Here is a 144,179-nt window from a genome sequence, read left to right as displayed (position 1 = left end):
ACTTACAGTTTATACCTGAATTTGGTATTAATAAGTTATTTTCTCCTGCTCGGGAAACGCACCTTCCATAACATTTAGAAAAATTGTAATTAAATTATTTAGGAGATTTTTCGTCCTTTAAACATGAGTAGTTCCTTGGGGCTGTCCATAATACGCAACGCTAAAGGCTAATAAGGAGATTTTAATAGTTGAGAGTACCACACTGTGCCAGCAGGAGAGACCTAGCACATTGCAGGCCAGGCTCAATTTCAATTTCGTTTATCAATTTGCAACCAAAACCAAATGTCATCCGGCCAAATGGCATTCGGCCAAATTACTCATTCGACAGATACGGTTAATATCCCTAATGTCCCTAACATTGGGCCCATTAATACATTTTGAAGGAAAGTATTTTTTATATATTTTCCACTAACAAGGGGGCGACCCCAGCGTAGTGGTTTACATCCATATCTCTCACGCCAAAGTCACGAGTTCAAATCTCACCCCCGGACAAGTCACGAATGACCCAAGAGTGTCAAAGTGACTATAATGATAATAATTATTATTTTCCACTAGCAACCAAAAATATCAATTTTATTATCCAGATGCCGCATTGATCTATGAAAAATTGAAAAACAGGAGATTTTGATCGATGGGCTCAATAGAGCCATCTTTCTATTTTGGGGAAAAAATAGGCTTCGTAGACTGTTACTTTTTTTTATTTAATTAAATCTTCAACATAATGTTGTACAGATATTTTCTAGGCTAGGTGTCGAATTCTATGTCTGTAAGTAGACTTACTAATGTTAAAATCATATACATCAAACGTTTCATTAAACATACGACAGCACAAAGTCCACGGTTCGTTGAATCCATAGTTGGTCCGATGGGTAGGTTGCCACAGAAGCGTGTAACTACGTAGAACTCTTTGAGGAGCATTGATGTAGATTTGGCTCACAAGAGAGTTGCAATCCACGTCACCGTTAAGCAATCCAAACACGAAGAATCGCTGAAGTAGTTTCCTCCTTGCTGCCAACGTGTCTTGGTCAATCAGCCTGCACCGTTCTTCGTAAGGCGGCAAATTTACCGAATCGTTCCAGGGCAGAACACGTAAAGCGTATCTTACGAAGTTTCGCTGAATGGCTTCGATTGTGTTAGCTTGAATAGCGTGAAAGGGTGCCCACACAACAACAGCATACTCTAGAAGACTGCGGACGAGAGCACAGTATAGTGATTTCAGTGCGTAGATGTCCTGGCATGCGTTTGTGTTTCGTTTCAAGAAACCTAATGTGGCAAATGCTTTAGCAGTTATCATGGAGATGTGCTCATTGAATCTGACTTTAGAGTCGATGATAACACCCAAATCCTTAACTGAAGAAACGAAGAGCAAACTACTGAGTCCTATCCTATAGTCATGTCGTAAGGGCTCGCGTGAACGGCTAAAAGATATCGGCGAACATAAGTTTCGAAGAACACAGTCGACTACACAAATCGTTCACGAACAGGATGAAAATTAAAGGCCCCAAATGGCTACCTTGCGCTACACCAGAGGGTATCTCGAAACTAGGCGAATTAACACCGTTAATGCTCACATAGGCTGAGCAGTCAGTTAAGTAAGACTGTAGCCACTTCGTGGCCCAATTAGGTAATCCCATACACCCCATTTTGTCTACTGCAAGCACATGTGGAACCCTATCGAACGCCTTACTGAAGTCCACGTAGATCGCAACAACTTGTCGTCGTTTTTCAATGGAGTTGATCAGCGAGTTGACAAACACCATTAAGTTGGTTGCTGTAGAGCGTTTCCTCACGAAGCCGTGCTGATGTTCGGTAATTATTGGCCTAACCGCTTGATAGGGTAACCAACTGATTTTGGACCCCTAGAGGAAGTGAGATCACGTTTATGTCAAAATAATATTATTTGTTTATTATTATTATGCAATTTACATGCGGTTGTGTTCGAAAGCTACTCATTTGGATGTAAAATGTCACTAGATGTTTTATTTATTGATATATACTCGAAAAATAATTCTTTTCACATCATGATATTCACATATTTTGGACCCTTCCACTTGATTTTGGACAGTGTCCATAATATATTTTGGACACACTGAATGGGAACGAATATATTTTGGACATGCTGAAGTTCTTTCAACCTATGAGCCTAAAATTAATTACGACGGTCACTTCTTCCTATCTCGCATTTGTTAGGTCCGTCTAGGTGGGAAAATTTTCATAGAAGGTGCCGTAAAACGGGGTGAAATTGATCAGCGGGGTGAATTTGATCGCTGAGTATACCCAATATTGTACTTATGCATAATATTTTTACAATGTATACAAAGATACATTCGTACGCTTAGTAACGAAAAACATGTTACACATGAAAAAAATATCTCGAGAAATTTCAGCGATCAATTTTGCCCCGCTGATCAATTATACCCCGTTTTACGGTATGCATAAAAGTTAACCCCCCGTTACTCGCGCTGTTCACGGTGTTTCGTGAAAACCCATTAATGGGTAAAAAAATACCCATTTTCAAACCATGTATGCAGCTGTCAAAAAATGGGGGAATTTTGAAATCATAAAATGGGTGAAAAAAATACCCATTTAAATAATCAGTTCACGGTTGAATAATGGGTATATTTTTTACCCATTAATGGGTGTCCGATCACGGACACTGGAGATAGTGTGGCAATCCTCGGCTCGGAGGATTCCAGCTGATTTGGCCAATTCCCTCTGTGGGAATGCCAACAGGAACACAACGAAAAGCTCGACTGAAATCCAACTCAACTCATAGCCCTGAAAAGGACTGTTTTGGCTTCGGCTTGTCCAAAGAGGAAAAACGAGAATGAATTAAAACTTTCAACGGCGCTATATTTCGGTGTTTGCTTTACAAAGCTTGTGGACTGTATGATGGCGACGCGTTTAGTTTAAATGATCTTTATTTTAGTTTAACTTGGACGATTACCATATAAATTTTTTACTAAGTGATTCAATTGCTTTCTTCATCTTTAGGTATGGGCAAAATTCAAAATTTGTTTTACAGAATTAGTCCTAGACTTAGTACACGGTCGACCACCTTGGTGGGATTGGTTTGTTTTGTTTTTAGAATTTGAAGAGAAACTACTTAATACTACTGTTTACAGCTTAAAACCTACTCTACTATATACACTTAACCTACTATGTACAAATTGCTTATTAAAGCATGTTCAGAAAGATTGCATTTTTGAATAAATTTAGTTGTCATATCATCAATTTTGGAATCTACTTTGGGAATTTCTGCCTCTTGATGGAGGTCTGCTATTCTTGTGTCGAATGGACGATCTAGGATCATCCTCAACACTCTATTCTGTGCAACCTGGATTTTGTTCCTGTGGGTCTGAGCGCACGATTCCCACACCGGGGCGGCATAGAAGATCGCGGGGGCTATGATCTGTTTGTAAACAGCCAGTTTGTTTTGCCTTGAGAGGCGGGATCTGCGGCAAATGAGCGGATACAAACACCTAACCAAGGCGGAGCACTTAACTAGGGTTTTCTCTATGTGCGAGCGGAACAGGAGCTTCTCATCGAACAACATCCCGAGATAAGTAACATCAGTGGACCACTCGACCCTTGTACCATCCATTATTACGGTACAGGAGGGAGACGGTTTAAGTTTTAATGATTGTCTGTGAAGGAACATGATCGCTTGGGTTTTCGAGGCGTTGATTTTGATTTTCCACGTGGTGGCATAATCAGTAAAGGTGTCAAGGCATCGTTGGAGCTTGTTCGTAATTTCACGAGGCATCCTACCTTTGACGGCTATCGCGGTGTCATCTGCAAACAGAAAGAACACGCAACCGTCTCCTAGAGGAGGGATGTCCGACGTGTAGATGCTGTAAAGCAGTGGTCCCAGCAGACTCCCTTGCGGAACACCTGCTGGGATCGGAAATTGTCCCGAAAGGGAACTATTCAACGACACCCTGAACGACCTTTGCTGGAGATAGTTACGGGTGATTTTCACAAGGTATGGTGGAAAGTTGGAGTTACAAAGCTTGTATATAAGTCCGTCGTGCCAGACATTGTCAAACGCCTTTTCGACGTCTAACAAGGCCATGGCTGTGGACTTGGATACAGCTTTGTTACTCCGGATGTTATTCATCACCCGCACTAGCTGATGATTGGTGGAATGCCCCTTACGGAACCCGAACTGTTCCGGAAGAAGAATGTCATGTTCCTCCACAAACTTGTTTAGTCGGCTGAGGATCAATTTTTCGAACAGCTTGCTCAGCGCTGAGAGCAGGCTAATCGGTCTGTAGCTTGACGGTAGTGAAGGGTCTTTCCCAGGTTTGCGGATCGGGATGATTTTTGCCACCTTCCAGATGCTTGGAAAGTAGTGCAGCTCCAAGCATCTGTTGAAGGTGGCAGCTAGCAGCGAGTGCACCCTCGGGCTGAGATTTTTCAACGCTAGGTTGAATATTCCGTCAAACCCGGGAGCCTTCATGTTCTTACTGTATTTCAGCGCTGAGCAAATTTGTTCCTCTGTAATCCGTTCTTCTGGAGGGACGGCACAAGGGGAGGCATCTAACGTCAGGACGCACTGCGCAACCTGGTTCTCGAGTGGACTTGGGATTTTAGAGCCAAGCAAATGCGACTGGGCAATGTGCTCCCCAATCGCATTGGCCTTCTCTTCGTTGGTGATAAGCCGTTCGTCATTGACTCTAAGTGGTGGAATGGGCTTGGGGTGAGACTTCAGCACCTTGGCAACCTTCCAGAATGGTCTGGAACGGTCGTCCAGGTTCTGAACGAGCCGCCCGAAACTCTCGTTCCGGATTGAGACCATTCTGGAAGCGATCTGCCGATTCAGATCGACCATTTCGTATTTACGCTGCAGATCCCCAGTCCGCTGAAACTGGCGTCTACGAACATTTCTGAGCCGAATCAAGAGTTTGGTGTGGGAATCAATTGCTTGAAACTTACCCCTCACAGGAACTCGTCGAACGCACTCTTCGTCAGCCACGGATATGGCTTGATGGAGACCCTCCAGGGCCCGGTCGATGTCCTCCACTGTGTCGAGCGGTGGGTTGTCGTTGATGTGGCGGTCGACCACGCGTCGAAACTGGACCCAGTTGACTCGATGGTAGTCCTTCCGCTGGCACGGTGCAGGGGCCACGTTGTAGCCCAGCTCGGTCAGCACCGGTTGGTGGTCCGAACTCAGGTCGTTGACGGCAACCGGCTTGGCTAATCTGGTGTTTGCCAAGAACAGGTCCAGCGTCGATGGGTTGCCCGTCGGTGATGTGAAGGTTGGTTCGTCCGGAAACCAGACGGAATAGAGACCATGCTGGGAATGGTCGAATAGCAGGCGGCCGTTCTGGTTCTGCTGGTAGTTCCGCCAGGCCTCGTGCCGGGCGTTCAGGTCCCCTCCGATTACGAAGCGGGCATTGGTGCGGGTTATGATGGCAAGGTCGTTCTTGAACTGCTGTGCTGTACCATTGCTAACGGTACATTGCCGGGGACAGTAGGCGGCGATGAACCGGATGTTTCCGGTCGATGTTTCCACCTCTACGCCGACGGCCTCGATGATGGAAGTGCGGTAGTGGGGTAGGGTGCAGTACTTGATGCCTTTCTTGATGATGACCGCGACACCGCCCCCCCTGGAGCTGGTGCGATCAAGCCGGACAATGCTGTGGTCGGGCAGCCAGAAGCTGTCACCGGTCTTGAGGTGGGTCTCGGTGAGGAGGCCCACGTCGATGTCGTGCTTGCGGAGGAAGTCTGCAAGCTCAATGTTTTTCGCCCCTACGGAGCGAGCGTTCCAGTTGGCGATCTTTATGGGTTCACGGTCCATAATTAGCGACGAAGGAGATGATAGCTTGGAGCTGTTGTGTTCTTGTTGCGCAGGTGCGCTTGATGATGATGGCCTGGGCCAACAGTGTGACGATCTCATCCGTTGACAGCGGAGAATCGTCTGTAGCTTCACCGGTTGTACCGGCCAATCCCGGAGCAGGGGGATCCGTCGATGGGCCGGAGGCTTGACTGGGTACTGCAGCGGCAGCCGACTGGGCAGCAGCCAACTGTTGATTGAGCGGGAGCGGCGCCAACACTGGAATTGGCCGTGGTTGGACCGGTGATAACGGAGGAAAGTTCTGCGCGTTGTTTTCCGGGACCTTCTTGCGACCGGGCTGGTTGTTGGACGAGGCCTTCTTCCGGATCTCGGCGTATTCGGCCCGCTTCGGACAGGCCTTACTCGTGGCCTTGTGGGCAGCACCGCAGTTGGCGCATGTGGGAGCGGCTTCCTCGATGCTGTCGCAGTCGTCGATCTTGTGGTTTTTGCCGCATTTGATGCAGCGGCTGGCCATGCGGCAGTTCCTGGTGCCGTGCCCGAACAATAGGCAGTTCGAGCACTGAGTGACGCCACGGTGGGTTGGCTTATACCGCTCCCACTTCACTACGATGTGGAACAGTGTGCGTGTCGTATGGAGATCCTTCACGGTTGTGGAGTTCTTCTGCAGATGGACCAAGTAGAGCTGGTCACGATACTTGATGGCCTTGCTGCGGGTCATCTTGTGGATTTCGACCGGCTTGAGGCCGTTCGCCTTAATCTCGTCCATTAAGGTGGTGGTGTCCATGTCGTGGAGCCCACGCAGCACCACTTTCAGCGGCTTGGTGGCCTCGACGTCGTGGGAGAAGTACTCCAGCTTCATCCTGTCCAAGAGGGCCTGGACTGCGTTGTAGTGATTTTCGGCCGAGACCATCAGTTTGTAGCCTTCCGTGCACCGTTGAATGGTGCAGCGAAGGCCCTGCTTAATGTAGAAATCCAGCTGCTCCCATAGCCCGGGAGGGAAGCCCTTCACATAGAAGGGTGGCAACTTAACTTTTTTAGGCACCGTCTCAGGGTCCGACTGCGGCTGGGCTCCGTTCTGCAGGGCGGAGAACGGATTGTTGCTCAGCAGCTTTTTTGCTGCCGATGCGGTGGCGCTGATGTCTTCAGGTCTGGGTCGTTTAGTTCCGGGAGGCCCCGGCTGCGGGTCCGCAACGCCTGTCGGGACGGGCAATGGGGTTTTCTTCTGCTTCTTCTGAGCTGGCTCGGTGGTCGCGCCGTCTCCTGGGAGAGTCTGTTTTCCCGGTAAGCCGGCACTCGCGTTACCGCGCGATTTCTTACCCATGTCTGGGTCAGCGAGAGCGTCACTATACAACGCGGAGCTAATTCGACTTGCGAACGAACGAACGAAACTAGAGAGAATTCAAATCGACTGAACTGCTCAACAGTCTGGCAGCGAATGATTTGGCGTGATGGTGAAGTGTGATGATGGCGACGCGCAAAATGCGTCGCTTTAAATGTGTTTGGCTTTCTTCTTTTTGATGTTGCATTCATTCATTTCTCCTTCATTCATAACCAATCAGCACTCGCTGCACGCTCGTTGGTTTGTGGTCGGTCGGTCGCTCGTCGCTCGGTCGGTGCTGCTGCTTGCATGCTCGTGCCAAGCCAGCGGCAGCGTAAGTAAATGATCAAAGCTTGTTTTTTCAGGGTCTTGATACAAATTACACATGTAGCACATTAGGGTTAGTTTTGGAAACCGATTACCCGCGGTCGCCTCGGGGTTAGTAGAGTTTTAAAGGATTGGGTTAGTGGTTAGGGCGATTACACAAAACAACAACTACTACTACTTCTACAACACATTACGTTCGCTTCAATCGCGAACAATGGGTGAAAAAACACTTCGAAATTTTATTGTCGCATTTCCGTCACCGACTCAACAGTTACTGTCCGCAGCATATTTGGCGAAAATAGATGATCTCCGGAAAATGTTAGAATCCAAAACGTTGGAGAGCCTTACGGATAAGTCAATACATATTATCCAATATGGTATAATAATATTTCGCGTAAAATTTGAGCGGAACACCTGCATTTATTTTCAATGTTTTAGAAAGTTTTTTATATCAACGAGCGCTTGCATCCTCCATTTGTAAAAATGGGTATTTTTTCACCCATTTTACGGTTAACATAATATAAGAAAATGGGTGAAAAAACACCCATTTATTGACAGACCACCCATTTACCCATTTATGAGTAAACCATAGTTTACCCATTAAATGAGGAGGGGCACTTTTAGCGGTAATGGGTATTTTTATACCCATTAATGGGTTTTCGCGAAACACCGTGTTGTACTTTGTACAACACATATGAGTTTTCCATTGCCATTTTGTTGCTGCCAATTGATCTGAAACCAACTTGTATTCCTCAAAAAACTTGTTTTGAACTAAAAAAGCTAAACTTTGATTACAATTAACCCCCAAAAAGCGGATAATAGAGAAAATGTAAATGGAAACCGCGTAAACGGTGTCCATACTACGTGGGATTGACTTAATTGGTTACAACATGGAATATCTCGAGATCCTGACTGAAAGAATAGAAAGTTACTGTCTTCGGTAAAGTTGTTCAGGAGGTCAAAGCCTATTTCTTAGTGTGCAATAGTTCAGAATTATCTCACTTCGTGGTGCTAGTATACATGTGAAATTCTCGTGTATAAAATATCTCTAGATCCTGACCAGATAGAAAGTAAATGCCTTCAGCAAAGTTGTTCAGAAAGTCAAGCTCTTTTCGTTGGTGGAGTAGTTCAGAAATGTCACACTACGAGGCGCTAGTATATACGTGTATTTCTCGCATGTACAATAGCTCGAGTTCTTGACCAGCTAGAAAGTTACTGTATTGGGCAAACTTGTTCAGGGGGTCAAGAATTTTCGACTGGCAGACAGTTGTTCAGAATTTTCTCACCACGTGGCGTTTGTATACATATACACTTCTCGCATATGATATATCTCGAGATCTTGACCAAATAGAAAGTTACTGTCTTTGAAAAAGTTGTTCAGGATGTCAAAGCCTATTGCTTGGTATAGAATAGTTCAGAATTTTCTCACTATGTAGTTCTAGTATACACATTAAATTCTCTCATATAAAATATCTAGAGAGCATGACAAGATAGAATGTTACTGTCTTGGGCAAAGTTGTTCAGTTCAGGGGATCAAGGCCTTTTGGCTAGTGGACGGTAGTTCAGAATATTTCACTTCATGGTACTAGTATATTCGTGCAATTCTCGCATATGATATATCTCAAGACCTACTAAAAATGTACTGTAATCGGCAAAGTTGTCCAGGAGATCAAACCCTATCGTTGGTGGAAAGTACATAATTTTCTCACTAGGTTCAACGTCACCTCACGTCACGTCACCGACACGTGAAATCCTTGCATATAAAATATCTCTGAATGACCCGCATACTAGTGCCACGTAAAGGGAAAATTCTGAATTACTGTACACCAACGAAAAGATCCTAACATCCTGAACAACTTTGCCCAAGACAGTAACTTTCTGTCTGGTCAGGATCTAGAGATATTTTATATGCGAGAATTCCTCATGTATACTAGCGTTGCAAAGTGAGAAAACTCTGAACTTAAGTCCACCAGCAAAAAGGCCTTGACTTCCTGAACAACTTTGCCGAAGACAGTAACTTTTTATATGATCAGGATTTCGAGATATTTTATATGAGAATTTCACGTATATACTAGCACCATATAGTGAAAAAATCTGAACTATAGGCTTTGAACTCCTGAACAACTTTTTCGAAGACAGTAACTTTCTATCTGGTCAGGATTTCGAGATATATAACATGCGAGAACTTCACATGTATACTAGCGCTATGTAGTGAGTAAGTTTTGAACTACTGTCCACCAGCAAAAAGGTTATGATCTCTAGAACTACTTTGGCAAAGTAAGTAACTTTCTATCTGGTCAGGATCTCGAGATATTCCACGTTGTAACCAATTAAGTCAAAACCCTCGTAGTTTGGACACCATTTACGCGGTTTCCATTTACATTTTCTCTATTATCCGCATATTTTGGGGGTTAACTGTAATAAATATTTAGCTTGTTTAGTTAAAAGCAAGTTTTTTGAGGAATACTCGTTGATTTCAGATCGATTGGTAGCTCGGCTGCAAAATGGAAATGGAAAACTCACACTGTTGTACAAAGTACAACGCGTGAGTACTCGTGTTACAAAAGTTGGCGCGAGTAACGGAGGAAATATAATATAACATAAGGAAACAACTGATCATACCAATAAAAAAACTCATTCAGAAGTAAATCTTAATACGGAGACCTAACTCTATGCTTGCAGTCCATATTATTTTTTGTATGGGCTGTTCATAAGCTACGTAGACGGTTTTTGAGAGATTTCAACCCCCCCCCCCCTTCCGTAGAAGACAATCTCAAATACAAAATTTAAAAAATTGTATGGACCGTAGACATCTACCATGCGCTCCCACCCCCCTAAAGCGTCGTACGTAGTTTATGAACAGTCCCTTAGTTAAATGCGTTTGGGAGATAGGAAAACTTTTGTGGAAAACTAGGAACTAGGAAAACTAGGAAAACTCAGAGTGGACCACTCTACGTGTTTTGCCGTTTTTCCCATTTTGAATCGCAATATATTTAAAAACAATGAATTCATATAATTTTGATTGATTTACTTACCAATTTAATCAGAAATCTGAGATAATAGCACGATCGACCAACCGGAATTTTTGTTGTCGCTCTTTTGATGATTCTCATTTGATAAGTGTCCAAAATAAGTTGGTAACATTTTTTTACGATCTTTTTTGGACACTTTTTATTTAATACTTTTTAAGTAAAATCTTAAGGTGAAATCTTTATAAACACGTGAAATACATCTTCCAAAGTCAGATAAACTGATTTGATAAAAAAAAATCATTGAATTGTATATTTTAGACCAAATTTAAAACAAGTACACTAACGCCGATTCCTCTTGACAAACGTCGAAACATGAAACTTTTTCGATAACATTTTCTAAAACTGCATAAATTGAGCAATTGTAAGCAATTTGAGGTGAACTAATGATCTTGAGACATAGCAAATAATTGAAAGAATGTAATTACAACATCAACCCAGATGAATTTGAAGAAACTAGACAGTAAGCGAGGAAAATATATGAAAAGGGTCCAAAATATGTAGGGGTCCAATTCAAGTTGGTTACCCTATACAACCTCATATACGATCGTATCCAGAGCTTTTGGGAGGCAGCTAAGAATCGAAACTCCGCGATAATATTCAACGTTGTGGATGTTTTCAGCTTTGCGAATAGGTGTGATGGACGCAACCTTCCACATTGTGGGGAAAACACCACTAACTAGCGAACGATTGAAGATAATCGACACAGGTGAAGCGAGAGATGCAGAAAATTTATTAATTAACGATGGCGGCAAACAGTCTGGACCAGGGCCTTTAGAAGGATCTACAGATGAAAGAACTTTCATCACCTATTCAACAGATATATCCAACTGCGGCAAATGCAAGTTGTAATGAGCTATGCTACCCATCCAGTCACGACGATCATCCGGAGAATAAGCGGGAGGGGTAGTCGAAAAACATCCTTGAAGAATTTTGCGAAGAGATCAGAAGCTTCTTCCGCGGAGTCAGCACGAGCTTCTTTATAGGACACATCGAGTGGTATACAGCCATTCCGGCTAAGTTTCTTCACGTAGGTCCAAAAAAACGATGGATCCCGCTTTACCTCTGACTCAATGCGCAATACATATTCATGGAAAACTGTGTTCAACCGGCCGGTGTAGTGCTCCTCCATGTCGTGAAGTAATCGCCTGTTTTCCTCAGTCCGTTGTTTGAAAAGACGTTTCCTTGCTTTCCGTAACCTGTTTCGGAGGTTCCTACACACTTAATCTAGCTCGGTAAAATCTCCATCAGCCGATTACCTCGGCATTTACTTTTGCTGATATATCTGCACATTATCTGTTTGTTAGCTGATACCTCAGCAAAATGATATTTGTTAGCTGAGTCTCGGCAATTGTTTTACTGAATCTCAGCAAAATAAATTGCAGAACTACTCGGCTGTTGGAATCTCGGCGAAAAATTTTAAGTGTGTAAGTTCCATGGATGATTGTAGTGAACACGGAGGCAATGTCGTCGAATAGGAGTATATTCGTGGATGATATCGCACCAATAAAACCGGAAAACAGCATCGTCAACGTCACAATCAGTCAAAAGCGTCGTCCAGTCTATCGAGCCTATCCGGGCGTTGATAAGGGGTTCATTGCAGAAGTTGAAATCGTAATAACAGCGGTCCAGCCCAACTTCGTCAGTATTACGAAGGTAGTCAAATTTGATGATAAAAGATTTGTGATGAGCGTCGAAATTTAAAATTCCACAGGGCGATTCGAAAAGTTCGATTCTGTCAGTATCACTAACGAAAGCCAGGTCAAGTAATCTCTCGTTTACGTTACGTACATTATGAACCTGCTGTAATCCACATGCAAGGATCGACAGGGTCAAAGCGATTTCTTGTTCAGATGAAACGTTTGTCAGGATGTAAGAATTCATGTCGGCATCAAATTGCCATGATAGTCTAGGCAGATTATAGTCTCCCAAAACTATGACTGTATCGGTAGTTTCAGCGAGCTCACACAATTCTTGAACACAAGATGCATGATTGGAGTACATGGCGCAGTCCGAGTTAGGCCTTAAGTAGACGCAAAATATGTAGACCGACTGCATTGGCAACGAAACACACACGGCCACTTGCTCTAAACAGTTGGCATTAACTAGTGGAACTACGTTAGTTTTAAGAAATTTTGTAATCTAAACAATGAAGCTACGGCAAATGAGCCTGGAAAAATAAACGCATTAGAAAAAAAAAACTAGTGGAACCAACTTACAACGTAAATGCTTTTTGACACCAATCAGTACGCCGCCACCACGTAGCAGTTGAGATGTTTGTACCATTTGTACCAACCCTCCCGCCTCGTCTATTAGCGTGTACTTTTTTATGCCCCCTACCTCGCCCTAGAAAGTCTGCATAGTTTATGAAGGGCCCCCTCTGAAGTATCAGGTAGAAAACAAAAAAACTTATATGATCAACGGAGCATAAAAGCACATTTTTGTGTTGAGATTTAGCGTCCTTTTATCTAAAAAAGAAAAGCATGAATTGACTGACATCTCACGCACGTTTGCACGTATAAAATGCACTAGTTAAGGATATCAAGCTGTTTTCTCGTTAAAATTAAAAGCAACAGTGAATATCATGTGCTACCTAAATTCGCATAAACATTATCTAGCTGTTTATATTCGCAACATACATGAAAAGTGTGATATATTATGCACCCATGCTTCAGTAAAATGCACTACAACAACGGGGCAAGACGCACCATAATTATGAGGCAAAATGCACCCTAACAATGAGGCAATATGACTCTCCTTGCCATCTTATACTATAAATGATCATGAACAATTGAGACAGAAGAACGCCTTCTGACTGATGCAAAATTTGACATTTTCGCTAAACAGTGCTCAAGCGGTGCCAAATCGGGTCTAGATTAGCCTCCCAAGGTTTGAACTGATTTGGAAGAAACTGACTGGGCACAAACCATTTGAAGTTTATATGAGAATTACTATGGGGAAACCAAACTTTTTCTTCGTTTTTCAGCCAAACTTCGGAATATTATTGTTCAGCCAAACATTAAATTAAATAGTTAATGATTGATAGTTAATGATTGATAATCATATGGCATTTTCAAGCCCCTTTTTTTTGTGGGCAACACTGTATTCTGCAGTGTGACATAGTAGCCATGATGTTTTAGCTCTATTCTACGCGCCAGAAACACCAATGTTGCCTGCTGAGCAGTTGATTAAGCATAATCATAAGACAATAAAGACTTGAATTATTAATAACTTTTGATCCATACATTTGAAAATGATCTTCAACAAAGTTGTAGCTGTGAAAATTTACTACAAGTATAGTTATCAATTTTTAGAGCAGAGTAATAGAGTGAATTATTAGATAGATATTAACACAAAAATAGGTTTTCCCATAGTAATTTCCATATAAACATCAAATGGTTTGTGCCAAGCAGTTTCTTACTAAATGAGTTCAAATGTTGGAAAACTAATCAGGAAGCAAATAGGAACCGTTTGAACACTGTGGAGCGAAAATTTCAAATTTTCCATCAGTCTACCCAAGTAGCAATTTGTGTTTTATGAGGGTCCTGTAGACCGTGTTTTAGACTTGTAGAATGCTTTTAAACCTCGATAAAACTTACAATGTTACTTACGTAATGACCACTCAATACACTTCGGAACGTTGCGGACCATTTCTGAAGAAAGAATTGAACGTTAACAAAGCTTGTTTACTGAAGGGTCATTTTACCCCGATGTTATTTTAAAACAAGATTACAAGATCCAAAATTGCCGAATTTTTGCAAAAATGTTAATAATCACCCATAACACATAATTATGTAATGTTGCATGCAAATCGGAGAAGGTCGAGTCAAGTTTTTAATTTAATTCTATCCTATTCAGCCTGGAACTGGTCACCTCTGATTCAGAGAATACCATTTTTATTTTTCATCCGCTTTCAAATGCATCAGTCTCATTAACATAGTGATTTTCCTCAATATAAAAGCACAAGTTTATCTCATCCATAATATTCCATTAATATAAACCAGTAAGCTGCGGATAGCGAACAAACTATCAGGATAAGCTTGAAGCAGGAAGATGAAATAATTTGTTTTAATTTGACCATTCCACCCCCTCTTTCGTGGGAAGAAGAAAGTGCGTCAAGAAGTTTTTCAATTCGCTCTCTACCAGAAATCACACTGATTAAAACTATTACCATTGAGGAAGGGAAAGTTTTTGCTGCATTTACTTTGTTATTTGCACGACGAACAAAAGGAAGAGAAATGTTGACAAGAGCATCAATGCACGAAATTCAAGCTTCACTTGCAACTTTGTATCTTTCATGGAGATTCTTATTGAGAAACGGTGACTTTAACTCAACTTGAGTTTGCGCATCAACCATATTTGTAAACTCATATCGCCTTTTGACTCATTGGTAAACCAACTTCGTCGCGCTAAATTATTGCACCCCTATTTACAATTCCGTTCAGGTAGACGTTACAACTCTTTCAGCAAAAGGCCAAATGTAAGTCAGTGTTAAGCTTTCCATTAAAGTTGCCACCAACAACACTCATTCGTACCCATACACCAGTCAAGTGGCACCATCAGCAGTAACAAGCTTCAACAAACAAGAACAAAAAAAATAACTAATAGGTCCCTTATGAATGAGATAGTACTCGACATGTCCATTCCCCAAACGTTTCGTTCCATTGACTGGCTGCTACTACAAACGGATGACCACTGTGAAGAGAAGTACGTATTTGTATTAATACGATAACGGAAGGCCACACGAGGCTGCTCGGTCCTACATAGGTCATTGTCGATGGGAGAAAGAGGACACGGAAATGGTAAGCAATATGTGTTACTTGACGACGCCATCACCTCGGACCAAGAAAACGGAGAGTCACTTCACTGGAAAACAAGTTTTCCTCGGTTCCACCATTCTTTCCTCAACAACGACATCGGCGGCGGCACAAATATTGCTTCGCATCAACCAGGAAAAACGTACACCACGGCTAGTCACGTTCTGTTGCAGTCCACTGAACTGGATTGAGTGCCCTTTGTTTGGTTTTCCTCGGTAGATATAAAATAGACGGAAATTAGAAAGATGCTGGAAGCCACTTTTTGCTTAAATGTGTACAACCACCCGAACACAGCAGCGCCAGCTGGAAATAAAGATGAGCAATTTATGTCACTGCCAGAGATGTACCATTTTTCCCATAGATTCTAGGTGGACCGTTCCGAAAAGTAAAAGAGACACGTACCAACAGCTATGGATACCAGCTGTTGACGGTTCAAACCCAAGGCTGCCTTTTATCCCACAACTAGCTATACCGGTGTTATTGACGAAACGTGCCATCAGGTGGCAAGGCCGTGATTTGAGGAAAGACATCTAAAAAATAGGGTTCTATTCAACAAAAAAATGCTGTCTTCTACTAGGCATGGCATGTTCAAATTACGATACATGGGTACAGGATTATGCTTAGACATCCATTATTCAGGCCTGTATACACACCTATAAAGGAAGGTGAGGATAGTTGATCCCCCCTTTTTTATTATCTCAACCAGTAATGGATAAATTCAATCTTTTTGCCAGTAACATCAAAGAGACCCTACTGAGATTCAACCCGTTAAAACAACGAATATGTAAAGAACACTGAATCTGTCAAAAACATTTTTGATATTTTGTTGTTGGGATAGTGAATAGTTATTTAATTCATTATAACAAGCACCTCATGGGACGACTTCAGCCGAAAGGAAGGTCAATTATGAACTTCAGTATAGCTAAATTCCCTAAAGTTTTAAATAAATTTAACAATTTTATTTCAATTTTCTGATTAAGCCTGGATGACCTGATTTAGTCTGGAAGTCAACTTGTTCCAGAAGTTAAATCTAACTACTCCAGGAAGTGTTTCAATATTCCCTAATTTCTTCTGACCTTCTTCAGGAGTTTTTTTTTCTAAGTAACTCCGGAAGTTAATTCTAATTTCCTTTGAAAGAGTCTTCAGAAATCCATCGGAAGTATTTTTTAACCATCTCCGGAAAATTCTTCCAACTTATCCTGATAGTTTAAATTCTATATTCCCCGAAAATAATCTTAAGGTCACTCCCAGAAATGTATTCTAGTTTTCATGGAATGATTACTTCAACTTTACTCCATCTTCCGCGTATGCTTATTCCGGTTTTATTAGGTTGTTTTGTATGACTTCCATCGGAACAGTCCTGCAACTTCTCGTGGAAGTTGATTCCGGTTTTTCTAAACTTGATCTTCTTCTGACTGACATTGTTCAAATCTAACAATTTATATTGAAAGCACATTCCGAGTACTTCCAGAGATCCTGTTAACAACCCCCGAAATGTCGTCGACTTCTTCTGCAAGTTTTTCTAAACCTTTTCATAAAGTTTCTTCCAACTAGCCACGGAAATTTCTTCCATCTTGGATGTCGGGAGTCGAAATTTATTTTAATTTTTTGATGGTTCTTCACAGAGTTAATTTCCCAGGAATGTAATGTTTAATTTTTTTCCGGTAGGAATGTATATTTAGCATGCTGTTTCCTCACTAAATCGAAGTCACTTTCATAGAATTTGGTGAAATAAGTGAAAATTTATTCTCAGGATGTCACTGGTACTTCAATAAAAAATCTTTTTTTTAATTACGTTATTTTTTACAAACCTTCCCCAGACAGAAATCCTGGCTGCGCCACAGTGCAGAATACATAAAATGATCACCGCGTCATCTTGAAAAGAACTTGGGAAGACCAAGCTTCCCCCTGGTTCAAGTATCCCTACCATCCTCTATTTGCAACACATGAGCTTTGAGGATCCAAAACAGGCAACGGACATTCTTTTTTTTTTTTCTTTATTTAACGTCGGTCTCTGTTCCGCTTACCACCGACGGACATCGATTGCCATCATTGACGGCAATTGAATTTGCAGAAAGGCAGCTTCCACACCTGCGTGGGCCGGGACCAACGGCTTTACTTTCCTTCCGAAGGAAGACATGACCAGAGATTTTTATGTCTCAGAAAAATCCCACCGACTTCGGCTGGGATTAAACCCAGACCCATTGGGGTGAGAAAGCAGTCACGCTTACCACTACAGCACCGGCGCCGACTAATGGACATTCTTGTGCTAAGCTGAAAGAGTAGCTGGATCAGACAGAACAAATATGGGGTCGATGAGTTTATGCACGGATCGAGGGAGGCTTCAATATTCACGTAGCCACATGTAGGAGGCCACCCACCTAGAAATGTATGGCCCTTATCCGTATCATTTATGTACTGGCAAAATCAGATAATTTTTGCACATCCGCTGCTAAATAGTACCCGTTTTGCAGATAAAACTGATGTTGCTGATAATTTTATGAATCAACGATTTTTCTCATACTGGATAAACTGTTTGACTACGACATATCGAAGTTGGCCGCGCTGCTGATTACACGTTTTTGTATTTTGCTGCGGGATATTATCGTGTGAAAAATTAAAATCAAATGTCAAATAATTAATAATGTGAAGTAAATTTAAAGGTTGTGACGTGAAATTGTGGATGAGTTCCACTCATTTCCGTTGTTTAAGCAACTGGCACTGATCAATAGTGAAGTTTTCCGAAAAAATAGCAGTTTGTTTCAGCTCAACTAAATAATTTTTTGGCTTTCTTTTCTGTTGCTTTTATAAAAAAAAAAAATCAATAACATAACTGAAAGTGATTAAATACGTGTCATCAAGTATTGCACTACAGCTTAAATGAGGTTCCAGTACAGTTCGGTGGTATATTAGCATCGATATTGTATTTTGGCTGAGTTACCGTGTGGGAGGATAGCTTCGAAATGCCTGCGTTTTTGAAATGGGCTACTGGATCAACGATAGAGCTGTCCCCTTCTAACTCCCTGATATAAGTTTTTTGCAGTTACAGGCTATGATTGAAGAGATATTTTCGCCGCTGGTGTAGTGGTAAGCGTGATTGCCTCTCACCCCAAAGGGCCAGGGTTCAATTCCAGTCGGCGCCGCCAAAATTATCTCGAGGAAATTAACCTAGCTGTTGCTTCATTGCTCCAATAAAAAAAAAGTGTATATCCTCTCCAATAAACGCATAAATGACCTTTGCTTCTTCGATCCTTCCAGTGTTGGGAAAACATCAAAAAATCAATCACCAACGCCCAAGATCACGGTTGATTTTGCAAGCTGTGATATTGCAGCTCGGAATATCAAGCTAACAAAACTCACCAGCTGCAAATCTCAACAAACTGTGGTGAGATTGACTTTCATGATTTTTGCTTTACGCCCGAATGCAACCGAAACTTCCATAACGGCTGGCAGCAGTCACTTCGTGTCTGCCAGCGGTGAATAATAAAAAGAAATAGCAAACTATACTTTCTCTTTCTAAGAAAGCGATGTGCAACAGAATCATTTTTGTGTCGAGTCAACTCTCAGCTTGATTTTTGAACGTTGTGCATAGTCTCGTAATATCAAAGGAGATTGTAAAATCAATAGCAAGCATGATATTTTGTTCCAATATCTCGCGTGATATTGCGAGCGCATGAGAGCGGAAAAATATCAATTGATTGCTGATTTTGCCAACACTGGATCCTTTATTTGAGGATAATAAAATCAAAATATCAAAAATAAAATCCCGAATACCTAAATTTCTTCAAACCCGGGAAATAGGACTATTTATTCAGGATCGCTTTGTTGGTTAGTTATTTAAATAAAACGAAACTAGTGTGGTTCCATAAGCGCTCGTAAAATATCGCTATAAAATATTATATATTCCGATTGGAACTGGTACGTAAGGAAAGTGTGTTGGTCGGAAATCTTGATTGAATTGCTTCAGAAAGGTAATTCAATGACTTCTTTACCACCGTTATCGTGTTGATGTTTCATTTCGGGTGACAGTCGTTGAGACCGCCGCTGGGATTGAACTCGACCAGAAACTTTTGTGATTGAAAAGACACAGTAGCCTAGAAGTAACCGTTTTTGCGTTTTGAGTAGAAGATCGTGAGTTTAATTCCAGGTTCCTTAACACTATGGAGTAGTTAGTGCCGCAACGTTTTATTGTCCACCAAAGTAACCAACAAGCCCACTGTTTACTCTTTTTTTAAATAAGGCAGGATACGACTAGTTGAACGTTTAGCGATTGGTGGGTTTGTAAGTTACCTGAGCACATAAATTCAGCGTGATGTTTACCAAAATGAACCCTAATGCAAACCCATCTTTATTTCCAGAATACTTTTTCAAAGCCCCACCAATGTACAGTACGCCAGGCGAGTTTGAACGGAAATGTTAACCAAGCCGTTTGTTCACACCATAATACAAATTTTTAACAACACAATTTGATGCATTTTTCATGAAGCACTTTGCCAACTTCCAACGGTAGATGTCTTAATTTGCGATTTTCTACCGATCTGAACTAATTTGTACCTCAACTAATCACACACAACAAATCCGAAAGTTCATGACCACTAAGGCACTATTCTAATATTTCACTTGTCTACAAAAATATTCATGAACCCCAGCCGGAGCCTTGCAAAAAGGATACATAATTAAATTTACTAACTGTGTTTAAAGTTTTGGAGCGCCTCAGATGAACCATTTTACCAGAATAGTGAAAAATGTTCCACTTCCTACTTCTTCTTCTTATTATTATACTTTTTTCTTCTTCTTCACATTTCAAGTTTATTGCTCATCGCACAGATGCACTTCCACAGTTATTAATTGTTCCATTTTTACATTGGTATAATTGTGTGCCAAGCACAATCATACTCTATGCCCAAGAAAGTTGAGAAATTTTCTAACCTGAAAATATCCAAGACTGAACCGGGAATCAAACCCAGCCACCTCCAGCATGGCCTCGCTTTGTAACTTCGCCTTTACCGACAAAGCTACGGGAAGGCCGCTTCCTGCGCAAAGTCTGAGATCAAATTGAAAACTAAATTAGATTATGTGATGTCACTGATAATGATTACTCAGGTTGCTGTTGTTTTGGTCGATTTGGTCGTTAAAACGGTTAGAATATCAAAATTGAGAGCGAAGAAATCTTCCTAACATCACATTGAAATCTTATTTTGCTCTCAGTGAGAGCAAACTGAAAACTCAATTTGATGTAGTTTTTTTTTTTCCAGTTGATACCAAAACGAGTATTCAATATGATGATTTGCTAAGGCGACGAAAACAAAATTGCAACAACATATTTTTGAAAAGCAAATGTACAGCAAAATGAAAACAAAACTTGTTATCAAATTTTTCAATCGTATAAACTGAAATCAAATTATGATTTCAATTGAAGTTGATTTAAAAATTTGATTTTGATCTGCTGTCATTTTGATGCTGGACTTTGCTCGGGTTCCTACATGGTCGTTGAATCTGACTCATATGACAATCGCAAAACCGTGGGTCACTCATAGACTAAGTAAAATTTTCCTCAAGATGAATAAATACTTTACTTTTCCCATAGTATATCTTATATAAACTTCAAGAGTCAGTACAGTATGAGATCGCAACAAAATAAGCTCAAGTTTTAGGAGAATGATCAGGACCTAATTTAGAATGGATTGAGCGAGGTGGAGCAAACAAAATCGATATTTTGAGCCACCCTAATGTGCATGCCATCAATTGACGTTTGACTGGTTTTCATGACTTTTTAGCTGAATTGATTTTTTTTTTGGCGTTGTGAGTGTGAGTGCGTGATTCAAGCATGTGGTTTGTTTACAAATTGTCACGTGAGTTTATCAGCTCAAGAGTGTGAATTGAATGTGATTTAAGCATGTTTTTCCAAACACTCGCATCTCATCCAAACACATAAGTTTTGTAAAGGTTTACGGATTTTGATCAGCATAAAATATAAATAATACCACGCCCCTTAAAATGAAGAAAGTAAGCTAATTGAGATCTCAAAAGTCCTCCCTGCTCAAAACAATGCCATCGGTTTCCAGTTCCGAGAACCTTTCCCATCACCCAGTGAACAATATCTTCAGGGAAAAACAGAGCAAAAACAATCCCATCCAACCTCACACACCACTCTATCACTGCACCTCTTCAAGGGGGATTGGTTTACTTCATCTACATCATCATCATCATCATCATCACCATCATCCGTAGTCGTCGTCGTCGTCCTCGTCATTGGGAGTTATTATCTCTTCGCAGTAGTCACTCCGCGGTATTGGCATAATCGCCATCGAAACGAATGATCAGAAAATGAGACCTACATTCCTTCCTGCCATCAAACTCCCAAGGGTCCCGGATATTTTCGATAAATCATTATGGTTGTTTGGACACACTCCGGAGCCAATATTGATACAGTTTTTCTCGCCTGGCGCACTGGCGTCTGGCGTGATCGATCAAAATTCGCTTGTTACCGTTGAAATTAATTTCTTCATCATTCACTGACAGAAACAGACAGAAGGAAGGAAAATGGGTCCACCTTGGGTGGGCGGGAGATCGGTGATAAAAAATTTCCTCCATCATCATTGCTGCCAGAATTGGTAGGATGTTATCGATTTATCATTGATTTAAGATATATTTGATGATTTTCTCCTGTGTCATGGGTACTTAACTGTTAGTAACGATTTCTATGTCCATAAATCATATCAACGACTTGAATCTGGATTAAATTTCGAGTGTACTTTTGGACTACCTGTTTCTATTTCTAGATAGGCCATAAACAAAATTGATTATTTCTCCGATTTTCGATTATATTTTCCGCAAAATTCCAGTGTTACACACCAACAGTTATTGTTGCGAGTAATGGGGCAAGATTGTTTTTCTATTTTTGGCAACCAGTGTTGAGTCAACAGACCGCAAGTTGAGACACGGTATTACCGATCCGGAGGCACCGGGTTCGATTAACTGCACTGAACTTGAGCAGCTAGAGTGCTGCTGTTAAGGATTGTTCCAATGTTTTGTAACTTCAGATGGCATTCGAACCAACTTCTATGGTCCTATGTTTCAACACCTAAGGTCATAGAAGTTAATTCAAGATAGCTCTTAGAACACAATTTTGATACACATCCGAGAATGTTACAGCTCGTCGAATATTTGGCAAGTAAAAAAGTATATTGGAACTATTGGATTCGCGATAAAATTAGAAGCTGAAGGATTTGTCTCGATGGTAAAGATGCGAAAAGGATCAAATTTGACAGGCGGTGTTGCGTGGACTAGTACTGTCGCATTAATGGCCCTTCGCTCAATTTCAACTTCTATTCAATTTTCACACTGTCGTACTATAGCGAAACTATCAACCTATTCTCTTCAGTACTTTATCTAGTTAATAAATTATCACACTAAAGCTTCATGTTGATATTAGTATAGGATTTTCAACGAACTTCATCAAATTTGTGTTAAGGTTGAAATATAGGTTCGATCGTAAACGAGAATATCCCAAGTAACAATTCTGCAATCATTTGGCATCAACTCTGATTTATGATGGTTTTATAATGGCAATGAATAATCCATTTAGTTTAAATACAGCATTTCACAGTGAAAAACGTTCCTGCTTAGTAGTTCACCTTTTTGCTGTTTTAAAAACCTTTTACAATCTGGCGAGAAGCTATAAACTGTCTTGTTTTAAAATTAAATTTAAAGTAGTTCTCAATCCCACCATAAAACTGTTCTAAAAATCAATCATAAACTTCATTAGAAATTTTATATTAATTTCTTGATAAAATACTCTATAAACCTATTCGGTCTTAAATGAGAGTAAAATGCATATATTGTTGCCTTTTAGGCTTTTAAAAGTGTATCATAAAATCTCCTCTGTTTACAAATTGAACTTTAAAGATGGATCCTCATAGTGGATAAAAACCAAATTTATGACAAGGAGGATCTCGAAGGATAAACGAAGTTGGAGGAAAAATTCAAGCAATGCTAAGGGAAGTCGATTTCAGCACGTCCGGCGGAACGGGTACCATCAACGACTGAGCATCTGGTGGATAAAAGTGAAATGAGCGTGGACCTCAAATTCATTAAACATTGTCAAAACAGTCTGAAAACAGAGAAGCCTTCTCCAGACCTTGCGAATAGATGAAGATCGGAATAACTTACGTCAGTACTGACAGAAAACCACTGAAACTGTCAGTTAACGGACACTAGTTGGTTTCCGATCCATAGCTGCAATTTTATTCGGTGAAAGGCTCATCACTTGGAAATAATTCATTAAACCGTACATTCCTGCGTCGTTTGATGGTGCACTTCCAGAACCATCCGGAAGAGGAGATCTTTTCGAGAATGATCGAGGTTACAGCTTTGCGAAATGCGAAATGTTGTGAACACTTTCTGAGTAACTGCTTCCGAGCCATCGAGAGAGAATCGCCTGGAAGAATGCTGAATCGCACAGCGCAACTATCGAAAGACAAACAAACTTTGACGTTTAACATTTTGTAGGCAACATTGCCGCCATAAATGCTGCCATAAATCTGAATGGGTTAGGATCAAGCAGAATAGCTTTAGATAAATACAATTCAGTCTAAAAGTTTTCTTCATAAAAGCCATTTCAAAACCTTATGAATTTGTTAAGGATTTCTTGAAAGCAAATAACTTTTTCACAAATGGCCCATGAAAATCAACTTTTATGCCTCCGCCATATTACAATTATTTTGTTTGTTTTTACAATCTTCGGTTTTCAATCTATATTTCCTTGGATATAACTTTATTTTAGTTAATTTAGCAATGAGAAAATATTTAGAATGCATTGCTGCATTTCTTAATGTTAAATAATTAGTAACATCAATGTTTTCGTGGGTGGACTCTTCATGAGAACTATTTTATAATTTTTGAAATTCGGCAGGATTTTTATACGATAAAGTAAAGTTTTTATTTTAATTATTTTGATAAGATCGGATGGTATTTATGAATCCTTTTTTATCTTGATTGTTGTTTTTCTAGAGAACTTAGCAAGCAGCTAGGGTAAATGGCTCGGATGATAGTTTTAATTGTTGCCAAATAGCTTTTATTGTAGCTAAAAAACGGTTTTCAAATGGATCTCAATGCGTTTATCGTACAACCATTTTGCAGTAAATCAATCTTGAAGAGCTTCGAAAATATAGCCTTCAGAAACTTTTCCAGAGTGGGCCAACTAGACGGATTCTAGCATCAATGAGGTTTTGGTGGATGCATCAATGGTGAAGCAGTCTTGACCAGGGTTTTATAAATGTTGTTTGATAGTAGCTTTGTAGTATTTCATAAAACTTAAAATGATACTTGGGATGGGAGAGATTTGTATATAATAAGAAAAAACGCGCATGGAGAAGAAATTCGTGGAGCAACTCTTAAGCTGCAAGAGAAAGTAGAAGGGCGACGCATTATTGAATTCATTAGTTTAAAAAGATTAAGAGGCGAAACATATTGATTCAAATTAAGAATCTTGTTCAATCAATTGAAAAAGGGGTTGGACAATGGTGTAATTGTAATTGTAATAGTTCAGTGCTTATCCCGTGCCTTTGGCTAAGTTTACGTATCTAGGGATCAACTCCCAGGTCTATGCACCTACCGTCCTTCCTGTTGCCCTTCTCAGCCTGTGTGATACTCTAGACTCACATGGGTGGTACCATCCAGGTCCAGTTTCTGGTACATTGACTTATATGTATGCATAGTTGAAGCTACTAATATTTTAAATTTTCTAAACTGTGAAACATTGGATTGATTTGGGTTGAATAACAGCACTTTATTTGTAATACTAGTTTTAAATCAATAGAATTGAAATAATTGTTCTTTAAAGCAAAATGTTTTAATCTTTATTACTGCAAAACTACTACCCAAAACAATATGCTCTTAATTGGCCATAACATAATAATAAGCATGATATTTTGACAAACTGAATTATGATGTGTTATTTGATTGCCAGACAAGATTTGAAAGTAAGGAAAGTCAACATTCACCGTTCAAAATATCGTGTGCTCATTCTCTGCTCGACTTCCGTTCGCCACTCATATTTAAAAACTTGATGAAAATTTTCACAAAATGAGTTCAAACAGTGAGTGGACACCATATGGAACATTCTCTCACTATGAACCTGTCATTTTTAGCCTATCTGAACCAGGGCTGACAAATGACATTTTCAAGATTTATTTACAGATTTTTTTTGTCATGACTGAACGAGACAGTGTTGGGATTATTGCAATTTATTAATATTATTTTTATATGCACCACGACAATCTTAAGAATATATTCGTTCAACAAATTACGTACAGTTGCTTGCCTAAATTCATCTAAAAGCTAGAAATTTTGATGTCAAAACCGTATGGAAACTATTTTCATGAGTGCATGAACATTGGAAAATTACAAGAATGCTCATGATAGGTAGTTTCGTCTTGTGATAGTGAGATTACCTGTTTTCTCATTGTCATATGACGGCCGTGATATTTACCAGCTCTGATCTAAACTATTCAATAAATGAAAACCATAACATGGAGTACGCTTCCTCTAAGCGGGCCCTCCGCATCCTATATATGTCTTAACTCATATACCAAATGGCAATGATTTGAATGTATCAATATATAACTTGCCAAATAAAATGTACATGCAAATTTCTAAAATATACTTGCACACAGTAATTAAATTCAATTAATAAGAATTTTGCAATTATTTCAGTGTACGCTATATTGGCCATATTTTTTTTCGTGAAATGACGTACCATCTAATAAACCCGTATCCCACTTACTTGACCAAGATCCCTTTCATTCAAATTCACCTCAAATTTCATACTTTACCGATTGAGTGTTGATTAGTCACAATGAAATATTGCGACAATATTTGTGAATATTGTTACTAGAGTATTAAATTATTTAAAATCGCCAAAATGACTCTTAAAACGACAAAAATTACCAAGCATTTATAAATGAGTCCTAAAACTTTAGAAGCTTATTAATACCAAAAAGGAATAGATCCTCCAAAATGACCCTAAAAACGCCAATAATGTCTTGAAAACGCTAAATAACATTGAATCGCCCTAGAAAGCTTTAATAGCCAGCGTGCTGTGGCAATGGGTAGTCGCGGGTTAGTTGACGACTACTATGGACCAGACTAAACAAAAACAATTTTCAATGTTTTCATCAGGTAAAGCGCAAACGATTTGGAGAACGATAATTGATGTTAAATTATACTTGAAGAATAGCAATCAAATTTTACTTGGAAAAACGTAAATGAATGTGAATTACGAGATGCGAAGACATATTTTACTTGGAAAAGAGCAAACGAATTTGGCTTGCGAGAAGCAAAGTCAAATTTCACTTAGAGATGCGTAATAAAATTAGGATTACGAGAAGTGAAGTTAAATTTTACTTGGAAAAATGCAATCAAATTTGAATCAAGAAAAACGAAGTTATATTTCCTTCTACAATCAGGGTTAAAACTTTTATTAAGTTTTTTTTAATATTTTAAGATACTTTATTATTAATTCTAAATTTTAGCCGTTATAAGCAAATTTCAACTCAGTTTTGATTCAAAATTATTAAAAAAAATCTGCTCATCGATGGGTCGTAGATTGAGAAACGCTAATTCAGGCCCTAATTAGGGACCACTAGACAATTTTGTTCGAAAACTGGCCTCATTGTACTTTGTAAACGGTTGACATAATTTACGACATAATCTGTAATAGCATGTTCGATCTGTAATAACAAGTTCGATCTGTAATAACAAGTTCGATTTAATGTGTGTGATATTTAAATCAAGATCCCAAAATTTCAAAAACATGCTTCAAAAAAGAATGCTTAACATGCTTTTTAATTTTAGGAAAAAAAAAAAAATGTGTCATTGTATTAAATGTTTAGCCGTTAGTAATAGCGTAGAACACCGTTAGCTTGAATGGCTAAAATCGCGTAACGCTAGTGAGAGGACCTATTTTAGAATTATCACATGACGGCCGTGATATTTACCAGCTCTGGATCAATACTCCTCCAATTCAAACAAAACCGCAGTTTTTGTTAGCGCATGGACTGAAAATTTACTTCCTTGAAGTTAACCACAAATGTATGACACTTAATCGACCTCAACAGACAATTATCGTCACCACCACAACATAAGGGCCTTCTGTTTCACGCACCACCTAAATAGGAATCTCATTAACCACCTTTGATGACTGCAAGCGGTAACCAAACCCACTACGCCTCTTCAGCACTTACTACCCGTTCACCCGCTGATTTCGGATTTTAAAAAAAGGATAATTGAAACATTTTTGCATCTTCGCCAAGATGCCACTTGTTGTTGTATACTCTAACCGCCTGACTTCAACGGGCCCCCTTCATTCCGATGGGTATATCCTTTCGCGGCCAACTTCGTATCTCACGTGGCTTTCGAGCACACAGCTGCCAGAGTTCACCGTGGCCTACTGCGCAAGTTCGTCGATTATGTGGCTGTGAGTGGCAAAACACACCGAGCCTCTGAACAAGTTCGACCAATAAAACTCCTATCGTATGGCACCGCTCGATTTAGTGAGTAACTGAACTCCTGATCGGGCGGTGTTTTCCTCCAAGAGCTGCCTACACCGGACTACATATACTAACCGTTTGTGTCTGTCTAGATGGACAGTAACCATGAGTTCGAACATTTTCCACTGAAGGGAAAACAAAACATAGAAACTTGGCAAATAGAACTGCGCCTGCTGTGGGACGGACACGTTCAAATCATTCACACGGGTTGTGAATTTCGAGTGAAGGACGAGTTTTCCGCGAATGTGGTGTTTTACCCACAAGTCTAAAGAAGCCTGTAGTGTGTGAATCTCTGCGGTTGGCTGCGCCAGATTAAGCTTCAATTGATGTGAGAAGACGGAGAAAGTGATACCTGGTATTTTATTTTTTTCGTTTTCGGCAAAAAATAAAGTGAGCTGTGTTTGTGACGTTCTGCATGATGGGAAAAGTTTTCCCCGGCTTGGAAGACAGAGGAAAATATTTTATCGTCATTCCATTGCATGGCCGATGAAGGCTAACGAAAGGAAAACGGTGAAGAAGTTGATTGATCGTTTCAGGGAGATTTGAGTGGGGAAAAACTTGCGAGTGATGCATTATAATGTGATTAGTGTGTTGATTTTAACACTGGAGATGTTGGAAGTTGGAGAATTTCCAGGAAATTTACCTTAATCGGTAAATGCATACTACTCTTCTGTTCGCGATCATGGATGCATAAATATTGAAATCGTGAGTAGCGTTGAACTACTATTCTGTCTAATATTTATCAATTGATGCAAAATATCCCATAATATTCCAAAAATCCATTCATTATAAGCTATTCTACGTACAAAAAGTAAAAGGTCTATTCATGCAATAAAGTTCACCCAGCCGAATGGCAGTCCCATACAAACGGCTGAAAATTATGGTTCACACATGCTAACACGGGTCCCCTGTGGGTTGTGAACAATTTAAGAACTTTGAGGTGAGAAAGACCTGAGTGTCAAACGGCTGATTCACCTCAGAACAACTAGTCTCATTCATAGTAGGCGCACTGTTTTAGGAGTTTATCGTGCTCATATTCCTTTCTATGAAGAGTAGGGCAAACTACCTTTGATCCCACTGTGTGCATAGAGTCCTGTGAAATGTGACCTACGGTAAGGCTTCGGCTCATGCCGCATAAAGTCGACAAGCAACTGAGTGAAGAAAGAAAGTGCCTTTGAAAAGTCAGTGTTGTATGTAAAGCACTCGACAAAAAGTTATGATGCATGCAAAATGGTTTGCTGGTAAGTGGGGCACAGGAGAACGAAAGGCTCTTGCATTCGGTACAGTGAATTATTAATTCACCTCTCAAGAAATATACTAGCGTGTACATAATACCGTTAAATCACGAATGCACGTTTTAATGTGATAAGTTTGCAACTTTAATGCTCACTGACATCTATGGCAGCTTCCTAGTATTAGCGGAATGTTCCAAATATCGGACGGTTCTTTAATCCGGACGTTATTACGTTTGTGCAACATAATAAAAATGTGTGGTGATTTTGAAAGTTACTATAATATCATGATAAAATTTACGAGCTGTTTTGAGCATGGTTAGTAGAGATATTCAACTTTTAAAAGTGTTCAAATTTCAACGGCACTTCAACCTCACCGCAAACATCACGCAAACAACGCGGGTGCTGAGTTGAGACATCAAGTCAACCATCGAAAATAGCTACCCACTCTTCTATATAAACACAGTCGCTTTTCACTGGTGGCAAAAGGCCATCAAGATGATAGGCCCGCGGAAGAAAGCAAGAAGCAAAGTTAAATTCTGAAAAGTGAAACAACCCGGTAGGCATGGTGGCAAAGATTTACTTTAACGCCAAATTGTAGAGAAAAAGTGGAAGATACAGCTCGACAGCCGCGACGAAACGGCTTTTCAATTTTCCCTTCTTTGGTCGAAGTCAGCGTCATGATTTTCTCCCGCTGGCTGTTCAAGCTTTTATCTTGCTTAACGCGAATGTGCTAACATGAATTTTATTTTATTAACACTTTTGAAGTTGCGCATACCGTGATCCTTTGCTCGTCAAGAGGTCTTATTTTCGATTTAAAAAGAAACTAAAAATCAATACATCCAAGCCGAGTTAAACACTCGCGTTCCACTGCTGAGGCTGGCCATGCGGATCAGAGCGTGATGGAAAATGTCAAGCTAAACCATTTTGTAAATTTGCTACCCGAAAACAACAACGTCGACCGATGAACGTTAATGCTGGAAACGAGCAAAACAAAACATTCAGAAGGCTTTTATGGCTCCCAAAAAAATAAAATAGAAACACGCAGAAAGGTCCCTTTAAAATATCCAGCAACGAATGCGTGCCTCGGATACTTGTGGGGATAACGAGCAATGAGGGAATATTTGGGCGCAACTATATCCAGTAGACGACCCTCCTGGGTATGCGGAGATTGGTAGACCTATACCCGGACCAGAATACAGAAAAGTGTATATTTATGATAATTAATTGGAATCCATAAGCCGGATATTTAAGGTTGACACGAGACTGCTCCGCAGTAGACAGGTGGTGGTGGCCCTTGAAAGCAATCATTCTAGTAGCCACATGTGCGTATACAAGGATCGGTCTTCTTTAAAACTGAGTCATAACCCGAGCAAAGTCTGAAATCGAATTGAAAATTCGTCGTTTTGGCCGTTTAAACGGTTAAAATATCAAAATTGAGACCAAAAAATCTTCCGGTGACATCAAATTGAAAACTAATTATGCTATCTGTAAGAGCAAACAGAAAACTCAATTTCATGTACATTTATCCTGTTGAGAACAAAACGAGTATTCAATTTTTTATATTATAGTCACTTTAAAGCTCATGGGTCATTTGTGACTAATTCGGGGGTGAGATTTGACCTCGTGACTTTGGCGTGAGAGGTATGGATGCTAACCACTACGCCGGGGTGCTATGACAATGAAAACAAAACTGCAGCAGCATATTTTTGAAAAGCAAATGTACAGCCAAATAAAAACAAAATTTGTTAAAAAAAAATGTGTCAATCGGGTAAACTGAAACCAAATTATGATTTCTGTTTGATGTTGGTATCAAAATGTTATTTCAATTTGCTTTCATTTTGATGCTGGCCTTTGCTCGTGAACATGACGAATTCAATTTGCTTTCCAAAGATCGCAAATCTCTACTAAGAATTGATTTCAACCGGCGATGAGCATTTCCCCGAATCTTCAACAAGTCAGCGACACATGGCAGCGCCGTCGATCCGCACGCGTGTATCCAAGGAGATGGGCAATTTTAACCCGTCACATCTATTTACACTGGCTCACTGCGATGAAAAGCTAAACTGCCTGGCGCTTCACTCGGTCTACTGAGATTCCATCGATAATCTCATACCGTCTATGTCTGTGGGGAGTCCAGGGGCGTTGGTGTTTTCTGTGGCTATGTGAACATCGGCTATGATTACAGTGCTTATATCTTCAGAGTCATTTATTTTCATTTACTTGCCCGCATGTGTAATGGATGGAAAAGTATAGCTTTATGGTATCGCACTGAATTAAAGGGCTACGATAATGAAAAGCTGAAAGCTGGCCCGCATTAGTCTATTCCAATTCAAATTGATAGGGGAGTTCAGCATTTTTGCACTTCTAATGCTTTCTGTCCCAAGTCATTTGGCACCAACTTGGATTAGAATTTTGACGGACCGAATACCTAACCCAAGTAACCAAAAGTTCTGATAAAAGGCTATTTATGGCTTAAGCACCTTGGTTGAAGGTGGTCTATAGAATTCTAAGCAGCCTCATTTTTAAGTCGTTATAAGAATTTGAAAGTTCCGGTACCATAATTGAAGAGCATTTTAAGAAGCCTCTGGCGGAACTTGAACGGAACTTTTAGAAAATAAATTAAAAAAGGTTTTTGTCCTCTACACCACAATTCTATATTTAGTTCGCACTTTTAAGAAAGTTATTTCTATAGGCAGGTATTAATGTGTATTGATTATTTATCAGCATTAGTAGTGGTAATGGAGCTGTGGGAAGAATGAAACCCAGTCCTTCTGCGTGAGAGTCTCAGCACGAACCACTTTATTAACTTTATTTGAACTTTATGGAACTTGGAAGTGTTGAATGCGGAACTTTTGGTTACTTGGGAAATTAACTTAGAATAACAGGTTGTCAGCTTATTTTGCATGTAAGTGGTGAATGTTTACAACAAAGCCTTTGTTATAGCCGGTAATTGTAGCGTTGTTTGGTCACCCTATGTGAAAAAGCATGAAGAACGAAAAGAGTCAATCCAAAAGCAATTTTTATTATATGTACTACGTAAGTTAGGTTGGACGCCTTTTCCTCTCCCGTCATATGAAGCACGTTGCTTGCTGATCAGCATTCAAACATTGAAAGAACCTCGGGATTACGCAAAGATTTCTTTATTAAACAATATCATTTCGCAACGCATTGACTCAGCTGATCAAGGTTAAATTTGTATGCACCTTCCCGACAATAACGCAATCGACTCTTGATCGCAGTAGACCGCCATCGGACCAATTACGCTAAATTTGGACCGGTAAATCAGATGATGACTGTTTATAATCATCATTGTGAAATGATTGACCTAAATATGCCCTCAACAGAATTAAAAATATATTTAAGAACCCTGCGAAGTCATAGAACATAAGTCCTAATGATAATATGTAGTCTACGATTGGATTGATTGACGAATAAATAAATAAATAATCTCAGCACAATCGTCTACTCCGATGATTACAACAAGAATACTTGCTCTGACTCGATTATTCGAGAAATTGGTATAATCAGATGACTCTATAGGTTTCAATGCATAAAATCAGAAATCAACTAAGTGATAGGAAATCTGGAAATGTGTTTGCAGTACCATTATTCATTCGATAACAGTAGTGTTTACCAGCGGGGCTTGTCAAAGTCTCCTCAGCATGGGCTTGACTTACCAAACAATCTGACATTGGTTGCAGGATCTGTAGTAGAACTATCACTTTCTAACTCACAGACTAAAACAGCTTTCAATTCTCATCTGAAGAATTATTGCAAGTAGAGTTACTCCATAAGACCACTGTCAGCCAGAGATGGTTGGATTAACTTCGTGGAAGTACAGGTACATCGCTGGGAACATTCATGTGAATTCAAGCGATACATAGCGCACACGTGGTTAACACTAGATTTAACGTAAATTTACAAATTACATTTCATGTAAATTAAAGCGCAATTTCGTGTAAACTAGCAGTTTTGCATACAAGCTTGTAAACAATGCCGTAGCTTATGCCGTATTTTACAAGATGGTTAAAAATCAGAACCCTCCCGAAGGCTTACTTGACAGCAAACTAGACCGCATACAACACTCTGATTTAAATAACTCTGTATTAGGGGGACCCCCTTGTAGGGCCCTACCCTCCTTACCTTCCCGGATCCCTAAATTTTTAAACTCTGTCTCTTCGGAACCCCCTTGTTGGAATTCCAGAGATGAATCAGTAACCTAACCTAACCTAAAATTCTGCATTTTTTTTTTTTTTGTGTAGATTCCCTCTTCGTAGTGTGTTACGGTGTAAGATTTACTACCAAACCCTAGTGCTGGCTACTTCATACTAGGGGAAAAGATTTTTTCAGTAATTATAGGAACACCCACAAGGAAAATAACCATTTCTAGAACAGTTCAAACATTACCTATACCTTACCGGTAGTGTTAACTTTAAACAACATAGTTATGCTATGGTTCATAGAATGTAATAAGCCTTAAAGAAACATTACTTTCTAATGTTACAGTTTCTGCATTTTGTTCATATTGATTTGTTATAAAACATTACGAGTAAAAGTTGTAAAAAATTTGTACAACTCTTACATGTTGCGCTAATAGCTGCTTTACTCTTGCGTGCGTTTTTCAAGTGTGATGATAAAACAGAACTCCAAAGGGAAACTATTTGTTAACGTCAAATAACGTAAGTGATATCAGCTTAAAGCTAAATTTATTTCTTTAATAATTCATATACCTTTTTTAATATTCAGGGCTTTCAATAATTTGAAAATCACATTAAAATTAAAATTCAGCCCATATCCTTTGTATTCCGTATAAGTTACGAAAGTATTGTAACCTCAATTAGTATGGTCATTTCTACCCGTTTATAGTATATCTTGAAGTTAACAATAATGGTTCGTTCAAAACCATACTACCTTATTGGAAAGTTAATTGAAATAGGTTTCCCATATCCAACTAGAAGTTTTTCTGATGTGGTAAGGCTATAGTTCCTTTGAAAAAACGAGATTTCGAATGGTGAACGTTCTTAACCACCATTATTCGTATGGTTAGGTCTACGAACACCTTAATCGATATGGTCAAAACTTTATCTAGGTATCGTTCAATTAAAGTTAACTGAACCATTCTCATCATGGTTTTCACAGGAAGATAAACCATTTTCAATGTGGTTATCGAATGGTTGACATTTATGCAGGCACAACTTAGTCTTCGTTACTATTTATGTCTTGTTAATAGAGACAAGACTCGGGTTAGCAGCGCCGGTGGTGTAAGCGTAATTGCCTCTCACTCCAAAGGGCCTGGGTTCAATCCCAGTCGACGCCACCGTGATTTCACTATGATCACGCCTACCTTCGTAAGGGAAGTAAAGCCGTTCGTCCTCGGTCCATGAATTGATAGGAACTGCCTCTCTGACGTCGTCGGTAGCATTGGTACTAAGTACGGAAAACAATATCGACGGAAAAATCAAGGAAAAAAAGACGGGGGTTGATCCAAAGGAATACAAGGGAAAGTATAGTTAAACTTCATCTACGTGATTCCTAATCTTTTATTCGCTGTTATTTAGTTTGAAGCTAGGTTTGAAGTGGATATGGCTATATTTGCTGCTAAGAAATCCGATTTCGACTGACAAAGGGACGCATCTTTGCGGGTGCTCTCATTCTTCGAAGGGTATAAATGGCAAGACCTTGCAATTACCATCGGTTCCTTACGATAAAGGCAAGAATGACTTATCAAAACCGAATTCATAATCATTGCTCAATAGTGATAGAGTAATACGACATGCACTAAACTTAGAACACGGGGTATCCCATGATAGATCAAATTACTGATCGCAGTGGATTTATGCCCCGAACAGAGGAACAAAAGAGGGCTTAGATTACGATGCTTCGTTTTGCCAAAAAAAAAAGTATTTGTAATCTAATGAGTCACCCTCTAGTTTGATTTATAGCTCCAAAAGATGAGCCTTTGAAAAACATGAAAAAGATTGATAAAGGTTTAGGAAGGACACTATTCATTTGCATGTCAAAAATTAACAAATTGCTCATTTTTTACCAAACCAGATGCTTAGTTGGGCAAAGGTGGGCTAAAGCTAGGGCCCCTAATTTGGAGGGGGCCCGAGCTCAGAGACATCAATCATATGATTCCCAATCAAAGGATTCAAGAAATTAACCGTTGGCTAATCTTATATTTATATCGAAAGCTTGAAGCAATAAATCATACAAGTTGATTAAATGAAAAGAAAAAGAAAAACTCTCACATACACTGTCAGATTACAAAAGAACATTAGGGAAGTTAGGCCGGTAGTGTGGTCAAAATCTCTAGTTATAACTAGTTATAGTTTTTACAGCTCTACGGTTTTCGACAAAGTTTATCGATTTACAATGCCCCAATTTTGTTAGGCTACTGTTTAGTTATTGTTCCCATCGCCTAGAGTACACTAGATTTTATCTTTTAAATAGATCAAAGACCTATGATTTACAAAAGCATACCTACAGAAAAATACCGCATTAAAGGCATTTTCACAATTTTTTAACTATATAGGATGGAACAACCAAGTAAAAGGCATAGTTGGTAATCCGTTTCTTGCAGTTCTTGAATCACGAACCACTCACGTTGGTAAAGATTGTGATCTGCATTGAACTGTTTACGTTCGGTGATTTTTAGAACTAGGTGCGTGTTTTTTTTTTCCAATACACAATGGCTAGAAAGTCCCCTCGTTTTTTTAAAGTATGCAAAAATTTTAAACCAGAAGAAGATGAGTCGTAAAAACTATTTATTGAAATATGGACTGAACCTAAGTAGTATTGCAAGTTATATCATGATTTTTAAACATTATAAAGTCCAAATTAAGAGCATCAAGGCTGTGATGAAACCAACATTGCTATTTGGGCAATTAGTTCTCCCAAATGTGAAATAATCATAACCGAATACATTTCTATGTTGACTCAAGATAGATTAAAATGAGTGATACATAAACTGAGACTTAATTGGTTACTGATCATGAATATTGAGTACGAAAAAAGGATGATAATGTATATCAATACTTTTTATTTAACTAATTTGAAAGTCGAAAACAGATTAAGATTATTCAGTTTGATTGTATATTTAAATAAAATTTTGTCAGGAGAAAAAATTCAAACGAAAAAGGATTGTCGTAAGTTTTTGTTTTATCTGTGTCAGAATTAGAAAATTAATAACAAATTATAGGGAGCCCAAATGCGTGGTTACGACGGCCTTGCTATGCATAACATCTTTATTATTAAAATAGATTAGATCAATATTTTGATATAATAAACACTGATGTAGATCACTTAATTTTGATCTAGATCAGTTCTATCTTTTGATAAAAGCTTCCTTTTGTCAATTTCTGTTTAAATGACTAACATTTAATCTAATGATTAGATTTGTAGCTGTTAACAGTTTGCAGATGTCGGTGCCGGTGGTGTAGTGGTAATGGATGGCAACCGATGTCCGTCGGTGATTGGCACTAGATTGCGGAACAGAGACCGACGTTAAATAAAGGAAAAAAGAAGAACAGTTTGCAGAAGCGCTTTCATGCCCATATTCATGGATCATCATGAGTACACATATTATATTTATTATTGCTATGAATTTTTTGATTGAGCTTCATAAAATTTAAGGGAAAAATGTTTTTATATTCTTGATTCATCTGTTATAATTTTTAGGATTGTAAATATAAGATAATGATTTTTTTCTATGAACGTTCCATTCTTCATCATCTTTCGGTACAATTTTTAAGTGAAGGAGATCTACAACTTCATTTCACGTTTGTCAGACGAAGTGGTGCTGGTTCTAATGTTGGACAAGAAGGTATCACATGTGAACAACATACAGTTAATCACACCTTGCATCGTTACTCGCCTGTTGAACTTTCTGCTGAGTGGCTCTCTGCGGTTTGACATATTTCAGATTTCAAACAAGTTTATGTTTTGAGAAATAGGGGAATTTACGTATTCTCGTCAATCTAAGCAGCGTCCGAACTTCTATTAGCGATTTCTCAGCGTCACACACATACATGACAGGTTTGTTTGTTGACATTTATCTGCTGCTTGCTGTTCTACCAATTCCAATCAACAGAATTGATCAAAACGGGTTGAACATGTTTTTACAACGCTCCAAACTTCTCAGGTGAGTGTGACTATTGTCGGCAGTCTCTTTTTCTTCGGCACCCTTTCTATTTGAACTGCGTGTTAACCAGCTGTTCTATTATCGGCAACTCGAAATCAGCCGTATTTTGTAGTGTGTATATTTCATTTAAAGAAAAATATGGCAGAACAGGATTGCACAGTCGTAAAAATGTAATCAGATTGAAGCTGAAAAGGTAAGGAATCGGCTTAATACATTCAGCGAAGAGTTTTGATGGGAAAATACAGTGAAATTAACGTTTCAATTTCGGTTGCCGAAAACAGTCAATGGGTGCCGAAGCCATAATTTACCCTATACTGATTTTATAATAATTTGCCAGTATCAAAAACGATTAATTTTTTGTGAGGTTCTAGGAAACTAAAATAAATAGGAGAAATGTCGGTTTCGGTAATACCTTAACCTATTATCGTCAGGGGGTAAACAAAGTCCTAGAGCACTCAAATTTGGCCAATAGATGCTCTGAAACACAATGTATCCACATGCCAAAATTGAGCTCTCAAGGACGTTGTTTACCCCCTGACGATAATAGGTTAAAGTATTGCCGAAGCTAACATTTCCCCTATTACTTTGATGGAATTTGAGTAGTAGCAGCTTGCCAAGTCCGGCAAGAATAGGCAATCCACCTCATGCTGCTCCATAAAAAGCAGTAGTCTCTTCCGTAATCACTCCTCCTTGTAAATTTGCTGATTCATGGTCCTAGAAGTAACGAAAGTTTCACTTTTTAGCCCACAACTACAGATTGCAAAAATTTTAATGTGTCCGGATTTTTTCGTGTTCAACCTTTATGTCATTTTATACGTTTGAGAGCATTTGTTTCGGGCGTTAGGAATACCTTAAATACATACACATGGCTTAAACTATTTTAAGAGTAACATAGCGCGAGTATGCCACCCCTTGCGAGTACCAAAACCGTTTTTTGGATTTCGACACAATTAGAAATTATCGTCGGCTTCGATAGTTTTTTTTTACCAAAGGCTCAACAGTTCAACTATTCAGTACAATTTAGGCAGTTCAATTTAATGTTTTTAACCGTTACTTTTTTTAAGCTATTACGATTTTCTCAGGAATCTAAGCAAAAAACTGATTTTATTCGTGTTTCCCCCAAAATGTTTAAAACTTCCCCTTAGGCCGTTCGCAATGCTGTTGTTTTTATAAGGATTGTTTCAATTTGAAACTAGAACAGACACGCACCTCTCGCAATGCTGAGTTGCAGTTTCATTATTCGAGCACTATTTTGCACCAGATTTGCAACTGCTCGACTATTCTGTTTTATTTCTCAGCGAGTTTGAAACACGAATGGAACTCTGTTTCAAATTACTTAGGATGTGTTAAAGATGTTTCACAAAAAAAACGGAGAGTAGTAAAGTTTATGGAACTTGATGATTACAAACATCTTTTAGAACTGTGCGTTGCGCTGATCGTGTTGCAGTTTTATTTTTGACAGTTTCAAATTATAGAATTGTCGAGAAGTTTAAAACAATTTTGAAACTCAGCATTGCGAACGGCCTTAACATTAAAAGTTTTACTTCAGCTGTTGAGATTTCGGTAAACAATAACCAAACACGACAATAATGTATAAGTGTGTAGGCTCTAACATATCACTGTATCACTTCGGTGTGAATGACTTATTATTATTTTTTCATATAAATCGTCTTCTGTGTCCTTTATTATACGTTATAAAAACAAATAACGCTTTGTGGCACCATATGCTCACTTCACTGCTAAGTTTCAAAACATATTATTAGGCTCCGCAACCCAATCCGAGCTCTCCCGCTCTTATTCCCACTCCCAATACAACAAACTCTGCTATCCATCCTCCATTTTCACACAGAAGTCATAAGAAACTCAAATCAAAAATTCAATCCAACAAACGACGACGAGTAGAGATGGAAGCGGGCTTTCAAAATATCATTTTTCAGACGATGAAAACGTTCACTCACAATCTGTCTGAGGACGCGGTGCGGTCGGTGTGTGATCCATACGACAAAAAAGAAATCCTAACGGAAAAATGAGTACGGTAAGGTGGGGCAACACGCGCCTCAGAGTTATATGACCAACAGTGTGGGAGGGGTCTCGAACCATCATAAGAACCTTTGTCGACCCCAAAAAACACCTGCATACAAATTTTCACACCGATCGGTTCAGTAGTTTCCGAGTCTATAAGCGTCAGACCGACAGACAGAAATAAATTTTTATATATAGAGAGGATTCAAACGAATTCAATGGTTATTTACCTACACACTAAATTTACCACGGGAAAATCTCCAGCGGCCGAATATATCGGCATTTACTTTAACTGATATCTCTGCAAAATATCTTATTATTAGGTGAGGAACTGCTGAATTATTATTTGAAAAGCAGTTCATCCTGATGAATGTGGGTGTCTTAGTGGAATACCTGTATAGAGAGAGAGAGAGAGAAAGATTGGTAATTTCCATTTAATTCCACTGCCTTATTTGCTTATCCTTGACAATATCAAGGATGTCAAGGATAAGCAAATAAGGTAGTGGAATCAAATGGAAATTACTAATCTTTCTCTCTCTTTTTAAAGCAGTTCATATCAATTGGATTCTTTAAGGGTATTGAGGTAAAGGCATATTCGTAATCTGCAATAAAAAAGGAACTGAAATCCAAAATTCTCGGTGGTACTTTGTATGGAAACGAGCTGTCATTTTGTTAGTGTAGTGTCAAACAGTGAAGTTATTATTTTGATATTGATTAGTGATGTAATAATCCAGATGGAAGTAAATGGTATCGAAAAATTATCGGTGTACTCAGAGAACGAAGCTCTTTCAATTAATGTATAGTAGCCGATATATTTTTCAAAATCAAAGAACCCAATTTGTCAAAGTACGAGAAACCCCCCGTGGCGCGTATTACACTCTGTTCTCCTATCTACGACCGACAACACCCACTGAAGAACGCTATAGGTTTATTACGATTCGTATAAAGATCCGTTCTGGAGCCAAAGGAGCAGAAGTAAAGCGGAAAATAAACAGAAAACTTTTTGTTCCTGCTACTACAGACAACCACCACCCATCGCCTACTAAGCACTACGCTACACAGCGGAACACCACTGCCGACGCGGACGGAATCGTTTCGCCAAGATCACATAGCGTATTGTGTAAACATGATGGGCACAAAAAAAAAGGCAGCACAGCAAGCGGGTGCAATTTCCTCGATTTGCTTGCTCTTTTTCTGTTTTTCTCTGGTAGTCAGTCTGCAGGTTTTCATGGCCTACCTAGCGCAGCTAGACAGATGACATAATTCATAATAATATATCTCGCGTAACATTTGAAAAGAGCCTATCAACTTATATAAACAAAACTTGTTAGGTCCTTTTCACGCGAACCGAAGCATGCCCACGCAAACCAACAACACCATCGGGTGGAGGAAATTCTCCCCTGTGATAGTGCTCTTGATTTACGTGGGTGAAATTCGGTTCGCGCGAAAAGCTCTAACAATGTTTGCTTACAAATGTTGATAGACCCTTTTCAAATGTTACGCAAGACCATTTGTATGATGATTAGCGGAATGTGAAAGTCCCATTTTCGACGTTTTTTTTTCCCAGAAGTTTAAAGTGATGAATTCAAGATTCCATCCTGATTCAAAATATTTCACAGGAGCGAGAAAACGCTCTAGCTGATTGTAAATGACAGCCGTCAGTCCTATATCAGTGGCACTCCACTAGCCACTTGAAAGTACATGGAAGTAGTACCTACATATACGTGAAATTTCATAGTTGAGTGATGGACAGTGAAGTGCATTCGACAGGATTGATCTCGGTTCGGTGGAGAGCTTTCAACATATTTTTCATTCTCAACCCGATGTCAGTGCAGAACATTTCACAAGGACCCTTGTCACTGGTTGACCGTGGCTTAATAAATGAGAACGTATTTCCAAGCTAACGTTACAAAGTGCTGTTCTGTTTTGATGATTTCGCGATTAAAGTTCCTTTGCTACATAACTGATAAAAGGCTAGGTACACTGAAGCAAACTTCACGAAATCGCCATTCTTGAAATCCTTTAAATTGAATTGGATGCACAATGAAGATAGCAATTTTATATGAAAATCAATGGTTTTTACGTGTCATTTTCGACCCGTGTAGGAAGGATCACTAGGGTCAGTTCACGGCCTTTTAGTTTAAGTATACGTTTTAATAATTTGCAGCTGTCGACGATGACACAATCAGAGCGAAAGGTGTCTTTATCATGTCGCTTCACTTTCCAGTTTATCGACTTTTTCAAGGGCTATATCACCGACATTATAGTAAAACTTTTCCGTGAGAAACTACTCCGGTTAGTACACAACGTCATAGCACTTTCAACCAAGCTCAAAGATAGCTGCTAAACCAGAATTGGAAAAGTTTTCCACCATCTGACAGCCTGTCCTACAGATGCGGTAAAAGAGTAATACAAGCTATTTCACTTTTTGTGTACAAGTATATTATGACGCCTGAGTTTTTCCCGACACAACTTCCGTAATTGAAGCAATTACCATCTGATGTTGCTGATTCCGCTTTCGATGAGCTTGGCAAAAGCACAACAATTTGTTCCGTTTCTCAATTAAAATTTATAAAATGGTACCACACAATGCTCGGTAATTATCCCACTCCGAGCATGAGTAATTATCAAGAAGAAAAATCTTAGCTAGAAAACATCCTACGTAATCATTAACAACTCTCAAGGTTCATCAAATTTTCTCTAATTTGCTTTCACCTTCAACCCAAAATTATACGTTCCTGCGGCAAACAAACTGCTAGTTCATTAGCTTGCCATCAAATCACTCCCAATCATTTCCATGGCCCCTGTTTTGGGTCAAGCTTATCAATGCCACGAGATCTCCACACGCACCCTTTTCGGTAGAAATGTTTATCGTTAGTAATGCAAACATGTATTCAAACCCAGCGGTACAGTTAAATGCTTAGTTTAAATGCTCTAGAATTGACATAGACTTCAATAAGCCCTGGCTTATTCTTGAGTATAGAACAGCAGACTATCGACGAATCAATATCGGATACCAGCAGAAGAAATTTCAATTACTGCTGCCAATAAAAAACAATTGCCCATTGGAGAGAGGTTCATTAATATCCAAGCAACCGTGTGACGGGGCGGCAAAAACATGGATCCGTTCCAAATTGAATTGTCTTGTTTCACTCGCTCACTTTACAGACTTTTAGCAGTGGGCAGACCGGGGTGTGTAATATGTGCAAAAGGTTCTTACGGTTTACTAAGAAACTATCACCGACATGAGGCACATAAAATAAAACTTTATGCCGCACTCTCTGCATCTACCAACAAACCCCGTTCTGCTTCGCGTCGCCTACTATGTCGTCGTCGTTGTAGCCGGTACAGCAAAGTCGGAATTACTTTGAAAGTGAAGATAAACTATGGCTCTTTAGATTTAGAGCGAACAAGGAGGCTGCGAAGACGATGAAACGATGGGATTGAAACGTTGACGGGTGTCTGCTGTTGTTGTTATTGTTGTTGTTGTTGTTGTTTGTTTGTTTGTTTTGCGTGTGCAGAGTAAAATAAAATTAGATGACGTGCTGACCCGGTTCCTTCGATGTAGGTGGTACATAGTGAGAAGCTTTCTTCTTCAAGGACGGAGATAGAATCTTGAAAACTAAGATTGAAAATTAATGAAATTACTTTTTATTGATTGGTTCAAGAACGGCATGGGATGGATGGAAAGATCTTCACGAGATTAAGATTGAGAATAATGATTTTCTGTTGTGAGCTTATGCCTTAGGATGATTGTAGTATTGGTTCTGGAAATGGTCGATGATAAATTTACAATGCATTGAAAGGGTTGACAGAGAAAGTAACATTGAAAAATATTAATTAAATAAGCTCTAACAGTTCATACAATTTCTAATAAATTATAAATAATAGAAAAATTCATATGAAAAAATTTCAAATCAAATTTCCAATCGGAACATCCCAAAGTGAGTGGAATACTTGTAAGGTACATCGGGACAAGTTGAAATGCGGTGTTAGTTCAAACGGAAGCCGCATCTTTATGCAGGAATGAGTTATCAATGTAATTATTTTTAACAGTATAGGCTTGAGCTTGAGCTTGAGCTTGAGCTTGAGCTTGAGCTTGATTGACCGCCCACGGTTGCTACTCTGTTATTGCCAGATCAGCTGTAATTACACAGAGAACCAATAGACGATGCTTGGGACTAGCAATCATCCTCAATGTGTAAAAACTGGTGATCTTAAATTAGGCAATACCAGCGCCGGCCGCGCCCGAACACAGGTCAAGAAAGGAATGGGAAGGATTGTGTTGACATGACACTCGCTTTGATGGAAGCCGAGAACACCTCTGCACTTCCACGAGGAATCACTGGGATGTTGGATAAGAGGGTTGGGTTTGCAGCAGGGTTCGTTTTGGTAAACGATAAGCTGAATTGATGTCCTAACGATCATATAACGCGAAGGAGCTTGGGACTAAACCCACGGTCTTCTGCTCAGTAAGCAAAAACGTTTGCCACTAGGCAGACGAGCACCTTTTTAATCACCGAGTTGCTGTTATTACCATGTAGTCATATTAACAAATAAAACGATTGACGAATCTTGATTGTGGATGGGCCTGAGAATAGACTCATGATGTTCTGCTCAGTAAGCAAAAACGGTTGCTCTAAGGCCACCGAGCCCCTCATATCACATAATACCGTTGCTCAAATTTGTGTATCCATTCAAACCCGGAATCAACGACAACAACGAGTTTCGCAAAATACACGATACACAAGCGATTTTACCATAAATCTCTTTGATATGTAAGGACCTGGGACCGCGTTTTTCTGCTCAGTAAGCAGGCCACTGTAACCGACGATCTTTCAAATCCGAAAACTAAAAACTACGAAAAAGTACTTAGGCCTTCATTAAGTTCCACTTTCACGCGACGTACAATGTTTCAATTTGCTCTTTACGTATTGTTCAGGCTAGGCCCTTTTCAAAATTTACGCGAGAAATACGCACAATCGTCACCTACCTCGCAAAACTGGTTCCAAACGACAACAAAGGCATAAGCAACGATGGATTGTTGAACTTTGCTGGCTCCGGTGGTGTAGTGCACAGCCAAAAAAATGTAATATCGATCAACGCAATTCAAGCTGATGTATGAAATAATGATGTAATTGTAATTTTGTAATTTATCAGCACACACCCTGGTCGACCACTGTAAACCAATCTGCCGTTCAGCGTTTTCGGTTTTTGTTTCTGGATCTTTAGTTGCCTCTGTGATATACTTACTTGCGGCATACTATTTTGGGAGTGTACATGAGCGTGTACCATGTACGGTAGCTCATCTCTCATCGTGATGGTGGGACATAGTAGACAAATTAGAGAGAAAACAAGGAGGTATTAGTATTAGTTATGTGTAAACAATTAATTAATTAATTTAGCTTTATTTAGGAGGCTTTCAGCCTTAGGCTGGTTCGCCTCCGATTATGTGTAAACAAACAAAACAAAAGTTAGATAATGCGGCACTGTAACTACTACTATTTTAGAGGTATGATTCGTCATGTTTAACTCAATGTTTCAATTGAGGCAAACTATCTATCTTACAATTACAAAAGCAAACCTAAACTTACAATTATATGCAAATGCAAAATGAAACTTGACAAATCATCGTCAATTCCCTTATTCCAGGGCAGGGCCTGACGATTTGAATCTAATTTTGACCATGAACCTATCATTTCCAGCCTATCTTAACTATTTAATAAATGGAAGCCATAACATGGGTTACGCTCCCCCTAAGCGGGCCCTCCGCATCCTGTCTCTGTCTTATCTCAAATACAAAATGCCAATGGTATGAATGTATCTATATATAACTTGGAAATGACGTACAATCAAATAAACCCGTAACCCACTCACTTGGTCAGGCTTCAGAATCGTCCAGTGGGCAGTGCACTCTACACTCCAAGTTCCCTTTTCTCAAATTTACCGCAAATTTGATATTTTACCCATTGAGTGTTGATTAGTCACAATGAAACATTGTGACAGAAGTTGAGGTTACTAGTGTATTAAATAATCTAGGTCCTATTTAGGATTATATCTGAAAAATCCAAATCTGGCCAACGCCCACCCTAAACCTAAACCTGTTCTAATCCACCTGAAATGACTAACGAATGGAAGACTTTGACTACCCAGCCATGCAATAGTCTCATTCCGTGCCTTATGGCAACTTGATGATTCTATTGCGCTCATCTTCTGGCACCACCCAGGGGAGACTTGGTCCTGTACCCAATGCTTAACTTATCTCCATTCCACTCAGCTACTCGCAATTTCTTGTGATATAGTGGGCGGAATATTATTATATGAGACAATTCAATGCAGACGTCTTTCCAAATTTGGCAGATCGACAGGTAATCGGTGAGTTACCACGATAGTTGCTATTCAACAACTCGACAACGTCCCATCGTCAACGCCTGCTATGAGAATTTCCCATAGCAGACGCCAACGAAATGACGTCATCGAGCTATCGATCAACTACCCTGGTTATCGCCTGGTACCTTATAGCACGATGCTAGGAGGCGAACCGGAAGAATCGATGAGCTACCTCCCCCAAATTATTTTTAACAGTATAGGTAATATAAAGTTAAACGCATGTTATGACTGTCAAATCAAATAATTACCAACAGCTTAGCGTACCTCTCAGCTTTGTTTATTTATTTTTAATTTTATATGAAATATGCAACAAATATTTTGTACGCAATCCTTCAATCTTCTCAAAAAAACAACTTGAATGCTCTATATTTTGGGTGTGCTGTGCTAGTAGGAATGATGGTATACAAAAACCCGGTTACAAATTAAGTTGCAAAAAATATCCTCAACATTTCAAGCATTTCAACTTGCTTCACATTTTTACGCTTCATGGGGCGAATCTCGACTGTTATTAATATAAGACACTGAAGAAGTCTGCACATTGCAGACGAAATACGCGTAGCTTTCAAGGATAAGCAACTAAGGTAGGAGAATGATATGGTAATTACTAATCCTTCTCTCTTTCTTTACAAGGTACACCGGAGCAATTTGAAGCGATATTTCCAAAGTTAAACATTGAGGCTCCTAGGAAAAATAATAATAGTCTACCACATACCTTTTTTAAGATAAATGAATGTTTACATCACTGGCACATTGCATTGCAACGAACTGGAACAGCTGGGTGTTTTCCTTTTTTTCTATCATACTCCAGTAAATGTATTTGCCCATCATATTGAAGCGTTCCACTCTATAAAGATGCCATAATCATCATGTAGACGGCGACGCCCGTGGAGCAATGTAGTGAATATTTAGTAAAAATAACGAAAAGAGCATAATCATTCTCGCAGCTGCTAAGCTAGCGAATTATATGGCATTCAGAGCTTCTCCTTTTTCCTAGTATACAGTACGAGGTATTTCTATAAGCGCATGGTCAGTCTTGATTGTAATATATTCATTAATCAATCTACGCTTGTTTTAGGCATCTTAAAGGTTTCGCTTTATGAAACGCAAAAGACTGGGTTTTATCTGGGTACTGCGGACTTACCCAATTTGCTTGTTTACTGGAAGCACATATCATATGTGGAACTCGATAATCAAAAATCGATCAGTGATTTCAAGTGGTATAGAAAGACATCGATCTGTCAAATTGATTATACCAGCTGCAAAATGAGAAAGGGGATCAAGAGGGTAGTCAATTCTATTAAAATAATTATAGTATGGTATATAATTCTCTGTTTTCTTAGAACTTTTGAACTTATGTCTGGGTTTTTCCTTAACTATTTCACACCTTGCGTCACACAGCAAAACAATATATTAACGTTTGCAATCAAAAAAGTATAAATTTTTCGCCGATTTTGTATGCAATGACCTGCCACCCAACGATTAATCCTGAAATGTCATTGTAAACCATACGTATTGTGTTTCTGTAGTTATGGCAAAAAAGTGGAGAAACTCCACGCCAATACTTCTTCTAACCTTAAATCTTTTTGTATACTTAGAAGAAAAATGTATGTACCATTTTTTCGTTAATCTTTTTTAAAATGTTTGGAATCAATTGCATCAACCTTTGATTTCATGTTGGATTCGTAGGAGGAAAAATACGACCGCGCAAATTAGGAGTTAACTGCATACATTTTGAAGTCCAAAGAGAAGCAGCATCATTTTGTAACAAGTGTCCCGGTTTATGCGGAAATTATGCAGTGTTTTGAGCTGACCATCGTTCCATTCGCAAGCATTTCGCAAGCAGGACGATAAATCAAATCGAGTGATTATCGATACCTGTAATACCCAACGATTCAATCCTCCATATGCTTCTCAGCTGCGGCCAATTAAAAATGTTTTGAGTAAAAGATCTACTACAATTATTTTGCACTAAAAACTTGGAAAGATTGATCGAAAATGCAAAAGAAGGGCGTCCCTATATCAAACTTTTTTCTATCACTATGGCTAAGGTCCCAACCTGGGGCTCCCAGGTAGCTGTCTCAAAGTTAAAAGGAACGGCTTTTAGAGATGAACTAGCCTTGGGCTAAAAATCTCTCAAATAAAGATTAAAAAAAAGGAACGGCTATTTTTTCTAAAGGGTGATACGGTCAAAATTTGGTCAATATCAACTTGACGTATTTCTTTCAATTTTGCATTTAAAAAACCTGAACACCCCTCATTTTGAAGGTGTGTGTGTGTAGAATGTTGCTTCTATTTTGTTTTTGGAATTCACTCTTCAGTTGTCAAAATGCCGTCCAAGCAAGAAGAGCAGCGTATCAAAATTTTGCTCGCGCATCGCGAAAATCCGAACTACTCGCACGCAAAGTTGACAAAATCGCTAAAAGTTGCCAAATCAACCGTTACAAATGTAATTAAAGTGTTTGGGGAACGTTTGTCGACAGCCAGGAAGTCTGGATCGGGGGGAAATCGAAAACCGGAAGCCGCTGAGACGACAAAGAGAGTTGCCGGTAGTTTCAAGCGAAACCCTAACCTCTCTCTCCGAGATGCCGCAAATAAGCTGGGTGTATCGTCTACAACCGTGCATCGAGCCAAAAAACGAGCCGGACTATCGACTTACAAGAAGGTAGTGACTCCAAATCGCGATGATAAACAAAATACGACGGCCAAAGCGCGATCCCGGAGGCTGTACACGACGATGCTGACGAAGTTTGACTGCGTGGTAATGGACGACGAAACCTACGTCAAAGCCGACTACAAGCAGCTTCCGGGACAGGTTTTATACGGCAAAAGGAAGGGGAAAGGTAGCAGATGTTTTCAAGCACATGAAACTGTCAAAGTTCGCAAAGAAATATCTGGTTTGGCAAGCCATCTGTACCTGTGGCTTGAAAAGCAGCATTTTCATAGCTTCGTCTGCTGCCTTTCCTGAAGAAACACGGTTGTTCCGTACTGTTTTGGCCGGATTTGGCATCTTGCCATTACGGTAAAAAGGCCATGGAGTGGTACGCCGCCAACAACGTGCAGGTGGTTCCCAAGGACAAGAACCCTCCCAACACGCCAGAGCTCCGCCCAATTGAGAAATACTGGGCTATTGTCAAGCGGAACCTAAAGAAGACCAAAAAACTGCTAAGGGCGAGCAGCAGTTCAAGGCAAACTGGCTTTCTGCGGCGAAGAAGGTGGACAAGGTGGCTGTACAAAATCTGATGGCAGGGGTCAAGCGTAAGGCCAGGCAATTCGGATTTGGAAAAGCGGAAGCCTAACTGAATATTTTTCCTGAATTTTATACTAATTGATCTTGAAAAAGAAATTTAATTTGATTTTTTAAATAAACGATTTCACCTATTTACACGCGTTTTCCCTTGACCAAATTTTGACCGTATCACCCTTTAGCAACAATAGGCACTATTTACAAACAAAAGTAATCGTTTGAATCTAGTTTACATATGATAAATGTACCAGTATTGACACTAGTAGTTCAGTTTTTGGCCCGAGGGGCAAGTTTGAAATAAATTTTAATGGCTTTATTTGCGTAGATTTCTGTAAAAACATATGTTCTAACCTTGTATCAAAACAAATTTTAAAAGAATGTTAAAATGTGAAATTTAAGATAAGGTCAATTCGACGACCACTAGTGCCTAAAACTGGTTCACATACCCTAGTTATGTTTATAGATTTCTTAGAAAAATTTCAACTTTTTATAAATGTCAACAGAATATTTCATTGCACTCAAAAGTTGACTTACTAATAGCGCAGTAAACAATATTATTCATATAAAATGTTAGTTTTATTACACCTATTCAACTGAAACATAAAATCACAGACAAACAGACATAACACTAGCAAGTTGTTCATCGAACAAGCATTTAACGGTCAATTTAAAAGTATCGTAGTTGGTAGTACCGCCACCTGTGGCGCGCATAGTCAATTCCCTTGCGTTTGACGTTTACACACTACCGCCATCTGTTCAGTGTACTACCCACCGCAGTGTACTCAACAGATGGCGGTAATGTTTTAGCGACGATGTTTTACAATGAGAAAAATTCAATGTGTTATGTCTGTTTGTCTGTGATAAAATCATCGAATTGTTTGTATTCACACACTTAGAAATTTAACCAAAATCTCAACAGCTGAGCGTTCGGTAAATAGTTTCGTAGATTTCCTGAAATTTTTCACAAATATCTGTGAACTTTTCACAGATATCTGTAAATAATTACAGGAAAACTGTAAAATTGTTTACCGAACGTTCAGTTATTGAGATTTCGGTAAAATTTTACAGAAATCTGTAAAATAATCTTAGTGTGCAATTACATTCAACTATCGCAATTTACGCAATGAATCGAATGGATTCAATCAGGTCAAAGAGACAACGAAATATTGCATCTGTATATATACAATATTACTGATTAATAACGCTCTTGATTGGCTTCTGACCGGCTTGAAATGCTAGTTAAAAAAACCTTTGATGTACGGGGGGTAGATAGAGCTGGTCGAAAAAAGAAAGGCCGCCGCCGCATTATCCGATGTCTGCAACAGCAGACAGCTTGATGGTGTTAGAAGCAGAAATGTTGTAAACATTGCTGCGCAAGCGAATGACGACGTTACGTCAGCACAACATTCCATACTATGAACAGCAGACGTGACATCACAGGCAACAGCTGTTTCGTGTAAAAAGATAAACTCTTAGGTGAAATACAAACACCACATTCCACATTCAACTGTGCAATACCAATAAGTCAGTTGGGCCAGACCTGTATGATTCTATGTGCATTACCTATAGGTGAGGCAGTGCATCTTACGAATGTATTAGTAGGCGGGGAAAACTTTATGGGTGTAGTGTGGTCCCGTGTACCCGAAGCTTCAGGCACCGGAGACAATAAAGTTGCGACGTCACAATCACGAATTTTGTTCGGAGAGTTGGTTCTTGTGTCGTCACCACTTTTCAACTCCGAAAATGTTTCGTAGTATTGCTCTCAAACACAAACAAACACTATCATGTGCCACTCCTGTATGTATATCTCATTGTGTATGATTGACATCGCGCATTACCCTGACAGTTTACAATTCACCTTCACTCTATATCTCTTTACTCTTATGGAAAAATCCGATCAGCAATCGTCAGTCTGTGCGTAAAACCTGGTGAACATTTCCTTACTTTTTCACTCCTATGAAAATCGTATAAAATACTGTCAAGCTTTGTGTGATGATGGCTCACTGGTTCTAAATATGGTAGAGTGAAGACATAAGACAAAGTTCGCTAGATTTCATGCACATATTTTCAGATGCTTATAAGATTTTACCATATAGGAGTAACAAGTTCAGGGTCGTCGTCAACGTCAACGCTTACTGAGCATGCAACAATATATCTGCTTTTCTTTCATAAGAGCTAATGTCGCAAACGTAAACTTTTTCTGCAAATTTCTCTAGAATGAAAAACCACTCAAGTCAACTACACGTAAACTGTGTAGAGGAAGACTCTCCCTATCCAATGGAATTGGTGGCTTACATGGAATGACTTTAAACTACACGAAATATACGAAGGAAGCCATTGTTTACGTTTTCGACATTGGTCCTTATGAACGCACAGTGTCGATATCACTAAAATTTTGTTTTGACAGATCGATAACCAACTATACCAGTTATGCCACTGAGGCAACACAAAAAAGGGGTCAACTTTTAGAAAGTTATTTTGCATGCAGTTCCACATATGTTATGTGCTGGAAGCCAAGGTAAACTGTCAAACGGGAGTTAAACATTCAGAAGCCACAAATGTGGCTACTATTCTTATCTATAGACAAGTATTGGCATCTCATAGAAATGAACCATAATTTTTCTTAGCATATGATTAATTGCAAGCTCAAAAGCAGAATCCAACTGGCTTAGTTATCTAAAAAATATCAAAAACAGCACAGGATTTTCAATTACAATTAAACATACTCTGTTGACATACAAATAGAGTAATTTGATCTCCTGGCTCAGTGCTTTTGGTGGGAATAAACTGAAGAAGAGAAACAAAAAAAATAAACTTGGCAATATTTCAAAGGTGTTTTCAATTGGCTTGCAAAATAAAACCGGATGTTTCCGCAGCACCCAGTAGTTTATTATAGAAATTATGGTTCCCAAGCACACACATAAAGCTGCATGGTAATACAATGACAATTAACGAAGGTTTATGTAACACAGGTACAGTAAATAATGAAAAATATTACTGCGCTTCTAAGATTTACGCATAAACATTAAAGAAATGTCATGACAATTATAAAACCAAAGTTCAACTACAAATTTACATAGGCAAAATATCGGCGCCGGTGGTGTAGTGGTAAGCGTGATTACCTCTCACCCCAGCAGGCCTGGGTTCAATCCCAGTCGACGCCACCGGGATGTTCTGAGGGATAACATCTCTGATCAAGCCTTCCTTCCGAAGAGAAGTAAAGCCATTGATCCCCGGTTCCTGAGTTGTGATCAGTCGATAGGTCCAGGTGTTGGGAGCTGCCTCCCTGGCGTCCGTAGCATTGGGGATCAGCACGGAAAACAAATCAAGGAAAAAAAAGACATAGACAAAAGTCATGTAAACTAGCATTATTGATATGTTGAATTCTTATAAAGCATTGAAGAAATTATTTTGAAAAACATCCATGCACTTATAAGAATTTCTCATCACTGTATGCTTGTCAACACCCTCATTCAGCAGATCTGTCTTTTGTTGCCATTTTCCTGTGCGTTATTTTTCGCTATGCGAGTACAACTAATCAAAATTGACAACTACGCACAAGAGTATGAGTGATTCGCGGGTATTGTTACAATTCTAGACGGAAAATACCTTTGTGATATTTAAACTCTCATTCATTCATCGATTCGAAGTTGACGCTTTTGTTGGCTTCAATTTTGTCAATATGCCAAGCGTCTCCATTAAACTTTGATTATGATTGTTCGTTTCAACAATGCCTACCATTTGTAAATAACACACCGGTATATAGGGGAAGTGTGCCTGTTATGGCTCTATTGCTTGCCGTATTTCCACCTAAATCATGTTCATAAGGTTTTTCCTAATTTTTCATCCTGCATTGAGACTATCATCCTGGGAAAGAAAGTTTGAAGTTTTAGGCCATATGGTCTATAAGATGACTACTAGTCCCGAAGCGGGTTCACTTCCCCTAGATGTTGAAAATTCAATTATTCATCACTTGTGCTAGAGAATCGCTCGGTTCGAATTCAGTCAGCAGCTTCGAGTGCTTTTACACGGCTTTCTCGAAAAATGTACATACTCTCTACACCCGGTGCTGCATAATACCATAGCAGATGGTTCTCCTACAGTATGTTGATAAATCGCTCAAATTCACGATTCAGAAAAATATCAAAAAAGCAACGAATGATAGGCGTTTATCGATTAAATTTACATACCTGTCAAGGACGATGACGCAGACGACGCACAAAAGGGTGTTTCTTCTAATCTAGCTGGCCAAAACTCGACTTTTAAAATTAACGAAAAGTAATTTTCAATTGTTGCATTCCATACCGAAAAGATAGCAGAACAATTCTCTTTTCTTTTTATTTTTTATTCAAAGCTCACAACGTAGTGGCATCTATTCAAATTTGGCCTTTTTTGGATAGTGCAAAATCCCTCGAAATTATCGTTGTAGTTTTCTTGCCACTGCTTGCTGTTGGGATGATTGAATCTGTTTGTATCAAATGTGCGTGCATTGATCAAACAAGTATTGAAGTATTTATTCCACATGATATCAGTTGATTTTGCTAAGTTTAGGATTCGTTCAAATGGTTTGTCAGCTTCAATGTTTGTTTTTTTTTTCAATTATCATTTCAATATATCATGGTAATAAAGTTAACACATTCTGAGATATTCTGTATGATGGCATCTAGTGAGCATTAATCCCATTATGCATGAAAGCTTTTAGCTCAAAATAATGTCTGTGATTATTTGCGATTTTTCGAGATTTTGTATCATAAAAACATCAAGTTAAATTAGATAAATCTTTCACAAAACGAACCAAACATGCTTTTACTGACCTCAACGTTTTCATGAAATTTTAAAAACGTTTTTGCGTTGCTAGTCATGAAGATTTGTGTATACAATTTGATCAAACAAGAGCAGGCCTTGTATTTGAAGGAGGGAGGTTGCCTTAATTTTGAAAATGGATTTCTCTATTTAAGCTATACTGGTGTGTGAACTCAAAAAAAGCTTGTGTAAGATTTTGAACGCTTGTAATTTTATTATTTACAGATGAAATTAAAATCCAAATACACCAACCGATAGGAAATAACTCTACAAATCTGCTGACATAAATACTTTTCCAATTTTCTATAAATAAACTTTTGAAAAATGTACAAACGATTATTATTTTTTCCCAAACCAGTTGCCATAATCGAGTACATGGTTGCACATCGTTCTGCTTGAACCTGAAAAGATATAGAAGAGCGCTGATGTTGTGCCTCTGCTCATTTCCGCTTCGGACGGCGTGGCCAGCAGCCAGCAGCCAGCAGAAGTAAGTCAGCGGTTAAAAGTGAATCACCTTGACAACCAGCCATGGGGTGGAAGGAGGCTTGGGTTCCGGTCAAATATTATGAAACGTGAAAAAAAAATTTTTTACAAAAGATAAAGCCAAAAATGCATGACAAACATCAATTTTGCGTAGTTCTACGTCATACTGCGATCGTGTCTTGTACAGAACCCTTTAATTTTTTACTATTAATCACTTTAACAAGTTTCTATATTGAACCACCAAATGTCAAAATATTACTTAATAATTAAACTTTTTACCATAAAAATAGGCTCAGGCATGGAAAATCATTTGCATTAATTTCATACATTCATTTACATTCATTTGCCTCTAACTTTTTTCATCAACAGCATTCCGCAAAATGATGTATGAAGCTTTTGTAGGTTTTGTTATTAGCTACAACTTTTGCTCATAGCTCAAATCTTTATCTCTTATGTATCACGAACTATAGCGGGCAGAACTTGTTACTGTTTTTCAGTGAATGTATAATACATTCACTGAAAAACAGTAGTGGCTTCTGTTCGCTCTGGTTCGTCATGCATAAGAGTTACGGATTTTACTTGTTAGCAAAAGTTGTAGTTAATAACAAAACCTACAAAAGCTCTAGATATCATTTTGCAAAATGCTGTTTAGGAAAAAACTTAGAGGCAAATGAATGTACATGAATGCACGAAATGAATGCAAATGATTTTCCATGCCTGAATAGGCTAAATAAATTGTAGAAATAAACTGAAAAGTACTCGTTGGACCCCGTAGAGTCGAAGTAAAGCCGTTGGTCCCCGGTTCATGAGTCGATGGGTCGATAGGTAAGGTCCAGGTGTGGGAGCTGCCTTCCTGGCGTCGGTAGCATTGGTGCCCAGTACGGAAAACAAGATCGACGTGCTTTTACGGCAACTCAACCAGAAAATTGCTTTCCAATGTACACATTTTCAAATAATATCTTCTTCAGAAAAGACCCTCATTCCTGTTGGATCTCAAATCATTATAAATCTACATCTTAGAAGATGTATAGATAGATATAGGGGAAATGGATGTAATTTCAGCCTAAATACCCCTAATTTGGACCCATACTAAATTTTCAATAGCGACCAAAAATATCCATTAGTACCGTCCCAATGACGCGTTCATCTAGATAAAATTGATAAATAGCAGATTTTTAGCGATGGGTTCAATCTTAGATCCATAGGCCAACATTAGATCCATTTCCCCTGTATAAAAAAATAATTTCTGTCTGTCTGACCCTTATAGACTCGGAAACTAGTGAACCGATCGGCGTGAAAATTTGTATGCAGGGGTTTTTGGGGCTGGGAAAGGTTCTTATGATGGTTTGAGACCCCTCCCCATTCTGTAAGGGGGGCGCCCATACAAATGCAACAGAAATTTCTGCATAACTCTAGAAGTAATCAAGCAAATGGAACCAAATTTGGCATATGGAGGTCATAGGAGGTAGCTTCTTAGATAAGAGGGGGGAGGGCTGCGTACAATATAGCATGATTTTTTATCAATTGGCGCATAAACTCAAGCTAATATTAAATCCCGAGCAAGGCCGGGCACACTCAGCTAGTATATAATAAAAGAGCATTTTTGACAAGCTGGGTGGATTAATACTTTTGGCCAACAAGAATGAAACAATATCCCACTGTGCGACACACCCCGGCGCACCATCTCGTACGCACTCCAGAAGTTGTGGAAGTCCTCCTCTTTCATCCACCCGTATCAATTTTAATTCAATACAGTGAAGCATGGCTTTTCAGCAACACTGCCAATGGTCTACCCACACGCATTTTTTTTTTCATCGTAAACATCCACATGTGTTCAAGGTTCCGTCCAAGCCCAAGTGAAAAAGAAAACCCTTTCATCGCATCTTTCCTTCTAACAACTTATTGCGGAAGCCTGTCGGCCTGTCAGCCTGCCTCTGGCGGGAAATACATTTATAACATTTATCGTTGACAGATTAAGCTGAAATTCATTTACTGCCACATGTGCTTTCACAGCAGCCTGTCAGTTTTTGTGTAGGTACACACGCAAGCTCACGTTTCGGTATTTTTCGCTAAATATTCAGTGGGAATAGGTACCTAAATATAAAGTTAAATGTAGTTGGCGGAGGGTTGAGAACCCAGTCCTAGCCTCCAACAGTAAAATCATACCTCCAGTAATAAAGTCATGTGTATATTTATTTGAGCCAACATGTTTGCTTTCACTGAACCACACCTGGTTTCACTATATGTACGTACATTGTAGTTGTTGGAAGCTTTTATCAGTGCTAGGTACAATACACAGGTCTGACGTTCAGAGGGTGGGAGTAGTAAAATTTGAGTTCATCATAACGTTTGATGAATTGAGTTTACTCAGGCTGGTAAAAGGGTAGAAATGTAGGAAAATGGAAGATAATATTATGTTCCATTCCGGCAACTGCGAACCCAACTTCAAATGAAGCGCAATCGATTACGCATTTGCATACCGATGAATAATAATAACTGTGTAGCAACATCAGATAAACTAACTGCGATAGAACAGCTGATATTGAGTTCAATAATTCAATTTAATTATTTTCAAACATATTTAGGTTCGGCTTGGCAGTCTGACTTTCACTCATAAAAAAAAAAATAATTCATTATAACTTGTCCCTACGTATCGGCTCTGATTAGAGCCTTCTTCAGGGGAAACTGGGATAATTTACAAAAAAAAAATCAACAAAACTTTGAACAATCCAATTCAAAAACTTACTAACAAACAAACATACGTTAGACTTCAAAAAGTATCTAGACAAAGAACAAATCCAACAATTGTGAAACAGAAATTTGTAAAATGTAAAACAATTATTTTTTTAAATAAAATTCCCCCCAGTTTCCCCTGAAGAAGGCTAATCAGAGCTGAAAATTAGGGACAAATTTTAATGAATTAATTTGTTCTGATGAGTGATTGCCAAACTGCCAAGCCGAAACTAAAAATCGCTTGTCAAATAAATGTGAAGAACAAAGATCTTTGCATAGCTTCCGTTTATGTCCCTCCAAGGACTTCCATAAACCGCCGTCAGTATTGATTCTACCGATCCTCTACCACCAGTGGACGAGTATCGTTTCTTTACCGAACTAATCTACAAAAGCGCATTAGAAGCTCAGAAACGACGTGTTCCAAGTGCATCCTTCAAAAGAAGACCCGCCACTCCTGGATGGGATGACGAATGCACAAAGTTGTATCTTGAGAAATCCGATGCCTTTGAAGATTATCGTAGACGTGAAAGATCTGAGCTTTTTGAAAAGTATCTAAAGCTTGAAAAAAAAGCTTAAAAAACTTACTAAAAGCATAGAAACGAAAATACTGGCGTACTTTTATCGAGGGACTTTCTAGAGAAACCTCGATGACAACGCTTTGGAAAAGGCTCGCTTTATGCGTAACCGCTCATCTTCCAATGAGAGTGAAGAATACTCCTCCCAATGGATATTCGACCTCGCCAAAAAGGTTTGTCCAGACTCTGTCCCAGCACAACCAACTTTACGGGATACAGCCCGGAGTAACCGTTCTCTGGACGAACCATTCACAATGCTGGCATTTTCAATGGCACTTCTTTCATCGAATAACTCTGCTCCGGGAAGCGATATGATCAAATTCGATCTTCTAAAAAACCTCCCCGATATCGCTAAAAGACGATTACTTAACCTATATAATTCATTTATGGAATTCAATATAGTTCCACCAGCATGGAGACAGGTTAAAGTAATAGCTAATCAAAAGCCTGGAAAACCAGCGTCTGATCACAATTCTTACCGTCCGATCTTTATGTTATCATGCCTGAGGAAATTATTAGAAAAAAATGATCCTATCAAGACTTGATCATTGGGTTGAATCAAACAATCTACTTTCAAATACGCAATTTGGTTTCCGAACGAGTAAAGGAACAAACGATTGTCTAGCGATGCTTTCATCTGATATTCGACAGGCCTTTGCCCACAAGGAGCAATTGGCTTCAGTCTTTTTGTATATTAAGGGCGCATTTGATTCTGTTTCCATAGACATACTGTCAGTCAATTTGCACAGTAGTGGATTACTCGGTATTTTGAATGATTTCTTGTATAATTTGCTGTCAGAAAAACAAATGACCTTCAATCTAGGTCAACTGACAACTTCTAGAATTAGCTACATGGGCTTACCCCAAGGTTCATGTCTAAGTCCCTTACTTTATAATTTCTATGTCAAAGATATTGATAACTGCTTAGATAATCTATGCACGCTTAGACAGCTTGCAGACGATGCCGTGGTTTCCCTGAGAGGTCCACGTGCAGAAATCTTGCATCTGGGCATCAGGGCAATAAATTTAAGGATCGATTTTTCACCGCAAAAAACTAAATTGGTAGTGTTTACAAGGAAGCGGTTTCCAGCCCAACTGCGTCTAAATCTTTTGGGCAGAGACATTACCCAATCTTTAACCTTCAAATACCTTGGAGTCTGGTTTGATTCAAAATGCACTTGAGGTACCCACATTACGTATTTGAAACAAAAGTGTCAACAAAGGATCATCTTTCTACGATCAATTTCCAGGACATGGTGGGGTGCTCACCCGGAAGACTTAATTAAACTGTATAAAACAACTATTCTTTCAGTTCTTGCGTTTGGTTCTTTTTGCTTCCTCTCAGCAAGAAAAAGCCACCTAATTAAATTGGAACGCATTCAATATCGTTACATATTGAATCTCTCGCAAAGGTGGGCGCACAACAAGGCGAGATTTATGATAGAAGAATTTCACATGATGATTTTTTCCCATTAGTACGTCAGAGTTCTCTTTTAAGTTGGCAAAACGATTAGACAAGTAATTCTCCTGAGCGATGGTTACATTCCATTATCCCAAATATTTTTTCGAGAGTGTGGTTCAAAGGTTTGGATATAAGTCGGGGATTCATTCGCGTGATGTCGAGACTTATGTCCAACCACTATTCGCTAGACGCACATCTCTACAGAATAAACCTCGTTGACAGCAATATATGTAGGTGCAGAACCGGTTATGATAACATCGATCACGCAGTTTGGTATTTCCTGGGTAATGACGTCTCCAGAACACGACTGTCGGTTACCTTAGTGGCCCGAGGTAGACAACCCTTTCGTGAAGTAAGAGATGTATTGGGAACCCGTGATATTCCCTACATGCAGACGATCTACGAATTCCTTTGTTTGCCTGATGTTAGAGTTTGATGTGACCATCCCCTTCTTTCCAAAGAATTTCCAGCCATTGTGTCCCAGTTTTATTATCCTCCTGTTGCTGTGCTACTTGCCCCTGCCCAGCCAGGATTTGGTCAACCGTCCGAGAGTAGTATCTGAAGGAGGCTTCAGAAACCAGTTTCCTACCTAGATCCTTCCAATCGAAATTGTTACCCATTATCGTTGAGCCCGCCACGAGTAATTGGTACCCAATACTAACCTAGAACTACTGCTGTATAAAATGTAAATTCAAACATTACTGATTTATGGATCCGCAAAGTGTCACACACGACTGAGCCTAAACAATAAACCAACTAGTTGAAAAAAATATAAACTCATCAGCCTTTGGTGGAAGGATGTTCTAATGAAGATATCGAAAATAAATAAATAAAAACCAATCACAACTTAAGAAGAGTTTTTTTCCTAAATGACATCAAATCCAACTTTCAGCAATCTCATTCAAATTTACTTTCCCCGGTCATGAACCGTACAAAGCTCTACACTCTACAATTTAGCCAAGTTCGAAATTGATTTCCCTCTCCCAGGGCTCTCTATGTCTCCGGCAGCCAACAAATTCAATCAATTATTGTAATTTGCTTCCGATGACAAACTCTCCATCTTGTTCCATTCCTGCATACCATCACTGAGGTGCCACTTGCTTCGGGTACAAAGTACGGTTTCCATTTTCTTTTTTAAATCGAATTTCTTCTTTTCTTTCTCTCTTTGCAGTTAACTTGCCACACAAGTTCAAAGTTTACGACTTCAAACACAAACGGCGGCCTCCCTGCTGCCAGCACCATCCTCTACCCTATAGCAGTGCGTGTGCGGTGTAAGGAGGAAACAACAAGCAATGACAAAAACAGGCACCATTTATCAAATCGCCCAGAGAACGCTTTCCGGTACCAGATCGGAAAATAGTACTGGAATCTTTGAAGCAATACCATTGGCCACCGTCGACTTCGCTGTTGTTGTTGTTGTTTTTTAGTGGTACGAGGAATCCAAGCGAACGATACAGGACATGCGGAGGACGACGGCGACATGAATCAAATTAGTCATACTTTAGGAATAGCTGTCTGTACTACAGAAGATGCTGCAAGTGGGAAGCTATTTCTGTGCCATCGGTTCATGGGACGCGGGAATAAATTGCACCGGTGATAGAGTTTCAAATAGTTCCTCCGAAATGTGGTAGAAAGTGCAATTCCGGAAGTCAAAGTGGCAAACTATTTTCACAAGTCTACAGTGGATCATTGTCGAACAAACCCTCAGACGTAAATAATATGTACTTTCTGGAAAGAAGATTTGAAAAAGAGTGAAGCTATATAATATATTGCGAATCTGCTTCAAGTTCGACTTGAAAGCTTCATCTTGAGTGAACACAGCATCAACAATTACAGTGATTCTTCCGTAGCTCGTGAAACACGTAAATTACTGCAGCACTTCTAGGTTTTATCCTGTTTTCTCATCGTCCATCATCATTCTCGTTGCTGCTCAAGTATCTAGTGGAAAATAGGAAGCGAGCAGCAAGAAAGAGTGAGTGGACCATTAAAACCGCACCCCAAACAGTAGTAACCATGAAGTCGGCAATCCTGTACCCTTACGGGCCACTCCGGGCTAATGGGTGCTGTCGAATGCTGCATGCGAAACATTTAGCACTGACGAGTGCCATTTACACACTGGTGAGTAGTGCTTTTGTACGTTTCTAGCCCCATCCATTTGAGAACCCTGGGATTTAAAAGAGTAATACAGCGGGAATGGGTTTTTATGTCGTAGCAGGTCTTGATGAAGGCGTATTTTTTTTTCCTGTACGGTAAGTGTACCAGTTTTGGCACCAATGCACCAGTTTGTTTGTTAAACAAATTTAAGATAGGGCAACTAGAGGAGGTCACTAAGGCCAACAACTGGAATAAAACTGGACGTCCATCAAGATTTAACCTGCACTACACTAGCCATAAGCGCATATCAGTCTCACTAGAAACCACCAAACATTTTCCGTTTTATTGAGTCGAATGAATGTGAAAGTTGGCAATCTACATCCCGTTTGATGAAAGATGAATTGAAAAATATTTTCCGACTAAATCAGATCTTTATTTGTAAACAAGATGAAGGAAGTAGGCCGCGCGATTGAAATGACGTGTTTTGATTTTGCTAAAAAAAAAGTCTCTGTGTTTTTATGGATTTTATCAAATTTGAACGATTAAAAAAACTCTAAAATTGATTGTGTAAAAAAAGATCTTATTCCGGATTTGTATCTGAAGGACAAAAATTGGAAGAGGCTGATAGGCAATCAGAAGGTCATCAAGATGGAGTGAATCAAGCGAGTTGGTCGCCGGTAAGGGCCAGTAAGTGCTGCCAGCAGATGAATCAAGAGGTATTCGAAACAAAATTGGTAAGAAATGTCCATTCAAATCGATTTAATACAGTTGAACAAATTTCAAAACTATATACGTGCCAGATTTGGAAATAATATTTTTTGAATCTGGAAGTGTGTTTATGATACCATTATACATTTGATAAAGGTAGAGTGAACATGCTGGGCTTATTGTAAGTAAAAGTGACCTCGGAGTGGTCGTGAATTACCAGGCATTCTGAAATGGGTCACTGGAGCTGCAATAGAGCTAACACCTTCTAACTCCCGGACTAAACCTGCTTTAATTTAAGGGTAATAAAAAGCAGTTTTCTTCCATAATAACACTGCCGGACAGTGGGGGTTAGATTGTACACACACACACACAAATCAGATCTTTATCTGTAAACAAAATTACCAATCTTGAGAAAATTTTAACGAGACTGACATGCGTTTAATTGCGCTTGGAACGGTGAAAATAAACGCATATCAGTCATGCGGCTTGATGTGATGCATTGTGTGTCACGCGACCATCGTTATTGTTTTGACGGTTGACGTGGTCGGTTCAAACGTTTCGAAAATGTTTGCTCTCGATTATTTAAAATTTGACGGAAGTGGCGATAGTTCTTTCGATGAGGAACCGGTTCGAAGTGAAGCTCCTATTACCGGTGGTGTCTCGGGTGGTGCACTGCACTGCGATAACATTGACTTTACAGTGACAAAAGCCAAATTAAAGCAATATTTTAATTCCTTGCGTAACGTCAGCTACTAGTAGTATTCTGATTTGTTCTCAAGATTAAATTCTAAAAAAATAGCACTTGAGGTTACAATTGTAAAACGGTCTACACTGATTGACGACAAATAAAATAAATAAATGTTTGATGACGAAAGTTCCGATGACGACTTTACTGGATTTGAAACCAATGGGTAGTGTTCACGATCAGGTCCCCGTTAAGAAATTTCCAGTGGGCAAATTACATTAAATCCACTTAATTAATGTAGGTATCCATGACAGATTTTAGAGAGTTGTATGGATTTTTCTCCTTTAGTTTACTTAAATCTTTGGTTTTTATTAGTTAGGTAGGTTCCGATTCAACACATTGTAGTTTCATTTTTTATACCTATGATCTTGACTTTTTTACCTAGGGGATGAGTACTTAAGGGGGTTAGATTTTGATAAGTTCTTTAGTGGGAATGACACTCATGAAGACTGCACATTGTAGTCGAAATACGTATCTGTCATGGATACCAAAATTAATTAGGTGGAATTAAATGGAAGATAACCTTTTTTGCTATTTTATTTAAGCATTCCGCTAACAACCCAATTTCATTACTTCATTATGATGGGATTTTCCTTATTAGAGAGTTAGCATTCCGCTAACAATCCAATTTCTTTACTTCAATACATTAAATCTTTAGAAGATTCAAAGGCCGAAAGCGACATAAACTCCGAAGGAAGCTTCACTGCTTTTGCTTAGGCTACCAAAAAACGAAAATGGACCAAAAAGGAGCTCATTGCTAGAAAAAATGCGACGAAGCGTCATCTTTCAGACCAAGTGAAATTTGCTGATTGCAGCTGCAAGATGGAATGTGGGACAAAAATTTCCAAAGACGATCGGATCCAGCTGAACGCGATGTTTTGGACGCTGAATAAAAAAAAAAAAACAGAACAGCTACATTTGACTGAATGTGCAGCGCATGGAGGTAACGAAACGGCACCAGTACAGGTACAGCGAAGATGAGCCTAGAAAATTCAACAGCTTTGTGTTTCAATTTGTTTCCTCCAACGGCACTTCTGATAAAGTTTGCGGGAAGTTTTTTTTAAACACCTTCGGTTACGGTGACAACTCTGGGTGAGTACATTTGATCTTATCATAGTAATGCCGCTATTCTACGAGTATAATTACTTCCACAGTAACATCATTTATCGGCGGCGTTGAAGGGGATCAGCTGAAGAGATCATAGCGGGGAAAGTACAAACGTAACACGGTAAAGCGTGACGCTATTGAAAAGCACATTCTATCATACTAAAGTAGAGAGCACGCCCCAAATAGATTATATATTCCATCAGATCTAACTGAGCAGTCTATGTACGAGAATTTTCAGGAAACGCACGAATTCAATGCTTCTTATCTTCTTTACTGCAAGAAAACTTGGGAAATGAAAATCTCGTTAAATTGGAGAAGGAAGAATGTGAGGTATGTTTCACTGCAGCGCAACATCATAAATCGTGAGACCACTCAAGATACTAATCCATCCTGCATACGGTTTGACGATCCCTAAAGGATTGCCAAAATGTTGCGGACTGCTTACCGAACCGACGAGGAAAAAGTGCTGCCGAATACTGTGGTTTGAGATGTTGATCTCCAAAAGGTATTGCATTATATCGTGAAAATTTAATTTATTAAATATACTTCAATCATTTAGGCGATTCAGCTTCCCAGACTTGAAGGCCTCAAAACAATCATCTTTTAGCGACGACTGTTGGTATTTAATCAGACCTTTGCACCCGTTGGCAAATATGCAAGATCTTTCCCTATTATAGCGTGTACATACGATGAATTAACATCTGGCCGATCTGCTAGCGATATCACGAGCACATTCCATCGCGTAATTCGGCGATTTAAATGCACCAAAAAGATTATCCTGTGCCTTGATAATTGTGCCTCTCAGAACAAAAACTGGGGTTGATTTTTTCACTTGATACTTTTGATTAATTGATATTCAGGTATATATCCTATTTTTCGAGTCTGGTCACACCTTTATGGCGGCAGACAATTATCATGTGGCAGTTGAGAGAGCAATGAAATCCAGACCACCATGACCACTAGAGTGATGCAAAATTTGAAATTTTCGCTCCACAATACTTAAACGATTCCAAATAGGATCCTGACTTACCTCTCAAAATTTGAACCCATTTGGTGAGAAACTGAGATGGCACAAACCATTTGAAGTTTGTATGGGAATTACTATGGTAAAACCAAGATTTGTGTACATGTCTATCTAATAATTCACCATCTCGATCTGCTTCAAAAGCTTTCAACTGTGCTTGTAGGAAATTTTCGCAGCTACAACTTGAAGACCACTTTTTGATTAAATGCAAGGATCGAAAGTTATCAATGGTTCAATACGCTGATGTCTTATGATCATGCTCAATCAACTGCTCAGCAGGCAACATTGGTGTTTCTGGGGCGTTGAATAGGACACAAAAATCATGGCTACTATGTCACACTGCAAAATACAGTGTTGCCTACAGAGCAGCTGCTTGATCATGTCATAAGTTTACCAATCTCTTAAATAATTAATAACTTTTTTCTGTGTCGTTTTACATAGAAACGATTTTCAGCAAAGTTGAAGCTGAGAAAATTTTCTATAAGAATAGCTATCGAACTGTTTTGCAGCTCAATATGGAAAAAGACTAGAAGGCAATGAACAAAAAGTTGAGATTTTTCATAGTAATTTACAAATGGCTTCAAATGGCGAAGTCTGTTTCTAACCAAATGAAATTAAACTTTGGGAGGCTAATCAGGACCCGATATGAAACCATTTAAGCACTGTGGAGCGAAAAAGTCAAATTTTGCATCAGTCTAATGACCACGGTGACATTCCCCGACTTCGAGGATGTATTGCAAGTTGCAGTGAAGAACGTGGCAGTGACATGCATCCAGAGGATTTTTTTTTTGGAACACGCCTGCAAGTCTCTCAGTACACCCTGAACAACATGCACCCTCGTATGCACATGGATAAAATCACCTTTCGAAAAGGAAGCTATTTGATGTTATACGCCGACTCAGTAGAGTCCGACGCTGATTTGAGAAGTGGTATGTTTTTTTTTTTCAAAAAGGAACACAAAATGGTGACCTCGTATAACTTTGACTTGCAATCTACTTTGGGATTCAAACAACAAGCGTGTTTAATCTAGCGGAACAGGAAACAATCACTACTAGGTGTTGTCCTATCAGTAATCGAAGATGAGAAGAAGGGTTCTGGAAAACAAAATCCAGAGAAAGAAAGCTTCTATGACGATGAAGATTGCTAGGATATTGTAGAATCTCTTCGAATCGCTTGTATCTAATAAAAAAGTTGATTTCTTTTGTTTGCAACTAGGAGCATCCCACTCTAAACTATAGCTCTAGTATCAATTAAGTATTTCCAATTATCTGATAAATATTCTTAAGTATTTTTAAGTATTTTAATGTCGTTTTCGTTTTTACTACACTACACCGGTGTAGTATAAGCAGCAATAAGCACGAGTCATTGACAGTTCATCATCATTTGTTTGTAAACAAAGGTGCAACCGATAGCTACACCCTAAAATTTTTCGGTGTTCGGCGGTGTAGCACCGGTGTAGCTACACCGCAAAAACGAAAACGACATAAGTTTCGGATTTTTTTAATCGTAGTGACCGGTTACTAATGTAGATGTTTGTTGCTGTATATTCCGCTACGTTTAATCACGTAAAATCATAATAATGCTAGTTTCAATTTGTTTTAAAATTAATGAAGTAGTGTAATCATGTGTATGAGTAAGTATTTTAATTCTACTTATGAAATAGTTCATCAACAAACAGTCTGGAAGCCAATCTGGAAGCTGCATGAGTATGAAATTCTTGGCTTTAAGCAGGTCAAGGATGCTAAGACTACGCTGGTTATTTGCCAGAGAACAATAGCAATACAATGAAGTGTAAGTGGCAGCCAGTTGTTGGGTCCAGGTCACGACAGTATCGTGCCACGTTTTGATAAACTTACATCGGTAAAAATGAGTTACGGCGAACTGGTGAGGAAGTTCAGTGGGTATCCTGATAGTAACCGAAGGCTTTATGTAAAATTAACATGAATTTCTCACTTTGAGGCTTTGAAACGAAGAAGGATAACAAGGAAAAAATAATCTATTCTGAAATATTAATTTATTTCAAAGCACTACCAAATTTGACGGTTTAGTTCAAAACAATACTTATTTGTTCCCATTTCGTGTGAAACAATTCTAAATTAAAACATATGAATTTATTTCCAACCATTTCCCAAAAAAATGCCAAAATATTCTCCGAAATATCCTTATATTTATGTTTTAATACGTAGCAACCGTTTCTGATGAATGATAGAATCAATTAGAGAGCAGTTCCGAGATTAACACCAAGCGAATATGTTGTCAATCATGTCCAGCCTTAATAAAAAAACCTGAGGCATCGAAGGTTTGAACACCAAGGAAATGTGATTAACTTCTACAATAAACTCAGTCGACGGCAATGTAGGAGATGTGGCTTTCCAGATGTTAAAAGTGCGGATGGGCAGAAAGCTTTCACAACTTCTTATTCAGCTTCAATCACTGTAAATGCCTCCCTTAGCTCAGTTGGTAAGGCGGAGCTACAAAGCAAGACCATGCTGGAGGTGGCTGGGTTCGATTCACGGGCCAGTCTAGGAATTTTGTGTCTCCTCCTCGATTCCTACAAAAAAGGAATACATTAAAAATAACAATTGATTTTTCTAAATACGCATACAGAAAATCCCAGATGACAGCGGGTAAATAAACGAATGAAATCTGTCTAGCAACGGTGGCAACAGACTAGCGCTAAATATTTCTTAAGTATTTTTAGGTATTTACAGGTATTTTAGGTATCAGTAAGAGCTTTCTGAGTATAATGCGAGACATACAAAGTTTAGATTGGGATGCCCCTAGGTTTGCAATGTAATTGAAAACAATATCAAAACAAAATTGCAGAAAGAAAAGCCTAATAGTATATATTGCCTTACGTTCCCGTTATGCGTTTATTTGTAACTTGGTACAGACCAAGTTTGATTTTTTTTTTCACAATTTCTAGAAAAAATATAGTATGTTCTTTTGAAATATGAAAGTACATTTCATTAACGGTTGTTTTACGGGTGTATCTTAAAAGTGATGAAAAACCGACGAGACTGTTATGCGTTTATGGGCAGTACAATGCTGGGTCAACAAATTTGGTTCATGGCTGCTTTTCTCCAGTTTCTCCAGATTTCGCCAAGATGAAGATTACGAGAGGCCCAGTGTGCGGCGCGGAATCGACTGCCGCGGGTTCTCCTGAACACTTTCGCGTACAGCGGCGATATTCTCGGCAGACCTTGCGTTCCGTTCACGTACGAGTGGTCGAGCGCATCCTAGATCCAAAGTGCCTTCCATTCATTTGGGCTAAAAAAATGTTTTATGAAATTAAGGAATAATAAGATGTTTTGATAATAGTTTGTTTGTGTAAGCCCTGCCTAGACCATGCTCCACTTGGTCCAATCCCCTAGCTCATTGCGTTCCTCTGCGTCTTGTGCCGGCCACTATTTTGGTGGAATTGATTTGTACCCGTCCAGCTATAGTGACTTTCAAGGTACTGATACTAAACCATATCTAAAATTTGTTATAAAAATCATCCCGAAAGAATAAAATGTAAAGATAGCATTTTTTTCTATTTTAGTAATGAGAGTATAAATGATAGGATTTAAAATCTCTCAATTATCAACTGTGTGCAGTGTTGGCATGATCATTAGAAAAATGATATTTTTCCTCTCTCATACGCTCTCAATGTCACGCGTGATATTGGAGCAAAATAGAATGCTTGATATTGATTTTACAAGCTCCTCTGATATTGCGAGACTATTCACAACGTGTAAAGTCGAAGCCTCGATTGAAGCTGAGAGTTATATCGACGCAAAAATGATTCCATTGCACCTCGTTTTCTTGGAAAGAGAAGAATTAATAGTGCTATCTCTTTTTTATCTTTGCCGATGGCAGACACGGAGCGACTGCTACCAGTCATCATGAAAGTTTCGGTTGCGTTCGGGTGTAAAGCAAAAATCATGAAACTCAATCTCACCACAGTTTGGAAGGATTTGCATCTGGTGAGTTTTGTTAGCTTGATATTCCGAGCTGCAACATTACAGCTTGCAATATCAACCGCAGTTGTGTGTTTGATGATTTTTGTCTACAAAAATCAAGCGTGATCTTGGGCTTTGGTGAGATTTGATTTTTTTTTATATTTTTCCAACACTGACTTTGTGTAACTAAAAGATCAATAAGTAGAGAGCATATATTATTCACGGGACGAATAAAATGCAGCAATCAACAAGAAAATAAACATAAATTTATAAAGGAGACTGAATACGACTTCATCAATTCCAAGATAATGCCCTTCCTTTTTCATAACTGGTATTTGGGCATCAACTTTCAATCGCATTGATCTCGATAAATTGGAATACAAAAACCAACACTGTGAATCCAAAATATAACGAATAAATGTCACCTGCATGAACAACTACTGCACACCATGAATAGCTTCAGGTTCCATTATTCAACCCAATCCAAGTTCCATTACGAAACGAACCGCGTTTGGGAAAAAAAATTGATTACCATAACTGGCAGGCTACCTTTTGAATCTGACCACCCACCACAAAACTCCAAACGTATCCTTTCCACCTTCTCCCGTAATCGAATTGAAATGCCATTTTCCATATTTTATTTCTGGCTCACCGTGCACACTCACTCTCGTTCCAGAACATCTCCATCCTAGTTGTGCTGCTCTACTCATGGCGAATCAGCGTCAACGTGAAAAGGTACAGCGATCTCGAGGACGTCTACTACGGTATGTATGCTCACATATGGCAGGGCATCATCGAGCTCGAATATGCTACCCACTTTTTTTTCGACTTACCTTCTGCGAAACGACAGTCACACAAGCCAATCTGATTACGCTGATACCATCTCTGTCGTTATTTTTCTTTCTTCTTCCCTCTATTCACGTGCGAACTGCCGCACTATCAGGTGTTCAGATTGCTTACTTTGCCATCATCGGAACGCAGTGCTCAATGGTTCTACTCAGCATCGTGCTGATATTCGGAATCTATAAGGTTAGTATCCGGGGGCTTCTCAGCTATACCACTATAAGCGGTTATAACGCATCTTAAAAAGCAAGGCAGCTGGGATCGATTCTCGATCCGATCTACATTCCGCTGCTCCGAAATTGTTTAACTACGGAGCTGTTCAGTAAAAGTTTAAAAATTAGTGAAGCATTAAAAAATAAGAAAATTTATTCCGAACTTGTGCAGACTTTGCTCAAGTAACCTTATTTAACGATATAAAATAAAATTTGATGATTTTATTGATTTCTTATGTGTAACGGTCATTTAAAATTTTACCGATTTTATCAGCTGTTTAAAAGACCGGTAAAATTTTACCGACATCGGTAATCTGAATTCAGTGATTACACTCAAAAAATCCCACAAGTTTGATCGAAGTGTTTAAGCACTTGATTTTTTAAATGCACAAATATTCAATGTGTTCTACACGTTAATTTATAGCGTTTCAAACTTTGAAATGATGAAAATCTTTCACTATCTATTCAAGTGTATTGCACATTGTACGCCTCATATATGAGAACAACGGTGGAACAGTGAGATCGAACAAAGACTCCCGGCAGCAGCACACCCCAACAGTCCATGATCAAATCCCAAATCAGACCAATTAAAAAGTTATGTGAAAGCTCTGACCTCTGGCAGTTTTGTTTATGTATTTGTCGATTCAGTTTAGAGTCGGTAAAGTAGAAGTCGATAAAGTAGAATATTGAACTATGATGTGCAAAGCTATTGATATCACCATATGAGGCACATAGAATCCAAGTGTGTCACAATTCAAATCCATAGTGTTTAGGCATGGTTCATAGCTTAAGATTCACACATGAAATGGATGTGTTTCACAAAAAGTGCAAAATTGAGTGTGAGACACATGATGATGACGTGTGGAATTTTTTGAGTGTAGGCATGTTCCGGGTTGAAAGATTTCTCGCCATTCCTGGGCATAGTGCAAATGGTACAAGCTTAGAAAGCTCTCAATTAACAACTCTGTAGAAGTGCTCAAAGAACACTAAGTTGAGAGTCGGCGTTAAGACCCAGTGGGTACGTAATAAAGCCAAAGAAGAAGGTTAGTATCGCCCCTTTTTGGACAGAGTGAGGTTGAGATGCACTAAAAATCATAAACATCGAAATATATAGCGGCGGTGCTCGGTCGGTCGGTCGGTCGGATGTGATGGTCTCTCCTACACATCAACCTCCGTCCATTTCAATTATGGCTCCCAAAACATAAATTTTCAACTTTTCAACCCCAGCATCCGACTTTATGAAACGCGCTGTCAGAATCGGGCTGCTTAATAAGCATGGAATAAAAGTTTTTGACAGCTTTATCATGGATTTTGGATTGTCGGTCTAGCTTTGCAAAACGAGAAGAAAAATGTGTCGTGTCACCGGAGGGTATTTAATTTTTGCAACTTTAATTAAACTACCAAGGGTGAAACCACCGTGCCGCCATCCATCGGTCGCATTTTCTAATTAAAATCAACACTTGCTGATTATTTATTCACTAAACTCATTTTTATCTCTGTTCATCATAATAACCTGCCATCGTGACGACGAATCATGGAACGCTGCAACAGGAGAACATTGGTCTCGTGGTACCGTGGATAATCGGATTCATCACCTTCATGGCGCTGGAAGCCGTAGCGATGGTGTATTCCAACGTGCTGCGAGATCACGTGAATAGGGTGAGTAATGTGTGCGTATGTGTGTTCTGTGATATGGAGAAGGGTTATAGGTTAAGAACATTGTTATTTGACATAACGTTGATTAAATCTTGGCTATTATCATGATTGAATTTCCCTGTCATGCCTTTTCGAATTGTGTCACTGTATGTGATGAAACAAAATTGAATAGATTAAATTATTAAAATTAATAAAGCATGGTGTGTTTCCACTTTCTATTGGACTGCGTTAAGTCTATAACATTTATGTTCATCACAATAGATTGTATGAGCTTAGATAGCCGTCAATATGAAACTGCTTAATCCATGGCGAAAAATTTGATTGGATAAGTTCCCTAATTTGTATTCAAGCCAGATTCTGACCACTTCCAGGTGTAATAAATATGAATTCAAATGTGTTTTGATATGTAGCAGGATGCTTTTAGCATATCAGTGACTTTCAACTTACCCGGGGCACTCGTATGGCATCATGTATGGCTAATGTGATCTCTACTTCTCCCCTGTACACAAAAAGGACATGAAAATAATAAGCCGATAGATTCCAGCATATTAACGAACAACTTCAAGCAACTACATTCAGCGCAGCATTCAATTTCATTAGTCCATACAAACCAAACCAAATTGAAAATAAAGAATTTTCGTTTCAGTTCGCATCGTGCTCACTTGCCATGCGGATCTATTTGCTTTTTACTGAAGGAAGTGTGGCTGCTACCTAAAGCTACAACAAATTTAAACAGCACTTTTCAGTGCTCAATATATCTGCAAAATGTCTACCTTAATCGACTCTTATTCTTCTTCAATTTGGACCCTACCCGAGGTAATGCTGCTTGGACATTGACTTAGAAAATTCCCCTTCCACTCAGATTCTTATAGTAGTTCTGCTTGGAAGTCGATGTAGAGAAACGTTTTACTGCCGCCATGGCACTTAAACGAAAAAGAAAAGGGCAATCTCTTGATCCCCCTTCTGATGAAATTTATTTGAGCCATCAATAAGATATTCTCACGGATGATGAGAATGATGCATCATCCAGGCAAAATTCCATTAAAAATTCCCGACTTAATGCCAAGCAAGAAAAGGTCTCCCTATTGTCATAACCACTTCCAATTTGCATGCTCTTCACACGGAACTTTTGAACTTTGTTAAATTCAAGTTTTTACTTCAAATTTGCCATCGATGTGAATGCCGTGTATTGGAAGAACGGATTCAAACGTATTCTTAAGTATCTTACTGAGAACCAACACACATTTTTCACTTATGACACCAAACCTGAACGTCTGTTCAAGGTTGTCTTGAAAGTTCTGCCTAGTGGTGAATCTGGGGGTTGAGGCACTCCAAGTAATCAAAATTAAAATTAAATCACGTCCTGGCGATTCATGCAACGGGATTTCTAATGATTTTTACAATAAACAGTTTCGGCTTGGCAGTCTGGCAATCACTCAATCAGAACAAATTAATTTTGTAATTTATCCCTACGTTTCGGCTCTGATCAGAGCCGAAACGTAGGGACAAATTACAAAATTAATTTGTTCTGATTGAGTGATTGCCAGACTGCCAAGCCGAAACTGTTTATTGTAAAACCTCACAGTCGAACACTCCAACACAATATAATGATTTTTATTTAGTGCACTTCAAATCTAGTGAACTAAACCAACCTTAAGGCCTTAGAAAAAGCTAGCCTAATGCATCATGTACGAGTGAAGACCCAATGCCATAAGTACCAGGGATGGGGTCACGGAGCAAAAAATTACAATATGCCAGCTAAAGGCATGAATTGTCGTGATTCCTGTTCAAATTGTGGTGAAAAAAATAAATCAATTTTTTGAGAATGTAGAATTTTAAATGTTGAGGCTTTAGAACAAATGTCCAACAAAATAATTAATAATTTCAGGCAAAATTGCAATGATTAATTCCCTTTATACTTAGATAAGATTTAGTTTTACTTTTTAGTTTTAAGATGTAAATTGTTATACTGACAAGCAGGTTAGAAAACCTGTTTAAAATACTAAATTGCCAGGCAGGAACAATGTAAAAACACTTATATACATAACAATTAAGGCTGGTAAGTTACTGTAGTAGCTGGAGCACCTTTGTTAAAATGAATTTATTTAAAATTTGGGACAATTAAAGAGTTACAATATCATATAAGGTTATGAGATGCAGCTTTTTAATACTGCGCGAGAAAAGCACTTGGCCCATTTTCCCCTATATTTCATTTTATAGAATTTACGAAAATTCCGCTGTTTATTCAATACCTCAACTTCAAAACACCAAGTGACCATTCCATCTCTATTCGTTTTTCCATTCACAGCAATTCGATTCCTTATGCAAAGCAGAAGTGGCCTTTTTTGTATCACGAGCATTCATCAACGTAAGTGTACCCATCGCCACGACAATACAGCGGATGCTATTAATTCTAGGAACAATGAATACACAATTAAACCTATATTCTCTCTTGCGCTCTCTGTCTCTCCCACTTGGTTTTCACCGCACGTACAGGCACTGGCAATGTGGGCCGTCACACGCTTCTACAACCTGCTGCGGGCGGGAGTCACTTGGAAGGGACCGGAAGTGATCGAACTATGACACAACTCGAACGACACGGAGAAAACGCTGGCGTCTCTCCGTGACGAAACCCACCTGATTGTGCGCATCCGTGGCACCGAGGATGACTGCGGCGGACGGTTCACCTCCACCGACGAAGACGACGACGACGACGATGAAGGAGGCGTCGGCATCGGCGACGATGGGGATGATACTGATGACAATATGATTGATGCCTCGGGCTTCAACAGCGGTCGGGGGAGAAGAACCCGGGGGCGATCCAGACAGCTATCTCGGGAAGGTGGTTCGGATGAAGGAGACAAGAGTGCCGGAAGTGGCAGTGATGAGGACGACTCGCTTCTCGTGGCGTACGATAGCAATTCCGTGGCATCCGTTTGACAATATCGAAAGCTGGTGCAGATGATGGCGGAGTTCCAGCGGCAGGCGGACAGTGCCGTGTTGTTGTTTTTAATTATATTTTGTATTGAAGTTTATGCGCAGATTTTTATATTTTTCTAGACGACTAATAATAGGCACAATATATTGTTATATTTCTGGAAGGATAAAAAAACAGCATCCTTGTATATAGCTTTCCGCATGAAGAATGAAAGCGAATGTGAGCGAGAAAGCGAAATAGTGTTTAATGACAAAAAAAATTAACACAAAAGAACCATATTTACTTATAGGCTAGGTTGCACAAAATGACACGGTGGCTCTGTATTTAGAGCCACTACCAGTTACCAGCAAATTCAAAAGAACGGAAACAAAGAACGCTGTTAAAGAACATATATTATATATATACTAAGAGTAGAACAAACAAAAAACTATAGGAGAAAAAGAGAAATAAATCATGAATGTGCTACCGTGAAAAATATCACACCAAACAGAGTCGGGGTCACGTTACTTATGCCGAAAATATGCCATGAATAACTCCTTCCTGTCGTTTTGCTGTTTGCTAGCTGATGGTATAAAGAATCACAGTAAATTAATTTCCCGCTCTATAGCTATAGCTCAAACAGCAATCACTGGTATAGTACCTGTAATCGCATATCACTCCCATTTCGTAACTTTTAAGATCAGAACACTGCAACGACAATTAAATGATTTTGAAAACCATCTCCTCAATGCTCTTCAACAAGGAAAGATAATTTATAAATTTACTATTTATACGATTTTTGAAACATTTATAAGGAAAATGCACTACATAACTTTTTTTTTAATTCTTTATTTAAAAATCTCTTAAATAAAGAATTAAAAAAAAAAAAAAACTTCAATTTATCATTTATTACTGTATCAATTGTTTTACACATAGGACCCATATGCGCTTACAGGCAACATAGTAGCAATGAACGCACATACGTACCCATGGAATTTAGTTTAGTTTTCTTTATTATCGATACCTCCGGCCGTGGGCTGGTCCGTTTTCTGGTATGTCCATGCAAGTCGCAATAGTAGAAAGGGATTTTTTGTTTAGATTTTCAGGCAAAAAAACACAGAGTAATAGATGTAGGTAGGTGCAAAATGCACCATTTAAGCAAAATCATCAATGCTTACGAATCGAAGCTAAAATCAAGACGAAAGTAATTGAGTATGGTTCATTATTTCGATCTCCAAAACGATGATTTTTCATGATTTTCAAAGATTTTTTTTAAAACGATTTCAAAATGATAGCAGGGTGAATCGATATACACCATCACATTGGGGCAAGACGCACGACAACAATAGACAAAACGCACCACAACATTGTGGTAAAATGCACCGCTTGATAGAGACAAACCATAACCATCAAGTACAAATACAAAGGCAGGAGGTATTTCAAATTATTATTCCTTTAATTTACATAAGAAATAAGGTCTCAACATAGTGTTTAACTGCAAAGTAAACCATCTTAAAAATATTCAAAACATTTCCAAACCGCACAATCTATTACCTGGTAACGCACCTGAGGAAAAGTTATTGTTGTTTTTTTTTACAAGTGAGCATTTTACCCTACGAAAAGCGCACAGGTCAAGCTTCGGAACGAACGTGCTCTCGATGCAGAATCAGTTCTTCGCCAAACCAACGTTGCTCAGTGGCAACAAAATGTCACCTTCACCCACATCAGTGTTCGTTGAAAAGAAACTGCCAGAATGGAAGGTAAATACGACCTGTTCAAACGTGACATGTTTGCTTGCATTAGAAGATAATGCGGTGCTCAGATAGGTCGAACTAGCTCTAGTAAAGGTAATTTTAATAGGAGTATGACATCAATCTCAACGGCGCCGGTGGTGTAGTGGTAAGTGTGATCACCTCTCACCCCAGCAGGCCTGGGTTTCAATCCCAGTCGGCGCCGCCGGGATGTTCTGAGGCATAACATCTCTGATCACGCCTTCCTTCGGATGGGAAGTAAAGCCGTTGGTCCCCGGTTCATGAGTTGATGGGTCGATAGGTAGGGTCCAGGTGTGGGAGCTGCCTTCCTGGCACGGTCGGTAGCATTGGTGCTCAGCACGGAAAACAAGATCGACGGAAAAAACAAACCAAAGGAAAAAAAAAGACATCAATCTGGAATTTGTTTTATGGCGTCCATGAAGATTTCGGTGTTACTCCAGTTACTACAAGAAGAATATATTCTTTGGTCTTCCATTAAGGGTATACAGCGCCGTTCTGGTTTTGACAACACTTCAGAACATTGCCAATACTATTTAAGTCAGACCGGACTAAGTGCCATTTTTTTGATTTCGAGAAAAACGAATTCATAGTTTGCATACTAGCATTGTTTCTTATGTTATAGGACAACCAGTTTGGCTGTTTCCTTTGCTTTTTATAACATTTACCAAATCTTTTCTTTTTTTGTTTTTATTTATTTATACAGGCTCAATCGAATAAACTTTACATTACTTTAATGTCTTAAATCTAAAGTTAAAGGAATTGAACCGATTACTCGCGGTCATCTCGAAGTGAGTAGATTTTTAAATTTTTATGGATGGGGAGAGGGAGAAGGAGGTTTGAGTTATGATTTACGATATAAATATTTAATTATTCCTAAAACATGAACTTATTCCCATTCAATTTGGTATCAGCAGTGTAATTATACAATTATTGCAGATAACAAACATTAAAAAAAATTAAATAATAAAACAGCAAAAAAGGTTATCTTCCATTTAATTCCACTTAATTAATTTTGGTATCCATGACAGATACGTATTTCGACTACAATGTGCAGTCTTCATCAGTGTCATTCCCACTAAAGAACTTATCAAAATCTAACCCCCTTAAGTACTCATCCCCTAGGTATAAAAGTCAAGATCACAGGTATATAAATGAAACTACAATGTGTTGAATCGGAACCTACCTAACTAATTAAAACCAAAGATTTAAGTAAGCTAAAGGAGAAAAATCTATTCAACTCTCTAATAAGGAGACTTCATTAAAAAAAAGCCACACGAACAAAACAAAAACTAAACACAAGGTTAGTCAAACTTACAATCTAAGGTAAATATTCTTAAAGAAAACATATATAAGTTTCATAAACTCCAGATCGCGTCTACCCAAAATAACCCGAACTGCAACATTAAGTTGACTACCTCGAGCCCGAAGGGAATCGTACAGCTCAGATCTGACTCCACGATTTAGTCAAGCTGCACAACGAGTAGTGATTGAATATGAGGTGAGACATCATACGAATGAAGTCTTGACCCACATCAAACCCTATGAACCAAGGACTCCAGCGCTTTCTTCGGCAATTATGAAGCTCTATTTGTAAGCAACATAGCAAAATGTATGAACAAAACATTTAAAGTAGCATGAAATTTTTACAATATTTTATACAGCTATCCCCCGAAGAACGCGTTACCCACTGAGTTGCAACCACCGCTTTTTCTCGGCGGGGTTTCAACCAGTCGGTCTGATTTTTTGCATATGAGTAGGATCACTCGCAGAAAATCAGAGCGCTTGGTTAAAAACCCACCGGACAAAGCGGTGGGTGCAACTCAGTGGGTAACGCGTTCTAAAATGCCATTAATAACATTTTTCGTACTCATATTGGTACAGCTGGAACACGTTGGCAATTTTTCATTTCCGTCAAGCCAACTAATTTTTATATATTTATTTTTTATTCTCAACGATGGTACACGTCAACTAAAAAATATATTAATCTTATAAAAAAAAGTATACTAGGATTTCTCAAAATTCGTAAACACTTCAGAAAACTAAAAATTAAGTCTCAAAAATTATGATTCTAACGTTAAGCTATTCTCAAGCAGTTTTCATTCAATTTGAATTGAATATGCCAATTGGTAACACGAAAGACAAAGTTCGATATGACAGTTGTATTCGGTTCAATTTATTTTGAGTCAACAAAGCTAATTTTTCAAATCTCATGCCTAATCCCAGATTGGAGATCGTATGATCCATATCAGATTTAGAGATCATAGAACGATCATGAATTCATTCCAGGTCCACTGGAATAACATTTTCTGGAGAAAAACTTTGATGTGTCAAGCAAATAATGTCATATTACCGTTTGCGGATCTCGGATCAGCTCCTTCAGAATCAGTTCTAAACCATATTTACAAAAGTAATGAATTCATATGATGTGACGCAGCAACACATAATTTTTTTCCAAGTTCTCTCAATTCAACCAAGAACTCAGGACAGCCACGACCTTCTCTATACTTCAGAAAAGAATTTTGAATTTGTTCTACGATTTTTTCAAAACATCTAGGCAAAACAAAGTTCCCAAGACTTTCAAAATCAAACCATGAAAGTTTAAGATGAAGTCCTAGCAGCACCAGTGGTATAGTAGTAAGCGTGACTGTCTCTCACTCAAAGGGCCTGGATTCAATCTCAGTCGGCGCCGCCGGGATATTCTGAGTCATAAAATCTCTGATCACGCCTTCCTTCGGAAGGAAAGTAAGCCGTTGGTCCCCGGTCCATGAGTTGATGGATCGATAGGGTCCAGGTGTTGGAGCTGCCTCCCTGGCGTCAGATAATTGGTACTAAGTGCGGAAAACAAAATCGACAGAAAACAAATCAATGCAAATAAAAAAGTAAGACGAAGTCCTCCATATGAAAAATGAAAAGAAAAAATTGACTTACTCCCACTGCGATCAATAATATTTTACCTCAAATATAATTGATATAATTAATATTTCCCCTCGAATATAAATGAAGGTGGTTCATTGGCATTAGGCATCGCAGGAATGGCTAAAGAATCTATGCTGCATGGTTCAGTTTTGGTGAAGGTCACTTCTACTTATAAATAATTACAACTACTATTAAAATAAAATGTCGAATTTAGATCATTGATATTTCATTTCAAATATCATAGAAATATGTCTATAGGCATTTCTGAAACTTACACAAAAAATTTGGATCTAAGGAATAGGAACCATTCTACATGGTTCTGTGCTGAGGAAAGTTACTTCTTCACATAAGGGATAAAACAACAATTTTAAAATTTATTGGCAAGAAATAACAATTATCTCACCTCAAATATATAAATCTAGGTTCACTGACATGTTCGGAAACACGGAACAATATTTTCGGATCTCAGAAATGGTCATAGGAACTACATGCATGGTTATGTGCTGGGATGTAGGGAAAGGTCAGTTCTCCATATAAATGATGAAAAACCTTTCCAAACGATTTTCTCTTCATACACCATTCGATGAATAATTAATTTTTCTATCGTCAATCTGCACATGACACGTGGATAGCTCGCTAAGCTTAGGCTGTAGGAACCACCAAAGGTTAAACAAAGTTTCTCTAAAATTACTAACCACCATGCAAAATAATGCTGCACCATTCGACGTAGGAAAAGTTACCCAAAATTATAGTTGAATATGCCGAGATCGTAAGACTTTATCTAATAGTGCATTTGTTTTTGAATCAGTCGGGTTCGCACTGGATAATAAACAAATTCGCTATAAATGTCGTAAAATGTGATAAACATAAAGAGGAGGGTACCCGGAATTCTCTCACCTATGAGTCAATTGAACGATAATTCTCTTGGCACAAAAAACATTTATAGTGAGGATATGGGAGTTCTGATGACTTGCCACCGAGTTATATATGAGCCATGCATAACGAGCAGCGAGCTTAGTTCGTAGTAGTCGAGTGCCTATCATGCGCATGCTGCTATCGAGTGGTCGGAAGAGAGGTACAGTCACCCCAATATGGGTCACTTCTATTTGATTAACACGTAGAACTGACTGACCCATAATACCCAAGCAACATTGCAAGTTTTATCGAGGCTTTATAGTTTTCTACAAGTCTAAATCATGGTCTACAGAACCCTCATAAAACCAGAAATGTTACTAGGGTAGTGACTAGTTGGCCTATAATACTGGAGTAACTGTCACCCCTATTCTGTATTTCGTTTCGAACGAAATTCTCATACAAAAAAATATTTTTTTGTATGAGAATTTCGTTCGAAACGAAATACAGAATAGGGGTGTGTATATGCAAGAGTTTTGCTTCGAGAATTCTGAAAATGCTTAAGCAGAGGGCCATGCAGTTCAAAGTGGTGAAGGTTATTATTGAGGAAATCTCCCCGTTAATCATGGGAAACTTCGGGTCTTTATGGACTCCCTTGAGAAACCCTTCAGATATCCCAGTAAAGTCAAAGAAACTATCCGAGAAGTTCTATGAACGCCTCCAAGCTCGTTTCCATCCGGGAGGGACCTTCACAAGTAACACAAATTCATGAAACTATGTTGAGTAAACTGCTATACAACCAAAACCAGTTATACACAGGTTATATAAACTGTTATAGAACATGTGTGTTGCTTGGGAAAATGATACAGTTCGATTCCTTATATAAAATTCGTGTGAAATTGTATACCGTATCGCACTTGTCCGGGAGATAAAAACGTCCTTATGTATTTGATGTGTCACATCACATAAATCGTCTATTCTAGTTGTTAAGTACGATCACAGCAAGGGACGATTATTTGATGTTGTTTGCTACTCACAACCCTAGTAACGTTGCTGGCTATACCAACTCTTCATACACGCTTGTGTGAAAAAAAAGTATAATTAAGAAGAGCTGGCAATATTCTAAGAAAACTATCCTGATTTAACGAAGATTTTCTAGAACAAGATCTGTAAATCGAGATACCTTGATTCCCAAGACTTTCGCTGCGTGGCTCTCGACGCTCGCTTGGTTGACCACTCCGACGGTCTAGATAGCGTTCGGTTGATCGCCTGTGATCGCGAGGAACTTCACGCTTGATTGTTGGGGCGGGGGGGGGGGGGGGCTTGTTGACCGCTGGCTCGACGCTGAACAACGGAGATTTAAACTAAGGACAATGGGTCCTTGGGTGTAAAACAATGGGAGGTCTTACTATAAGGAAACTACTGGGCACTTGGGTTACGTATGTTAGCTAATTCTTTTGATTAGCGCGTTCCAGAGTTTTTTTTTTCCACTTAAAGTCACTTCGACTTCAACTATCACTTGTTTAAACACTTTGACTTTTATCTGCGAACTATGCTCCAAACCTCCTTCGAAAAGAGTTGAAGTGGTAAAGAACTTGCCCATTCGATCAGACCCAGTAGAAACCTCGGTTTTCTCCTATGTGACCATACTCCCTGTTTCCACCCGTCATACTTTCCATTTATTTCCCTCTTCTATGATCCGATCCTGTTTGTGGTTTCTGTAGGGGAAGTGTACCTAATGTTTAATAAATTGTGTTTTGATAATTTAAATTTGACCGTTTCTTTGGAGTGTTTTTTTTAATATGTTCTGCTATCTTTTACACATTTTCATTTGTTTTTAATAAACTAGGTTTTATAACATAGAACATTAGATAAATAAACTATAACTTTCGGTATAACAGTTAAATAAATAGCTTAATATAATAAATAACTCAATAGCATATTGATAGCAACAGTCGGCCTTGCTCGTTCATACTTAATAGCAGTATGGATTGCCGATACCTACACTCACTCTCATCGCTCAATGCTGGTGATATAGGGTAAACTACGCAAAGGGTAACAAGCTATATTTAGTATTTATCAAGAAACCCTACTACGCTCATTACTTGACACATGTGACTCAGTTAATTTAAAATGAAATTTATTACTCCTCTACAGAGAAACCCAAGTGCAGTCGGAACAAAATTATTTTCGCATATGTTTTTTACTGTTGCACAGCAACAACACAGTTGGAACTGTTGAATATGAATAAGTACCGAAAAACGTGATTTATATGTCATCACCGATGCGAATGCGAACAAATGCATTTCACGCGTGCATACGGTGCGGAAACATTCGCAGTATGGTTTTTTGGTTTTTTTTTGGTCTCTTTATGAGCGCAAAGCTTTTGCCAATCAGCAGCAGAATGTGACGTACGGAAGCTCCCTCGATGGGATATGAAAGTAATCAGGATAAGAGCAACAGAATAAAAAATGCAAAAACCTTAACGCTATTTTGTGTCACTTAACGTGCGCTGAAACGAAATTATTATTGCACAACCGTTCTGCACTTGAAATTTGTGCTTTTCATACAATGTTGTTGTAAATATGTGCTGAATTGTTGGGGGTCAGTGGGAATTGGATTTTTTTTTTCATTTAAAAAAAACGGATTTAACGTGACTTGTGGCAACAATTAGACCTATTCTGCGCGGCGTGTGAGGTTAAGTGACTTACTCGACCTCAGGTGACCATTTGATTTCCAGGAAAAAACTCATCTGACAATTGTCACTTCACCATCACTTCACTGTCAACTCACCTCACACGCCGTGCCAAAGAATAGGCCAAAATGCATTTTTGGGATTCTCCCAGGTTTGTCAATGGAATATATTGATTGTGATGCAATGCGTATGAAACGAGTGAAGTTTCACTGCATGATTTGCAAACAAGATTCTTAAGAATGATTTTTACAACATCACTTCAAAGGATATAACTGCGCTCCCGTGTTGAGAATGATTCTTCATTACCCGTTAATGAAAGAAAATGGAACATATTTTCATTGCATAAATACCTATTAGAGTACTGTTCTGTGCTCTGGTTCCGCAGAAGGGAAAAGAAAAAGTCAGCTTCTGGTTACAAATGCATACACTACGTGAGAACTTCTAGATTGGCCGCATGTGATGATGAAAATAATGCACAATGCTACTCCCTCTGCAGATAATTTCAATTACTTATTATTTGATGGCATCCAGCACTTCAACGCCACCGCAAAACCTGTTACACCATTACTTTTAATACAACCTTTATTATAATTTAACAAATAATTTAACCTTCACCGCAGAAACCACAAGCACCACGACTGCTGGAATATCACCAACGCCACTCACTCACTCATACAGGCATTCTGCATAAAACCAAATGTATGGTGCTTGGTTCGTGCTTCCGGTCATCGTCGGTGGAAACAACTCGACAGCACTGCATAGTAAAGTAGGCGCACAAAAATAGCGTCCAAGCTTCCCGGTCACGTACAGGACATATTCTAGCTGCCATCGCCGGCTGATGCAGCATCCAGTGTGGTGGCAAATTTTGCTCCGATCATTATCAGCAAATTAAACGCAACAAAAACCAGCATCGACAGCGACGTTGTGCCATGCTCCGGCGTCCAGGCTGATGTTGACGGCCGTGGAGATGGTCCACTTGAAGCCACCGTGGATTGCTTCTGCCTGTTCCAAGTCCAACCGAGTGCGGTCCGAGTTATGAAATAGTTCAACTCCAACAGCAGTGTGACGATGTGCAGCACAATGTAGGGCAGCAGAAGACTACTGTTTGGCTGAAAATGGTGAAACATTATTGGTGTTGGTTCGTTTTATCGCTAAACGGTGGTGGCGATGTTGGAAGTTTAGCGGCTTGCGGAGAGAAATATTGCGCTTTAATGGCATTATAAATTATTCGTGATCATTTTTTTTATATAAGGGTCATAACTTTGACACTTTGAAAATGGAAAAGAAAATCAATCGATTGAGGATACATAATTTACGGCGGGAGGTAAAATTTGTTTGGAAACAATTATTCAGATAAGATTCATTGGAAGTTTATGCTGTATCTAGGTAACTTTTGATGTGTCAAAATATTTGCGATTTTAAATATACAGCCATTCCATAGCAAAACGGTACAGTGGTTCTCAGAATTTCGTAAAAATTGGTAGTTTTGTTCCTTATCGCAAAATATTTAAACTTATTTTTTGTTGTCATTAGTGTGACCATTTCCGTGTTAGGGTGGTCCAAAAAATCGATTTTTTTCATACATGAGTTTTTTTTCAAAAATTCATAACTTTTCTACCACTGGGCCGATTTCAAAGATCAGAATTTCAAAAGAAAGGTAATTTAAAATAATTTTTAAAAATTATATAATGATATTGAGAATATGGTATTTTTATTGAAAAACATTGATTGTATTTGATTTTATGGATTTTATGGTTTGTCGATAGAGGGCGCAATATATTTGTTTATATTCGTTTCTGAGTTATATTTTTTGAAGTTATCAAGTTTTGGGGGTCGTGAAGCAATGCCATCTACATATGTACCAGGTCCGGGCGAGTGGATTTGCTTTTTCAGGGCCAACAACCAACAAACAAACGGCCCTTTTCAGGGCCACAAATCAATACAGAAGGAGTTAATATAATAGATTTTCGAATAATTAAAAGAACTAAGAGCAAACACGTTTGTTGCGACCACTCACGAACTTTGCACTACATATTCCAGATCTTAGATGTAAAGTATTCATCACCTATTTCTCCTGCCATCGGTCTATACTTACTAATATAGATAAGTAGTAATATCAACCGGTGGAAACTAGCGATTTTAAATTGGCTCACTACTTGACTAGCCTATTGGTCCCAAGCAAATCGATTAACGTACCCGATTCTTGTCAAAATTCTAGTTCTACACTATGTTTGTTTTGATTCGCTATGAAAGTTTGACAGATAAAATGAGGGGTTCGTGGATTTTCCTATGTTTCGAGGGGTGCATCGATTAGCTTGAGACCGAAGATAGCACCAGAGCTGAGCCAAAAAGTTGAGCACGTTTCTTCGGGATTTACTAGTCTTAGAGTTACCTCTATGGTAATATCATCATTCAGAATTTAATGTCACAAACAAACTTTTAAAATTACAGGTATCAATAATCACTATGTTTTCATCAGCTACACGGCAGCCGTGCCAAGCCGTCCCCAGAATTCAAACCAAGCCGACGATACTTTTGGCGAGATTGACCGTGAGCGGTCTAAGCCATCCATCAGGAAACAACAAAGAAAAGAAAAGGTGGAGAAACACTCCAGCTGGACAAGCTGACACCTGACAAATTGGCCCGACCGAAGGATCCCCTCGCGAAGGCGGTCGAGTTCTGAAACGGATCTGTATTTATAGACGCTGAGGCAAACTGCCCAAGTAACCAAAAGTTCCGCATTCAACGATAAAACTCACTTCCAAGTTCCATAAAGTTCAAATAAAGTTCCGACGGAACCTTCAAGTTCCATAAAGTTCGAATAAAGTTTTGACAGAGCTTTCAAGTTCCATAAAGTTCAAATAAAATTTCAACATAACTTTCAAGTTCCATAAAGTTCAAATAAAGTTCCGACAGAACTTCCCAGTTCGATAAGGTTCAAATAAAGTTCCGAAAGTGCTTTCTTCCCAAGCAACCAAAAGTTCCGCGTTCAACTATAAAACCCACTATCATGTTCTATAAAGTGCATATAAAGTTCGAACACAACTTTGTGGCTACTTAAGAAGCTATAGAAAGCACACGAGGAACTTGAGGCTCTTGAAGTTCAAAACAAGTTCCAACAAGCATCCCTAAGCACTTCTTAGGAACTTCAGGTAAAGCTGAAAACATGGCCACAACAAAGTTCCTAACAAGTTCCCAGCGGAACTTCTTAGCAATTTTAAAGTATCTTTAAAGTTCCATGCGGAACTTCTTAGCAACTTGGAAGTTTCTAAAAAGGTCCGTCATAGCCCACATGAAGCAATCCGCACAAGAATTTTTTAGGAATAAAAATTGATGTACGTAAATATGAAATGATCAGTTGCTCAAATAAATCATAATTCAAATATTTATGCAGTGCATCAATATTCCATCCAAAGATAAAACTAGATAAAGAGCAATTTCCTGGAATCGAACCCATGTATTTGGTATGCGATCTACGAACGCTAACCACTGCGCCACAAGTGTGTTCGAATACAATGCGGGAAAACGCCAATTTAAAATTCATCAAGGTGTTGGGTTTCGTATTGAAGTCAGTCAGCTGGCACTGAAAACTCCAATAGCTCACTTTAATATACACACTTAGAAAAAACTAATTTTACACGTGACGGAATCCATCTTTGACATAAAAGATGAGACGTAAACAAACATGTTATGTAAAATTAAGTGCTCCGAGAATGAAAAGTACGTTACTCGACGAAAAGAACATTTGATTGAGCTGAATTTGGCGTCCATTATGACTCAATTTTATGTCAAAATTGACGCTCGTATATGTCAGTCTCAGAGCACCTAAATTTACATGATTGTTTCGTAGTGTGTATCTCAGATGGCGTAGCGGTTCGTGCTGGGGCTCTCACGCAGAAAGACTGGGTTTAATTCTTCAAAAACCTCCAATACTATTACTAATAATGAAACAATACACTTCATACTTGCCTCTAGAAATAACTTTCATAAATACCTGACTTAAGAATTAATTTTCATAAAAGTACGAACTTTAATATTAATTTGGTGTAGAGGACAAAAACCTTTTTTAATTTATTTTCTAAAAGTTCCGTTCATGTTCCACCAGAAGCTGCTCAGAATGCTCTTCAATTATGGTACCGGAACTTTCAAGTTCTTATAACGACTTAAAAATGAAGCTGCTTAGAATTCTATAGACAACCTTCAACCAAGCTGCTTAAGCCACAAATAGCCTTTAATCAGGACTTTTGGTTACTTAGGTGCTCCTGATGTTACCAAAGGGAGAAGCTCTTCCAGTGATAAAAAAAATTGACTTCGGAGTTCAACGATGGCTTTCTGTCAGCGAATTGGGACAAGGCGGAGCAGAAACGGACCAACAGGTAGACACATTCAAAAAGTAATGGTGTTATGTTCACCGGGACGACCATGTACTCAGTGGAACAACAATCATCGGAAGCCACCATCCTACAGCTACATCAAAATCGAGATCAACATAAGTGCCATCAAAAACTGACTTAGCCCTCCTAGCCGCTTTCTATCTGTTCAAACCAAAACACTATACAGATTAGTAGTGGAAAGCACGGCTCTGTCCATTTATCTTTCATTATTTCGACATCTTCCACACGAACCTTTTGACAGACGAACATACAACATAGACATTTTTTTTAATATTTATTTGAAGTACACTCCACCCCAGCCCCGAGGATGAACGATTGAATACGATGCAGCAGCAATAGCAGCCGCCGCAGAAGTGATCAGATGGGCGAACAATAATTACTTGGTTCCATGATGACCAGCCCCGGTCCTCCCGATAGCACAAAGATTTTGGTTTCACAATTGATTGTGTGAACCTCGGTGTGAACGCAGCGTGGAATGCTGTACTGCTTCAGACAGGTGTTAGCATGTGTCTTGTAGTTGTCCATCTCGATTTTTGAAGAATCCATGGTGGGACTTGGCCGAATATTCACGATTGCAGTTGCGAATCCAAAAATTGAATTACATCAATAGCAATGATTTGACATTTGCGCAGCGCAGGCGCAGAGATGTCAGTAAATTTAAAGATCATGACAATTTGCAACCATGGGCGCCAAACAGTGCCAATTAGCGTGCGTACTGTGTTTTTGGCACACTGTGCGGATTGACCAACGCCTTGTTCATGAGAGATGTCGTGCTTAAGATTATATTAAAAGTTGTCAGGTCATTTTAATAATCTTAATAAAGTTTTGGCGTTTTCAATCCTATTCTAGGCCATATTAGTGTTTTAAATCGATTTTCGTAATCATAGGAAGTGGAACTAAATTTCCTTTTCAAGCCATTTAGATGCCATTCTCATTTTGGGTTTCGGTGCAGTTTCTTTGACGTCTTAAAGCCAGCTTGGAATTTTGAGGTCATTTGGTTCAGTGTTGACAAAATCATCAATCAAATTATATTTTTCCGCTCTCATACGCTCTCAATATCACGCGTGATATTGGAATAGAATATCATGCTTGATATTGATTTAACAAGCTCCTTTGATATTACAAGACTATTCACAACGTACAAAAATCAAGCGGAGAGTTGACTAGACACAAAAATCATTCCGTTGCACATCGTTTTCTTAGAAAGCGAAAATATAGAATGCTATCTCTTTTTACTTTTGACCGATGACAGACAAGAAGTGACTGCTGCCAGCCGTTATGGAACCTTTGGTTGCGTTTGGGTGTAAAGCAAAAATCATTAAACTCAATCTCACCACAATTTGGTGAGATTTGCAGCTGGTGAGTTTAGTTAGCTTGATATTCCGAGCTGCGATATCACAGCTTGCAAAATCAACCGCAGCTGTATGCTTGTTGATTTTTGTCTATCAAAATCACACCTCACACCTGAACCCTACTTATCGACCCATCAACTCATGAACCGGGGACCAACGGCTTTACTTCCTTTCCGAACATCCCGGCGGCGCCGACTAGGATTGAACCCAGGCCTGCTGGGGTGAGAGGTAAACCTAAAACCTTTCTAGCTCAATTTTGAATCACAATCGTAAATTTCACTGCTATGACATGATCTAAAACTATCAAAAATCAAATAACATAAAATCGACTTGGTGAGGTGCAAATACATAAAAAAAAATTACAAAACACATCAAGTAAAGGAGGTATCGAGTTACGGAGCGACCATTGTTTGCTAAAATGAAGGGACTGTTAATATCATGGAGTTGGGAACATATCTTTGACTTAATTAAGTAAACATTTTTGGAAGTCAACAGGTTAGGCACCAATAAAGATCATGATATTGCCATCTCAGACCACTGCGATTTTTGGCGTACGTCACAAGAAATTAAAGATCTCCCCACCCTTTCCATTACGTTTTCGTATACCTTATACATTGCTAGTAATAAATGTTTGAACACCGCTATAAAGCGTGACGAACCTAATAGATGACTCATTGGAGCCCATGCAATTTATCGATCCAGAGCATTCGATAACAGAAGCAGTCTTTTTATTATTTATATAAATTCCAACTTATCGAAGGCAACACAGCAGAAAATAAATTTTAATATTATATCCAAGAGGATGCACTTAAATCATGTCTAAAATCTCATGTAATTTTATGGCCACAAAAATAAACACATGCAGAAAAAGCAGCGAAATGTCAGTTCATGCACTGTATCAATGATAATTTTGTCATTTTTTGGTAAGTGATATTACTCCATATTTTTGACACGATTGAAGTGCATCCACTTTGATGTGATACCAAAATTATTTTTTGGTGTGAACCGTTGAATACTGAGAACAATAAGATGCCGATTTACCCATTTTCGCCAGTGATCAAAATTGGCATACGATTTGTTGGATTTTTTTTAAAACAGCCTATCAGCTAGCGAACGTAACAAAATATCGATTAAAGGAACGATGGCTGTAGATGAAGGATGCAACAGAAATTTACCTTCCATAATCCATAAATAGCGAGCCCGTTAGACTGTAACATGACCATCTCCATCATCAGGTGCATGTTTCTGCCGACAAATCCGAAAAGCCCACCTCCTCCCGCTCCATTTCCGATATCCTTATTTCGCTTCCGTTCCATCATCTCATGTATGGCAAAACACTAGCAAGGAAAAGAGAACGAGAATCGTCAGCACAAACAAGATGAAAATTGTACAAAAGCTCTAATTATTGAGGGATTTTGGTCCGGTTGGTGCCATCACACCACAAACAGTCCCAACGCAACATCGGCCAACAAAGTGGATGATGACATCATTCTGCTTACCGCTTCGACAACGTTGATCAGTACAGCGTACCACTTGATGAACTGAGCTGTCCGCCATGAACTATTCAATCGTGTCTCGAACTGATGCAGGAAGCCACCGTTCTCAAACCCGGCCCAGGCGGTCAGAGTTAATTGATGCTCATTTGATGACGGCCTCTGTAGTTGCTGCAATGGTGGCACGTTCTGCCGACCGGAACATACCGATCGATAGCAGCTGGACATTGTTGCTTTTTGTTTTTTTTTCGAATGGGATTTCAAACCACGTATATGGAGTTATAGGAACGGATTGGGTGGGATCAACACAACACCTGCCAGGGAATTAAAATTTAAAGAACAGGAAAAATTTCATTGATGGTATGAAAAATATTAAAAAAAAGCATGCTTTGATCAATTTTTTTCTTGAGTTGGTACAAAGTTACACGCTCTTTTAAAACCAACCAAATTTGAGAAGAATCCACCGAGATAGGTCAAAACATGAATCCGATCAGTGTTGTTCATTTTCCATTTTTGGGTAGGTTTAGTTTTTACCGTTCTGGGTGGATTCTACCCAAAATTTGGGTAATTTGAAATAGCGTGTAATGGAGTAAGTGAGCCAGCTATGACATATGCACCAGTTATTGGAAAAAAATCCATATACGCAATGGAAGTTTTTGGTCCTACGAAGAACTACAGTACAGTTAAACTGGTACATGCCAAACCTGGAGCCAATTTTTTGTACAAAATTACCGTTAGGACCTTTTGTATTAATTTCTTACGGATTATGTTAACAGGAACTGCAATAGCAATTGAAAAACCTGATATGAACAACAACAAAAAGGCAATTGTCCTGTCTTGTCTGAGGTTCAAACCAAGGAGGAAGTCACATTGAAATTATTTAAATAAAGCTGTCAAGCCCTAGCTTTGAGCATTCTCCAAAACAAAACAAACGAAGATCGGTAGAGAGGCTTCAAGAGCATAACCCAGGCTGGTGGTGATGCCGATGGAGACTCCAGACGTTTCCGGTGATGAGAGCCGTTTCTAAATGAAATTACAGATGCAGATTTTTGAAAATTCAAGATGTTTTCGGTGTGAATTCTAACTAGCGGTTTTCGAAGCAGACATCAGACGTTTGGTGATTTCAGACGTTGCAGAGATTCAAAAACTTCTAGACAAGGCCAACTTTGATTCCAGACGTTCCGCCGTCTGCTTCAAGATGATTCCAACTAGAGAAGGTCTAGTATAAGAGAGGAGCGGATTCAAAACAAACTGCCTTGGCAACCTATGCCTAGGTGGTTTCAAGCAAAACTGCCAATGCAGTCAAGATAGGCGCTGGTCGTTTGGCTCTGACTTTGACGGTTCGTTTGGCTCAAAACCGATCCTCTCTTATACAAGACCATCTTTAATTCCAACCGTTAATGACAAAGATTTCAGATCACAGAGAATTTAAAAGCCCTCGACGATTATTCAAGACGTTCCTGGCTTAGATTCCAGGAGTTCCCAACGGAGATTCAAGACGTTTTTCAGGAACTGGCACGTTTTTGTAGGAACTAGGCTAGGCATCATTAGAATGACGGACAACAACCCGGTGAAAATAGTGAATCTGATTGAAACTAAAGTCAACATTACTCGATCTCTCCCTAAATTGATATTCTCTGTAACCCGATGAAGATCCAGGTCAACGTACCATATTTCCAATACAAAGTTCTAAAATTTACTTTCATAACTACTCAATGGTCCCTTCAATATCAAGTTAGAGAGAGAGAGAGTTGACTGTAGTGGAATATCGGTAGAGATGGACACAACAAGCAAGATGGACACTTGCTGCTTTAAATTGAAAAAAAAACTTTGTTGAATAAATTTAGAACTACAGTCTGCTAAATGAAGAGCAAAAAAAGGATGACTATTTTCCAATAATCACCATTTTTTGCTCTCGTAACCAAGGTTACAAATACTAATTACAGCTTAAAAACCTGTTTTTCAGGATTAATAAATAAATAGATGCTATGAACATATTGCTAACATGTAAGATACAAGAAGCTGAAGAATTTTGCTTTCTACGAGAGGATTTTTAATATCACTTTTCGTAATTTTTAGAAAAATCTAAATGTAAATTTTCGTAGGTGGCGGCAAGCTTTTTTTTCTTGATTTATTTTCCGACGATCTTGTTTTTTCGTACTGAGTACCAATGCTACCGTTGTTAGGAAGGCTGCTCCCACACCTGGACCTTACCACCTGTCGACCCATCAAACTGATGGACCGGGAACCAACGGCTTTACTTCCAAGATCATATATTTTATGTCTCAGAAAATACCGACGGCGCCGATTGAACTCAGGCCCTTTGGAGTGAGAGGTAGTCAGGCATACCACTACACTACCGGCACCGCTATAGTTGTTAGAGGCCAACGGGTCTAATTCCCTTCCGAAGGAAGGCGTGATCAAAGATTTTATGCCTCAAATTGAACCCAAACCCTTCGGGGTTAGAGGCAATCACGCTTACGACTACACCACCAGACGGCGGCAAGTTTCGCATAAAGTCAAGCGCTCAATGTGCTGTTGTTTCATTTTCAATCAAAACCGATATGAAGGAGGCAGTTAAAGAAGGTTAATTGAGTCATTCTGTATATTTGGAGTGCAAAAAATGGGTTTGATGTTTGACATCTTCCCATCTACTCTCCACAAATACCCTTTTAGAATCATTCAATATCATTTGTAATAGATTCTTTCATTTTCATTTTCATTTTGCAGCGTTTGGTGGGGCAATGGGAGCGCAAGTCAATCCAAAGCCGAGGATAAAGGACGGGTAATGGCTGAATAGTCTATGCGGACCACTTGAACGCCATGGGAAAAGGAAGGGATTGAAGAGGCCGGTTATTGGGGGGTTTTGAGGAAATGACACATAGTGATGCTAAATGTAAAGAAACCGAAAATCCATCTCCCACTGATTCATCCTTTCACATATATACCAAATTGATATCTTAAAGCAATAATCCAAATAAACAGACAATAAAAAGGCTAGTTAACAGTTGCTTTAAAGGCTAGTTGCCTCCCTAAGCGGACCCTCCGCATCCTAACTCTTCTGTTAATCCACTGAATGCTACTAGGCTGTCTAAATTTTCTTATTTAAGTTCGTTTGATGATTATGATATCTCTAGTCTAATTTAATAAATAATTGAAATCTCTAATCCACCTACCATGCTTTATTAAGTACCTGCACTTGTGAATGTAATCTAAAGTTTAACGTGTTTCAAGTTGTTTTTGACTTTGACCTATATTTTATATATATTAATTCGTCCCAGGTGACACCTACAAGTGACTAAAATGCTTCACTTTGAAGTAAGTTTCCTAGCTGATTTTAAATTACATAGGGTATATGCTTCAACTACGCTCACACGTTTCCACTATGTCGCACCACAAAAATACGTATGGTTATGTCACAATAGAAACACGCCACAGTGGAAATCCCGAGCCATAGTTCAAACACTTATCCCAAATCAATTATTATTATTATTTAGCTTTATTAAGGAGGCTTTCAGCCTTGGGCTGGTTCGCCTCCAACATCCCAAATCAAAATGAAGCTCATATAAGATTAGTTGCAATACCATGTACAAAAATGGTGTTTAACATTGTTTCCTGAGTAATACCTCAATGAAAACAACAACGAAAGCTTGTCACGCAAGTAGAAGGAGCACTGTTGGGCACTTTCTGAAATATTTCAATAGTATAATTCCCTTGCAAACCCCAATAAATCTATCTGCGTAAAAATTAATAAAATAAGAGTGATTTGCGGCAAAACCCGCCAGTATCGCACCCAACTTCAGTGCCTATACGTAAGCGTACTACAACGCGGCTTTTAAATAAAGGAGTAACAAGTGTGATACTATCACTTCAGGCTAGAACTTTGGTTCTCTTATGCAATGGTTCATCAGAGAGGGGAAGCTCAGTAATCCTCATCGCATGTTCATGACGCTATTCTGTCACGGCCTGAGCCAACGATGCCGGACCTAAACCAACCGTCTCCAACGCTCCACTCTGAAGCATAAGATTAGGCCCGCCCACCAACGTCCAGGTTAAAAAACTAGCCAAGGGGAGGGAATATCATTTGTAATAGATTCTTGAGTCATTTGTGATGTAAATAATGGTTATAAACTCCGCTGTGAATCGTTGTAAATTATTTTATTTTACTGTTTCAAACCCTGAAAAATATATCAAATATGTATAAACTTATTAAACTAATAAAAAAAAAATCTTTAAATCACTTCTAAGCCATCCTTGCCATCATACATTTGATTCAGAACCGCATCCTGATGCGGTATACCAATACCATCTGCAACATTTTTAGGCAATTCATCCTTGATGGAATCCATGTCTATCTGATGTACTGATTCTAAACTAGGTTCTACATTTTCTAAAGCATTCGAATTATCACTACCTTCTTCATAACTGGTATCTCCATTATCTAATTCTGCGTCTGCGTCTTTGGGATTATCAGTTTTTTTCCCGGTAAATGAAATCACCATATCAATTACTTTATCCATTGTACGAAACAGGAAACTAACAATATTTTGCAATAAACCGGTCACCTTATCGATATTTTCAATTGCTCTCTCCAGTCGTGTTAGATCATTTGAAAGACGATCCTCGTCAACACTTGTTTTATCGTCATCGACCTGTTCTACTGCCGCACACTCTGCACCACCATAGTTTTCGAAGACCTCTACGATTGCATTCAGCAAAGGAAATTTATTTTCTTCACATATTCCCGCATCATCATCCTGATTCAATAGAACAGACACGCCTTTTAAATTACGCTTAGTACACTGGAGTGCTCGCTCTTTTGCCGATTCTGAGGTATCGTAAACCACCTTGGATTGACCGTCAAAAATTAAGCAGCGACGATCGTATCGCCAACTACAGAATCGCTTACTTTGGTCCCGCAACTCACAAACCTTAATCCAGAGAAGAGAAAAATGGGTATTAATAGATCATCTTGTCACCGAAGAAAAAATGGCTATTTGCATTACCTGTCCATAGGGAATCAAACCAATCTTTGAGCATTTCTTGAAATATTGCTCCTTCTCATACGAGGGATTCGTTACTACTCCAGCTGTCTGCAGTCCCAAAACAATCTTCTCCGGTGGAAATCCAACGTCCAGCATATTGTCGATCACCGAACGTGGATACTTACGAAGGACAAACTCTTCGTCATGATCTTTATTCGATGGAGTGTCATCTCTCGTTATTACAATAAAATTCAGAGATTCAATAAAGGCATCCACCATCGGGCCTGGAACCATTCGTTGCGCACCGATCGTAGTCGAAATGATGAAGGAAGGATTGAGTCGTCTTCTCAGTTTATTCAAAAACCGAGCGTAGTTCGTCTAGCAAACGCAAATACACAAATGATATTTAAATGTTAGGAAAAAATCAAACCACAAAACCAACTTGATCGGCCACATCCAGCATCGTTGGATCGAAATCCAAATCGATTCCATCGTACAGCTCTCCATCCAAGCAGTGCTCAATTTCGTGACAGAACTGATCGCCACCCTTATCGGCTTGAAGCTCGAATGGATTCACAACAATTGATAGCATGAACGTGGCATGCTGCGCTGAATCTTTCAACTGAGACAGTTTGTCTCCAGAATTTGTGCTCCGATTAGGCAACAATGGATTGCTTCGATCACACGTGTCGTCACACACTATGATGTAGTCACATTTAGCCATCTGAGATCTGAATGGCTCGTTCATTTCCGAATACAGTTGTACGTAACATACGATGATCGCTGAGAGCATAAAGAATATAAAGTACAATTAGTGTTACATACTTTAAAAACATTATTCACTGAACACACGTTTATTTCCGGGTACATGACGACCGAGAGCTAGACAGATGAACTGGAAGCATGCTAATAACTTCACCCGTGTACTCATTGCACTGACTTTAGAACAAACACCATTGATTGATTCTGGGATCTCGCCTTTGGTATTTATAGAAAATGGAAACCTACTTTATCGTGGAACATGCTAGATTCGAAAAAGCGGTAGTTTGACGATAGGTCATGTTCCTTAGCTTCCGATTGTTCTCGCGTGTCGTTGGTGGGATTCGATTAGTATGTCCAGTAACAGTTATCTTCCGCTAGTTGGCGGATTTCTGAATTTGGATGCATTCATAGAGAAAATATATATATATATATGATATAATAGAACCTAACCGATTGATTCAGCCTCTTTCGGTGAAAACAAGAACTTATAAAAAAAAGTGTTGAGAGCATAATTTGTTTGTCGTGAGACATAGGAAGCGGAACACATAGTCACTTTTTCAATTTCATGGATATTTTGAGTTCCCAGAACCGATTTAAAGCAATTATGTATTAAGTTCTGTGAAAATGATGACGACAATTTTAAAGAAAACAAAGACGTTCAGAGGAAGATACAATCCATCTTCCACTGCCCGGCATTTTCTTAGTGGGACTCGTTGGGCTTCCATCCAACCAACTAAGGACTGTATCGAAAATAATCTGTAAGAAAATTATCTTTCCAATTCCATAAACAATATTTTAATATGAAAGGGGTTCTTCAAATCATATATGCCATGTCCTTCTTAAGAAGTTAACAAAAACAAATTAAAAAAAAAACATTTCTTTTTGGTACAATTATTTTGTCTTCTTATAAATTTTGGACAGTGTGACAAAACAGGTTTTCGTACTTTGTGTACACATCATATAATATTTTCTGAAGTTGTTTCATGATCTTAGAAGATTTAGCATCCAGGAAGTGTATCTTATTACGCTGTTTTTCCTTATAATTCTACTACTAATGTATCACTTTCACTTGCACTAGTTCAATTTCACTAATTCACTTTCACTAATTCTCTTTCACTATTTACTTAACACAAAAAACTATAACAGATACGTATTTAGTTTACTACTTGCAAACTTCTTCAGTGTCTAGTCATAGACATCCAGGAAGGCTGTGAAGAAAACACAACATTTTTCACTTGTTTCGGGCTAATTTGACGTACTAATCATACTTGCTGAAAAAAGGCAACAAATAGATTTTCACCGAGAGCAATCTAATTGGGTTCTTTAATTTTGAAACAAAATATCGTATTTTATACATCATTTAAAGAGCTTCGTTTTCTGAGCACAACGATATTTTTTTTTCGAAACCGTAGACTTTCATCTCAATTTTTAAATCAAGGTTTAAAGCAAAATAATAACTTCTCTGTTTGACACTAAACTAACAAATTGACAACTCTCTCCCATACAAAGTTCCACTGAGGGGCGCTAGGATGGTGATATTTGCTAATGTAATCGCACTTATGTGAAATAGTTCCAGTGCTCCAATTTTGATGTAATTTTCAGTTATATTTTAACGTATATTACAAATATACGGTTACCTAAATCCCCTCAAAGAACCCAGTTGAACTTGTTTGCAACTACAACCTATATAATGCCGATTGCTGATACTGAATGACAATTGGAAAGATCATCTTCAAAAAGATGTTAAGAGTTCTAAACCTTTGAAATAGTCAAAAATATACTTAACGATGCGTTCAACAAATACGAAAATGCACTGTCCGAAACCTCGTAAGAGGAAGTAAATCTAACATGATACGAGACTCTTGAAGAATATTGTTTTGGTTTCTTTGTTAAGTTTTACACATTGTTGAAGTCCCGTTAGATGTGAACTTCCGATTGAATTCGTTGGGATGTTCCGTTGATATGATATGATATGATAAATTCCCAATACATTGTGCGACTGGTACTTTTTTTTTCATATGACAGAAAAATCTAACCACGTTTGACTATATTGTGGTCCCTTGAGTTAAAGCATAGAATTTACTTATGCCTTAACTTGACACATTTTATCGAAGCGCCCACTTTTTGCATTGGGCTACTATTAACAAATTAGGTTAAATGTTATACACGTATTCTAATTTACATGTTACAGTTACATTGGTAAAAAAATGTACATGAAACATATGGATTTTTTTTTTCAGTGTGCTCAAATAAAAAACTCTTGATCACTTTGTATAGTAAATGTATAGTACTTTCCAAATCTGCAATAATATGTATGGGTTACATTTCATTTTTTTTTTCAATTACAGTCAGGAATGGCAAATCATTCGATTCGTGCCATTTGCATTCATTTGCCTCTAACTTTTTCCATCTACACAATTCCGTAAAATAATGTTTGTAGCTTTTGTAGACTTTGATATTAGTTAAAACTTTTTTGAGTATTTCCAATCTGTACCGTTGATGCATGACGAACTAATTTACATTCACTGAACACAAGTGGTAGGAAGATATTCAAAAAAGTTGTAGCTTTTGTTAAATTCTACAAAAGCTACACACATAATTAAACGGAATTCTGTTGATCAAAAAAGTTAGAGGCAAATGAATGTACATGATTTGCCATACCTGCCCACGTAACCAAAAGTTCTGATAAACGGCTATTTGTGGCTTAAGCATGGTCTATAGAATTCTAAGCAGCCTTGTTTTTAAGTCGTTATAGGAACTTGAAAGTTCCGGTACCATAGTTAACGAGCATTCTAAGCAGCTTCTGGTGGAACTTGAACGGAACTTTTAGAAAATAAGTTAAAAAAAAGGTTTTTGTTCGCTACACCAATTTTATATTTAGTTAAAAAAAGCCCCAGCACGAACTGCTACGTCATCTAAGCTATATTAATGTGAGCTGTTGTCCCGCCTACTGCTGGAGCTTTCAGTGCCACCTGACTGACGTGAATACAAAACACAACACCTTGATGAATTTTAAATTTGTATTTGTCCGCATTGTATTCCACCACACTTGTGGCGCAGTAGTTAGCGTTCGTAGATCGCATGGTGAATACACGAGTTCAAAACCAGGAAATTGCTCAATAATTTTTTATGCTTGGATGGAATATTGATGTACTGCATAAATATTTGAATTATGATTTATTTGAGCCTTACTTACATTAATGTTTGCTCCTAAAAAAGATTTGTGCGGATTGCTTCATGGGCTATGACGGACCTGTTTAGAAACCGTCAAGTTGCTAAGAAGTTCTGCAGGGAACTTTTAAGATACTTAAAAGTTGCTAAGAAGTTCCGATGGGAACTTGATCGGATCTTGGCTGTGGCCATGCTTTCAGCTTTGCCTGAAGTTCCTAAGAAGTGCTTAGGGATGCTTTTTGGAACTTTTTTTGAACTTGAAAGTTCTGTCGGAACTTTATTTGAACTTTATGGAACTTGAAAGTTCTGTCGGAGCTTTATTTGAACTTTATGAAACTTTGAAGTGAGCTTTATCGTTGAATGTGGAACTTTTGGTTACTTGGGTGGTTACAGTACAAATCGGTGCTCTATAGATTGTACTGGCTCCATAAAAAAAACCGATATATCACTTCTTGGTGAATAGAATCATCTTTAGTCATAATCATATATTATTTTATCAATAGTAATGTCCATATAAACTTCAAATCAAGCATAACTTTTCGAAAGGACGTGAGTCGCAAAAATAAACAAATCGATATTTTGCTTCTAACCGAATATAAATGAATTATGGAAAATATATTTAATGAACGTCCTATTTAATCTTCTTTCATTGTTTTTAAAATGGGGTTGATATACCCTTTTATTGTCAAAATGACTTAATTGTTAAAATTTGATGGCAACACAAAAACTGCAGATACGCTCACAGTAAAGCGTCGTATGTGAAAAACCAAAGCAACCATTAACAAACTGCAGATGCGCCAAGTTGTTTCTAAATAGATACAAAATGGATTTTAACGGGACTGTTGAAATGTACTACTGTTAGGTATGTTTTGTTAAATATTCTTGACTTAAACATAAATATTATAAATATGTTTTAGATGTAGCCACCCAGAGATGATGCTGAGAAGGAAGAATTAAAACGACATCACGAACTACATCAGATGTCAGCCAAGGTAGTGTACGACGAGAAGAAGAAAGACAAAGCGCTTGCTAAAGAAGATCCCACTGTTCGGACCGCAAGTTTCTAGAGACGTATCTTCACTGCAAAACAAAAACCGGTGTATCTGATTTGACGTATGTGAAAATCGTTCTGTCAAATAGACGAATCATGCAGGGTGTATGTAACAATCAAGGTGTGATACCGACGAATCAATCAAGGTGTGATACCGACGAATCAATCAAGGTGTATGTGAGTAGTACACAAGCAAAAGGTGTATCATTTTGTTTAAAAAAAAGTCTTGTCCGTGTTTGTGAAAACTCAATATTTTTCATAATTTCCTTAAACGGAGAGTATTTACTTATAAACTTGTTTCTCTTCCACTGCGCCAAAACGGGCAAGTCTTACAGCCACCATATCTGAGAATGAATTGTTTGTAATTTGTAATGTAAAACTGAACCAGTGAAATCCCATAATGTTGGGGCCTTTTCCATCCAACCCAAAACATCGAAAGGGGGTAAAAGCCTCTGGTTGAACATATATTTTGCCCGGTGAAAATGGGGTCCATCCAATATCCTGTCCTTCATGGTGCCTTACGGGAATGTTTCGGCCATCGTTGGTTACACAAAACACGGGTTTTACATAACACTGACACTTCACACTAAACAAATTTTATTTAACGCACAACTTATTTATATTTATACATAAAACATTCGATATTGGCGCCCAAGTAGGGCTCTAGGATCCGTTTACCATACTAGGCAGATTGTAACTCCTTTTCTAATTTCCTACATCTACCCGATCACCCGTAATCATGAATCCATGACGCCAAAGATCTCTCCAAACCGATCGATGATGTGTATCTTCTCTTGATGTCCGTCGCAGAGAATAGAGAGTTTGTCTACCCAGGGTTGTATCCTTGGGTGGGTGGTATTCACGCTGCTCCCGAACAATATACAATCATGGAAAACACATTTTGTTGCTGAACATGGCGACTATCATTTGAAAATGGTCTTGAATGTTGAAAATTCATTATTATTATATTTAAAATTCGCATTAACTTGAGGGCTGTATTCAGGAAAAAAGTATTTATGAGCAAATTTATCCACAATTTTGCATACAAATAAGTTATTATTTTACTAAAAAATATGTCACTTCTCGAGGCGATTGTAAATAAAAAACTGTTTCTACAATTTAAAGCTGAATAACTACTATGTAACATGGGTTTTTTTAACCGTTCAACAACTACGAATTGGCTCGAATTTATTAATTACTTTTTGAATAGATAACGAAAACCATGTAGAAGTTTTGTATACAGATTTCAGCAAAGCGTATGATCGAATTGACATACCGAGGCGTCTCATTAAACTTCAAAAAATGGGAAGCCATTCCGCACTCCTCAAAAGACTTGAATCAAATTTAACTAATCGCCATCAGATAGTAAAATACAAAGGAAAGACATCAAATCCCATTGATGTCACTTCGGGAGTTCCTCAAGGCTTCCATTTAGGACCCCTTTTATTTATTCTATTCGTCAATGACATCTCTTTCATTATTAAGAATTGAAAGTTTTAATCTATGCTGACGACACTAAACTTTTTTTTGAAATAAAAGATACCGAATACATTAACACATTCAAACAGGAAATACAGATATTCCGTACTTGGTGCCACAAAAGCTTGCTACAATTAAATGTAAGCAAATGTAACTCAATTACCTTTAGTTTAAAACGAAACATACCCAGAACGTATAAAAGTGTGATAAAGTGTTATCTTAGACTTAAAACTTACTTTCACCGATCATTATAACACAATTATTAACAGAGCTAGCAGCATGCTTGGTTTCATAAAACGATTCTGCTACAATTTTCATAATCCGTATACGATAAAAACATTGTACATTGCTTATATAAGGTCGATATTAGAATATTGCAGCATAGTTTGGTCTCCGTTCAAAAGCAGTTTCTATTGTATGCACTCCGCAAGATAGGTTGGACTGTATTCCCTCTGCCATCTTACACAGCTCGATGTATGCTCATAAATATTCTACAACAGTAAAAGAGCGTCGTGAATGTGTTATGATTTAATTCGTTAACGATGTCGTATCACATCGCATTGATTCAATAGAACTATTGTCATCCTTATATTTATATACTCCATCTAGGCATCTACGAAATATAAATACACGCCGACATCGTACGAATTATGCAAAATTTGGACCCTTGAACCAAATGACGTATACATACAATAAGATTATACGTTATACAATTCCTTGCGTAACTTCAGCTAGTAGAAGTATATCTATTTGAAGACAAATATTTTTTTTTTTTTTCAAAGAACGTTTAATTATCTACAACTTTATGTTATGAGTTTTTTGAAAGTATGTAATCACTTTTTTGAATAGGCCTTTTTTAAAAGAAACTCTTGAGAAAAAAATATATTTAAATGAAAAATGGAAACTCAAAAAAAATATCACATATCTAATGGATGAAATCCATTCCTGTGATCACTTAGCAGCAAATCCCATCACAAAAACATATGAATATTATGAGGCCGTAAAAAATAATATAAAATTAATGTGATCGCATAAATGTTATGTGAAATTCAGATGAATTTCATGAATTTTGATTATGGCTGAAAATCATGTGCGTTTCCAATGGAATGTTTCATTCATGTTTCATTCAACTCGGAAACTCTCATGCCCAACCGGTTTGCATTTTGGGCTGGAAATGCTCTGATGCTTTGCTTTCGCGCAGTTTACTTGGTGATGGGTGATTTTACTTCTGTCGATTGTGATGGCAATTTGACAACTTTATTCGATCGGGTGCAACGGCTAATTGTGTGCCTACACAGCTAAAAAAAGTAGTGTAAATTTCCGTTACTATGATGCACATAAATGGAGTGTCATATATCATACAATTTTAGATTATAGATCGTGTAAATTTATGAGACATGTCATGCAATATCCCATATATTGTATACAACTGTCCACTTTTGTTTGCAACATTTCTTGCAAGTTGCTAGTTTACGTGAAAAGGAAGTTTACATGTATAAATATTTGCATGCATGCACATCGCCAGTAAAATTCAGTATTTTTTGGTGTGTACTATTAACACGTGAATATGTGTGTGAGCACATGATAGAGCTACTTGGAGTGTTGAAATGGATCCCAACGAAAAAATAACTGTTGAATTCCAAGGCCCAACGGAGTACAGGAAAGTACAGGTCAATCGATCAGAAGGGAACAAACATGCTACAAACAATAAGATGTAATGAGTTAGTTGAAACATTATGCCCAAATTATGCTTATACTGAATATGTGCCAGGGTGAAAAATCAAAGATTGATTTTAGAAGTAATGTTTTAACTTATTATTAGTTCGACATACAAAACATTCTACATTAATTTTAACCTAGGTGTTTCTGCTAAAACAGTAACCTACCAGCCTTATTTAGTATGAGGTATCTAAGTGTGTTCGCATTAATTGTTGCCTAACAGATCAGTATTTTATACCTGCGTAACGGTATCAGTATTTTCAAATGTTTCACGAGAATTAATTCTTTGATCGAAGCCACGGATTTGCAGTACTACGATAAATTATTCTTTGGTATTGATCGTCACAGCACTAGCCATTCAAATGCTGATAATGTTATCGCTTGTACTAGAGGTTTGATAGGAGTGAGAAACTTTCTATCGTTTGTGATTTTCAGCATATCTCGAAGCAAAAAATACTATCCCACTCAAGATCTTCGCCATCATCCGGGGAACCCGTCAGAGCTCTTAAATGAGAGAAATGGTGTTTGAAAGAGTTTACTTTGCCGATAAAGAAAATGATTAACCCGTAAATAGCCAGGACCGAAAAGGTGCTAAACTTTTGAATCAAGGTGGTAGGGTTACGGTATGTAATGTGGGTCTAGTCCTTTCATTCGGCCTATCACGCAAATAAATAATTAATTAAGGAATATTACACAAAAAATAAGGAAAATATTGATCACTGATGGTTGATAAATGTGTACCACACACAAATCAATTTATATCACAACATTTCAATACATTTTCAGCTCTCGTAAGTAATAAAACTGGTTGAGAATATCACAATGTTCGGAGTTTTTAGCCGCCATGACTTATAAGGTTAAGATGGGAAGGTTGACTGACGATCATCAAATGGCCTGATTATGGCATTTATTGATTGGAATTACCTGATAATACACACTAGACGTAAAACTTACAGTTGCTGTTTGAATATTTTATGTTTATTTTAATTGTTTAACAACGTTTTCACAAGTAAAACATGGACCCAACTTTAGGGACACATTTCTTTTCTATGTTCCTAACTATGGCCCATGAAATTCATTTGACAGCATATAGCAATAAGAGTAACGTCAACAATGTTGTTTTGCATTTGGATGATAAGGAACGAACAGGAAGGGAGATTTTTTCTGCCAAACCTGTATAATGAACATCACAATGTTCTGATTTAGATATTCTGCGGTCAAAAGACGATAAGCGAAATTTTTAATTTTTAATTTTTAAATTGAGTGATTTAATGTAGTTTTCGTAAAATTTTCTCTAAGAAATGTTTTGAGGAATGAAGAGCATTAAGTTAACAGTGATAGTGATAAAAAAAAATACATCAGAAAACGTTACCAAGAGCGTTTTTTTGAGGATCAAACAAGATAGGACGAAGCTGCATCCATAAATAGACCCAATTTGGGGACAATAGACCCATATTACATACATTTCCCTCGTGAGTTATTGTCTTAAAAAAAGTAAGTTTTTCAACTTTTCGTGGTTTCTGATAGCAAACGACATGATAAGCATATCTAAGCATACCATTTAGCAGTAGAATATCGTTTGCAGGTAAATTCATTGATGAGTTATGATTAAAAACGTAATCGATGGCTGCATATTAGACCGAGGTTAGGGACGTATACCCTATATCAAAAATTTGAGGAAAATAGTTGAACATTTTGAGTGATTATAAAAATGAACGATTATGTCAGCCCGAATCGTTAACTTGCCACTGAGAACAAACCAACTAAAATTGTCCATCAGCCTGGTTCTTTACGGGTTAATGTCCTAGCGTTCCCGTTGGTGGTTCTCGTGAGACAGAATACCCTTCATTACGTTCGTTGGCAGACCCACAGCGGAAAAGTTGATGTGAAAGCATCACACCGCTGTTATAGGCTGCTCGTCGTCGTCGTCGTTCTCGAGGGAAAGTTTTTACATAAACTTTCCGGCAAAAGTTGCTTCCGTTATCATTGGAAACGGTGGGTGTTGTTTGGTACTGGATCACGTTGGAGGGTTTGTAGTTTACTTTATTTCACATAGTTATACTCGTTTTTTTTTTTTTTTTGCTGCTAACGGTATAGACAGGTAGAAAATGCTTAGTCTAGCACTCATATATTGCTAAAGCCACGACGTGAAACTTTTTGCGGAATTGTTTTGATTACCGTTGTCAATGGCACTCTGCCGTTTTCCAAGTGTGATCAATGATCTGATTCAACCAAAGTTTATTCAACGTATGGTGATATGGTATGTGGTATTTATCTTCAAATTCATCACATTAAAACTTATAAATTAATTGCAAAGTGAATCAATCGGTTAAATATGTGATAGTCCCAGGAACTAAATTGTCATATTGAATGAAAATTACAGCATTTGTTAAAACATTTATTTATTTTCATGAAATTTGTGGCCATCACGTTGAAAATGTTTTACCAATTCATATATGTATTATTAATGCGTCAATGCATTATATACCTTTTTTTATTATCTGTTAAAGTATACATAACAGATTTAAAACAACCCTGAGACCCGAGGGGACAGTCGATGTTTTCCAGAAATTGCACAGTTTTGTTCTTTTTTACTTTAAACAACATTCCATAACTACTCAATGTTTATTTTATAAACAGTGTTTTTCACGTTTAAAGTTACACCAGTTTTGCAACGCAAACATTTGAAAATCCGATTTTTTCAAGATAGCTAGCATCTTTTTTTTCCCCAGGATCAAATTGTTATATTTGTATTATTTTTACTATTTTTTTTAAATTAATCCTTGCAATCAGTCACATTACCTCACACCCCAGCAGGCCTGGGTTCAATCCCAGTCGGCGCCGCCGGGATGTTCTGAGGCATAACATCTCTGATCACGCTTTCTTTCGGAAGGGAAGTAAAGCCATTGGTCCCCGGTTCATGAGCTTGATGGGTCAATAGGTGGTAGGGTCCAGGTGTGGAAGCTGCCACCCTGGCGTCGATAGCCATTGGTGCTCAGCACGGAAAACAAGATGGACGGATAACAAATCCAGGAAAAAAAAATCACATCCTCAAATTACCAGTAACGCTGGTAGATCACCTTTTCGTGGTGCGTTACTGGTATAAGATCTACCTCCGAAACCCTAGTCCACACAACTTCAAACTTGGTGAACAGAATTTTGCAGCAATCAAAGGAACACATTTTAGTCCTTGTTACTTTTTATGCCTTGTAAATGGTGACAAGACTCGGAGTCACAATATGTGCTATTTTTAATGAACTTGGCGGCAAGTTGCGTATCAAATTGATCAATCGTTTCTTAATCATCGTAATCGTATTTTATAAAATGCTGTTTATAATGTATTGTGATTCAAAGAGTTTGATGGTGGTGGGTTTTGCATTAGGAAGAGTGCCATGTGCCATGCATATGTGCTTTTATGTGGTTCTGTATATTTTGTCCTTTTCTTTCTTTTCGAAATTTTCCAAAATTTGTTTAAGGTTGTGTTGGTGCTGTCATGGTGATTGTATTTGGCGAGCTTGTTTCAGTTTAAAACAATCCGTTTGTTTCCTGGAGGTTGTAACGGGAGTAGGAGAAGAAAATGGTGGGTGCCGGATACAACCTTCACTTAAGCGCCAGGCAAGTGTCTTTTCCTTGCCGTGAAGGAGCGTGTTTAGAATCTCTCTTTGAATCCCGTGCCCAGCTGGGAGACCTCAAGGCGAGTCATCAACCGTCGACCCACGACCGAAAGTTTCCACACCAATCTCACGGTAAGAGTTACCGAAACAAAGCGGAACTTACAACAACTTAAGGGTAGACTCAGTTTCCTTTGAAGGTTTTCCATGTCTAGAGCCTATACTAAGGTAGCGAAACAAAAACCGTATCTGCATAAACCGATCTCATACATTTAAGCTAGGGAGTTGCCTTGCGATCAAGAAAAACTATCATAATCTGATTTTCTACTTCATAGCGCTATTTGGTTTATTCTGCCCATGGACGACATTTCCGGAAATTTAGAACAGTGTATACGTGCAATTAATGCATTTTCTTACATGTTTTTGTGCTTAACATTAGTTTTTGTACACATGGTTCGATTGTTTTTTTATTCAATTGTTTCTACTTGCCCTACTGCAACTCGTCGGTGGAGGCGTCCCTCGTAATCCCTCGTAGTCCAACGATGCGTCGACGCAAGTGCACTTACTTGTGGGGGTGGCATGCGCGGTGATTCACCTAACACGTGTTTGCTTCGCTAGTGGTGGCCCTCTAGAGCCGAGCGAGGGTTCTACTATGGATAAAGCGAACAGTCAGCTAGTTGGCTGGGTGGTTCGTCACTTGGCTACCGGAATTGATCGTTTCCACCAGTTGGCGCACACGTGTCACACAACTCATGCAGACGTCGCACACGTGTCGCCCCGTTTCGTCGAATGTTGCACACGGCCAAAACGGTATGTTTCGGGAATGCATCCTGCTGTCGCTCGTGGATGCCACTTCGACGTGTCCCGTGGAAGGTTTAACCTAGGGGTGGCACCTTCGTTCGAAGGAGTTCTTCGAATGAATTTCAAACGAAATTAGGTTCTGCTATATGCATATATGTTGTCGCAGACCAGTTATAATTACCTCTGGTTACAACTGTGTAGCTTTACAATGTTTATTGTTCTTCACAATGCCAACCGACACTCAGTCTTGGCGTAATTCTGACTAGTCGAGAAAACAATAGTTGGTTGGGTAATTGTTCGCACAACTTCACAATGGCGCTTACTTTTCAGAGGTATCACCTTCTGTCTACACCACTGACCTACTCCACCTACTAGTACTTTTTTTATACCACTAACTTTAACTGCTGACAATTTATTACAAACTTTAAAATAGCGTATGACCTGTTTGCTGATCAAACTAATAAAGAACGGCTCATGCAGATGAGGGTATGCTTTAACCCCAAGAACGAACCCGACGACCACTCATTCGGTAGTTTTCGTGTTTTAAATTGCGAGAAGAGTAATTTATGGAAGACCCCTCCTTTTATCGAAAATCGAAAATCGCTAACAGAACCCCTTTGGCGTTTCGCAGCTTGGGTGGATTAGAGACTAAGAATGCGGACTCTTGCATGCAAGTGAAGGTTCTTTTCCAATTAGATAGTTTTTAGGGTAATATCGGACATCTGTAACCACGTTACAAGGTTATCCCTCGATCGCACGGGATCTTGTCCGAAGCTGAGTCTTGTGGAAGAAAAGACATTAAGATCTATCCCAGGCTACTATTGTAGAAAAGAAAATCGTAACTGATAGATGTTGGGCGGAACGCTTCGGAATGTTTAGTAAAATAGGACACATGCTTGATCCAGTTTGGGATACATAATTGACTGCTTTCGAGAATGTAATTTCATTTGAATTGCTTGTTTAACCAAATCTGAACAATGCGTAAAGAGCAAATCGAAACATTGAACGCCGCGTGAAAGTGGAACTTAACGAAGGCGTATGTGATTTTTCGAAGCTTTTAGTTTTCGGACTTGAAAGATCGTCGGTTGCAGTGGCTTGCTTACAGAAGCAGAAAACGTGGTTCCAGATCCTTTCATAATAAAGAGATTTTTTTTCAGATCGCTTGGTTATCATGTATTTTGCGAAACTTGTCATGGTCGTCGCTGCCTAGTTTGAATGGTTTCAACAACTCGAATAACGGTTTGGTGTGATATGAGGGGCTCGGTGACATTAAAGCGCCCATTTTTGCTTACATCATTCCACATTCAAGATTCGTTTTATTTGTTAATATGACTACATGGTAACAACAACAACTCAAGGATTAAAAAGGGGCTTAAGCCTTTTAACTAACATCCCAGTGATTCCTCGTGGATGAGGAGGACTCTTTGGCCATCAAAGCAAGTGTCACGTCTACACAGTCTAACCCATTCCTTTTTATCTGCGTTCGGGCGCAGCGCTGGAATTGTCTAGTTTGAGATCACCAGTTTTTAAACATTGAGGGTGAATTCTGGTTCCAAGCATCGTCTATTGGTTCTCTGTGTAATTACAGCTGAGCTGGCAATAACAGAGTACCAACAGTGGGTAGTAAATAATGTTCATGCAATCAGTCACATCCTCCAATGTCGGTTAGCACGTTGAGAGTCATACCATCAAAAAGATGGCAAGGCAAAACAAGCGAACAATAACTGACATTTGTGGATTGTCGTTAGACATTATGAAGTAGAGAAAATTTTGATATACGATGTGCGAAACTGTCATAACCCAAGTAACACAATTTCATATAATTATGATGAGTAAACTTCTTTAAAACATAATCCAGTCATACAAATTTTATATTAACTATTATAGACCATGTGTGTTGCTTAGGCTTAAGAAACAAAACTGCGAACACTTACTTGAATCGTAAAATTGGATCATTTCGGATGTCAGCAGTTCTCACACGAATAATGCATTTGCTAAACCGTTTGCTTTTGTTGCGATTGATTTTAATGTTAATAGCTTCTTGTAACCGATAATGAACGATCGTCGGTCGTAGCTTATTGTAATGTAAGGGGTGCGGTGGCCTTAGAGCGACCGTTTTGACTTACTGAGCAGCAGATCGTGGGTTAGAACCCAAACCCCCTTACATTACTGAGTTTATCGCAAGATCGCATCACTTTTCAATGTGAATGCAGATCTAATTAATCCTTCTTACTAAGAAAAACGTCCTTCCCGTGACAACAGTGGAGATGCAGAGGGTATACCCGGTCTCTAGTAACAATGGGTGTCGAAATAACAATCCTTCCCAGGGAAGGCATCCATTTTTTTTTTTCAAACAGGATTAAATGGCACAAGACACTATTGGTGCACGGAGATAACTAATATGATTTACGAGTCATATATTTCGATTAGAAACGAAGCAATACTCGTCTCGCACTCATCCACAATCAAATAATTTCATGTTTGTCCGTGAGAGCTAGACTATTGGAAAACTATTCAGAATTCGCTAACCTAACTACTATCACTTGAGCTTTACTTACAAAGACAAAGCATGAAGAACTTGTTTGAAATTATATGGGAACATCAAAGAATAAAATTCGCCGCCGCACGAATTTGACTATCTACAAGACGCTGGACTATGCTCGTGGAGGACCAACGGAAGTCAAAAGTGACAGTTACGTTTGACGTAAACCTGTATTACCCTTATATTGCAAAAAAGGGTCCTTATCGGGCTTTTAACGGGCTGCGTGGTTACATGAGTAATTCCAGTTTAAACAAAATTAAATAAATTTATTACAACTGTGATTGTTTTCCTTTAGCTACATTATGGGATAACCTCGAAAGTTTGTGATCTATTGTTCAGTTCGTGCGGCTCGGTGTGTATGTGTTTTTTGCTTTTTTTTTAATACATGATTCGTTTTGAGGGAGAAAATAGAAGCCGGAATAGCGATCGTGCATCATGCATGATTTCATTTTCTTTGGAAAAGATTACTAAACATATAAAATGCTTTTTGGTAGCTGCATGTCTCCGTGATTAATCGTCGGTCACAGTGGCTTGTTGTGATGTAAGAGGATTTGTTGTATAGTGTCAACCGATTTTGCTCACTGAATAGAAGATCACAGTTTTTTTCCCAAGCTCCTTTACATTACTGAGTTGATAGGGTCGCATCCTCGCATCATTTGCTTACCATGCTTTTAAAGATCGCATTACTTTCCAAAGTGAATTCAGATCTATATCATACTTCCCACTAACAAAAATGTCCTTCGTGTGACAAGAGGTATCTGGAGGTATGCTAGGTAGCTTGTAAGAACGGGAATCAAATTAACAATGCCACACCTCCTCCCAGATGACCTTAAGGAATTTGCCAGCACCGATACAAAATACTGGATCTCCGGACTCGGTCATCAGTGGCTCTCTACTCATGCTCACATTGCTTGTTCGTCGTGTTTTATTCAGCAGTTGCTGTTATCGGGTTTGTATGGTTATAGCAGCAACTCGATCATAAGTTATGTGTTGGGATATGACTGGTCCGATGACCTTAGAGCGCCCGTTTTTGGTTACTGAGTAGAAATCATGAGATTAATCTCAAGCCCTTTCACATTCAAGATTCGATAGTCACTTTTAGTTAGTTTGAACCCATCACTTTAATTTAGCGTACCGATTGAGCAATTTTACGCCAAATGACTAATCGGAAAAAAAGCGACTTTTTCCGATTTGCATGAAATTGTTCGTTATGGGCAATGATATCCATTTTTGCTAAAATTCGGCAATTTTCGTACAAGCAAAAAGTTAAGATTTTTTTTAATTTTCAAGTGTCGAAAGTTTGCATAGGCTCTTTTTGAAAAAAAATCAAAAGTCAAATAAGCGTATTTTGAGATTTTTGGAATTTATTTTTCATTTTGTTTTCCTTGAAATTACTTAAAACATTTTTTGAATATTTTTCCCAGAAATTTCTTTATTGTCAACTTTCTCTTAGACGTTATTTCGATTAGAAATGTCGTTTCCTTGCTACATTTTTTTGAAAAATTGAATGACGCCCTTTAAAAAAATTAAAAAGATCCAAAATGGCCGAATTTTAGCAAAAATGTGAACAATGTCGCATAGTTCCATAAATGTCGGAGAAGGTCGATTCAAATGTACTTTTTTTTTGCTATTTTGACTGGAACTGCTTGGTTGTCAAAACGAATTCTGCTGCAAATTCGACCCCAGTGATTTTGCATGGAAGTGCAGAGAATTTTTCCCTAGTTTTTGAGCTATTAATAACCACGATAATTTGTACACTTGACAAATCTATACAATCATTCAAAATAGTTGAACGGTGACTAAAATTAACGTTTTAATACCTGTCGCCGGTAGCATACGTTTATTGTATTTTACTTTTAAAAACAAATAACATCACAAATCATCAATCTCAACGACGACTCGATTCTATCTATCCTAGCGGTCCCTAACCCGTACCTAGCACTTTGTCAACAAGTCCATCAAGTGTTTTGAGGATTTGCTCTAAAAGCCCTAGTTTATTGCCAAACTTGTCCAACTCGTCGTGGTGTCTAATTGCTGCATCGCTACCTTCACCGAGTGGCCCGTGTGAACTATTCAACTGTATAACGATATTTTCCATGGATGAATTGAGTTTTTTGATCCCCTCGATGAATTCCTCGAATGTCTTATTGGAAAAGTTCAACAGTTTCTTCAACTCCTCTAGCTCTGCAGGTGTATATTGGCATCTGCTTCTCGGTGGAACGTGGTCGGACGGATAAGGGATCGGTACCGGAACAAACTGTGTCTCGTTGGTGATCGTAATCGGCCCCATGAAGGAGCAGTATGACTCATTGCAGAGCATCCTAACGAACGGCATGCACGTACTATTCATTTGATCGAACAATTGACCCTTCGGGCATTGGTGAAGACAGTAACTGTGGTGAAATAATAAAAAAAAGCATTAAATGCTTAATTCAGTTTGCGCTGGGAGGAAAAGAACATACTCTCCATTGCAACAGCTGTAAAATTGCGACTGATTTTGCGGATGTGGGATGAATCCGACAAAATTACATGGTTTTTTTTCCTCCAACAGAATGGACAGTTTGTTCAGTATAGGAAAGGATCCCTCACCACATACGTTGCTGTAGTCATCACGATCTAACTGCATAATAACTCCGAAGAGGTTTATGCATCTAACGGTTCTGGAAATATTTATCAGCTGTTCCTCGTTGATTGGGCATCCCTATCAGAGCAGGTTATTACGATAAATCACCGGATTCAAATAACAAAAAAAAAAACTTACTGGCACAGGTGGCAGCTGTAGGTCTACGACAATTTTCCGTGACATCAAACCTTGTGCGATGAGACTCTGAATGACAGAAGTCTGTGGACAATTTACTACATCTACTGCTTTGTTCAAGGTATCGATCAAGGTGGACCCCAAATTTGGATTCTCAATTCTAACACTGACTATGTAACCTCCACCGATCGTCTCACGCAGTTGTTTAAGACAGCAGTTGTAAGTTGTCTGGAAGAGGATGTTTTAAAGTGTAAATCAGAGGTGAGATATTTAAACGTTCAACATTACCTCATTGACCCCGTTCATCGTAGGATCACACTGCAAATCCACCCCGTGAAAGCCGCTCTTCTCCAGTTGTCGTTTAACGATACTTCCCACAGCGGTACATCCCTGATTTGTTCCAATTAGATTTGAGAAATATGCACATGCTGCCGTACCACCGTACATCGAGAATATATTGGTGAATCCTACACAATTGCCGGACCACCAATGATCCTCTACAGCTTTGATGGTATCCACGTGATACACACGATAGGTGCACTCCTTGAGCACTTTGCAGCGCGTTACTTTCGTGGGATCTTCTATTCGACACGCCAAGTTGTAGTCTCGGGCAACCGCCGGAGAGATCCCAATCCATGTTATTAGCATAACAAAAGCCACACAGGAAAACCACCGATACATGATCAAATTCACCAGGAGCAACTTACCCCAATCACTGACTGGTTACAATAACCCTAAATTTGCGACTGCCGACGCTTTTTATATTATAGTTATAAATTCATAAAGCTGTGATCGTCCTATGGCGAAAGAGAGATACGGCACGTGCATAGTACGCATTACCTAGGACCCACTAACCAGAATGTGATAAGTGGAATAAAAGCATCGTGGTGTAGGCCAATGTAGTATAATTTAATTAGATAATAAAAAACAAAAATAACATGGAAAAAAAAACTTTCAAATTCAGCAATAATTTTACTAATAAATTCGTTACTTTAGCAGCAGCACACCTCCTCCTCAACCAATGAGTGAGGTAGCTCCTGCACCAACGCCTGAGGTAGCTCCTGCACCAGCTACTGCACCAGCTACTGCACCAGACCCTGCACCAGGCCCTGCACCAACGGCTGAGGTAGCTCCTGCACCAGCTCCTGCACCAACGGCACCAGATACGGCACCAGCTACGGCACCAGCTACGGCAGTTGAGTCACCTACACCACCTGTTCCCCCTCCCGTTAGTCCGGAAATTGCTCCTGTATCTCCACCTCCCAGAAGTCCCGTCAGTACTCCCGGATTTATACCTAGTACATCTTTAAATATTTGCAACAATCTTATTAAGAGCTCCTCTAGAAGATTCATTTTACGATTCATTTCGTCCATTTGTCCCATGGTGCCACCAATTGCAGTTTCAGCAAATAACAGCTTTTTCAAAAGAATTTCGAGTCCACCTAAAATTTTTCCCAACACATCTTGCAATGGTCCTGTCAATTCGTTCACGACACCAATTATGCCATCAATATTCGTTCTTTCCAACAATTTTATGAATTCTGATGTCTGATTATTTATGTACTGTATAGTGGTAATATTAAGGCACGGTTCACTATGATTGCTTCCATTATTGTATTGCCCCCACGGAAAAGGGAATGGATATGGAATGGGGAAAGGGACGTGATTGCAACCGCCATTCACAGCCCCAGTTAATGTACACGAGTTATCGTCGCATTTTACTTGCAGGACCGGTTTACAAGTACTGCTGCACGTATCGAAAGCCAACCCTTGAGGACATTGAAACTGATGTTGCCTGAAATGCAAGATTCGTTAAATTTCTGAACGCACTGATTCACACATTCACTTACACTCCATTATTGCAGGAGTAGAAGCTGGAACAATCCCTTGTGTCGCGAACGTAGCCTTTGAAGTTGCACGAACCACTTCCACCGGTCGTGCTGACAGCTGGGTGCACTACGCTAGCTCCACACGACTTCAACAGAATATTCAAATGCTTGAATAACGGGAATCGACCTTTGGCACAGACCCCCGCCGTGTCGTCCCGGTCAACCTGCAGTGTGGCACCCAGTAAATCCTGGCTGCGGATCCCATTGACCACTTGTTCAACCAATGAAAACAAATTTTTCGGTCCACTGTCCAACGGACATTTCTAAAATTGATCCTATTTAGTTTCATTGGAAATTTAGAACCATATGACTAACCTACCACTACAGCAGGAAGTGGAACATCCAGTAGGATCTTCTGTCGATTCAAACCATGCGCAATCAGATTTTGAACTACGGAAACTTGCATTTCACAACCGTCGAACGGCACACTGACCAAATCGACCACGTTGTTCAGCACATTTACCACGCATGTTTCGATGTTGACACTCTGTATGAAAACTGAAATAATATATCCTCCTCCAATTTCCTTCCGCAGCAAGGTAATGAAGTCTGAGTAGTCTTGCTAAAAATGCACAGAAAAAAATAATCTAATCATTCCATTTCCCAATGATGATTCGGATTACTCCAACTCTACCTGATTCAGCTGGGACTGCACCGGATCGCACTGCAATTCCACTCCACGAAAACTACTTTTCTGCAGTTGTATCTTCACCGTTTCCACCAGCGTTTGTCTTCCCTTGCAGGTATTGATTAGATTCCCGAAATACCCACACGAGTTCGGTCCACCGTAGAGTGCGAACAGCTTATTATGAGTGCCAGACGTATGAAACACGCCAAACAAACTCTGAGCCGTCTCCACTGGATACACTTCAAGCCAACAGTTCTGACGTATATCGCACCCGTTCAGCACGGACGGATCGCTCACTCGGCACACCAAAGCGTGTTTTCCTTCGCACAGTTTCGGCACCACTCCTAGCACCAACAACAACAGCACTAACACGTAATTTCGCTTCATCTCATAATATTCTGCACTTTCGCGTCGGTTCCGGACTATCCCGCTCGAGAACTAGCAAGCATCGACTTCCGCTGACTGTTTTTATATCCACCAAACAATCGCGCGTGTTTGTCCCGACATTATGCGTTTCCACAAAGAGAACGGTTTTCGGGCCTTAGCTCGTTGGATGGTCAGGTGTCAGATTGATAGTGACGAACGGGGCGATTGTGGTTATTTACGGTTCGTTCAAACAACATAAAACGCAAATTCTCACGTGTCTCATTCCATGGGACGTACATGTACAGAACTTTTAAACATTTCTATCTAGATTTTTTTACTAATGGGCAGGAGCTGAATATATTAAGGTTCAATTTACTTTGATGTATTTTCTAGAAAGAAAAAAAACAACGGACCCACCAAAGTAACTAAAATTCAACGGAAAGAAATCGAATCTCATTCAAGTCAATTCAGGAGTTCCCCAAGTCTCTCATTTGGTACCCCTTCGTTTTATTCTGTACGGGAACGACATTTACTTTCTTCTAGGAGAAAACCAAAAATAAAAGTACCAATCCATGAAGACGACATGTAGCTTTTTTTGGAGATAAAAATTTTAAAAAGTCATCAATATATTCCTGAATCAAATAGAGGAGGATCTAAAGATTGGGCTCATCGATGTCCAGTAGGGTGCTTCATTCTGAAAAAAGTGATGAATTTCTGATGGGCCACCCTCCAGTTCGATTCATAGCCCCAAAATATGAACCTGTGCAAAAATTGGTAAAGATTGATGAAGGTTTAGAGGTCGCGCCAATGATTTGAAATTTGTATGGGAATTACTATGGAAGAATTTAAAAAATCGCTTATATCGCTATAACTTTGCTTCTACTTGTCCAAATGTCGAAAAAATTTAGTATGTTATTGCTATGGCAATAAACAAAAAGCCTACAGTTGCTACGCTCAGTTTTGCAGCGTATCAAGAATTATAAAAATGTGAAAAAATGGCAAAATAGGGTAAATTGACAGATGAATATGTACAAGGCAACAACGCCAATTTCATCGCAACAACAACAGGCTTGTTGATCATTGTCATGACAACCACATATTTTTTTTTTTTCAACGTTTGGACAACTACAACCAAAGTTAGAGCAATGTAAACGAAAATCAATAATTTCCCATACTAATTCACCAAAATCTCCATACAAAATCCAAATCATTGGCGCGACCTCTAAACCTTCATCAATCTTTACCATTTTTTGCACAGGTTCATATTTTGGGGCTATGAATCGAACTGGAGGGTGGCCTATCAAAAATTCATCACTTTTTTCAAAATGAAACACCCTAATGTCCAGTTCTTATTTTTTTTTCTTAAACAATGCGTCATCTTGACAATTCAAATAGATATGTTTGATTGCTAGTGAAAAACTTCCTTAAAAATGATTTCCTTTGAAATTTATTCATGGGCCTAATGTTAGGGACACTTAAGCCGACATTAGGGACACTAACCCTATGGAAATTTCGGAGTAGGCTCTGCCGACGGTCGGTTTCTGTTTTTCCGCGAGTGTGGTTATTCCGATAAAAAATCATGGTGGTTTCGTAGTGGATTATCTTGCAATTAAATGTTTTTTGGGTATAGATTTAGCCGGTGATTTGTTTGGAAGAGCAAGTGAAGTGTTTCGTGTTGGAGGGGAGGAGTGTTTGATCAGCGTCGTTCAGAGAAGGGAGGGTGAAGGGAGAGTGTGTGTCTATGTGCACCAATTATAAATCGCCAAGACGATTTCTAGTGGAAGCGCAGAGGACTTCTCGGTTTCCTTCACTATTTGACCTGTATTCGGACACGGCCGGCGCTGGTAGTGCTAATATTAGATCTCCAGTTTTTTTTTTTTTTTTTTTTTTTTTTTTTTTTTTTTTTTTTAATAAGTAAGTTTTATTGGTCAGTTCATTTGATAATAGTATTTACAATTTGTTATTCTAGATCTAGGTGAAATTTCAGTGCATCTACATCAATTCTATCGTTACAGTCACAAACAAAGCAAATGTATTTAATAAAAACTCTAAGCACTTCCACACGCCTTCTTCTGTCTATTCCTGCTAGGACAGGTATCACCAAGTCTTCAAAAGAGAGTCGTCTCCATCCATTCATTATGCCTGCTATCCTCTGCTGTAGAACCGTCCAAGCCGGGCCGACACGAGTACAAGCACAAAATTTATGGAGAAGAGTTTCAGCCGTTTGATTGCTACAATGTGTGCAGTTTTCGTCCGGTACTCGCTGCATTACGAACAGTAGTTTTCGGTGCTCGATTTTACCATTCACGAGCATGTAGAGTTTCGATCGCTGCGTTGAAGAGAGCTGCTTCGCAGCAATGTTTCGCCACGTGCGTGGCCAGTCGTTTTGTGGACTGTTGCGTTCCACCTTTGGCAGTTCGATTTGCTGGACAAAATACTGATGGATTTGATCGGCGGAGGGGTTATATTGGATTTGGAGAGGAATGTGGGATAAATTTGATAGGATTAATTTGATGTCGGGAAGATCTATAGAAATTGCTGGGCGGGGATTATCGTGGAAAAGAAGGGATCTATAGTAAGGTAGGGAATCGATCTCTCGCAAATGTCGGTGGATGGTGAGCGACTTACACTTAAACACCGGTAATTGCAGCTTCAGTCCACCATGCTCCCGGCTGCGCGCCAGTTGTATCAATGGTACCCGGGCGACTATCCCACTCCACAGGAAGGTGCCCATCCTTGACGTAATTTTCGCTATGTGTACGCCTAGTGGAGGTAGAATGGATGAAAGGTACCAAATCCTAGATGTTCCCAACGTATTCAGCACAGTCACCTTCTGAAGTAGGGTCAGGGTTCGAGACGACTGGAGCCACATCAGTTGCGCAAACTTGCCAACCGCCGCATTCCAATTCAGCGTCGTCATCAACCGAATCGAGTTTGCAAAAATCACTCCCAGGATCTTCACCGTGCTGGCTGTTTCCAGCCACTGGACGTCGATTTGATTTCCCTCGCAAAATCCAACGTCAATGGCAACAGTTTTGCGTACATTCAACTTGGCGCCGGCGGCTATTTCGAAACGCGTGAATAGCCCATGAATCGAATCGATTTGTGCAGTTGATGTGACGATCACACTGATGTCGTCCGCATATGCCACCAGCAGATCAAGCCCACATGTTTGCTCAAGTCTGCACACAAGCGGATGAAGGTACAACACTAAGAGGTGCATCGATAACGGGTCCCCCTGCCGCACCGAGCGCTGGATGTCGATCGGCCGTGAGAGATGCCCGTTCACGAGCAGTCGAGAGGTGGAGCGGGAAGTGATCTCGGAGAGCAAAGTGACGAGATGCTGGTTGAAGCCGAGCGAGCGCATGGTTTCGAAAAGGAATGAGTGCCGGACCCGATCGAAAGCGTGATCTAAGTCGAAGCTGATGAGTTTCCCGGCGCGGCGATGATGACGGAGACTAGCTATCCGATCTTTAAGAGCGAGAGTTGCCTGGAAGATATTTCGCTCTGAGTTTGAACATTTCTGCCCGTCGCTTAGTATGTGGTGCGCTCGCATCACACCCTCCAGCCGGGTTTTGAGAATGCGAGAGAATATTTTGTAGTCCGTGTTTAGAAGCGATATGGGACGATACGAGCGGGCTGTGTCGTCGCCACCCTTCTTCTTGACCAATACAATGATACCGTCTACAAACGTTGCAGGAATGTTGCCAGTGAGCGCTTCGTTCATCACCAGATTGAGTTCTCGGTGGATGACGTCGAACATGCGGTAGTATAATTCTTTCGGGAGACCATCACAGCCGGGGGATTTACGGGATGCGCTGGCCCGTATTGCAGCGAGAATCTCTGACGTGGTGATCTCACTCGAGCACGCTTCATTTAACTCGTCGATGGGTGGTATGGCATTCTCGCAGACGAACGTGTTCTCATCATCTGCTCTCTCTTCTTCCGAGTATAGGCGGGAAAAGTAATTCACCATGTGCGCCTCGATCGCGTGAGGATCATCAATGGTATCGTGCTGCATGGTTTGTAACCGGGTAATGACGGTTCGCAAGTGAAGTGTTTCGTGTTGGAGGGGAGGAGTGTTTGATCAGCGTCGTTCAGAGAAGGGAGGGTGAAGGGAGAGTGTGTGTCTATGTGCACCAATTATAAATCGCCAAGACGATTTCTAGTGGAAGCGCAGAGGACTTCTCGGTTTCCTTCACTATTTGACCTGTATTCGGACACGGCCGGCGCTGGTAGTGCTAATATTAGATCTCCAGTTTTCACACATTGAGCATGAATGTTAGTTCCAAACATCATCTGTTGGTTCTCTGTGTAATTGCAGCTGATCTCGCAATAACAGAGCAGCAACCGTGGGCGGTCTATATTTTTCTTAATTTTTTAAACAAGTTACACTGAATTTGGTTGGAAAAAAATTGTGTTAAAATAGAGTTGAATGAATTATGAAGCACGCTGCATGCTTCTTAACATAAAAAACATAGAAGAGCGTCGCGGATAGGCAATGGTTTCATTTGTAAACAATATCGTTCCGTGGTGCATTGACTCAGCAGAACTATTATCATAATTTTTTTTTTTATGCTTCTACTCGGTAACTCTGAAATCGAAAATCATGTGCCAAAACCAAATTTTGAAATAAACATCTAAATAAAATCATAATTTGTTCACTTAAACAAGCTTTCCCTCAGTATATCAAAATGTGTAGTCATGACATTTCATCGCACAAGGACGCCAATCGTATTCGATACTGAATTGAAGGATTTGCACTCGAAAGAGTAGAACAAGTAGGGCTCCGCGCTTGTCCGTCGTATCTCAGCTTTTCTTCATCATACACCCCTAAAATCGCGCATTTTACGGTTTATCGCAAATTTTTCAGTGTCAATCGTAATTAATCTTGTAAGCAAAGATATTTTTGCAAAAACATGAGTGAAAACGCTTTGCTTTTATAGTTTTAGCACATAGAACGGAAATAGGCGCCATGATACGACGAAGTAGCGTGGCTCCCTAAGTGTACTGTTGAACTCGTAGCTTACGTTTGACTTACTCGTTCAATAGTAGTCACAAAGGCGAATCGTCAGCTTGGGGGTGTTTTTTTTTGCTGCTCCTCTTTTCCCTGGCTTAGACCAGCTTGGGTTCATATCAAGAACCTCAAGAGATTTTTCGGATCCGTACTATTTAAAGGCACTGTACTGTTCACTTGTGCGCCTGTTGTTTGGATTCCTGTCAACTTTCCTGGAGCATTAGAATAGAACGTACTCATAAAACAATCATTCGTCGAGCATTGAGGCAACTTCCTTGGAGAGATCCAATAAACCTACCTCCCAGAGATGGAAAATCATTTACATTCATTTCGTGCATTCATTTGCATTCATTTGCCTCTAACTTTTTTCATCAACAAAATTCCGTAAAATAGTGTTTGAAGCTTTTGTAGGCTTTTATGTAAGCTACATCTTTTGGAAGCAACTCAAATCTTTATCTCTTATGCATGACGAATCAGATCGATTAGAATCCACCATTGTTTTTCAGTGAATGTAAATTGCATTCACTGAAAAGCAATAACATGTTCTGCCAGCTCTATTTCATCATGCATAAGAGATTCATTGTTTAGTTATTAACAAAAGTTGTAGCTTATATCAAAAGCTACAAAAGCTTCATACATGATTTAACGGTATTCTGTTGATGAAATAAGTTAGAGGCAAATGAATGTAAATGAATGCACGAAATGAATGTAAATGATTTTCCTTCCCTGCTATCTCCGTATGCTGAGAGATGTCGCTTACTAAGCATGGATTCAAATGCATGGCGACAAATTCAACAGGCAACATTCGGCCCGAAGCTAGTAAGTGGTGAAATTGATTCCCCCATTTACTCTCTTGCCTTAACTTTCGTGCGCCAAGCAGATTTCTACGCTCATTTTTTCCTATTGCTTCAAGACTCACACCGCTCTTCTTTTGGACAACATGAACCTATTACGAATATGATTCCCACGTTATCTGCAATTGAAGAGTTGTTCGAGTTTGAGGAACCTACGGATCGTTCCCGGAGACACTATGAAGAAAATTGCTGAAAAATGCATCAACCACCAAAGTTTGCACGATTGATTTAATATTGTCTCTTCATATTGGCATCCCAAAATTATCAGGTGAGCCTTGAAATATAAATGATGAAACCTTTCAATCGTTATGATGAAACTAAACCTTAATCAGTTCTTTCTAATAGATTTCTAAAAAAATCCCCAAGAAGGGCTTTATTTGATAAGATTACCTCATTAAACACATTTTTAAATTAAATACTTATTTTTTGAAGAACATTCTCAGTGGAATTCCACATTAGTTCTGAGGACTTCAAACGTGATTGTGATGAGAAATTCAACCGAAGTCTAAGAATTGCTTCCAAGGTAATTCTGAAGACCACCTGAGGAATTCCCGGTGATTTTTAAGAATAATGCCAAGGAATGATTTCGAAGTTAGTTTCAATGAAAATTCTAAAGAAATTGGGATTGAATATTAACATGAAATCGAATGAACCATGGTTTTAATAACATCCTAATAGACATCTAAGATTATTATGATGGTAATTCAAAGCATTATTTGTGATCCTCTTTGTTTTGTAATGACCGGACAGCGTTTTGTGGGATTGTTATCTGGTATTCTCACAACCTGTCCCACCCACTACACTCTGGCAGTCTTGTTGAATTTCAGGGCAATTCTGAGGAGTATTCGATGGTAGTAATTCTGAGGTGTATTCGTAGGAGAGTTTTAAAACTAATTTCGTGAAGTATTCCTATGTTATTCCTAGCAGAATGTCAAGGCAAGTCGAACGAGAATTCTACGATATTGGTTTGAATTTTAAAGTGAATTTCAAGAGTTACATGTACAGAATTTCTACAGTATTTTGAAGTAAATGAAGGGAATACCTCCAGTCTCCAGATGGACTTCAGAAATTCTTAGATGGTTGAATGGGAATTCAGGAAAAAAAGATCAAAAGAAAATCTGTGAAGGAAGCCAAGGCAATCAACAAGTTTATAGGATCATTGATACAGATTTGAAAAATAAATAGCATTCTGAGTTTTCTGATCCTTCAATTGGGTTCTTTAATTTTGAAAAACATGTTGGTTATTATACATCATCTGAAAGAATTCCGTTTTCTGAGCACAATAATATTTTTTTCGATCCCATAGACTTCCATCTCGATGTTTTAATCAAGATGTAAAGCAAAATAACCACTTCACTATTGGACACACAACTGACAAATTGACAACTCACTTCCATACAAAAACCTATCGATGAGACGCTGTTACATGGATTTAGGTAAATATAAGTAAAGTACAACTGGACACGTCTCAGCAAAGCATTAAAACAAGTTACTTGAATTAATCCGTAATGTAATAAGTCACATTATTTTTGCCTATATTTTATTTATCTTGAACCAATTGCAAAAATATCAAACAACTTTAGGATTTATGAAAAATAGTTTATTACACTCAACAACCCAATTCTCCACATTACAACTAAAACACATACGGTCGCTGTGGCATGCACAAATTGTAGTAAGCTTTCTTATCCCAAAACTCCACGCCCTTCCATCCGCACCAACCCTTCGCCAGCACGGTTCCGATTTCATCCGCACCCGTATAGTGGGGATCCAAAATCAAAAATTTTAAATCCCCCGAATTGCGATCAAAATCCACTCCCAAAATCGTATGAGCCAGTACACCTCCCCCGATCATGATGGGCGTCCCCTGCGATTCAAAGTGATATGCCAGTTCGGAACCTTTCATCGCTAGATCCGACCCCGAGCTGACGTGCATAATCTTGGAATCCACTTTGACAAACTCGTTCAAGCACATGGAAACCTCCGTCGATCCGATCCACTGGCGAGATTCGACAAAACCAGCCGGTTTATCTCCCACCCGGACCAGGTATTTCTGGATGTCATTGTGCGTTGGAATCCGAACGTCAGCGTAACCTTGATAGATGAACCACGATATGAGAGTCTGCAGAGACCGGTAAGCACAGCCCCATCCGTCGTCGTTGAAACTGTCCTGCATGTAGTGATGGTAGCTGTACCGTCCCTGAACTAGCGACATCCTTCCGTCCGTTACTGGAAATATAAGGATCCGGTTATTTACGTACAATTGATCGTCTAACGAACGGTGTCCGTACATTGCCGTTTGACTCCGACGTGCGGGTTGAATAAAAGCTTACTGTTGCCTTCTCTGAATCGGAATCCGTTGGCCTTCCGAAAATATGGTCGAATTGCGGGTACTCCAAATTGCTGATGAAGGGATCTACGTTTTTCTAATAGGAATTCATCTGAAAATGGAACACTTGGTTAATTGAGTGGACGGAATGTTCCAATTGGATTGGGGTTATAAATAGAACCAAACTATTTCCACCATCCAATCAGTAACTTGAATTTGCAGTTAGAAATGTAGTTCAGTGATTTTTTTTTTATCTTTAAGAGATTTTTAGCCGAAACATCCATTGAAAATTATGTACTGTTTCCTTCGAGTGTTTACCTTCTTCCTTGATGCTGTCTTCAACTGGATAGACGCAGGTCCAGAAGTGTCCCAACCCATCTGGATACATATGATAACACTTGGACACGTAGATCTTATTGAACTGGCTTAACTGTTCCAGAAAGTTGTGCTCAATTAAGCGCAACGATCGGCACATGCTTTCCACCAGAACGTTATAACACAGTAAAGATTTCGTCTCTTTATGCAACATGCTCAACACATCTACCTGCAGCGGAATTCTCATTTTGCCACAGGCTGAAAAAGGTAAAGTGTTAATTGTTTCCCCAACTTTGCAAATCTACACACCTACCATTTTTGCTGTCGATTGTAACATTGCACGCTTCTCTTGTCAACCGCTCGTCCTGAGAGTCCTTCGATTTCTTCACCATCATGCTGATGTTCAAGACTTGGAACTCCGATGGTACCACATTCAAAGCGGTCTTCTTCTTTCCTCCCTTCGAACCAAATCCATCGTCCTCAGTCTTGGTTGTCAACGCCAATAACGATTCCACCGAATCCTCCGCATTCGAACCAACCACCTGACATCCCGTTGATCCTCCGTTCAGTATGACCCCCGTACCAGCCACACCGAATGCCACATTTCCCGCAGCTAATCGCTTCCTCAATCTGAACGAATTATCTGCAACCGATTTCTCGTTCAGCTCACAGAACAGTTCTAAACTGCACTGCAATCTCAGGAACATATAATCCCGGAAAAGATCCGTCTCACTGATCACTTCGTAGCTGATCTCCTCCAACTGACCGTGCTTGAACAAGGATGCCTTGACATCCCCATTTTCATCGCAGTTCAAAAGGACCGGATTGTCCGTAATATCTACGTCTTGTAGAATCTCGCTCAGATGTGCCTCGGCATCACTGCACGGTCCAAACTTGATCAGCCCGCACAGATCCACCTCGGTAGGGAAGTTGTTCTGCGCTTTTCGGTAGTTCATGGTGCTGGATTCTTTCTTACCTTCGAGGATGAAGCCCAGCACGGTGAGGGTGCCTTGGGTCATGATTCCGAACAGCTCGCCACAGCACTGGGCCGTTACTTTGGCGATACGCTGGAATTGTCGGAATGGAAATGGTCAGTTCAGTTTTCGAAATTTAACACCCTGATTAAGTTCTACATATAGTTCACTCGGAACCATAATATTTTCATTCTCACGAAGAAATTCTTCGAATCATATTTCGATTACGTTTAGATTGATTAAGAATTAATTGAAAGTAAATTTTGAATAAATTTTGCGTACATTTAGAATGTAGTGGTGAGCGTGATTACCTCTCACCCCAGCAGGCCTGGGTTCAATCCCAGTCGGCGCCGCCGGGATGTTGTGAGGCATAACTTCTCTGATCAAGCCTTCGGAAGGGCAGTAAAACCGTTGGTCCTCGGTTCATGAGTTGATGGGTCGATAGGTAGGGTCTAGGTGTGGGAGCTGCCTCCCTGGCGTCGGTAGCATTAGTGCTCAGCAAGGAAAACAAGATCGACGAAAAACAAATCAAGGATACATTTAGAATTGATTTATATTTGATTCCAATTAAATTAAGATTAGATATAGCCTAGATTTACATAAGATTTAGATTAGATTAAGATTAGATTGAGATTAGATTTAGATTACATTTAGATTAGATTTACATTAGATTTAGATTAGATTTAGATTAGATTTAGATTAGATTTAGATTAGATTTAGATTAGATTTAGATTAGATTTAGATTAGATTTAGATTAGATTTAGATTGGATTTAGATTGGATTTAGATTAGATTTAGATTAGATTTAGATTAGATTTAGATTAGATTTAGATTAGATTTAGATTAGATTTAGATTAGATTTAGATTAGATTTAGATTAGATTTAGATTTGATTTAGATTAGATTATAATTAATTTTAATCGGTTTAGATTAGATTTATTTTTCTTCCTTGATTTGTTTTCGGATGATTTCGTTTTCCGTACTGGGCACCAACACAACCGACGGCCAGGGAGGCAGCTCCTCATGGACCGGGTACCAACGGCTTCACTTCCCTTCCAAAGGAAGAAATGATAAGAGATTTTATGCCTTCGAAAATCCCGGTGGCGCCGACAATGATTGAACCCAGGTGAGATGCAATCACATTTACCACTACACCACTGCGCCATTTAGATAAGATTTAGATTAGATTTTGATCAGATTTAATTAGATTTAGGATTTATTCAGATTAGATTTCATAATATTTCGAGTGGAATTATTTACAAATTAGCAAGGATCACTTCAATACCCCTTCAGAGTTTCACCCAATTTTTTCACAGAATTTTCTTGATTAGGCTTTTTTTCCTGAAGAAGGCAAGCTGTTGTTTCTTCTTCTTCTTTTGAATCCTATTAACGAAACGCACCAGTCTAAGAAGCACGGAAATGATCCGAAAAACATAAAATGCAACAAAACGCGAGATTGGCTTTAATATTGATCATATATACCAGAAAAAAAACCTTACCTTTTATCAATTTTGTGTCTGTGGTTGTCTTGATTCAGAAAAAAATAAGTGACAGACAAATTTTCTCAAGAAATTAATCAAGTTTGTTAATAGAAATCCATGAATTTTGAGAATTAATTAATAGCAGCTTTTTAAGTTATAGTTGCTCAATTGAATTCTTAGGAACACATAAGGACGAGAATAATGAGCACATGTAGAAGCTTAAATAAGTACTGACTATTTAATGATAGATTTACAAACATGAAACTGACCGAAAAGTTGTGGATGCCCTGTCCTACCATGGGAAGGAGAGGGTTAAACTTCAGTTGGTAATGGTGCAATGAAAGCAAGACCACGCTGGAGATGGCTGGAATCGTTTCCAGGTCCGGTCTAGGAATTTAAGTTGAGAAATTTCTCGAATTCCCTGGGGATTACTTTTACAATTATACTACAATTATAATAATGCAAAAATGGTACAGGCTTAGAAAGCTCTCAATTGACAACAGTGGAAGTGCATCTAGAACACTAGATAAAGGCTGACGTTATGTCTTAGTAGGGACGTAACAAAACCAATGAAGAAGAAGAAGCAGCGTAGTCATTTAAAAAATCCAATGCTAACTAATTTAAAACAATGTTGAATATTAAAACATTACATGATTGATATTAGACATCATTGTGATCGAAACTAATAATTATTGAAGACTCCTTGATATAGCTTTTGTTAGATTTTGAAAACTGCAACCATTTCTAATCTCCTGTAAATCCACTCTAAGCTATCAAAAAATAAACAAATTTCAACTTACCTGTATTACAAATTCCGAAATCTTCAATTTCGGAGTCATCTTGAGGTTAATAGAACTGGAAAATTGATTAAATTTTTGCAAAACTTTCGATAACACAGCCGTGTGATTTCCAGCCGTACGAAAACAATCTCCTACTACGTGTCAACAAAATAAGACGCCCACAAACGCCAGTGTGACTACTGACAGCTGCACTATTTTCATTATCATCACAAAAGCAACATACAGAAACGGAGAGAGCGCCGCTGCAATATGGACCAACAGGTCTGTGCCATAAAAAGGGAGGAGAGAGCACTGACTGTGATTGACGTTTTCAACCAAAAGGGGAGAAAATGAATTCCTAAAAAGAGAGAGACTGCTCGAGTCGGTGAAATATTTCATCCAGCTGTCTCGGAGGTGTATCGATCTAATTTGAATTAGCCGGGCCATTTTTCGATGACATATATTAACCAGTTATATATTTATTTGATCACAATATTCATGTTTATAAAAGAAATAACTATGTATTTATTACGATTACTGTGATAAGAGATATTATGCAATAAAATCAACGAGTGATGGATCGCTCTATTGAGCTTAATATCAATACCTTAATATCCATGTCAATTATCTTCAAAATACTATCTTCAATTATATGGTTATAATGTTATTCCAGTCGCATACTATCCACACTTTGACACTCTATGGAAAAACTGCTGATATCGTCGTTGACGGACAAATATTTCACTTCATCCGAAAAATTCACGCAACCGTCAGAATCAACTGCATCTCTATTCTTGAGCCAACTAATGAAATTTACACCGCAATCCGCACGATAGTATACCATGGCCAAGACAATGCTGATAATTAACACACACGCACCTAAAACTCCCATTGCGACAGTTGTGCCCGATACTTTACTTTCCAAATTCGATATTTTTCCTAATGGAAACATTGAAGCTTCTCTTTCTGTGTTGTGATAGTTCACATCAGTGAACCACACTGTTGGCCGATTCGCACTCAAGGTAATCATGTCTTCTTCAGTCCCATTCGACTCATCAAACAGGCACACTTCAGCATAATCAGGACAGCAAAGATTATTATCAGCATCACAGTCGCTTGTGCATCCGCATTGAATCAAGTTTGAAGCATCTTCGTCGATAGAATGCATATGCAAGCCACAACGGTTAATGCATGAATCGATTTTGAAAATATCTGCATCACTTTCAGTAATCGGTACTAGGACGGTTCCATTACTTAGACAATCACTGCCGTTCAACAAAGCAACATCATCAATTGCGGTATCACTTTTGAAGCGCATTCCAAGAGACGCTTGAATTATAATCTGAAAACTCTCAGTTTGCTTCTGCAGGTCAAAGTAACCTTCGTTCCATGCGTTTCCTTGGTTACCACTGATGGTGAATTGAGCACCTTGCTTGAGCATATTGCCGAGCTCCAGCGAGAGAGGCTTCACATAAACTGAGAGCGTGCCTACGTCACCGAACATGTGATAAAAGAAACGAAAACATGCTTTGGTGCTGTAATTGCTGCTGTAAATGGGCGAAATCAGATGCGCAGTTGCTTTCGTGTCTTGCTGTGAAGAATCAATCATCATAAAATGGCCATTCAAAGGTTGCCCCGTAGTGTGGTCATGTTTTGGGCCAGTCTTCAACAACCGACGCGATACTACTCCGGAACTTCTTTGCCACTCAACACTACCGATATCCGTGTTCTCCCAACCACAAAAATCTTCCGTTTCAAAGTCACATGATCGTTCAACTGTCAAACCACTGCTACGGCAACTTCCAATCGTACGATCCCAATCGGATCCGTTGCAGTAGCTGTACATGGGACCAAAGGTTTTGTAACTACTATCGCAAAACAGTGTTGCTGCAGCTTTTTCATTCTCGTAAAAGATGAAACCATTGGCCACCGGTGGTAAATCAGAGCAACCCGGTTCTGAAAAGGCAAATCAAAGTAAGCAAAATGTCGCCTACCACGATCCTAACACTTGGCTCTAACTCACTGACACAAATAGGCGCAGGGGAATTCCAACGACCACTTTTGCACAGAATGTATTTTGCTCCAACCAAGGTGAAATTTGTGTTGCAGTCAAACCGTAGGAACTTCCCACGTAGCCTAATCCGGATCATTCCATTCAGGAGTTCCGGCTTAGGACAGATATTACTGTAGCTGTTCCGTACCAGAGGTGCGTAACGGTTTTCGCTGTCTAAAATGTTAAAATAAAAAACATTAAAATAAACCACATTATCGAATTAATGTCACCTTACACTTGGTGGCAGAGTACATTTCCACAACCGCAAGGAAAACCACCACGATAAACATATGCGATAAGCGTTTGGTGATCATTTCACTAACTATCCACCGGCCAACTGCGAGTATGTTCAAAGACTGAGAATCTAAATCAAGCAACCCTTGGAAGCGTTATCAAGCAAAACGGAAGAGAGAATTGCATGTTTGCACACTCATAAGTATTTATTCAAAATAAGTTACACTCGTTCCTTACACTAACACTACTTCTTTCCCTTTTTGCCAGATTTCTTGTTGGCTTTCTTTTCAACCTTCTCCCCTGCGTCACCATTCACGTCGCTCTCCTCCACGGCTTCCTCTGCATCATCGTCCGGGATACTAAAGTCCAGATGCTCATCGGCTGCCAGGAAGCGTACGTCCTCGAAGCCTTCGTTGATTCCAAAATGGTTCTTCATCGATTTCTGTTTCAAGCGATTCAGCATGTTTGCCCCGGAATTACGTCGGATGTGGAGCACGATCAACAGAATGACGCACCCGAAGAAAACGACTCCAATTCCGGAGAACAGGAAAAAACGCGCCAAATTCGGTTTGGTATCACCCAATTCCAGCATCGACGGGGAGAATTCATCCCCAGGAAGATCGCCGAATCGAGCTACCAACTTCATTTGTACTTCTTCTGTAGTTGGCGGTGCAGTTGTAGAAGGTTGTTTTGTGGTGGGCTTACGAGTGCGAACCATTGGAATGATGATCGGTGGACTTACTGTAGAAGTGGTGGTAGTAGTTCTAGGTCTGAGATTATAGATTTTAGTGGTCGTTGTTGTAGGTAACTTTGTCGTTGATGTAGCTTTAGTGGTAGTCGAGATGGTAGTTCTAACCGTAGAAGTCGTTGTACTTCGCTGAGTGGTGGTAGATGTGGTTCTAGGTGTAGTTGTTGATTTTATTGTGGGTTGGGTTGCACGAGCCGTTGTGGTAGATGATGATGATGTTGTTGTTGGTCGCGTCCTAGCCGTAGTTGAAGTGGTTGTAGAGATCGTAGTGCTTGTAATGATAACGTCTGAATTATCGGGATCGTTAAAAACGCATAGCTCTGCGTAGTCTGGACAGCAAGTTTTGCTATCTACGCAACCTTCAAAGCAATCACACTGAACAAAGTTTACACTAGAATCAGGAATGGCAATCACTGAGGAAACGTTTTTACCGCATCGATTTTCGCATGAACCAAGCTTGAAAATGTCACTAAGTACTTCCGGTGGGGGCTCGTCGGGAACGACAGATGAAACTTCGACATCCTCACTACTAGGTTTCAGACGACAGTCATCTCCATTCAACAGACTAACATCGTCAATAGCTATGTCGCTTTTTGATTTCATTCCCAGTGATGCTTCTATCACTATCTGAAAACCCTCGGAGTATTGCTTCAGATCAAAGTAAGCCTCGTTCCACACGTTACGCTGGTTACCACTTAGGGCAAAGGAGGCGTCTTTGTTACTAACGCTATCCAATTGCTGCGATACAGGTCTTACGTACACGGATAGCGTCCCTACACCATCTCCAAACATATGATAATAAAACAGAAAACATGCGTTCGTACTATAATTAGCTGGATATATCGGTGATAGCAAACGCGCCGTCTCGTTCGTAAATTGTTCCACGGAATCAACCATCATAAAGTGTCCTGAAACATTAAAAAGACTATGCTTAGAAAGTACTTCGATTGCCACACTCGCATCCACTAACCAGCCAACGAAATCCCGTTAGTGTGATCAAACTTCGGACCCGTCTTCAAGGCTTTCGGAGATACAATTCCATCGCTGCGCTTCCAATCGAAATCATGCGTGGCCTCATTCATCCACCCACAGAAGTCCGGTGCTTCAAAGTCACAGCTGGTTACCACGCCTATTCCGGTCTCGCGACAGTTTCCCAACGGACGATCCCAGTGAGTTCCATTGCAGTAGGCCTTCGATGGACCGGCTACCTGGTAACCACTGCTACAGAATAACATCGCTGCTGCTTGTCCATGTTCGTAGGAAATCTGTCCCTTATCCACCGCCGTAAATTCCGGACATCCCGATCCTATTGACAACCAACTGTTATTAGTCAAAATTCTCCTAGACATGAGTCACTTCCTGTCTCTTTCATGCAAACACTTACTTATACAGATAGGTATGGAAGTATCCCAACGGCCCTTCTCGCACATGGAGTACGTATTTCCGACCAATTGGAATCCACTTGCACACGTGAACCGAATCATTTTGTTCCGCTGACGTGGTTTGGCCACTCCATTGGGAAAGTACGGCGTAGGGCACTCGGGACCACTTTTGAGCTGCGGCAGTTTCATCGGTCGACCCGGACGGAATTGGGTTACTACGGTGAGATTTGATAAGGTTATTTTTATTTGACCTCTGGCAGCATTTGAACGGGAACTTACGTCGGTATTGGGCTTGACCGGTGGCGATGGAAAGTTCCAGCGTCAACCATAGCGCCACCGCCAAGATTGAAACTTCTGATAAGTAAAGAAGCATTGAGATTGTAAAAAAAAGTTGCACTGAACTGGTCAACTACAAGTTTGGAAGGAAACTGAATAAGATACTCTTGAATGAAAGTTAATGAATGAAGAAACAACTAGGGTTTATCGTGTTTTTGTCTGAACATTCCGAGGGAGGGGAAAGCAAAGAAACGGAGAATTGATAAGAACGCTGTTGAAGAGAAGGATGGTGTAAATGCTAAACTAGAGAAGTATGCAAATTATTTCAAGTCAATGTGTGTGCATCAGGAATGAGAAAGTACGGAAGATAATATGTAAATGTAAAGGAATTAAGATAGAGGCAAAAAAAAACCGGAGGATTTAAAAAAAAATTGATAAGCATTATCACAACAATCAAGATGAAAGTACTTATTCATTTTACCATGCATACATATTTAAATGTTCAGAAACTCCTCGAGGAGATTAAAAAAAATATAATTTCGGATACACATTACTTCGCGTATGAATTTTACTAACTTATGTTTTCTGCAGCGCAGCAAACAAAGAAAATAGCACCCTTTTCAAGCTTTTCAACACCTGTTTATATAATATTACACTATATAACACTATCCAAGAGTCACTGGTGGTGGCTCAAAAAATTGGCTTTACTGTCATATTTTTTAAGAATGATTCCTAGTGCAAAATGTGCTTAGAGTCATTTTGTAACGCCAAAATAAAAATGTGCTTGTAGATATGTTAAATTGTAAAGACCTTAATATTGCACATTTTACAGCATAGTAGGCTCCTGCACTAAACATAATCCTTCAATTATTATTTGCTTGGCAACGGAAAATTAAAATTGTAAAAATGTAGCGCGACGCTCATAATGGTTATTTTTACCCTTCTTACAGAGAAGGGTATAGATATCACTTGAAAAACCGACTATCGATCCGAGGCCCGGAGGGCCGAGTGTCATATACCATTCGACTCAGCTCGACGAGATCGGAAAATGTCTGTGTGTATGTGTGTGTACGTGTGTATGTGTGTATGTGTGTGTGTATGTAACGAAATGAATGCGCTCACGTTTCTCAGCAACCGCTCAACCGATTTGGACAAACTTGGCGCCAAATGATAGGTCTTGGGTTCCCATTGAACGCTATTGAATGGTTTTGGAATCGGTGAACCGGTTCCAGAGATATGGCCGGAATAAGATCCGGTGAATATGGGCCTTCACGCTGGATTTAACGGAAAACGTATCAAAACCATCATGCGACACATCAAATTACTACAGAATTCAAAAATAAGATCAATGCAAGTCGTGTTAAGTGTTCCAGACCACATTGGACACACTTGGACATGTTCCGGGTACCCCGGGGAAGTTGCTTGAATATGAATTGAAATAAAACCCATTAAATCACATTAAAATACGATGATAAGGTAATTGGTAGCCTCACCAAATAGACTACACCCGGATATATTCCGGGTACCCCCAGGCAGTGGCGTAGCGTCACTGGATGACACGGGGGTGGGGGGCTTGGTCACTGATAATGACAATAAAATTAATAAACTTGAATAAGTAAGAAGGGTCTGATCACACCATAGGTGGATAAATTCGGGTTTTTATATCTGGAAATGACGAAATAATCTAAGGGATTGGTGTTTAGCACAGGAATCTACTATGGTGTGAAATGCACAATAACCAGACATGAACTTTTCAGGGGTCATCCGCAAACTATGTACACACTTAGATTTTGTTTCCGTATTCGGTAAATTTTACCAAAATCAGAACAGCTGAACGTTCGGCAAAAGTTTGACCTTCATTTTAAAGGCTATTGAATTTGAAAATAATATCAAAACATGTTCAACCTTGTTTAAATCATCAAATAATGTCATTTTAGTGGAGATTTTGTTTCAAAGTAGTTGAAAAGCAATTGAATTGAATTGCATAAATTTTACCGAAAAAAAAACAGCTGTTCAGATTTCGGTAAAACTTACCGAAGTCGGCGATAATTTCTAAGTGTGTACGAATATGTCCGTTTGATTATTAGGTCCCCCCTTCTTTGCGGCAGCAAGCTTTTACTTTATTTCTTTATTACGTTGAATATTAAATTGTGAACGTTGTTATTCAAAATTTACCACTTTTCTCTAAACCTTCGTAAATTTTCACCATTATATGTATTAGTAGAGTCTCATCACTGTAACGACCATGATTTTCGATGATGACCGTGCTGAGCAGAAAATCATTGACTTAGTCTGAGGCGTCTACACATTATAGGCCTAATAACCTTGGCATCTCGCGGTCATCTTTAAAAACGTCTTGATGATACAGATTAAAATTTTAAAATGCTTCTATTTCTCAAATAAAACTTTTATTATTTTTATCGATTACTCTACGGGGCATGAAGACTGTCAAAATTGACGCTCGTATATGTCAGCCTCGGAGCACCTAAATTTACATGAATTTTTCTAAGTGTATAAATATACAAAATTTAAAAAAAAAAAACATTCGAAGAAAGAGGTTTAAATTGGCAAATTGTGAATTTTTATCCCCCACAGTAACAACCAATTTGAAGTACTTAATTTAAGCGTTCTCTCCCATACCTTGCCATGAGAAATTTAGAAATCTGCAGTTCCAAGCTAAATGATGCACCAATTTGCGAGAAACTTTGCAAAATTGCTTGTTATGATCAATAACATAACTCGAAATCGCAATTTCCAATCGAAATAACGTGAAGTAGTTTTAAGTAAAAAATAAAAAAAAAAAGTTGTTATGCCAAAAATAATAAAAAATACCCAACCAATATATTTTTTATAAAAAATCCAAACTTCTGTGAAAAATGTTCAAGGTGGACACTTTTTTTTTCCGTGGTTTGTTTTTCGTTGAAAAAAACCTAACCAGGGTTAGGTTATTTTATTAAAGAGACTTTCAGCCACTCTACAAACCATGAAAACCAAAAAAAAAACAAATGCGATCAATATTTTTCAATACAAAATCACATTTTTTTTTAAAAACCTTTCATTTGATATTTTGATGATTGAAATCGGCCCAGTCTTTCAAAAGTTATTTTCGAAAAAAAGTCATTTTAAAAAATCGATTTTTTGGACCACCTTAACATGGAAATGATCTACAAAAAAATGCAGATGTAACATTGTGCAATAAGGAACAAAACTACGAATTTTTACGAAATTCTGAGAACCACTATATCGTTTTGCTATGGAATGGCTGATGTATGTATGATGGTGCAAACATTATCACGCATGCGGTATTTCGAAACCTTTGTCCAATGCATTTAAATCTGCAGTGAAAATTCATCAGAGCAGGCATATGTGTTGATTGTCTGATGCAGCTCTAGCCTCAGCTAACACTCCTGGACCCACATCTGAACTTTTTAACCAATCCTCAACCCAAGATGTCGAACCTCAACGAAAGAGTACTGGATTTTAATGCTGTTATCCATTTATTGTGTATTACCTAACGCAATTTTTCAACAAAAAAGAGTATCATATAATATGCATTTCCACTACTATGAATATCTCCTTGTCAAGTGATTTCACTAGTCTATAATATATATATATATATAAATAGAAATATCAACTTCACTCACGTGTGATTTCTCAGCTTATGTATAGAAAATCCTCTTCAAGAATTTGTCTGTGTCTGATTTTTCCGTTAGATACGTGTGCATTCTTTATTGATGTGTACGTGTAAGTGTATGTATGTAAATGTTCTTGTGTTTGTCGTGTATGTGAAGCTAGGAATGTCTGTTTCACTCTGATTTTCTATTTATGAAGGTGAATCTTCTCTTAAACACTCTCTATCACCAACACTTTCACGACAATTGCTCATCATCTACTTCTGGTAGGTATATCTAATCTCTCATCACTATCATTTGATTATCTCATTGTACATTCTCGCTTAGTCTTGCTTGTCACCATTTTTCACATTATTTTTTTCTTATATTTTGCTCTATAATTGTAATTTTGTCCTATCTCAGTCCATTGCTTGCCTTTATGTGGATACGAAATGGCATTGCCCTACTACTGTAACATGTGTGTACGAGTGATACTCATCGTTTGTAAGCTACTGTCTTCACTTGCCTTGCACATTTGCAAGGAATCGCTTATTGCCTAAAGGGTAACAGAATAATGGAAATCCTCTAATGATTGTTTTATGTTGGTTGAAGAACTGGGCGAGATATACTGACGGAAATAGGATTCATATTAAGCTTTCATGAATTTATGTTTATTTAGTACGGAGTGCCTCCAATTTGATCGTTGTCTAAATTAGGTAGTACAGACAACATTTTTTTTTTCCTTTTTCTATACTGGATACATTTAACTGATTTCGGCTTGTTTTGGTTTGTTTGTTTGTTTGTTGTGTTGGGTATGTTTGTTATTCCACATTTAGCGTTTAGTTCGATTGGTTTGTTTTATTTCCATCGCGTATCCTATTGTAGTCCTTTATTTCTCCTTTTATTTTGCTGGTTTATTGTTACAATGATGTCTGAGCCAGTGACTTCGTTTACATTACTGTCGAATGCTTAATGTTTTCTTGTTTGGTATCTGTTTCATTAGCTAAATTCCTTAATTAGTATTTACAGCGGCATTTACAGTTACAGTCGTGCATGCTATTGTAAGTTGAAAGTAGACTGTAATTGTTGAGAGGCTTATTATCGTCGATTTCATTATGTTTATCTTTTTGGTACCAATTTCTCGCTTATTGAAGTTGATATTTCTCCATCTCGTACAGATGCTCGTATAGCTGATCTTGGTCTGGCGACATGCCAATCACAACCCATCCGAAAATAGCGCCTACACTGCGAGCTATCGAGAGAGTATTCCAGATGCTGAGTACTTTGTTCGTTTCCTGGAATTATTCACAATCATTATAACTTAAGTTGGATGCCATTTTGTCCGAAAAATCTTACCAATTCCTCTTCCCACACAGTCACATTAGAGGAGGACAGATAAAGGCGTTCGTCCATCGATCCAGCCGACAGACTAAGGACAATCGTTGCTGCATAGATCATAATGATAACCACCGATCGAAAGGAAATGTTATTATCCGCTGCACTCGATAAGCTGAAGTGTGATATGTCCATTCTGTAACAATACGAAAATGTAAAAACATTACCCTACCAATCCAATTACCATTCCGGAAACGATTGTTATGCAATGCGGAACATCAAAGCCCCGAAGTCTTTAGGAAGCAAAACAAACGATTGGCACGAGTCCAATATGCATGTCGCTCTCTGCCACACCTACCTATCGAATATCGAAACCATACAGACGATTGCTAAGCAGTAGAACGTATTGGCGTAGACTTCCGCAAAGGCCGAATAGTGACGAATCGACGCTTCGACCCAATCGTACGGTTTGGTCGTACATATCAGCAGTAGATGAGCCAGGGCGAGTCCTCCCAGCAGACCGTGGCACACGTTGGACATGTGCAACCATAAGCTTTGCACTGCACAGGACAAATGGACCGCGGTTCTTATTGTATAGCTGCGGAAGGAAGCATGCAAAGACAAAACTGTAAGCCCATTTCGAATGACAGATTGGATCATCATACTTATTGCTTTCAGGGTCACCACCACCGCCCGGCTGGAGATGGTGATGATGGTGCGAATGATGCTGGAGGTGATGGTGATACGTATTGTCTACTGGTCGATATCCACTAGCCGTCTGTATGTACATCTTATCGATTCTGGTCGGGGCCGTATCCGTCGTGGGCGAAACGACAGGCGTGAAAGGGTTGTAGATTTCACCATGGTAGTTGGATGTGTCGTCGCCTGGTGGAAAAAAATGTGGAATGATCTTAGCTTTAATTTGAGAACGAGTCTTAGGGTGCTTCATTTTGAAAAAAGAGCTTGCAATTTAATAGACCACCCCTAATTTCGTTCATAACCCAAAAATATGAACCTATGCTAAACATGGTTAACATTGATGAGAGTTTAAAGGTCGCACATGTATGGTTGAATGATATGTATGTATGCAGCATCCTTAACATGATAACGTGTGTATATTAAGTGATGTTCAAAATTGTTTTCCATTAGTATATTCATGATTTATTTTAAAACCTCAATGTTTAGTAAAAGTGTAAACGTGTAAAACTAAAACAGCAAATGCTGCATACAAAAATGAGGTTACTGGAGACGCTGTGCCATAATAACCAACCAGCCAGCCCGCCGGGGGATACTAATAGTGTTGGAAAGGAAATTTGAGTGACTATCTCTAATAAATATTTGATTTTAATAATAATGTTTGCCCTTCTGATGCAAACTTGATTATTTACCTCTACAGTGCTCAAAAATTACTTGTTAGACACTGACTTTGCACAAACCATTTGAAGTTTATATGGGAATTAGATCTAGGAAATCAAACTATTTGTTCATTACCTTTAAACACTTTACTATATTACTCTCAGAAACCGTGCTTATTTTTGTAGGAAATTTTCTCAGCTACAACTTAGCTGGGGACTATTTTTTAGCCAAACGTAAAACCATAGAGGTAACTCTAAGACGAGTAGATCCCGAAGAAACGTGCTCAACTTTTTGGCTCAGCTCTGGTACTCTTTTCGGTCCCAAGCTAACCCCTCGAAACATAGGAAAATCCACGAACCCCTCATTTTATCTGTCAAACTTTCATAGCGAATTAAAACAAACTTAGTGTAGTACTAGAATTTCGACTAGAATGTGGTACGCTTATAGATGTACTTGGGACCAATAGGCTAGTCAAGTAGTGAACCAATTTTAAATCGTTAGTTTCCACCGCTAAAACGCTCCCTTTGAAAGAGCAGAAAGTGCGATAGTGTTTCATAGATCAAACTGTGCTGTTCTTCGACCTTCAATTTGCTTTATTCCATACGGTCACTGGAGGGCTACGCCTAACCTGGTCTACACGGAGATGAAAAACTACCCAAAATTAAGTACTTTTCCCTCAATTCCGGGGTTCAGCCCAATAACCCGAATTTGAGCAAATCTCATATATTAGTTTCCATTTAACACCGGAAAAGATTACTCACTCTTAAGTATATTCTACCCAAAATTAAGGTTAATTCACGTAAATTTGAGAATTTTCAACTTACTCAAAAGTTACTTATAGGGCTGAACTATTTCGAAGGGTCGAATCTATCGCTTCTTTTTTGATGACAATAAAGAGTGCAAGTGAGAGGCTGAACTCAATATTAAGTGAAAAGAACTCAAATTTTGGGTAGTATTTTTTCTCCATGTATAGACCTTTTTGACATTTAATCGTCTTTCTCTATCTAGCACACATGGATCAATGGACGGTTTGTTTTCCCACTAATCTGTTTCCCTCTTGCTCGCACTCGTTTTTTTTTAAATGGTGCAGTAGTGTGCGCCGATTAAATGTCAAAAAGCTCTATACAAAGTGTAGGGATCCAGCCTTCACGTATGTGTTGGTAGAGGGAAAAAATGAAAACATTAGTGATGACGTCATAACACTCGAAAGCAACTTTGCGAAATATGAAGTATAACAAATCCTAGCTATGTTTGCATGATGATTGCACTTGATTGTATTCTTTTGGTTTGTGTTTTTATGATAACTGCTCATAAGAAAACGGACATAACCTCACGGGCAGGCTGCTTTTTCTTGGTATACAGAGTGATAATACAATAATCATATCTTCACGTTCAGGGGTAAAATACAGAAATTCTATAATCCATATTAAATTTCCTATGCAAACGCTGATCGAAACAAACGTTATGACGTCACACACATAAGTGATTGAGCGAACGAAAGAAACGAGTCGTACGAAGCAGGATTAAAGGAGAGTGAAAAACGTATTGCACCAATACATTCAGCCCTTCAATTTCACACCTTGTATATACGAGGTTGGGCTACGCCTCCCGGTCGCTAGTTTTGTGTGTGTCGTATCTCGGTCAGTACCTTTTTGCGCAGTCCACCATAGACGAATTTTGTGTGAAGACACTGGATGCGAACCATGATGAGATGGAAGCAACACACCGGATTGCAGAGGAGAAAGCGGTTATCATCAAGTTCAAGCCAGAAGAATCAATGCATTACGCATTGTAGCGTAACCCCAATTAATCAGCTTTTGCTGACAGAAATTATGATTAATCCCCCTAGAAGTGAGAACGAAAATTTATTTTCGCAGTTTTTCAAAATACATGGTTGGTTTCTTCACAAAAGTTTTAGAAAATACTCTTGCAAACAACACTGTCGAAAACACCTAGTTCGTATCTCGGTTAGTTTTGAAGATATGTATCTGCTGTTTTTTGTAGACAATTCATTTAAAAAAAATATAGGGAAAGATTAGGAAATGGTTGGTTTTCCAAAACTGAATATGATTTTCTAACTGATCGACTACCACAACTGCATCTTTCTTAAAAGTCAAATATTACTTCTTTTACGTACTTGGCCCTCCAACCGAATTTCACATCATATTATGAAAGAAATCCGATTTAAAGTATAACTCTATAATGTGAAGGAGCTTCTCTAATCGAATTTCAATACGCTTTGTCTAAATCCTATTCACACTGAAACACTATAATGTGAAGGTGTTTGAGCTTGAACTCATAATTTTCTGCTCAATAAGCAAAACCGGTTGCCACTAGGCCACCGAGCTTCTTATATTACAAACAAATTGCGAATTATCGCTCCTCCTCAGCTGTTACTAGATTTCGGTCTCGACGACAATAGACGACGACAACAACTGCTCTTGAAAAGGATTTGAGTTTTCTGATCAACACGTCTAACAGGCGATCTTCAGTAAACAAAAGCTAGCCGAGCTTCTCAATTAAATTTTTGAGTATTAAATTAAATTTATACAAATAACTGGGAAAGATTTTAACCGATTGATCTGTAATTATAATAATGTTGTAGTCACTAGCAACGAACGTTTGAACATTAAAACCTGCTACAATAAAATTAGCCTACGATTTTTTTGCTTTATTTACAAGGTTTTTAGTCAGGAGCTGGTTCATCTTGGGCGTAGCCTGTGGTATTATGAAGTTAGAAAAGGCTTTCGGCGACTTTGACATTGAGTGCGTTCATGTGAATTTATGAAAATGGGTTTTGTAAATTTTATGTTCATTCAAGCAAATTAACACACGATTAATAATCACCACCGCTTAGTTGTATTTTCTCCATCTCGGCAATATTTCGCCGAGATATGCTCTGCCGAGTACTCGACAGCATATTTTACTGAGCTCTCAGAAAACATTACGTTTGTTCACTGAGAATCAGTGTCAAACGTCACTTTTGCTGAGATTTCAGTAAGCAAATTATTGCCGGGTGCTCGGCTGTGCAAATATTGGGAAAAATGGCAAACAAAATTAAGAGCGTATATCACATAGCAAAGACAATAAAACCACCGGCCGCTGAAAACACTTGACCTTTTCGACATACATAGCAAAGCATCGTCTAGATAACCGATTTCCAGCGCAGGCAATGGCTTATATTTCTTCTACAAAATATAACATCTTGAAACCACCCCCAGCAAGCAAGATGCATAGGTCCCCAACTAACAATTTTAGCTGCAGATTAGCTTATACAGCCAAAAATTGGCTTATACAGCTAATTTTTGCCTGTATAAGCTCGTCTGCAGCTAAAATTGTTTGTTGGGTCGTCATTCCGGAATCAATAGCCCAGGTCCGGACGCTATATCATTATTTTTATACTAATCATGGATAGAAAACCCACAACTCATAAATGAACGAGGAAATAGCTTCACCATACTAATTAATTCGTTTTTCTTTTTCGGTGACCCCACAGCTTCATGGAAAACCAATTGGAAGCCCACACTCTGCTGAAGTATCAATCGCTGGAATCATTTCCCACGCGCGGAAATGTTCGATCCAACTGCCCCTAAATGTGGCTTGCTAAAAATAGCTCTGATGAATTCTGGGATGAATTATGACTCCAACGCTTAAATCCTTTTCCCGTGCAATGTCTCCCCCTCAGACACCGAATAGCTTAATTTGCGTTTCAGTCATACATATTTCATCGCAAGCACTTTTGCCGACTTTGGATTGCAGCTCTTTTGCCAGGCGAGATTCTTGCCCCGAGTCCCTCTGTAACCGAATCAACCGAAAGGCGACGAAAAGTGGCAGCCGAGGATAAGAAAATGTATGTATATATTGATAAAACCCCCGCCGTGAGTCGAATGACGTCATTGCTGAAGCTGATGATGGCTTCCTTCCTTTTCACCACCCGCTTCCTCCTCCGGTGAACTTCTTCCAACCGGTATTCTACCACCGCGCGTCGAGACACCATCCCCAACTGCTTTTGCTTTAGCACATAGCAGCAGGCAACTACTTTGTCATTCGCCCCATCCCCTGGTACTGGCACAACAAATACCACCCACCGAAGAGCGACCATCCTACCGACCGACCAAACGACCGGTACGTTCTCGGTGGGCGGCTAATTCTTGGAGTCTTGGAGTGTTCCACACTTCGCACGACTCAAGTCGACCTTATTCCGGGAGAGTTCAACGGAAAGAAACGACCAATTATGGTACAAAAATAGCACAATCTCGATTTCTGTGCTCCGTTTTCCTTTCGAATCAAGACTTGCCGGATTTGGTGGGAAATATCGAGGTAAATGATGTATTAGGTTGATGTGAATTCGATAATGAAGACCAATTGGATTTTTTTTTTTTCATAGCACCCTCAAAACTTTGAATTATGGTTTACATAACAATAATTTTTCCTGAACAGATGATTAATCCGTGACGTCACAGCTTGAATTTTCATTTCCCAGTCCAACAACTGTAGATGCAAACTTAATGGCAACACTGTAGCACCCCCTGTAAGGGGTACGTTCTAAAAATAAACCCCGCACAACTGTATCGAAACCGAATGTTAAACCATATTTAGCACCTACCAATTGGCTTCGGTACGTTTTGCTGCTGATGCTTCCGTTCCCGTTGGGACTTGGTCTTCCGGTGAACTCGCCTATCCTCTAGATTTTCCGGAATTTCCAAATCTCCCGACAGGGAGGCGTCATTGAAATCGGAACACTGCTTCAGATACCTCATAAGAGTTTCGTTTGCCTGGCGGACTTCCATTTCGCCTGCGGCGATAATTTTCCGTTCCCTCCGCCTGCGGGACTCCGACTTGCTGCGCTTCCTGCGTGGGCTTTTATCCAAGCTACTACGGCTACGGGTGCTCCTTTGAGCAGGACTTTTCTGCGGATCCGACAAGGATTGCACCTTCAACTGACGATCCATATAGCCCAGAATGCCCTTCTGCAGCTTGTCATCGGTTCCAGGAACGGTATCAATGGAAGTCGTTTCCACTCGCTGCTGCTCGGGTGGATTTTTGTTATTATCAATTGCATCATCATCATTGTTATTGTTGTTATTGTTAGCCTTTGAGCTGGCATTTGTCGTCGTGCTGGCACTATCCGCATTTTCCTCAGGTTGCGAACAAGAACCTTTCACAGAGTTTGCTCTATTTTTAGACACTTCATCTTCTTCCCGTGCGCTACCGGGGGTTTGCTCTGGCTCCAACCGAAGATGGCCACTGCTGTTGGAAACTCGTCGTGAGCTAGATCCGGATCTAGAACTACGATGCTTGCTCTTGGAGTGAACACGCACTTGCTCCATTTTCAGATTTCCTCAACCAACCTACTGTGGCATATCCAGAGCAAACAAGCAATTTAACTCAGCACGAAAATATTGATAACACTTAATTACTAGCAGTACTAACACTTATTAGAGAACAAAATATCACAATCATCACATCTTGTGGGGCTATTTTGGGCGTGTGTCCGAAAGGAAAATCCAAACCCTAAGCCAACGACAATCACGACGACGATGAGAGTAGCGGTAGCGATGGTAGTGCGGTTATTGGAAGAATTTCCCGGACCGACCGAAATTAGCGCTATGAACGTCACGAATTCTCCTCGCCAACTGGCAGAAATCTGGAAAATGGCTTTCCACCGAGTGTATCTTTTCAGCGCCCACTAGTATGCAAACAGAGCCTCGGCGAATGGCAAAAAAAAATAATCACCCGACCGACTATCCTTGTGCTACGTTGCAAGTATTGCGTTTTCGTTTCCATCACGCTCGTCCTGCGCAGTAGGCCGCTTGTTGTTTTTATCGATCTCGCGACTCGAAAACAAAGTTCTCTTCGAATGAAGGAGGCGAGGGCCGGGAGATGCAATTCCTTCGATCCGATTCCTCGTGTGTCCCTTTATGGCCAGCTTGCAACACACACACACACACACACGAAACGGCGATCAAAACACAAAGTTCAAGTTGCTCCACCCGTCGGCGCCAGAGCATATCGTGGT

General features: G+C 39.1%; 8 protein-coding genes across 8 annotated transcripts; 1 reads left to right on the top strand and 7 right to left on the bottom strand.

Moving 5' to 3' along the window:
- The first annotated feature begins 27,859 nt into the window (after positions 1–27,859).
- On the top strand, positions 27,860–74,690 carry LOC135711898 (uncharacterized). The gene is given in 7 exon segments (XM_065234876.1): positions 27,860–28,547; positions 60,104–61,050; positions 69,231–69,318; positions 69,498–69,583; positions 71,161–71,268; positions 73,574–73,633; positions 73,762–74,690. Coding segments are annotated over 6 exon segments (891 nt in total). The 5' UTR covers positions 27,860–28,547; positions 60,104–60,945; the 3' UTR covers positions 74,206–74,690.
- Positions 74,691–83,117: 8,427 nt separating this feature from the next.
- On the bottom strand, positions 83,118–89,890 carry LOC135711897 (uncharacterized). The gene is made up of 3 exons (XM_065234875.1): positions 89,663–89,890; positions 89,339–89,500; positions 83,118–83,526 (listed from the first exon to the last, which is right to left on the bottom strand). Exons 1-3 carry the CDS (start codon positions 89,882–89,884, stop codon positions 83,236–83,238), a joined length of 675 nt encoding a protein of 224 aa, XP_065090947.1. The 5' UTR covers positions 89,885–89,890; the 3' UTR covers positions 83,118–83,235.
- A 3,998-nt stretch (positions 89,891–93,888) lies between these two features.
- LOC135711820 (uncharacterized) lies at positions 93,889–112,067 on the bottom strand. Its single transcript, XM_065234774.1, has 4 exons — positions 111,824–112,067; positions 95,084–95,424; positions 94,663–95,019; positions 93,889–94,587 (listed from the first exon to the last, which is right to left on the bottom strand). Exons 1-4 carry the CDS (start codon positions 112,065–112,067, stop codon positions 93,889–93,891), a joined length of 1,641 nt encoding a protein of 546 aa, XP_065090846.1.
- Positions 112,068–113,549: 1,482 nt separating this feature from the next.
- LOC135711819 (uncharacterized) lies at positions 113,550–115,439 on the bottom strand. Its single transcript, XM_065234772.1, has 4 exons — positions 115,059–115,439; positions 114,744–114,986; positions 114,386–114,687; positions 113,550–114,330 (listed from the first exon to the last, which is right to left on the bottom strand). The coding sequence occupies exons 1-4, from the start codon at positions 115,437–115,439 to the stop codon at positions 113,550–113,552; spliced, it is 1,707 nt and encodes a 568-aa protein (XP_065090844.1).
- A 7,437-nt stretch (positions 115,440–122,876) lies between these two features.
- Ufsp2 (UFM1 specific peptidase 2) lies at positions 122,877–127,358 on the bottom strand. Its single transcript, XM_065234874.1, has 5 exons — positions 127,187–127,358; positions 124,247–125,000; positions 123,937–124,191; positions 123,581–123,730; positions 122,877–123,518 (listed from the first exon to the last, which is right to left on the bottom strand). Exons 1-5 carry the CDS (start codon positions 127,223–127,225, stop codon positions 122,926–122,928), a joined length of 1,791 nt encoding a protein of 596 aa, XP_065090946.1. The 5' UTR covers positions 127,226–127,358; the 3' UTR covers positions 122,877–122,925.
- Positions 127,359–128,104: 746 nt separating this feature from the next.
- LOC135711818 (MAM and LDL-receptor class A domain-containing protein 1-like) lies at positions 128,105–129,652 on the bottom strand. Its single transcript, XM_065234771.1, has 4 exons — positions 129,454–129,652; positions 129,189–129,392; positions 128,181–129,121; positions 128,105–128,131 (listed from the first exon to the last, which is right to left on the bottom strand). Exons 1-4 carry the CDS (start codon positions 129,530–129,532, stop codon positions 128,105–128,107), a joined length of 1,251 nt encoding a protein of 416 aa, XP_065090843.1. The 5' UTR covers positions 129,533–129,652.
- A 29-nt stretch (positions 129,653–129,681) lies between these two features.
- LOC135711846 (MAM and LDL-receptor class A domain-containing protein 1-like) lies at positions 129,682–131,992 on the bottom strand. Its single transcript, XM_065234816.1, has 4 exons — positions 131,862–131,992; positions 131,585–131,797; positions 131,171–131,506; positions 129,682–131,108 (listed from the first exon to the last, which is right to left on the bottom strand). Exons 1-4 carry the CDS (start codon positions 131,953–131,955, stop codon positions 129,697–129,699), a joined length of 2,055 nt encoding a protein of 684 aa, XP_065090888.1. The 5' UTR covers positions 131,956–131,992; the 3' UTR covers positions 129,682–129,696.
- Positions 131,993–136,143: 4,151 nt separating this feature from the next.
- On the bottom strand, positions 136,144–143,865 carry LOC135711851 (uncharacterized). The gene is made up of 5 exons (XM_065234821.1): positions 142,767–143,865; positions 137,470–137,689; positions 137,163–137,402; positions 136,826–137,000; positions 136,144–136,764 (listed from the first exon to the last, which is right to left on the bottom strand). The coding sequence occupies exons 1-5, from the start codon at positions 143,488–143,490 to the stop codon at positions 136,615–136,617; spliced, it is 1,509 nt and encodes a 502-aa protein (XP_065090893.1). The 5' UTR covers positions 143,491–143,865; the 3' UTR covers positions 136,144–136,614.
- Between the last annotated feature and the right edge of the window lie 314 nt (positions 143,866–144,179).

This window comes from Ochlerotatus camptorhynchus, unplaced genomic scaffold (assembly GCF_037179485.1).
Source record: "Ochlerotatus camptorhynchus isolate MF236.1 unplaced genomic scaffold, CSIRO-AGI_Acam_v1.1 ptg000443l, whole genome shotgun sequence".
NCBI lineage: Eukaryota > Metazoa > Arthropoda > Insecta > Diptera > Culicidae > Ochlerotatus > Ochlerotatus camptorhynchus.
Note: the sequence above shows the minus strand (reverse complement) of the source record. Positions and strands in the feature narration are given on the sequence as shown.

What these genes read in the sequence shown, in the direction of transcription:
- LOC135711897 (XM_065234875.1), bottom strand. Translation starts at nt 89,884, where the DNA reads ATGTCCAGCTGCTATCGATCGGTATGTTCCGGTCGGCAGAACGTGCCA. An exon ending in TGATCAACGTTGTCGAAGCG is followed by an intron (nt 89,501 to 89,662) that starts GTAAGCAGAATG and finishes TTTCCTTGCTAG; the next exon opens with TGTTTTGCCATACATGAGAT. An exon ending in CTATTTATGGATTATGGAAG is followed by an intron (nt 83,527 to 89,338) that starts GTAAATTTCTGT and finishes CACCATTTTCAG; the next exon opens with CCAAACAGTAGTCTTCTGCT.
- LOC135711851 (XM_065234821.1), bottom strand. Translation starts at nt 143,490, where the DNA reads ATGGAGCAAGTGCGTGTTCACTCCAAGAGCAAGCATCGTAGTTCTAGA. An exon ending in AAACGTACCGAAGCCAATTG is followed by an intron (nt 137,690 to 142,766) that starts GTAGGTGCTAAA and finishes TTTTTCCACCAG; the next exon opens with GCGACGACACATCCAACTAC. An exon ending in ATGGTTTCGATATTCGATAG is followed by an intron (nt 137,001 to 137,162) that starts GTAGGTGTGGCA and finishes GTATTGTTACAG; the next exon opens with AATGGACATATCACACTTCA.
- LOC135711820 (XM_065234774.1), bottom strand. Translation starts at nt 112,067, where the DNA reads ATGGGGCCGATTACGATCACCAACGAGACACAGTTTGTTCCGGTACCG. An exon ending in ACACGGGCCACTCGGTGAAG is followed by an intron (nt 95,425 to 111,823) that starts GTAGCGATGCAG and finishes TTATGCTCTCAG; the next exon opens with CGATCATCGTATGTTACGTA. An exon ending in TGCTGGATGTGGCCGATCAA is followed by an intron (nt 95,020 to 95,083) that starts GTTGGTTTTGTG and finishes TGCGTTTGCTAG; the next exon opens with ACGAACTACGCTCGGTTTTT.
- LOC135711846 (XM_065234816.1), bottom strand. Translation starts at nt 131,955, where the DNA reads ATGCTTCTTTACTTATCAGAAGTTTCAATCTTGGCGGTGGCGCTATGG. An exon ending in TTCCATACCTATCTGTATAA is followed by an intron (nt 131,507 to 131,584) that starts GTAAGTGTTTGC and finishes GGTTGTCAATAG; the next exon opens with GATCGGGATGTCCGGAATTT. An exon ending in TAACGGGATTTCGTTGGCTG is followed by an intron (nt 131,109 to 131,170) that starts GTTAGTGGATGC and finishes TTAATGTTTCAG; the next exon opens with GACACTTTATGATGGTTGAT.
- Ufsp2 (XM_065234874.1), bottom strand. Translation starts at nt 127,225, where the DNA reads ATGACTCCGAAATTGAAGATTTCGGAATTTGTAATACAG. An exon ending in TTTCGGAATTTGTAATACAG is followed by an intron (nt 125,001 to 127,186) that starts GTAAGTTGAAAT and finishes CGACAATTCCAG; the next exon opens with CGTATCGCCAAAGTAACGGC. An exon ending in AGACAGCATCAAGGAAGAAG is followed by an intron (nt 123,731 to 123,936) that starts GTAAACACTCGA and finishes TTCCATTTTCAG; the next exon opens with ATGAATTCCTATTAGAAAAA.
- LOC135711818 (XM_065234771.1), bottom strand. Translation starts at nt 129,532, where the DNA reads ATGATCACCAAACGCTTATCGCATATGTTTATCGTGGTGGTTTTCCTT. An exon ending in CCCTGCGCCTATTTGTGTCA is followed by an intron (nt 129,122 to 129,188) that starts GTGAGTTAGAGC and finishes TTGCCTTTTCAG; the next exon opens with AACCGGGTTGCTCTGATTTA. An exon ending in AAGACATGATTACCTTGAGT is followed by an intron (nt 128,132 to 128,180) that starts GCGAATCGGCCA and finishes ATCACAACACAG; the next exon opens with AAAGAGAAGCTTCAATGTTT.
- LOC135711819 (XM_065234772.1), bottom strand. Translation starts at nt 115,439, where the DNA reads ATGAAGCGAAATTACGTGTTAGTGCTGTTGTTGTTGGTGCTAGGAGTG. An exon ending in TGCAGTCCCAGCTGAATCAG is followed by an intron (nt 114,987 to 115,058) that starts GTAGAGTTGGAG and finishes GTGCATTTTTAG; the next exon opens with CAAGACTACTCAGACTTCAT. An exon ending in TTCCACTTCCTGCTGTAGTG is followed by an intron (nt 114,688 to 114,743) that starts GTAGGTTAGTCA and finishes GATCAATTTTAG; the next exon opens with AAATGTCCGTTGGACAGTGG.